The sequence below is a fragment of the Pelecanus crispus genome, chromosome 1 (genome assembly GCF_030463565.1).
Source record: "Pelecanus crispus isolate bPelCri1 chromosome 1, bPelCri1.pri, whole genome shotgun sequence".
Taxonomy (NCBI): Eukaryota; Metazoa; Chordata; class Aves; order Pelecaniformes; family Pelecanidae; genus Pelecanus; species Pelecanus crispus.
Window position 1 is genome coordinate 146,032,865 of NC_134643.1, and position 128,429 is coordinate 146,161,293.

General features: G+C 38.2%; 1 protein-coding gene across 1 annotated transcript; it reads right to left on the minus strand.

Moving 5' to 3' along the window:
* Nucleotides 1–5,093: 5,093 nt before the first annotated feature.
* Nucleotides 5,094–103,414, minus strand: STS (steroid sulfatase). The gene is made up of 10 exons (XM_075718710.1): nucleotides 103,404–103,414; nucleotides 100,279–100,431; nucleotides 98,389–98,510; nucleotides 95,659–95,781; nucleotides 90,097–90,520; nucleotides 75,692–75,828; nucleotides 48,558–48,695; nucleotides 36,146–36,305; nucleotides 33,396–33,517; nucleotides 5,094–5,476 (listed from the first exon to the last, which is right to left on the minus strand). The coding sequence occupies exons 2-10, from the start codon at nucleotides 100,422–100,424 to the stop codon at nucleotides 5,094–5,096; spliced, it is 1,755 nt and encodes a 584-aa protein (XP_075574825.1). The 5' UTR covers nucleotides 100,425–100,431; nucleotides 103,404–103,414.
* Nucleotides 103,415–128,429: the final 25,015 nt, after the last annotated feature.

The following is a 128,429-nucleotide window of genomic DNA, read 5'->3' on the forward strand; positions in this document are numbered from 1 at the left end:
GCACAAGCTCGCTGCTCTCAGTACTGAACTAGCAGGTTAAAGCTGTCATGGGTAGTCTTAAGAACAATCTGCAACATCCTTTGTTTGCTGTATAGGTGAAGTTTTAGGCAGATTCTTATTGGTTTTGATGTAAATAAAAGCTACCAAGAACACCAAAATGTTTTGGAAAAGCCATATTATCTATCATGATGTTTCCAGGACTCTGAATTATTTGCAGTTTCAGCAGCCTGTAAAACTGGGAGTCCCTAGAGCCTGGCTCAGGTCTTCTGGTCATCCAGGGAACAAAATACGTGACTGTTGCTGTCTTAGACCCAGAGTTTCAGATTAAGCTCTGCCACCTCCTGAATGATGATTCAGGAGTAGCCTGCTTGGTGTGTTTACTCAGAGGCATGGGGTCCTGCACCCTGTGGGCCCCCAGAATGTTTCCACCTGACAGTCTGACACTGAAGGATACTGCTGCAGGATACACTGCAGTCCAGCTGGCCACAGAGGTGTCCTCATTCCTCCTGGTCACCTGCAGCCCTTGACAGACCCAGAGGAACCAGCAATTCGTAGGCCTCTGTCTTCAGGTTGGAGATAACCCTCAGAAACCATTTGCTCCCTGGTGTTTCCCAGTGCAGAGTTTTGCTATGCCAGCCTTTCCTCCTGCCCACATGGCCAGCTACTCTGCTCATAGTGTACTCGGGAAGGATGGACTCCTCTTGAAAGTGAGCTCCTTCAGAGCATATTTCGGATGGTGCACAGACAATGACAGAGAAAAGAGAAATGACAGAGATGATGAAAAGGTCAGTCTAATGCACAGAACTATCACGTCCTAATGTAAGTCAAAACCCCCTGTGTTTTAATATATGTACTCTATTAGAACATAGGGGGTTTGTAGCTATGCTTGCCCTCTTTTTCTTTCTTTTTCCATTTGTTCCTATATCAGGTGACATCTTATGTGAAATTTTCTACACTGTCCACACATCTGAACACCCAGATTTCACATTACTACAATGTGAAATAAGCTATTGCTGGCACGTGATGATTCTTACTGAGCTGTGAAGGATATAGACTGTATTCACTTAGTTGTCTGCAGACTTTCTGTTGGATTTCAGTAAGCTGACACCTATCTCCAAAGGCTCATATTTCCTTTTTTTTTTTTTTTTTTTTTTTTTTTTTCCTTCCTGACACAGTAATTTGAGGCAAGTCAGGACATCTCAATTTTTAAGTGACATCCAGTTCCTGAGGGGGAAATACTATTTAAATAATTCCATGCAGTCTCCTATGTCTGCTAAAAGAGAAAATAAATATAATTAGAAAAATGTGACTAATATCTTTCTCTGAATCCCCAGTGTGCATCTTTTTTAGCCATCTGTTCTCTCTCCTCCAGGCCCCAATGTGCTAAACAGTAAGCACAGAACCTATCTGCAAATGTGAAGTTAAGGGTATCTTATACCTCCTAGTATAGGGGGATCTTATACACCCTAGTTTTCCAGCTTTTAAACTGTACCTTCTGTAGAGAAGGTGCCTTATCAACTAGAAAGTGCACCTTTACCAGCTTACCACTTTCAACATTTTTTGTTCTTTCAGTATTCCCAACAGTTAGAGAAATACTGTTATCCTTCTTTGGGCACAGAGAAGGAACTGAGAAACAGAGTTAAATGACTTGCTCTGGGCCATACAGGGACTCTGTGACAAACTAGCAAGTGATACTGTTAAATAATACTGTAGAGGAATACACTTTCTTCTGAAGCTTAACTCCCAGTTTAAACTGACATATTCTACAAACAGGCACCGTGTTACAATACTGATACTTGTTAAATGATAGATTGAAAGTCGGTCTCAAAGTACCAGACCAGCACATTCCCCTTGAGCCCTCCTTGCTAATAAATTATGAATCACGTATATCCCATCCATAACCAGTTGTGAAAACCAAAACTTTTGCTTGTTAGGTCAGGCAGTGCCATTACAAAAATGGTATATTGTGTTTCTCATTTTATTTTGCAGATAAACAAGACTACTTTAATTACCATGATCTGACATGCCATCTCCAGAACAGAAGATACAGTACTGGAAGGTATAATCCATTTGCAATACAGGGATGGTTTATTTTAGGCATTAAATGAAATGGCATTAACATAGACTATGAAAAATACTGCCCTATTCCTAATAGAAACTTTCTTGAAGGAACAATTGTAAAAATGGATTTCAGATTTTACTGCTTAAGTCAAAATATTAAATGTTGTACTAAATTATATTTTGGAAAATATGAAGCTTGTGCCACAAACAAGAAATAACTTTTATTATTCAGGGTGTCCTGAGTGTGTTTCAATTTCTTAGATTTCATAATTCAAAGTTAATCCTCACTAGACCTTAAATAAGTAGGAGGTTAGCAGAGACAAGGAGCTCTAAAAGTACAATCTTTTCACAAAGACTGCATTTCATTTTCTGATTGATTAGGGCAAAATAGCCATCGCGATCAATATGACAAGCAAACAGGAGGACTGAGTGATAAAGAAATAGGTGGAAAAGTATTTGAGGGCTGTGGATGTTTTATGAAAGGAGATTAGAGAGATGGAACCAAAAGCCAAGGAGGGTATAAAAGAAAGGCCATATTCAGGCAAGAAGAAATCAGAGCAGCAGAAAAATTATCATTTTTGATACCTCAGTCAGGCAGCACAGAACAGCTGCTGTGCCTAACAGAACAAACAATTCTTGCACCTGCAGAAAGAAAAGAAATAATGGCAACATAGCATCTTCCTGATGAAAAGAAGTAGATGTGGATGTCCTTGAGAATACAAATTGAGATTCCTGTTAAGGTCACAGCCCAGCAACTGCCGGAACAGAACAGATCCAATCACACAAAACACCTTGCCTGAGTTACTGCTGTATACCTAACACACAACATATTTTCTCCCATATGCTTCAGCAAGAATATTTGCTCAAAAAGTTTCGTGTAAGCTGCAGGAGAGCTGCAGGAGCTGGAGAGAGCATCCCCACACACCGTGGTGCTCAGTGCCAGGGTCGGCAGCGCCCTGGCTGCAGCCCGGGCTGCCCACCCGCTGCAGGGGGAGGCATGCAGGCACCAGGATGTTCTTGGGCCACATGGTGAGGACCAAAAATTTAGGATGTATGGATCCTGCCATGATGTTAATAGGGAGTCACTGATCACCGCAAAAGAGTACTTGTACTCAAATGGCAGCCAACTTCCTTCTTAAGTTTATGTATGTAGTACATTCAGTGATTAAATAAAGCAAAGAGGGAATTATGCCGCATGAATGGCCATCTGACAGCTTTCCAGGTATGATATAGAGAGTCCTGTGTGGTTATCAGAGAAATACCTGAACAGACTAACTTTATCAGCATACACAGGACTTTGCTACCTACAGAGAGCTTGCAGAGCACATACTTCAGATACGCAATCATGAACACAAGGCGAAACATCAAAAATAGGACTCCAAGGAACGAATACAACATTTCCCAGGACAGGCATCTGGATATTGTTGAGAATGAAATTTTGAATGAAACTGCAGCAGAAAAATCAAATAAAGCCTAGGTTTTACAGACAGAGAAATATACCATATATCATAATATATTTTTATAGGACAGGCTTCAAGAGCTCCCAAGAACGAGGTCACAACCTTAATGTTGGCTGACAAGCTATTGCATTACTATCATCACAGATCACTTTTGCATTAGTGATGTGCTAATACCACCAAACAGGTTTTAATACATTATAATGTTGGAATTAACTAGTGTTTTCTGATAAGGAGCAAGTCACCTTCTATTATCAGGCATCAAATCATTTTAGTATTTTGCTGATATGTTCTCCTCTGGTACAATCTGCCAAAGAAAATAGCTCGCCTGCTTGTAGAGTGGAAAGAAAATGTGACTGAATAAGATGCAGATAAAAATGGATACAGAAATCAGCCCTGAAGCACTGTAGATTTCCCAAGGCCTTGCTAAAAACTCAGAGACAGTTATATTTGGCTTTAAGTGCTCAAGCCCAATTTTTTTCTCAGAAAATGGTAAATCCTATTCGGAGAGCTTAAATGATGGCAAAGATATTTAAAAGACAACCAAATTTTATTTATTTGTGAGGCACACTACATTCATTAGAGGAAGAATAGGTATGGTAGATAGATAGTGAAAGATAATTTTGTAGTATCATATAAATTTGGAACTCAGATATCAAGTATAGACCAAATCTTTCATTTTAGCAACAGGGCTATGACGATAAGGGTGTGTCTATATCAGGGCTGAAGGATTTGTGGGGTTTGGGGGGCTATGAATGTGGCTTGCATATATATATAAATTTTTATATATATATATATGGAGACTTATGGTACACACTCAAGCACATAACTGGTGCACTTGAAGTGGTTTCCTTTTTGAAACAGAGGTTGCTGCCATACAATAGGCAGCTAGGGAGCACCACTTTAATGTGGACGCAAGGTCTTCCACTACATAGCGCTCTACGTTTTTATGGCACTTAATGGTTGGACTTGATGATCTTAAAGGTCTTTTCCAACCTAAACGATTCTATGATTCTATGATTGTTGGCAACCTGTTTATTATTTCATATTCATGATGCTTGTTGATAGAGGTGCTGTTACAGGTCTGCTCTTTACCTATCTATCAGTTATCAAATTATAGTCATAGGTGGATCTCTCCACTATTATCTCTCTATTTTTAATTACTCGGTGCTATGTCCTACTAATGGTGGATAATACTTAGCAAAAAGGAGAGGAAAGTGTGCATCTGGTGGTTGTAATTGACAGAAACTATTGCTAAATTCCTTGCTGTGTAAGAAAAAAGCTGAAGATCTAGAAAATTATTTAATCTAGAAAATGCCTACAGCCTACCCATTTGTAGATGAGGACAACAACATGTGCTCCATACTGATTCTTGTATTATAAAGGCAGAAAAGGTGTGTCTTGCCCTCCTTCTCTTGGCACATTTTTTTGCCTGAAATTCTCTTGTACTGCAGTGATGTATTTAAAGACAGGTCCTCCTTCATAACAAAACCTTCTGAAGGCTAGTACTGCAGTGATTCAAGTCAGCTACCCACACTCTCTTGTTCCAGTTGCTGAAAGGGAATTGCAGCTTGTTTATCCCACATGCACCTCCGACAGGCTCCCTTCTGAGTCATAGTCACAGTAGCAAGACTGAAAGAGAGATGAGCAGCACGGCTGGAGCCACGGCTTCCAGAGAAGGTTGTCCCATGACAGCTGGTCAGGGACAGCATGCAGGGATCTGGTGTGATTGGCTACAGCTAGGTGTATGACCCTGAGGATTTCATGGAAACGGCTCTCTGTTTCTGGGGTGAGCGGGACTTTCTCTTCAGGGTCTCTGGAAAGATCAAAGAGCAGTGGGGGATCATGCTGTGTGATGAATCCTCCATGGCAGAAGCAAACGTGAGAATCGTAGCAACCGTTGGAGTCTTCAGGACTGAAGTTTGGAGTGAAGAAGAAGGCTTTCCACACAGATTTGCCTGCAATTTACAGACACAAAACAGCTGGTGATAAAATGACAAACTAAAAGTCCCCTAGTCTTATGAAACTCTAATTTACACCATGGAAAATGAGTCTTTTGGTATAGCCTTGCTCTGTACAGGAACTGCAGTATACTGAAAGAGTAAAACAAAATTGAGCAAAACAAAAATAAGCAAAACACAGCGATTTTCATGCTACACATATTTATGAAATAATTATGATCATTTCATTCTCTTGGAAAAATTCTGATTAGCTAAAGCATAGAAGACTTAAAAGAACTTTGTGTTTTTACATAAACAGTGCTAAGAAGATTTGCATAAATATTTACTAAGCCATCGCACTGTCTTCTTCAAGACTTACTAAAATGTACCTTTGCCCCTTGACCGTATTCAGACACTGTTGGGCCATGTCTGCTTCTCATTTTGCTAATCAAAGTAATTTCATTTTTACCTTTTTCTCTCTTCTTCTCTTTGTCATATTAACCCATTGCCCTCTGCCACATGCTTTCATTGCAAACACCTGAAGACACAGCTTCTCATTTTATTAAATGTGATGACATGAAAAGGTATAATGGATGCTAAACTCCTGTCTTAGGCCTCTAGATGTTTTTTTTCAAAAATAAACAACTGTTATGGTAGTGCAGTTTTTAGGTGACATTCTGTTTTGCAAAATGGGAACCAAAGGTCTTCATTTATAGATTGGTCATTTTCTCTCAGCTTAATTTGCTGTGTACAGAAACTGAACTGTCTGTGCTAGTGCATCTTCAGTCAGTATTTCTACTGTTTAAAAATACTAAATATTTCCTGGATTAAGAATAAGCAGATATCAGTTGGTTCCTTCAAGAAGCACTCTTGAACAGAAGGTACGCTGGAGAACCTGAAAATACCTAACAAGAAAGGAGTAAACAAAAAATGGCTACTGTTTTCCTCAAGTCTCACAGAACAGACAGGGAAGGCAGGAACAGACAGGCACTTCCATGGAAGCACACCATCTTCCCACAGCCAGGGAAACATAGAGTTCTTCAGAAACGGACCAGAGAATAATTAATTAGTGTTAAATTCTGTACTTTATTCTTAATAAAAGTAGGATACTAACCAGCTGAGGTCTATGATGTCAGACTACCTACCCACTTAAGTGTATACAGACATCAGAAATACATATTCATCAGTAATTTACATTCCTCAGCACCCTATTGTGAAAAACATTTTTTGTATCACCTCATTTTTTTAAATACTGGGGAAAAACTCTTTTTGGTATTTTGTTGAATTTTTTTAAGTTCACAGAAAGCTTGTTAGTCTGGTAACAGATTGTCACAGATTTATGTGTGCTACCATAGTTAATATTCGTTAATCGATTCATCAGTTCAACAGAATGGAAAGTACTAGATCATGTGGGAAGGGCAGAGGTGAACTGGTACGTGCCATGCTGTAACTACTTCACACTCAATTTTTAAAGACAAAAACAGGTTTAAAGAAAGAAGTGTTGCAGCAGACTAAAGAGTCTGCTGCAGTTCTAGTCTATAGCATGAATTTAAAGGACAGTAGGTGACCTTAAGATTCTTTACAGCTTCTTCTATCCCACAGAATTTTTCACATTATAAGGGATTTTACCTTTAGGAACCAATTCAATGATAGAGCCTGGAGACTTCCAGTTCACTTAGTCTGCACTTAAATCAGGGTCGGAGGGGTGATGGTTATTATACACATTGGACTGGGAGAACCTTCTGAATGCTGCTTGGAAGTCAGCAAAGGGGAAGGAGCTTTAGAGGCTGAAAGTGACTTTCTGGCACAGACAATAGGACGTGGCAGGCTTTAAAAGGCTCTGGCTGTGACAGCAACAATGGCACAGTCTTACTGGGGAAAAGGGAAGGGAAGGGAAGGGAAGGGAAGGGAAGGGAAGGGAAGGGAAGGGAAGGGAAGGGAAGGGAAGGGAAGGGAAGGGAAGGGAAGGGAAGGGAAGGGAAGGGAAGGGAAGGGGAAGGGGAAGGGGAAGGGGAAGGGGAAGGGGAAGGGGAAGGGGAAGGGAAGGGGAAGGGAAGGGGAAGGGGAAGGGGAAGGGGAAGGGGAAGGGGAAGGGGAAGGGGAAGGGGAAGGGGAAGGGGAAGGGGAAGGGAAGGGGAAGGGGAAGGGAAGGGGAAGGGGAAGGGGAAGGGGAAGGGGAAGGGGAAGGGGAAGGGGAAGGGGAAGGGGAAGGGGAAGGGAAGGGAAGGGAAGGGAAGGGAAGGGGAAGGGAAGGGAAGGGAAGGGAAGGGAAGGGAAGGGAAGGGAAGGGAAGGGAAGGGAAGGGAAGGGAAGGGAAGGGAAGGGAAGGGAAGGGAAGGGAAGGGAAGGGAAGGGAAGGGAAGGGAAGGGAAGGGAAGGGAAGGGAAGGGAAGGGAAGGGAAGGGAAGGGAAGGGAAGGGAAGGGAAGGGAAGGGAAGGGAAGGGAAGGGAAGGGAAGGGAAGGGAAGGGAAGGGAAGGGAAGGGAAGGGAAGGGAAGGGAGGGGAGGGGAGGGGAGGGGAGGGAAAGGGAAAGGGAAAGGGAAAGGGAAAGGGAAGGGAAAAGGGAAGGGGAAATGGAAATGGAAAGGGAAAGGGAAAGGGAAAGGGAAAAAAGGGAAAGGGAAGCCAAGGCAAGGCAGCATTCCTTCATCTACCTTTCCAATAACACTTTGAAAGGTTGGTTTGGTACTTGAATTCTTTGCTGTTTTCTCAGAATTAAAATAAACAAACAAAATCTAACACTCTCCCTTAAATTTCTTTGAACTTATGCACGGAACATTTCCCAGAGCAGAAATATGCCTCGCATTTACTGAGATCTAGAATTTACATTCTGGGAAGGTATGTAATTCTACACTAAGCATTTCTTCAGGCTCTTTAAAAGTGTTTAATTGGCAAGATGGACAATGAAGTACAGAAAGAGCCAAAGGGCTTTATTAACCAGTGCACTGTGTGCCTTTGTAGACCATGCAACTTTTGCCCCACCTGAGAATTTGTTTCAGGGAACTGTAACACTTTAGTAGAAGAACAGAAAAAAATTATGTAGCTATTAAAATGTCAACTAAAAGAAATTCCAGTAAGGCCATGCACATGAGAGCTTTGTGGTCAGGCTGTCTTACCACACATCTATCTTTGATGGAATACTTGTGCTTAATGACATTGAAAAGAAATTTTCAGCCAACTTTATTTGGTGTTGGGCACTAGCACCAGGCTAGTTCAAGGGCTTACAGATAGCAATATTAAGCTGGGGATTCTGAATTAATGCAAGTCAGTAAAAGCAGCTCATATAGGTAAGACATGGGAATAAGAAATAAATAAGGAAGTTGTACCATGACTTTTTTTCCCCACAGAATAAAGAATTGTTCAGGTTTGCCTATATACAGAGCATAAGGCATGTTGCAAAATCATGCTTGGGGGTCGGGACAGGGCATGTGGGAAATCACATCATGTCTGAATCACATTGCCGGTGTTTTGAAGAGCTCATGCTAGTTTATCAGCTATGTTGCTATATAATGTCATGATTATACCGTGCAAAACACTGAGCTCTGGGAGAGCAAAGTCTGTTATTGTGCAATGTTCGTCTGTTGCCTTACAGCAATGTTTCAGTGAGGATCTGGAACTTCATGAGGTGCTGGAGGAACAGCAGTGCAGACTTTAACCCCCAATTTTCTAAGCATTATAAAAAGTAAAGCATATCTGTCAGTGTCTGTGGCTATGGAGCAGACAGTGTAATATACTATGAGACATAAAAAGCTGTCAGACTTCTAATCTGTAAAGCTGATGAACTGTATAAGGCTCAATATTAAAAAGAGAGAGCTTCTCCCAGTCTCTCTCAGCTGATATAAAATCTCATTTTGTCAGAGGGTTAACTACAAGGATCAAATTAATCTCTCAGTAATTAATGATACCTTTGTTCTGCAAAGCATCTGGATAGTAAACTCTCTTTTTCTATGAAGATAACTATACATCTCTTCCTCAGTGAAGTTAGTGGTAAAATTCTTAGGGGTCCCCCACAGTGAACTATATCAGGTCCCTTCTAAAACAGCAGGCAAGCCCTAGGACTGCACAGCACCCTTCAAGATCCTTTCCCAATACCTCACTGCTATTTTAGCGTCCATTTTTCCTGCAATTCTCCATCTCTCTGAATTGTTGAACAATTTCACCTATTCATCTCTCAGAATACCCCTTTCCTTTACACATTAAGAAAAACAAAAAGTTGTACGTATAAATAGTATTAAATTAAAATAGGTTGCAATTAGTTCAAGCAAATCTGCTATTAACATAATTGTTCAGAGTTCAACCTCCCTAACAGACTCCTCTCCTGTTTTATTATCCTTCACCCATGTATTTGTCCTCTCATACTCATACAGACAAATGTAGCTCCAACACACAGGTAGCAGTCATGAGATTAAATAAAAGTCTCTCAGTAAGATATATTAATATTTCCAAGATGAAGTGACACACTGGATATGGATGTCATTTCTGTTATAATAGCACTGTTCTTAATCACTGATGGCTAAATGGTGTTTTCTGATAAGCAGTTCTTGAAGTGAATAGAAGCTATTGCTGTGTTATTGCCTGGACCTCATTTTTACTGCATTTAATCTATGACAATAGCTTTATAGGTTTGCTGCTACTGTCATCTCCTTTGTTCATATTATTTTGTTTCTTCTTTCTGTAGAAGAACAAGTTAAACAAGTCTGTTCTTCACTGTAAATTGGGGAGCTGGTCTCTCCTTGACTTCAGATGCCTTTGAGCATAACCCTTTGGGTGTAGCATACTGATTTAAATTGCCCACAGACTTTTCCTGTATCTTGAGTGTGCTCTGCAGCCATTTTGAGCTCCCACGCTCTAACTCATGCCAGCTCTTCAACGTTTCTGCAGAGTAGCAGACGAAAGCTGCAACTCACTTGACAATGACATCCTTCAGATAACTGTTGTTATTGTTAGATTGAATCCTTTCTTCCCACTTCCTATATCTTAAGAGCAATTTAGAATTGTTAGGTGCTCTGCTAATCTTATATAAAGTAGATAGCACATGTGTATTTTTTCACCTTTTCAATAATTTAACAATTTAGAAAAGGTTTTGGCTGCTACATTTTTGTAGAATTATATATAGTGCATAGAGAATACTCTTTGGCTACTATAAAGAAAATATACGTATTAGTATGTGTATTCCTCAAACAGCTAATAAAAATCTGCAATTTGAGTTGAAAAATGTGTAACTTCATTGTTCCTTCAGTGAAAATTTGCAATTTTTAGATACTTGTTTTAAATATCTGGCTATGTTACAATGTTATATTGTTTTACTACTCAAAAGACAGCACATTATGTCCCAATGTAGGTGGAGAATAACTGAGTGATATTCAAAGACATAATATTAGTTTATGAGAATTGGTTGTTGCTAGAAGAGACTTGCAGGAAGAACTGTGCAGAAGACAAAGTATTTGAAGTAAAAAAAATGAATGGCAGTAGCAGTGATGTTAAAATCTTAAGGATAGAAACTGCAGTGTTAAATGTCCTCTAAAACAGAAAGAACTGCACATTGGTGGATACCTAATAATCATACTGAACCACTGCTGGAGGAAAAATACACAACATAGTGCAACCATGCTCAGGCTGCTGAAGTCAAGACAGAAACCTCATGACTGAGCTCATTATCTAGAATAAGTGCTGTGGTACAAGAAGCTTTCACTGAATTCTGTTCAAAAGTCAAGATTATGCACTGAACAGTAGCAGCTGACAAAGAATTCTTTTCCTGAATTCTTCATCAACATCATCAAAAAGAATTGATTGATCATTTCCAGTGTTTTCTTTTCTTGTTGAAGAAATTCCTAAATGGGAAGAATCTGTGGGTACAGCAACTATGCTGCTAAAATAGGAAGTGCTATAATGCAACGTTATGCCTCATATTTGGAACTCTTAGGTAGTAGCAACATGGAAGAATACATGTTGCCCTGGAAAAAAATTCTATCCATAGTAATTTTATGCACATAATCCAGACACTTGCTAAAGATTTGTTTGAAGAATCTATTTACTTGCTGAATGGTCCATGTAATTTTCAGTTCATCCAGGCAGCAGTTGATGGCATGCTGAAGAGAGTTGGCACCAAAAAAATTACTGGTCATTCCCTACCTATATTCAGAAGTCCTTGAAAACAGAAAAGCCTCGTTTTATTGCTTGTGAGAGAAATAGTATTGATTTGCATGTACTGGTTTTCCACTGGAGTCAGTAAGAGATACAGTTAAGAACCAAGAGAGCAAAGCATTTAGGAATGTAACAAAGCATAGCCACTTTGTCAAAGATGACAAAAACCAAAGAGAAACCTATTCAGAATTGCTTTTTGTCTTTTGTGTTTTCTGTCCTTTGAAAAGGTTTTATTAACAGAAAATAAACTGACAATCATTACTCTCTTACATAAAGTGGATGCAATCATTCTGAATGAAATGAACAGATCTGCAAGATTCAGACGGCAATTTTCCTGATACCGAGCAGACTTAAGAGACAAAGACACAAAGGAAGGCCTAAGCAACTTCTGTAAATATTTTCAGTTTGAACCAAGTTTGAACTAAACAAAACCAAAACCATCCCCAGGAATTTGTTTAGAAATTATTTTCTCCAGGCATTTTTCAAAATTTGGATGTCAAAAAAAACTTTGACACACAGAACGTTAATGAAGTATTCCAAGTCATTAAGCCGAAAATTGATAGCTTGTTTAACCTTTAACTAGCAAGAATAATATCTAAAACCAAAGAAATAGCTATGCAAAGTTACATTAAAAGTGAAAAGTAGAATTTTTGTAAATGCAGTATCATTTTGTGCACTGCCAAAGAATACTGAATATTCATTTGTTTTATTTTAAAAAGTTGAGGAAAAAGGTGAATTATGCTTCCTTACAGCTGTCTCAGTTGAATTTTTTTCTTTTTTTCTTCTTTTTTTTACTTTTAAAAAGCTACTAGGGTACTTAGGAAATCTTCTGAAAAATATTTTTGTTTTATTTTGAAAATTGAATCAGTTAAGCATAAATGACAACATAGCAAAGGGGTTCCTTTTGTCAGAGTAAAAAAACTTAGTTAAAGAAAGTAACCATTTTAAGTGGTATGGTGCAAAAATCTCAGTATCAGTCAGCCCTAAATATTAAAACCAAAAAAATTCTGAATGACTGAACTTTGGTTTTATTGTAAAGATTGCAGTATGTGTAGTTTCCTATCTGAAATATATGACAGTAGTTTTTGTCCCACTGTTAGAAAATGCATGTCTTTGCCAGAATCTGAAACTAGCAAAAGATTACCAATGGTGTTAAACTTTGGGGTGAATAGCTGAATGTAAACAGTAATTTGCGTCCTTTGTTTTTATTGGAAAGAAAAGTTGGGAAAATTGCACAGGTATTATTCCAATTAAGACTACAAAAAAGGATATTACTGATAGGTTGGGGGTGTTCTAATACTCAGTGTTTCAGCTGGAAATTGAGTCTTGGGGGGCATAGAAAAGTTTAAAGCTATATCATTAAGATTCTTATGAGCCTATCATTTGGAACCAATACATCTGAAGAAATGGAAAGTAGAAGTTTACTGAAGATCTGTGATGCAGAATGATGTGACTAATGAGCCTATGTTCAAACAATGAAAAAATCCCCCCAAATCCTGAATTAAACCTAAACAACAAAAGTACTTATCACAGGATGTTCTCTTAAAGATGATCATCAGGGACTCTTACATAAATTTATTCCTAAGAAAATTTCTAGAAATCTGTTTTCTGTTTTCACGTGGACCTGTTGAAAGTTAAGGTATTTCAGAGAAATCCAGCAGTTTGCCAGTGTGGACCTCTATGCAAAAACCAAACTTAATTTCACAGTTCTCCAGTCAGCACAGTTGCTTGAATTTGAAGAGAAGAGTTTTAGGAAAGCAATGGGAATATTTTCTTGTCTTGGTGGTATGCAAGATGGATGCAGAGATCCTCAGCTATTCTCCAGATGACAGTAAATGATGGAAAAGGGAAAGAACTTTGACTCTCTCCTCCTAATTTCCAGCTTTAAGGAATGCATGTGTGCAGCATAGTGAAAAGCAGGCTTTACCCTTCTGAAGTGCTATAACCCGCTAAAATCTCCTTCCTACTAAAAACAAGAACAGAGAAGGGTCTCCTGGGGCTGCAGATGAGATTAATACATTTTAGTGGTTCCTTATATAGGACTTAAATTCAGAGGTCAGAATTGTTTTGATGAAAAGTTACTTCAGATCTGTCACGCTATACAAAATCATTTTGGCTAGTAAACTCTGTTCAGTCATGCATGAAGTAAATAAAATAATCAAGGGGTTTGGGGACTTTGGGGTTTTTTGTTTGTTTGGGATTTTTTGGCTTTTTTTTTAATAAGGAATGGTTCAGTGAATTGGTGTACAGGAGGTTTGGCTTGTGCCTTCCATGCTGCAGCCATTCCTGCCCCTTAGTTTGTAATCTAAACCAGGAGAAAGGGAAGTGCAAAAAAGAAACAAAACAGAAAGAAAAAGAAGAGAAGGTCTCTATTTCGTCTCAACCAACTGGACTAGGAAGTTGGGCTTTTGTGTTTACTATGATTAGGAATAGGGTAAATATTAAAAAAAAAAAAAAAAAGTCAGGATTTAATTCTTTCCCCCTGCCTTTATTTGTCTCTGTCTCCCAGAGTAAGTAGGGGAATGCTGGTAGGGAATGGAGCACTGCAAGTCCCAGGGTATAAATAGCTCTGCCTGAGCCTAACAATAATTCTGCTGCCACTGTCACAGAGCAGAGCAGAGGCAAGAAAATACTGTAACAGTATTTGTTATGCTTGTCAGGAGAAACACTTTCCTACCTAAAATATTGTTAGCAGAAATGTGTATCAGCTGATTAGGTCAATTATCTTGAGCTTGATATAAACAGTTTTGTCATGTCTGTTCAAGCTAGAAATGCTCCTCTCCCCTTCAGCAGTTATGTTATTTTACACTTACCAAATAATATGCCCATACTGTGTCACCCAAATTCAGCTGCAGCTGCTCTGATATGAGAATCATAGCAAATTAAAATACGTAATGAAATAGTTTCGGTAAATGACACTTGATACTTGTTCTGCTTCCTCCATCTGTTGTGGTTGAAACACTGAACACAAAGTAGGGATTTGGGAGACCATTTGAGATACCTCCATAAATGGGCAAGGTCAGGTAGAGAGAGAGAGATATTAAAAAAAAACCACAAGGGGGCAAAAGAAGAGTGAAGATGATGCTCACAAAACAAGTTAAGAAGCAGGAGAAACAAAATATCATCTATAATCAAGTAGATGAAAAGATCATAATGGACTTTAGCAAGAAACAGTAATACATGACTTAAATGTTTGATACAGTGCAAAAGGTATGTCTTCCTGATATTATCAAAGGAAATGAGGAGCAAAGAAAGAAGCCAAAACAAACTTAGGGAAAAAAAAGTAAGACACACCCCAAAAAGCACTTTTAAGATAAGAGTCTTCTCTAGAGACAACAGTGGAAGTGAAGGAACTTTTCAGACTAAACAGAAAAGGCAAATGACAGGAAAACCCTCATGAGGGCCAAAGTTTATTACAGCTTCTGCAGTTGCAGAAGGGAAGGACTCACACAAGGGTTTGATCAATTAAGAAGATCAAAAAGTTTCACTATCAGTGAGAACAGAAGTTCAGAAATGGAGAGGGAAAGAGGAATAAACAGATGGGAAAAGGATGAAAACAGGGTAAAAGGATACAGTTCAGAGGGGAGAAAGGGGCTCTTTGTCCAACAAAAATGTGATGTAAGTAACCTGAGGACTCCTGAGTTATTATTGAAAGAAAAGTGAATTTTCTCCCATGACCTACATATTCTGAATTAGATACTTGATGCTATTTTAGTCTTTCATGGGATTGTGTAGCTGAACCAGTGGACAACAGACATAAATCCACATCACACTGACACTTGAATGTTTTTCATCCATGGTGATGCTCAAAACCAGAAAAGTGATCTTCAGCACTTGCCTTCTACTGCTAAGGAAATCTCAAGAAAAAACTTTGCCGTAGACTATAAAATGCAAATGTGTAAATATCAGTAAAAGATATGTCTGTGTATCTATGGAAACTTGTTACTTAACTGTTGCAATTTGTGTGATTGACTACATTGCCATTGCATGTTGCTATTAAGACAAAAGCTGGTGACAAGGAATGAGGTTTAATGAGACTTAATGGAGTTTATAAAGTGATTTTGGGGAAGGACATCTATGCCTCCACATTAAGAGCTGCCCCAATCACCAACAACACTTACCTGTAAAAAAGAATAAAAAGATTCTCAGAGAGCTGATAGGTAACAAGACTGTTTCAGTCTTGTGTTAAAAGGAAAATTGAACAAGTGAAGCAAGTGGAACTTTCTTAATTAGATTTTAAAGATCTTTATGCCAGTGTAACTCAAATCAGGATCTGTATCTCATCCATGTTTTTCTTTTCTGACCGTTCTTGTCAGTTCTTTCATGACACTGATGCATGGATAAAATGCTGCTCTGTACTACAAAACCAATTCACTCTTTGTATTTTACTACTCAGTCTAACCTGGCTATCTTATTTATTGCATATTTGTAGACAGGCCCTTATTTGAACATCTTTTTATTTAAAAGAAAAATGACACTAAGTAAATGACATGATCCTAAAATTCCCAGTCAACTTCAAGAGACTCCCATAGCGTCATTCCCGACACTTCACAAATTATTAATGTTTTTCACATTGTGAAAAAGGTGGCAAGGCATTTCTATTTTTAAATTCAAGGTGCTGAGTAGGATTTATTGCTCACTACTATGCTGCCACTTAGTATGCAATGTGACAATCTGGTCACCTCACTTAATTTTGGATCACTGCAATGTGCAGGTCTTTATATAAGCTAGATACCAGCCTATACTGATCTGCTTCTTACCTTTGTTAGAAGTCTGCTTTAGGTTGAGAAGAATTCTGCTTCTTTCTTTTTTGATGAGAGTGACTAGTTCTGGTTAACTTGGCTGTAGGTGTTTACACTGTAGACATGTACATGTCATCACCGTCCTGAGAATTTGCTAAAAAACTAAGGTGTCAAGAGCCTTGAGGGCACTAAAGAGCCTCACTGGTCCTGTACAGCCCTAGGGTGGACCCCCATCTATGCACCCTGCCCATGGACAAGGATTCCCATTTCAGCTCAGCCCAAGGCCATCAGTCCCTGCCTGAGTGGTGCTGCAAGAGTGCCAGTTCCCAGCCCTGTCTTTGGATGGCCCTAGGTTGTAGCCTTTCTTCCAGCTCTGTCTGTGCTCCCATCTCCTCCTGCACCTGACTGGACTCCCTGGATGGACCCTGAACTTGAATCACCACTTTTCCTAGCCAGGGACTATTGGTGGACCGTGTTATCAGCACCCAGCTCTGCTCGTTCTGCTCAGGTGCTGGAAGATGTTGCTCTGTCAGTTAAGGCACTGCCCACGTTGGGGTCCCTTACGGTTCTGTTGGAGTCACTTTTAGACTGAAGCATGACCCCAAGTTAGAGAGTCAAACTTCTTGTCTCTCCAGCATTCTCTAGTCCATCTTTAATTTTGCTTTCTGAGGTCAAATATCTATCTACAAAGTGCTGCTGCTTATGAAAGGTCCCACAGTGTGCATAGATAGTGGGTCAAACGTCTCCTTCTCTCATGTAAAACCTACAGATTTAACTGATGCAGTCAGAAAATACAAAGAGGTTTGCCTTCCTTGTTACTTCTGTATACTTTTTTAAATGAGTCTTACTCATCCTTAATGATCATTCAATGAGCTTTGAAATATAGTCACTAGCTACAGTACATCTGTATTGACTCTGTTTATGCAATGCCTGTATCTTTCTCATATTAATTTATGCAGTTTCCTCTTTCAATTGTAGCAAATAAGAACAAAAGCTCATTTCAGATATTTCAAATGAATTTTCTTTTTGTCGTCTAATTCATCCCCCTGCCACTGCACGATTGTTCCCTACAATGTATTCTTTAAGAGCTCTCTTGATGGATGGTGTCTTCTATTGTAACTTTTGTGCTACTATCATTCATTTCCTTTATTGCAGAAGACAAAGACATTTTATTGGCACACTCCTTTCACTTAGTGTTTTATCTACAAACTTTTTCAAATACAAATCCTTCACGAACTTTTGCTGGAGTTTAAATAAAGATTTTGGTGCATATGATTGTCTCAGTTCATTTGGGCTGCCTCAATTACCTGTTGCATTGTCTATTCTAAATTCCATTTCTACACCTTTTGTAGAGTTGTGGTGCACTGAAATGAATGTTAAAATCCCTGTGAATTTACTGAGAGGATGATTTAATCTTGTTTGCCTTCAGTTCAACAAAGTATTTCTATCTTAGCTTAAGAATACAAATAACCTCATACTTAAATTTAGCAAAGTACAATGTAATCTGTGACTGAAGCTGCTGTGTGCTCAACTAATTGTTTAAGCAAGGATCTACATATGCTCCTCAACTCCCATCAAATTTCCTTCTTCAAATTATTTGAGAAAAAGAAAGAGTAAATTATTTTTTTGGCAATCTGTGCTGTTGCTTAATAAAACAGTTAATAAAAACCATTTTATTTCTTTACTACACTGATACTGATGAGTACACCGTGAGTGATTTATTTAATATTGTCTCAAGGTCTACAGGAAGAAGAAACCTGAATCAAGCTTTACCAAGTCTAAGACAAGTGTCCTGTTCACTGGACAACTCTACCTTGTAGAAAAATCAGTGTTCAGCATTCAGATCTTGCTTCCGCCTCCCTGAAGATTAAACTCATGTCTGCTTACCAACATCCTCTAACTCCAAACATAAATTACCCAGTTATTCAAGTTCCCATTGGTAAAATCTTGTTACCTTTTCTTCTCTGGCATATATATGGATATGTATACATGACATACTACCTAGTACATGCAGGTGAGTCCAGGTGGTTTTGAGCTATGTGGTGCTTGAACCTGGGTGCAGTATTTGGACAAAGCTCTTCCCACCTCTTGCGCCTGCTGGAGAGATTTGGCAGCATAGAATAGTCCCTCACAAAGTCAGAGTGCTCAGCTGAGATGTGATCAGCCCTGGAGTGAGTTCATCTCAAACTAGTAGAAAGCAGCAACGGAGCTGGGAAACTCCAGCCATTGTACTTCATTCTCTGCATTATATCTCCTTACACTTTTATGTGTAAAAAAGACAAAATTGTTAAGACTTCAGGCAGTGTTTGATTTCTCTCCTAAAAATGACTATAATACAGATCCTAACTCAAAACTTCTAGCCAATCATTTTCATGGACCATGAAGGGTGGAGGTTTTTTGGGTTTTTTTCCCATGATACATTAGTGGAAAAATGAATTCTGATTATTTTTTCCCTCCAATCTCTGAAACATGGTTGAAGGAGAGCAGATAGACCACTGCTGTGAATGAGGTGGTAGAGAAAATGTTTCTTCTCTTTGGCTTAATCTCTTATTTTTAACTAACTATATAATTCAATGTAATAATTCTAGCATGTGTCAAAGTATCTTTGAAGAGGGCACTTGCATCACAAACTTAATCCAACATTTATTATTATTTATTGCACTGTGAGATCCAGGCTCTGTTGCGCAAGACAGTTACAAAGATGAGTTAAACAAAGACAGCCTCATCCCTGAACATGAAATCCTACATCTTTTTACTGGTCAAAGAGTATTTTCCTGTAGATTATGGTTTAGTTTAAGGGCTTTAGCCCATTATTTTAGGAAGTAATAGAAACAAATAGAATATAAACCAGTTTGCAGTCTAAAGTCATTCAGTTACGCATTGTAGTTCTTCAAAACCACTGAAAGTGCTTTTGGCATTGCATAACAAGATATAAATTTTATATATGACCTCCCTCCCCACTGCAGTTAAGTGATGACAGCATTCATAGGATATTGTGAAATACAAACATCTGCATAGTCTTAGTTGTTTTTTGGCTCTTGAAGCTTACTTTCAATTTTTAATTCATAGTTCTGCAACCTCAGTCTTCATCTCTCAATTTTAGCAGGTTTCTTTGTCAAAATACTCTTTAAAGATCTTTAAATAGTAACAGCAACTCTTTAAATAGTAACAGTAACAGGAAACACCAGGAAATGTTTTCCTATTGTATTCACTACTGTGGCTCCTTCTTCTATGCATTTATATGCTATTCTCCACAAGGCAAGTAACCATACACACATTCCTCATCTGTGGCAATGGAAAAGAAAATGGATTGCATAAATGATTTTCACTTGTAAACCAGGTTTGTTTTAGCATTCAGCAGCGGTTTGCAGAAATTCATTCTGCTTCATACTATAGTGCATTGCACACTAACAGACATTTACCACAACCTCAGTCTAGTGATTAATTAAAACATACATTGGTTTTCCCCAAAAATCCATACGTCAAAACTATTTAAAAGCACTGGCAGAAATTAAAACATTTCCTAACTGGAGACCTGAAATATTTTGGCATATGAAAGGGGGGAAAAAAGAGACCTTTGATGCTTAGGAGCTACAGGCGTTGTATAATCTATTTAGTATGAAGTTCCAAAATCCAATTAAAGCATTTCTCAGCACTTTTTCTTGATTATTACAGCCTCATTGTGAACACCAGCAGTTTTCTAAGCCAGTCTTTTGTTGCCACTACATAGTCCTGGTGGTTGGAGCTACCTGGCATTCTTGAGATCACCAGAACTTCTAAATGACCTAGCAGCTCTGCTAGGGCAGAGCTGAATGAACTGAAGCAGATGAATGAACAACCAGTATTCTTGTACAATTTTTTACAATTCCCAGTTGCTTTTCTATCCACTGACTGATTATGTTTCCATTGACTGTGAAACTAAACTGACACATTTGTGTTCAGTACTTACTCTTGCTAAGATAAGCCTATTAATGCATTTTGAAAGATCTTTGGAAGGATAAACCTGCAAACTGTCAAAGTATGATATTCAATACAATAATTTTAGTTGTAAAAAAACTGTAAATGTTGCTGATTTTGATAAAACCAAATGTCATAATCCAAGTATTTCAAGTATCATAATCCATTTTTCATAATTTTCTACAACTAAAGATAAACTAAAGTCTACTAACCTTTTTTCCATACTAAAAAGATAAAAATAGAGAATGAAAATCAAAATAATGTATGAAAGTTTTCCTTCAAAGTTTAAAAGCGGCCATGGCAAATAGGACTCCAAACAGAATTCTATGTGCTTTCTTTATTTGCTTTAAAAAAAGAAGTCAGCTATTCAAATCCTCAATTTCAGCATGAAACAACAGCTACATTTTTTAATTTCCCTCATTCACTTGATTCTAACTTTGGTCTTCTTATGCTAACCAGCTCTGTTAGGATGAATTCTTCCAGATGATGTTTAGGGTTTTTAGCAAATTCCAAGCTTTTATGGCAAAACTTCCCTCTCACAGCACAGTTCAAACCATCTTCACTTCTGTGAAACTTATGTTTCTCCTCATACCTACACATAAGCTCACGCGTTCATGGCATACATTCAATAGTCCTTACTGATGAAGCTGATTTTCTCAGGAAAAAAAAAGAAGTTTTGTTTCTCTTTGGCTTTCTTCTAAGTTGCTTTTTTGAAAACTAATCTGAACACTCCTGGGCTACAGTTGTTTCTGAATCATAAAGATATATGCTTTTAGAGCTTCTGGCTACAGCTGAAAATTGGCTTTAGTAGCAATTGCATTGTTTTTAGAATCCAAAAATCATTGTCAACTATAAATATTACAAGCAATTTACCACTCAGTATTATAGAAATGTCACAATCCTCTATAGGTGCAACCCATAAATTTAAACTTTTATATAATACTTCTGAATCAAAATTAAGTTTGGGGATTAGGCTTTGAGAAATCAAACAATAAAAACATGATATTGTATAGTCCACCCGATAAAAAAATGGGAGGGACTTTCATTCAAAAAACACTGTTTTCGCTTCTAAGTTAGATATATATATCTGCATAAAACAGAGAAGGAAATGCTACAGCAAATTCCATTTTTATATAAATGCCTTAATACCCACAGTCTACATACTATAGGCAGGAATTGCATTTTCCCTTAATACAACATAACCATGTCTGGGACAAAAAAGTAGCAGTTGATTAAAAGCAAACCATAATGTAGTTGCAACAAATCCCCATTTGCTAGGCTGAATGTTGGGATAATTTGAGAGATGAAGAGAAGCAAAGAAAGGGCATGAAAGTGCCTCCATGACCAGCTATAGGAAAAAGAGTGGACATACACCCTAGCTGGACTAAAGGATTTGCAGCTCTAAGACACTGTGGCCATGAGGAACTAAGGAGTCCTGATTTTAATGTTTTCCACAGTGTTCTAGAATTGGAGAAAAAATGTATTCAAAAGAAACTCCACAGAATGTTGAGATACCATTTTTAGAAAATAAGTAATTCTTCACTCAGGTAGATTTATTTACTCACTATGTCGTTCCTAGCATTTCTACCTCATACTTTTGTAGTGCTAGACTCAAAATCTTCATGAGACCATTTATACTTTGCTATTCCTACTCTCTACTTAACTTTGTGTATATGTATAATAGTAGTGTTTTAGCAGCTCCACCAAATGATTAATTAACAGTGTTGGCTGTTGGTAGATCTAAAGTATTTAGAGTTTGGAATCGGGGGAGGAGTGGGCACTTTGTTCAGAAAAAAAAAGAAAAAGGTGTGAATTAACTCAAACCTTCCAAAATGACAATTCTATAAGGGCTAGAGTAGAGAATTACATTTGGTTTGGAATCATCATCAGCAGAGTAGATCAAGACATCGTTGAGCCCAAACTATAAAGTTTTGCTGGCTATGTAGTTTTGCTATCAATGATATGAACTGACATTAAGGTAACTATAATGCTTTTAGGACTGAGATTCAAACTCCACTTGTCACTGAACAGGATCATATGGATGAATCAGAGCTACGTACTGAAAACCTGCCTGTACATCACCCTACGGCATTGAAGAGAGCCCTGATAATACAATTAAGTTAATCTTGAAGACTCTACTGAGTCTTGAAGACTCTAGTCTTCTACTGAGCAAATGAGATGATCGAGAAACTTGCTTCTGTGATATAATACCATTTAAACATTAATGTACAACAGAGAGGTAATAGGTTGTAAATGAAAAATTAGCACACACTTTGTAATGACAAAATTATCTTATGGGTGACTAACGGTTCCTAATACTAAAAGGGTCAACCTTTATTGCACTAGCGCTAATTCTAAGTGCTAAATTTTCATGATCTTTATGGGATTTTTATGGTCTTGTTGACTTTTAATGTTGTGACTGCACCATGATTTCTAACTTCCCCCTCCTACTATGAATGGTAGAAACATATTTTGCTTTAAAATGCCAGTGTTGAAGAGGGGTGAGTGACTAAGTTTCACAAATGTTTGCATTAGAGTCCCACATTTAGGAGACCACAGAGTCAATAAAAATAAATGCATTGTATTTATTATTCTGCTGAATACAACTGACCTGCAGCTGAAGAATTATTTTCAACATATTTTGGGGTAAAACTTTGAATAAATTTGAAAAATGTCACAATCTGTAGGAACTTGTTCTGTACTACTTCATGGACTTTGCATTTCTACTAAGAGGTCATTGAAAGAGCTGTGGCAAAAAAATACTAGTGAAATGCAGTCTCTTTCAGTCTCAAAAAGCTTTTACACAAATCCATCTACAAAATTTCCCTACGAAGAACAACAAAACAAGACACAAAATTAAAAATCTGGATTCCCTCCTGCGGGGAACTGAGGGCCCGATCTGCTGCCTGGACCCATCCCACAGGGAAGTCTGCTGCCTCCCTGGGGCCCGGGTTAGGGACGTTACTAGGAAACTCCCCGACCTCGTAAGGCCCTCCGATTATTACCCGTTGCTGGTTGTACAGGTGGGCAGTGATGAGATTGCACATAGAAGTCCTAAAGCAATGAAGAGGGACTTCAGGGCACTGGGGCTATTGGTCGCAGGATCGGAGCGCAGGGAGTGTTTTCCTCAATCCCGTCAGTGGCAGCTAAGAGTGCTGAAAGGAATGGGAAAACTCACCTGATTAACAGGTGGCTCAGAGGCTGGTGCCATCAGTGGAATTTTGGGTTTTTCGATCACGGGGAGGTTTACACGGCACCGGGCCTGCTGGCGGCTGATGGAGATCAGCTGTCTCCAAAGGGGAAAAGGATTCTCGCCCATGAGTTGGCGTGACTCATTGAGAGGGCTTTAAACTAGGTTAAAAGGGGGAAGGGGATATAAATGCGCCCGCTAGTGAGAAGCCCAGAGGTGGCATGGCAACATTGGGGGCAAAATCGATAGCCTGGCTCAAGTGCATCTACACCAATGCACGTAGCATGGACAACAAACAGGAGGAGCTGGAAGCCCTTGTGCAGCAGGATGGCTATGACATAGTCGTCATCACAGAAACGTGGTGGGATGACTCTCATGACTGGAGTGCTGCACTGGAGGGCTATAAGCTCTTCAGAAGGTATAGGCATGGAAGGAGAGGCGGTGGGGAGGCTCTGTATGTTAGGGAGTGTTTTGACTGTATAGAGCTCAACAGTGGTGATGACAAGGTCGAGTGCTTATGGGTAAGGATGAGGGGGAAGGCCAGCAAGGTGGATGTCCTGTTGGGAGTCTGCTATAGACCACCCAACCAGGATGTAGAGGTAGATGAAGCGTTCTGTGAGCGGCTGGCAGAAGTCTCGCAGTCGCTAGCCCTTGTTCTTGTGGGGAACTTCAACTTTCCGGACATCTGCTGGAAATACAACACAGCAGAGAGGAAACAGTCTCAAAAGTTCCTAGAGTGTGTGGAGGATAACTGTCTGACACAGCTGGTAAGCGAGCCTACCAAGGGAGGTGCCTCGCTTGACCTGCTGTTTACTAACAGAGAAGGGCTTGTGGGAGATGTCAAGGTCGGAGGCCGTCTCAGCCTTAGCGACCACGATATGATAGAGTTCTCGATTCTCAGTGATGCCAAGCAGAGGGGCAGCAAAACTGTTACCATGGACTTCCGGAGGGCTGACTTTGGCCTCTTCAGGACCCTGGTTGGGAAAGTCCCTTGGGAGGCAGTCCTGAAAGGCAAAGGGGTCCAGGAAGGCTGGGCCTTCTTCAAGAAGGAAGTCTTAAGGACGCAGGAGTGGGCTGTCCCCGTGTGCCGTAAGACCAACCGGCGGGGAAAACGACCGGCCTGGCTGAATAGGGAGCTTTTGCTGGGACTCAGGGAAAAAAGGAGAGTCTACCGCCTTTGGAGGAAGGGGCAGGCAACTCAGGAGGAGTACAGGGATCTTGTTAGGTCATGCAGGGAGGAAATTAGAAAAGCAAAAGCCCAGCTAGAACTCAATCTGGCCAATGCTGTAAAAGATAATAAAAAATGCTTTTACAAGTACATCAGCAATAAAAGGAGAGCCAAGGAGGATCTCCATCCCTTTCTAGATGTTGGGGGGAACATTGTCACCGAGGACAAGGAAAAGGCTGAGGTACTTAACGCCTTCTTTGCCTCTGTGTTCAACAGCCAGACTGGTCATCCCCAGGGTACTCAGGCCCCTGTGCTAGAGGATAGGGATGGGGACCAGAATAGAGCCCTCATAGTCCAGAAGGAAGCAGTTAATGACCTGCTATGCCACCTGAATGCTCACAAGTCTATGGGGCCAGATGGGATCCACCCGAGAGTACTGAGGGAGCTGACAGAGGAACTTGCCAAGCCACTTTCCATCATCTATCAGCAGTCCTGGTTAACAGGGGAGGTCCCTGATGACTGGAGGCTTGCCAATGTGATGCCCAACTACAAGAAGGGCTGGAAGGAGGACCCGGGAAACTACAGGCCTGTCAGCCTGACCTCGGTGCCGGGAAAGATTATGGAGTGGTTCATCTTGAGTGAACTCAACAGGCAAGTGCAGGTCAACCAGGGGATCAGGCCCAGCCAGCATGGGTTCATGAAAGGCAGGTCCTGCTTGACCAACCTGATCTCCTTCTATGACCTGGTGACCCACGTGGTAGATGATGGAAAGGCTGTGGATGTCATTTACCTGGACTTTAGCAAAGCTTTTGACACCGTCTCCCATAATATTCTCCTTGGGAAGCTGGCAGCTCATGGCTTGGACGGGCGTAGTCTTCGCTGGGTAAAAAACTGGTTGGGTGGCCGAGCCAAGAGAGTTGTGGTGAATGGAGTTAAGTCCAGTTGGCGGCCGGTCACGAGCAGTGTTCCCCAGGGTTCTGTTTTGGGGCCAGCCTTGTTTAATATCTTTATCGATGATCTGGATGAGGGGATTGAGTGCACCCTCACTAAGTTTGCAGATGACACCAAACTGGGTGGGAGTGTCGATCTGCTCGAGGGTAGGATGGCCCTGCAGAGGGACCTGGACAGGCTGGATCGATGGGCCGAGGCCAACTGTATGAGGTTCAACAAGGCCAAGTGCCGGGTCCTGCACTTGGGTCACAACAGCCCCATGCAATGCTACAGGCTTGGGGAAGAGTGGCTGGAAAGCTGCCTGGCTGAAAAAGACATGGGGGTGTTGGTTGATAGCCTGGTCAACATGAGGCAGCAGTGTGCCCAGGTGGCCAAGAAGGCCAACAGCATCCTGGCTTGTATCAGGAAGAGTGTGGCCAGCAGGAGCAGGGAGGTGATTGTTCCCCTGTACTGGGCACTGGTGAGGCTGCACCTGGAATACTGTGTCCAGTTTTGGGCCCCTCAATACAAGAAAGACATTGAGGTGCTGGAGCGTGTTCAGAGAAGGGCAACGAAGCTGGTGAAGGGTCTGGAGCACAGGCCTTATGAGGAGCGGCTGAGGGAACTGGGGTTGTTTAGCCTGGAGAAGAGGAGGCTGAGGGGAGACCTTATCGCTCTCTACAACTACCTGAAAGTAGGTTGTAGTGAGGTGGGTGTTGGGCTCTTCTCCCATGTCGTTAGCGATAGGACGAGAGGAAATTGCCTCAAGCTGCACCAGGGGAGGTTTAGGCTGGATATTAGGAAAAATTTCTTCACGGAAAGGGTGGTCAAGCATTGGAACAGGCTGCCCAGAGAGGTGGTGGAGTCACCATCCCTGGAAGTGTTCAAAAAACGGGTAGATGTGGCACTTGGGGACATGGTTTAGTCTAGTCTACCCTTGATTGGTTTAGTGTGGACTTGGTAGTGTAGGTTAATGGTTGGACTGGATGATCTTAAAGGTCTTTTCCAACCTAAACAATTCTATGATTCTATGATTTTTGTCTTCCTTTTAGTTTTAGGAGGCTCTGGATGTCTTAACAAAAGATATTTGAAGAATGTAATGCATTATGGATGTCTTAACAAAAGATATTTGAAGAATGTAATGCATTATGTCCTCTAATAGTTTGAGACCACACAAAAAGCTCTGAAATCAACAGAAAGGTCACTGTTTGTACTGGGATGTGAGCTTTTCTCAGGCTGAGGACATTTACATTGTTTAGTGACTATTTCTGGTTATGTTGTCTTTCCAAAGTACTGATCAGGACTTGCATTCAGAAGCAACTACACCGTACAGAGTGCACATCATCCACAGATGCACACTGGCCTCCACCATAATATTGTCCAAGTGCACGCACCCTCCGAGCACCCACTGCTTTCTTCTATAATTATTTCTTCTGCCTTTCATAGCACAGTCTTTTATGGCATACTGAGAAGTCATCTTGCTCTTGACAGTGAAGTTTCCAGGGAATTTCTCTAATAAACAAATATTTTGCCTTATTTTCTAAGAGTAATAAGGTGTTAGAAGCTGTGGCACATAGAATATTCTATATGGGTTTGCATGCATTAACTACTTCCCTTGAAGAAAACTGCCTAAGACAACATGTGCCATTTGAATCTGTTTTTAAAATCAGGGTGAATCAGCACTATGTCCTGAACGTAACATGCAGAATGCTGCAGGCTCAAATCCAGCACTGAACTAAAGATATTTTTGGAAGTGTAATGCTCCAGAAATCGTTAAAGACCCAGTTTTTATGTTACTTGGTAAGCTGAAATTCATTTTTGAAAGTTGCAGTACATTTTTATCTACTCTTTTATGTAGTTGTTGTTATTTATATTTGGTTTGACTACTGCTAACTTGATAAATAGATAAAAACTATCAGACAGTTGTTTGGACTCAGATTTTTTTTCTATTTAAGTGTTAGCTGTGGAGTATACATAAAAAAAATCCATAAGATTTTTCTTTTGTACTGTCTCAAGTGCATGACAATATCTGACAGCAAGCCATTCAAGCTGAAGTTTAAATAATACTGAATTAGCTACTTTAAATGCCTTTGCCTTTATGTAATCACTGAAACCTGTCATCCTTTCTCTGTTAACTAAGAACATTACTAATTTAGGTCAGGGTATCTTGGATTCAATAGACCAGTATGTTATGGTTGCTATTTTTATATGAAAAAAAAGCACTATGATATGATCACTGAAAGTCTGTGTGTATAACGTCAATGTCAAAGGACATTTACCACCGTCTTTCTCTGTGGTAATGGCTGTCTGAGACAAAAGTGTTCCTACATCAATTTTACTATGACTAAAGAAGTCAATTCTCTCTAGCTAGAAAGAAAAAATTTTTGTGACAATATGAAAATCTTAGTCCTTCAAATGTTTATCCTTTCTTTCTTATCCTCTCCCATCTGTTCTTTTCTGAGGAAAGATATGAGGTTGGTACAGTAAGACTTGATTAAAAAAAGATATTTCTTTGTAAGAAAACAAAATGTTTCCTTGACAGCAGTTATAGTCACATAGTAGTATTACTTCTCCTTTTGAAGACGCTGCGCAAAAGAAGGTGGTCCTTGATCAGACTTCTATTAAATTTACCTTCCTTTGTATTGCTAAGCAATGAAAGCAAGTAACTATAACTGCTGGTATTCTCAGGGTCAATGTGAATGATTCTACGATTCTATGAATGTGAATCCTTACTAATCTGTAACAGCATCCTCTTACTCCTTTGTTCACCACAGAGAAAACAAGTAAACCATAAATGGAAAACGTTCCTCAGGGAAGCAAGCAAAAGAATAGGAAAAAGCTAGGCAAGGGTATGGGTTCTGCCAATGAGTCTACTGGGTATGACAAGCACATCCCACAATTTACATATGAAGATACTATAGCATTCATTCACTGTATGGCAAAGAATGCAATGAAAAAAAATTGCTCTTCTATTACTAAGAAAGTAGTGAGAAGGAGGGTGGGAACACACATGAGGCTTCAGAGAATGTATTAATTGAAATTTCTTGTTTATATTAGAGAAAGTAGAAAAAATATTAAGATATATCACTAACATACCAAATATTTAGCAATATCCCTAACACTTTCTATTTTAGGGAAAAGAGAACTGTTAATTTACTTTGTGGATGTCTGATTATGCTTCTTAAATGCTCTGAGAGGACTGAACAAGAAAGGGTTGGCATTTTTAAATAGAAGTATATTGTCACCACTTACACTCCAAAATATCTTTCACATACAAATTAATGCATTTCCATTTGTTACTGACAACCACTAGTCTCATCTAACCTCACACTGAGAACTTGACTGTAGAAAGAAAGTGGTTTAAGCTGGTTCTATAGAGGTTTCCCAGTTTTTGCTACCTGCTTAGACTCTGCCTCCTTCACTCTCACTTTCTCAGAACAATATTGTATTCACAAGTTAGCGTTCTTTAAGCATATGAATTTAATTTACAATTTTTACCTATTAAGACTCAATGTGATATTACCAAAAAATAAACTAAGAATGGCACTGTAAATAATGCAAGCCCTCTTATTTAATAAGGTAAACCCTTTATTACTCCTTAAGGTATGCATATCGTAGTCCTTTTGAGAGGTAAGGAAAAGTGCAAGATATTCCTTTTCTTATTTTCATTTCTTCAGAAATAGGTGCTATTTTAACTCCATTTCACAGGGAATGTTATACCTGTCCAAACCCAAGATGTCATAAAATGGCCCTTCTGAGCATATTTTTCCTGCTTTGTTGTCTCTTTATTATGACTCTAATGTCTTTAGTCAAACAGAACCTGGAGGAATCTCTTAAAAAACCCCAAGCTATTCAGTAAATTTATCCTACATGTACAATCTGAAAACTGCAAAACAGAAAATATTCCTCTCTCATTCTCTTTTTGTTTGTTTTTAAACTGTACAGCTGATACTGCAGAAAAGGTTAAATGCATGACTAGGAAGATCCCCTTGTCTCTAGCCAAAGAACAAAACATCTCTCATGAAATACAGTAGACAGTTGGATGCCGGAGGACATTGCAACAGACAGGAATCACAATAGCTATGAATTCTTCAATAATATAGAATAAATCCCTGGTTGGTGAATTTGATTGAACTATTTTCAGTAATTGCATTAGATCACAACATACAAGAAACTCAGAATAAACACTAATTAAAATATATCCCTTTTGTTAAGTGAGGCAAAGTGGAAAATTTCTATGTAAAGTTTTTCAGTGAACTTCTAATGTCTTTAAAAGTCATTATATTTGCATGATAAGCTAGTTTGATTCTTTGTCTACTGTGCTTCAATTTAACTTGCCATAGCAAGTCTTTTTCTTTTGTTTACTGAATGACATTTTCCACTGAATAATAAAATCCATTTTGAAATAGAAAAGGTGAAGTGCTTCTAGTAAAGTCACTCTAGCATTTATCAGAAACATTAGTGTATTTTTATTAGTAGCACCAAAATACTGTGAAGATTATTATTTCTTTATAGTACAGACTGTATTACATTACATTTTTCAGTTTTTATTACACAGGATTACAATATATTTCCTCCTTATCAAATGAAAATTTTGGGCACAGAGGAGCCTGAAAGATGCAGTAGTTCCATTCAGCTGTAAATTTGCTCTGTATCTGATGAATTCTCTCCTCATAATTAAGTCGTCATAGCAATGCATTTTTAATAGTACTGATTCATATGCCAGTAATGTTCTGGAGACAGAGCTCTTGATAGTTTTTTAGTATTCAGTTATGCTAAATTATAACTTCAGCAAATACACAAGCACTGGTCTACTTGCACTAGCAGAAGAACATGTGATCAGAGTTGAATTAGGCCAAAGCATAATCTGACATACACAACTAACAGAAAGCTACATAAAACTTTGGGTGGCTCAGCTCAAGAAAGTAAAGGCAAATCCTACACCTGCTTTGTTTTACATGTAAATGTTTAATGATTAAAAATACCTAAATGATTACACCTTACTAGGCAGAAATGAAAGTTTGCGGGTTTTTTGTTTGGTTTTTTTTTCAAAAGTGTTGCTTTTGTATATTGGTACTTATATGGTACACCAGGCAGCCATGGGGAATAAACATTGAAAACGAGAAATCACAGTACTTTGCTGACTTTGTTTTAGCATGTCTTCCTCTCTGTATTTTTAACAATGAAATTACACATATTTATAAGGTTTCAAAATAACAGGAAATCATCCTCCAAGGACTATGACTGTATGTCTTGGCTGTTTCCAAGGCACTGATAGTAAGTTCAGCATGCAGGAGTCTGTGAGAGCAAGACATGAATCAGAGCAAAGAAAATTGCCTAATATTTCATTCCTTTTTTAATTCAGAATGTGAAAAATAATGTGCATTGTTTTTTAATATCAAGCAAAATGTGAGTGAATCAAAGATGAAGAAGAAAATGGTGTTAGCTTATTTGCTGTGGCTGGGAAAGAGAAGGAGGGTAGAGGAAAGAGAGATTCTTTTCCTCACATTTGTCTAGAAAGGATAAGGCTTAAATTTTGATGTGCTGATTGAGAAGAGCATTATGTAGCACACAGCCTCTAAATGTTCCTTCAGAGGGCTGATGTAGGGGAAAAGTATATTGTGAATGTAGTAACTTACCTACCTAATTTGTCTTAATGAAGATGTGTATTGATAAGGTTATGGGGAATGTTTAGCTTCTAAATATATAAACATAAAATGGTAATTGTTTATCCTGAAGTTTCTGACATCCTCTGGATAATGTGAGAAACACACCTGCTTAAGTCAGACTTCAGAAGTTTGCAAGCAAGGGAATGGTGTGCTAATACTATAAATTTCACATACACTAAATGTACCTGTTTGTTTCATACACATAGCCTAAGGGTCAAAAATTAAACAAAAATACTTTTTTTTTTTTTTTTGGATTGGAGCACAGTGGAATTCTAACAATGGCAAAGATGAAGTTACTAAGGGAACTGTGGAGTGTTGGAGGCAACAAGGTACCAAATGACTAAGCAGGATTTTTGCTTCCCTCTCACGTCCTGGTAAATGCACTTTGCCTTAGGATCAAAGCTAATCCTATACTTTGAGTATCTAGGAAAAAAAGTGGAATATGCAAGCTGAAGCTGATATACAAACTAAGACTTCCCAGAAAATAAATATAGTAAGAAATATGAGAATGTATGCATTAGTAAGTGCATAGATGCAATATATGACCCTTTACCCTTTATTTAGAATGGATTGTACTTTAGTTAATAAATAAGTAAATAAATAAAATTTTCCTTAGCAGTTGTCGTTTCTCTTCTATGAATTTCTGGCTGTTGCTGCTTTCTTCTTCAAAAAGTGCATCTTTAAAATTAATAGAAATTACACATTTCATGAAGGGATCCGCAGTTTATAATGTAGTCTCAGACTAGTTGGACAATTGGGTCCTTTTAATAAGGGCCTGCTCTCACACTACAATGTAATCTGACAAGGTAGTATTTAAAAAATGCTTCCATAAGAAAATAAGCCCAGTGTTATGAAAATGTTATTGCCAGGTTCTGAGTGGGCTTTCCATCTTGATTGCCTTGGAGGAAGGATAAAGGGAGAATCACAATCTATATTGCCCTTCAAGTAAATACAATAGACTAGCCCCTCATAATCGCTCCCCTTCATTTCCCATTAAATCCACCTTCAGTGAATAACAAAGTTGACTCTTTCCTCAGACAAGGGGTACTTCATCTTGCAAAGGTGTATGTTTGAGAAAAACAGCTTCTCTGCCTGCCTGGAGCTCTGCCTACTTCTCTCCTCATCATGACGCAGAATAATTTCATCCAACCTCAGATCCAAAATGGTACTAGATAACCATATCTTCCAGTTGCTTGGTTCTTCTTTATGGTCATTTATCCAACGCAAGATATACAGGTAAAGTAGTGGTAGATAAATGTTATATGTAATAATTTCCCTCTTCCCAGTTTAAAGCCCAAGACAGATAGAGAGTGAGCCTACAGGTGACCAAGAAGACAAAGTTTCCAAGTCATTTTAAGTTTGTATATTAAGTATTAAGCAAGTCCTTTCCCAAGGTACTTAAACCAAAAAATGCTACACCAAAGCCTGGCTTAGATCATCATTTTGAAGCTGTGACATAAGTTGTCATTTTGAGTGTCAACTGAGATGAGACAATCGCGTGTTTGACTTCATTCAGCACAGAGATTTTTATAGAAAGGGAAATGTGCTTTGGTTAATATGGAAGTTGCTACCAGAAACAGTGAGCTGTTAGTTAAAAAGGAGCAGATCAGTGGGAAATGCTTTTTTCCTTGGCCTACAAAGTGGAATTATAACATTCATAAAAAGCATGAAAAGGGACCCTGGATACTGTATTCATTTATTGGATAATTATGACTTTGACTCAGTGATTCTTCTATACTTTGGCATGTCAATAACAAAAATGGCCAGGCTGACATCATACTTATGTTGTTATTCAGCAAGCCATCCTATTACCTGTACATTTTCAGGAAGATGTAACAGTTAACCTTGACTACTTCATTCTGTAACACAGACTATCTCTCAGGCAAGTTTAAAAAAAATAGTTTCAGATACCATAGATCTCAGTATTGTATTGATATGTAACACTAATGCATAGCAACAAACTAATGTTAAACAGTAAGATGGTGAATAGATGCATTCTAGCAAAACTAAGGAAAAAGGCTAGATACATTAAACAATTTATTTGTTACCATAGCCCAAGGTTTTTTCCTGTTTTTTTTTAAGCTGTAATAAAATTTATATGAAATATTTAAAATGTGAACAGGCAAGTTTACTTACTGTTTCCTGGATGCCAGCGCACTGCATTTAAATATGCATTACAGTAATGGAAGAGAAATTCATGCTTGGATCGGGTAACTTTTCCTTGAAGTAAGGGCATCAAATCATGTCCATCAATAATTCTGAGTAAGAAAGCATTTCAAAATCAAAAGAATAACCCAAACCTCACTTTACTGAGAAGATATTATAACCCTGCATTTCCACTCCTTAAAAAAAATAAATCTTCTTCTCATGATCTGAATGGCCACCTCTGGTTGGTCAATTAGGAGAAAAACTTTCAGGTGCTCTTCCCCTTTGATTTCTACATTATTGAAGGAAACATTAATTTTACATTTGCCATTAGGAATCATTGCTTCCTCAACCCATTTTTATCTTTTATCTTTTTTTTTTTTCCTGAGAAAGTGACCAGAGATATGTGAGTAAATTGCTATAACACGGTCCTCCAGGAATACAAACACATATACCTGCTCAAGCTGTTTCAGAGTAGTCTGGCCAAAGTACTCTAAACCAAGAAATATATACTGTGCTGTGTTAGCATCCTCGGAAGTAACGGTAAGAATTCTATCCATTTATATTATGCATGCCATAATTTAACACACAACTAGTCATTTTGAAATCGAATATGAACTATGTTTAAATGTGTGTTTATCAACAACATACACGTGCGTGCACACACAAACACATATATAAAATCTCTAAATGTTGCTGGACAATTTTGATCATGATTTGAAGGAGTCAATTTACATCAAAATGGAGTTATAAAATAAGCAAGGCTTCTAAATGTTTCCATAATTTAAGCCTTTGAATTGCTGCAATCAGCTGGTGGGTGAGAAATCACAATCTGCATTTTTGACCTGGTGTGAATTACAAATTTCACAAGAAGTTTTATAGGACATTACTTCTTGTTGATCTATAGATTAGCAGGTAACTATTTTTTAAGCATTTTGAGCAATATCTTATAAAAACTTTTTTGAAACTTTTAAACCATTAAATGTCTATGTTAATTTTCATTACCATATAAAACCCTTTTCACATTAGTGAAACTATTACAAGACAGGTACTATCTTCACTTTTTTAAGCCAAGAGCTATGTATGACTATGAAATTCTTGGCAGTAATTGTATGCAACAGCACCACACTGAGTAGGACTCTTCTCAAAGGATAGGCAGGAGAATACACTGGAATTCCTAAAGCAATGTTGTCCAATAACTCTGCTTTCTGGGTGCATCCCTGTCTGTGGGGGTCTGTTGAATTAGGGTGTTTCCCTCTCTCAAATTATATTTTCTTGCCCGAATAATGCACTCTTGTCTTGCCCCTGCAGGTTTTCCCATTAATGAGCTGAGAGCAGGACAGATGCATGTCTGTTGTACACTTTCTCTTCTACAGCCTGATGATGGAGAAAAGAGTGTCTCTAGTATTATGTGTCCAGTACTCTTGCATTCCCACATCTGCTGGCTTCAGGGGGGGTATATGAGCCTTCTCTTTCTGATGACTTATCTTTCTTCTTTAACTAGGAGCATCTCATCCTTCCCTTTCTAACCTGTGTCCTCTTAGTGACTGAAACCTAATCATAGTCATTTCTCTTATTTCTCAGGAAGGATTCAGTGGAGTGATAGGAATTCAGCTGCTGTACCAAAGATGCTTCAAGCTAGTCCACGGCATCCCACTCTCACCTACTATGAAGCAGTAACTATGGCACCTACTCTACATAGAAGAATCAGTGGAGCAACTTGCAAGTGGAAGTTACATGAGCGTATTGGGATTTCTATCAAAGAGGTCAAAATAAAGCATCAGTGCTTAGTCTTCACTCAAGCAATGTGAAAACAAAGTGCATAATATCAGCCCACATTAAGAACAATCTGAACTGCTTATTTTTGACAGTTACTGCTTGTAGGGGATCTCTCAGGACCAGTCTGACTAATTTTTCATGTCTTACACAGGTTCTGCCTTTTCCTTCAAGCATTCAATGAATCATCATTAGCAGAGTGTATCTGCTCACCACTGGTTTTCCTCATGTGGATTTTGGATGCTTTGTGCTCAAAAGCTGTTTGTGTATGGTAGATGTGTTCAAAGCATATGCATATCAGCAGGTTTCTCCACTTACTGGGCTTGGATGGCAACAGAGTTTAGGTGGAGGCACCTTGCTGCTGTGACTGGGTATCTCCTGAACAAGATAAAGCACATGGATGTAGGAGTGTCAATAAAGAATCTTATGAATTTTAGAAGTCCAGTGGGTTTTCTTATCAGGCTGCAAAACTCTATAAGGGATTATTATCACTAACTTGGTAGAGAACAAAAAATCCTGTGAGAAGGAATTTTGGTGTGTTTTGTTATACTAAGCTGGCTAAGGCTGAGCTCATAAAGTTGAATATAATTTACACTTGTCATTCCTTTTTCTACCACATTCACTCATGCAGAACAGAGCCTTTTTTGACATATTCATTTTTGCTTTTAGTAAATAATCCTAGGCCATGATTTGACAGTATGTTTCTCTTGGTGGTATTTTCTTACCCTCATGTTGCTTGGTGCTTGTTCTGCAAGTTAAGCTGTATTTACATACAATGTTTCTGTAAAATGTATCAGTATGTCAATATGAAATGAGACAACATACTACTGTAAGTAATGACAAAAAAATGCTTTTTAAATGTAATTTTTTTCTTTTCGTTCTCACCTGTATCTTAATGGATATCACCAGAATGTATAAAATGCTCATAAGACTTTCTCTAAAACAGAGATAACTACAGACCATACCTGTCAGAGGGTAACTGTGCCTCGGCAAGTTTGACTATGGTAGGAAATATATCCATGTTACTTGTTGGCTCATCAATATAGGCACCAGCCTGTATGACTCCAGGCCAACAGAGAAGCCCTGGTACACGAATACCTCCTTCCCAGTTCATTGATTTTCCACCTGAAAAATGAAAGTTTTTTTTTGCTAAAAAATCAATTTCTTCTTAGAAAAATACCCCCCCAAAAGGTTCAATTTCCAAATATTAAACATTCTGCCTAGCTAGAATCTTTTTATTACATGCATTTATTTTATTTTTAATTTGCTAGGTTTAGATTTTCCCCCTACAATCAGTACCTTTCTCATAGTAAATCTACTAATATGTATTAGACAGAGCTTATAAAATGTATTTAGTTTACTAACAAAATTAAATAACAGCTGTAGGAGATAAAAAGGCACCTTGCAGGAATCTTCATATAGAGTTTGGTCTCGATACTGTGCTACATAGGTATGTGAAGATATAACCAAAAAACAGGAATCAAAAACAATTTGATGTATGCCTATATGTCTGAGGTATGAACCCAAAGAAGATATATGATATTTTATTAAAAATGGTGCTTAATGACTTCAGATAGAATCAAGTACTAATTTAACTATGTTACTGAATTCTCCAATTCAATGCATTAGGAAGAAATTTGCTACAGTGATGGTAGATCTCAGGATGCTGCGAACACCTTTTTGATGTCTAAACCAGCACAGTTGCATCAAGTACACTATCAAGTGGTTGCATTCAACATTGCATTGCATCCATTTCCATTGTTTCTACAATATCCACCACTGCCAAGTCCTCCCAATATCTTTGGAGAAGGGCAACGTGTTTATTCTATGACAACATTTCTACCATTACTTAATGTATGATTGATGAAACTCTGTATGAAGAGCTATCACAAGTACTATTATTAATGCCTTATACAGTCATGTGACTGTAGAGCACTTCAGGTTGATCTTTGAAATTAATATATCACTTGGAAAAAAATATTTCTGGTAAACAGATAGGTTTTGGATATGGTTAAGCATGGTCTGGGCCAGGAATTTACAACTAAATTGAGATTGGTTTATATAATAGAAATGTCTGAAAGAAGAGGAATATGCGTGCTGAACCTGCACCACTAATTGAACCCAACAGCAATTCATGGTTCAAACAAAAATACTATGAGCATGTTTTTCCTGTATCTCCCTTTTTCAAGTAAAAAAAAAAAAACGCACAAAAGAACAAAATATTACAACAAAGTACACAATAGTTCTGTCTTCTCAGCCTCTTAGACACTCGAAGCACCACGCAGATTTTAGTATGTTTATTGTCAAGACTAGGCCTTGCCATACGTGCTATCTTACTGACTCCTCAATGATCTTTTCTATCTCAGCATTGGGCGATTCAGAATCCACCTGTTTTTCTACAGGTTTTTCACTGCTCAATAAGGTTTTCTGCAGGTTTTTCACTGTTCATAAAGGTAAGTGGCAACTTCAAGAGAGAAAACTATCTTTTGTATAGATCTTTACCCGTTATACATATATAGAGTCTTGTGGCTGAAAAAACTTTAGCTCATGATTCTTCATTACACCAGATTTTTCTTACTTTTTTTCATGGGTTTTATCAGAATTCATGATATTGAGTAGTCAGGGACACATGATTATCTAGTCTGACATCAGAAAACTTAGACTTTCTAATACCCAACATCACATCAAGCAACAATCTTTGCTTAAGTTGTTCTTGGAAAGCAGTGCCAAGTTCAGATCTCAACAAGACTATCCATCTTTTAAAGCAGTCTTAAAAATTTATGCTTGTCACTGCGTCAAATGTGATTCCATTCTCAGTATAACACTCATGGCTACCTAGTCTAAAACTCAGAAATGAGATGCATGGATTATTTTTGTTTACATTCTTGTAAATACATGATTTTCAAAACAAAAATCTAAAGAAAATGTAGATTTAAGTGTATAAAGGTGTTATCTGATGAGGTTTAAAGCACCTGTCACCTAGCAGAAGGAAGTGTTCACCCAACAGTGTGCTGGTGGGTTGTTAATACGGTTAGTTTGAGACCAGTTCAGATGTCAATAGAGTGTGTGCATCTTCTGTAGAAAAGGTGACTCTATCCATGTACAACAGTCATTAGGATTTTAAAAGTTTGGTGGGGATTATGTATTACCTAGTAGGAAAGTGTCAAGATTAATATCCTGAGTTATGGTTCACAGAAAATCCTGTTGAGCAGGAGTAGTTAAATCTGAATAAAAATCCAGGACAAGTATAAGGACATAAAATTACAGATATCCTCAAATTAAGATGTTTTTCAGCGAACAATTATGCCATAGATGATTTAGGTCATGAGCTGGATCCTAGCTGTAAACTAGGATGTAAACTAGATGTAAACATCACAACAGCTTGTTAGCTAGACAGTATGGACCAAAAACTCTAAGAGCTGATCTATACCACAGGTAGCTTTAAGCATAAGGTTCCTTTTATTTCTGTATACCTCTCTGAACCTAGAAACAGTGCTTAGCTAGACTGGATTGTTTAAATAAATTCTCGTTTTACTGTTGCCTCCTGGTAATCTGAAGACAGAGCAATTTCAAGGTAAGTGGTGAATCCCATTCCCACACATGTTGCAACTCTTAAAACCTAGATATTGGATCACTTTCACAGCCCCTAGGTTCACAGTACAATTTTCTTGAATCACTACAGAACAGGAGAGAAAACTTGCACATTACCCAAGCACAAAGGGAGCACTTAGCAAACTCTGCCTCCCTGCTGTGAGGTACGAAAAGCAAAATGGACTCCACAGCAGGGGCATCTCCTCGCTTATAGCTATCTCCTTGCTTATGTCTCTGAAGAAGTGACTGCTGTTTTCCTTTCAAAATACTAATTGGAGCATAAGTTTTTGATATCTCTGGAGGTTAGGAATAGCAGGGAACCAGGACAGAAATTACAGGTCATTGCGGAACACTGTCTTCTATCATCTATGCCTATGTGGTGTTCATCTTTATTAGAACTGTGTTTAGTGACATCACTGGAGTTGCTTAATGCCATTCTATGATTACAAATCCCTTGATATACATTGTCTTTAAAACTCTAGCTGTTAAACATTGTTCAAGCTATTTGCATTCTTTTTTCTTTAAAAAATAAATCAAGGTTTCACTACTAACATTTGAAACATGAAGCAAACATCCAAATGGCTAAAATATTTGAAGGAAAATAAAAAAAATCCACAAAAGGTCATTATTTAAAAATAAAATCTCTTGAAGTTTCAGGTTCTGATTCATTAGTTCTGTATTTTGCTTGGAGTTGACAACACTGAAACAGAGAAAAGGCAGCAACCTAGTAGTCTGTATGCCTGGCAAACCCTAGGCAGCCTAGCTGTATGTTATTTTTGTTCTCTTAAATTCTTCTAAAAATGTTTTTAAAACAGCATAAAACACCCCAGGCTGTATTTTCATGCTTAGCTATCTATGCTTTCTGAGTAGTTGCACCCTTCAGTGTTACATTGAACAATAGCCTACATTCACCTCTCCTGAAAAATCTGCAGGAGCAGGCAAAGTACAGACATAACTCTCTGCAGTCATCCACAACATGAAGTCAAATTTCCATTTTAACCTCATTTCAAATCTCAGCTAAAATAGTATCTTTTTTTTTTCTCCCTCTGGTTTAAATTGACTGCTATTACCTAACTCTGGAAATAGAGCTTTTATAAAAGATGATATATAAAGGAGAACTCTGTGGTATATCACTATTAATATTTTGAATGATGAATGATGAAAACCATTTAAAATAACTTTCTTAGATCACTTGGATTATAACCACACTACCTTTTCCTTTCTCCTTACATTCTTCTAAAAACAAATCTTCCAAACCCAATTTATTCTCCTGAATGATAGCAAAATACAACGAAAATAATTACTCTACCCATCTGCAGTGGACTTTATGCTACAAATATCAACAATAAAAACTGGTTACTATTGCTTACCTTATAAAACAAACAACAATTGCTTTTCAATGGGAAGCCCATTCTTTATTTTACTGCGTTTTAATCTGTTTCATGTACTGCTTTTGTTACTTTTCAACCTGAGCTGGTTTTGTACAGGTGAATCTAACAGATATAGCTCATTTGGACATCTCATCTGATCTTCCTTCCAATCAAATGAAATTGTGTCTCAGGATATTTTCTGTTTCAGTCAAAATTACAAGATTGGTTGACTATTTTAAAATCTGGATTGCTTCTGAGAAAATAGAAAAATACATTTACAGTACATACAGTATATTTGAAAAAAAGATCAATTCTTCCTTTCATTAAAGTCAAAAGTGAAACTCCAACTAATATCACTAAATATGCAACTAAATATCACTAAATAAGCATAGTTCCTGAAAACAAAGTAATGGTCAGTTTGATTTCTCTGTGGCTTACAGATAGGAAAAGTTTTATTAATAGCTTCAAGAAATACTGTTGAATGAACTTATCATTGCAGTATATGAAATTGTATAACAATAATAAATTTCAGTAAAATATTGGATAATCGATTCATCCAGTTCTTGATTAGCTCTCACAGACCTGCAGTAGATGTGATTTAAAAAATTGGCATCTAAGTCCTTAAGAAACATTCATGTATTGTTTTTCACGGATATTAACAAAATAACTATGAATATATCTATTTCTAAGGCACAAAGCAGTTAAAATGAATGTTGTTTAACTGGTTTGCCATCAACAGCGTTTGACTGCATTTCCACTAGCAGCATAACTCATGACCCACTCTAGCAGCATGACAATAGCCAAGTGCCTATATGCATTGTGCTAAATGCTTCATAAATACAAAGACAGACAGTCCTCCTAATGTGCTGGTCCAAGGTACAGTCAAGATATGTTTAGCTATGTGTCCAAAAGAAGCTGACAGAGTATTAAGAGATGCAAGGAGACTCCACAGAAAATCCCATATGTAACACAGTGGAATAGATGTCAGCAAGTGATAATGAGGGAAGACTTCCACTGTCTGCATATGTACTAGTGAAATAGCATGAGAAAAAGTGTAGAAAAAAGTTTTCAATGCCTTCACTTTTTACTGCGATAAAGTATGCAACAGGAGAGACATCCAGAGGGTTGTGGTCAATGTCTCGATGTCCACATAGAGAACGGTGACAAGTGGAGTCCCTCAGGGGTCCATACTGGGACCCGTGCTGTTTAATATCTTCATCAATGACATAGACAGTGGGATCGAGTGCACCCTCAGCAAGTTTGCAGACACCAAGCTGAGTGGTGTGGTTGACATGCCAGAAGGATGAGATGTCATCCAAAGGGACCTGGACAAGCCGGAGAGGTGAGCCTGTGTGAACCTCATGAAGTTCAACAAGGCCAAGTGCAAGGTCCTGCACCTGGGATGGGGCAACCCCCGATATCAATACAGTCTGGGGGATGAAGGCATTGAGAGCAGCCCTGCGGAGAAGGACTTGGGGGTACTGGTGGATGACAAGCTGGACACAAGCCAACAATGTGCACTTGCAGCATAGAAAGCCAACCGTATCCTGGGCTGCATTAAAAGCAGCGTGGCCAGCAGGTTGAGGGAGGTGATTCTGCTCCTCTACTCTGCTCTGGTGAGACCTCACCTGGAGTACTGCGTCCAGCTCTGGGGCCCTCAGCACAAGAAGGACATGGACCTGCTGGAGCGGGTCCAGAGGAGGGCCACCAATATGATCCAAGGGCTGGAGCACCTCCCCTATGAGGACAGGCTGAGAGAGTTGGGGTTGTTCAGCCTGGAGAAGAGAAGGCTGCGAGGAGACCTTATTGCGACCTTTCAGTACTTAAAGGAGGCCTACAGGAAGGATGGGGAGAATCTTTTTAGCAAGGCCTGTTGTGACAGGACAAGGAATAATGGATTTAAATTAAAGAAGAATAGATTTAGACTAGACATAAGAAAGAAATTTTTTACAATGAGGGTGGTGAAGCACTGGAACAGGTTGCCCAGAGAGGTAGTGGAGGCCCCATCGATGCCTAGAAACATTGAAGTTCAGGTTGGATGGGGCTCTGAGCAACCTGATCTGGTTAAAGCTGTCCCTGCTCACTGCAGGGGGGTTGGGCTGGATGACCTCTAAAGGTCCCTTCCAACCCAAACCATTCTATGATTCTATGATTCTATGACATATTTTATAACACACTGAAGCTAATTCAAGAAAGTAGTCACTAAGCAACTAAACAAAAATTACCACAAAATAATTACATTCAGTATCTTAGAGTAACAAAGAAGAATATAATGGCATCCTTTAGACCAGTCATCTTAAGCTGCTTGTTTATTCAATGGAGAGAATACTCCATTCATCTATTTATTCTAGTCATCTTATTCTAAAGCAGAGATTTAAATATTTCAGAAAATCTATCTCTACTTCTGTTCCTAAAAGAAAGCTAAGGTGACTAGCTCAAATGGACATGCTTAAATTGCAGTTGTCATACTGATGAGAAAGATAGTGAAAAACACCTAAGAAGAAGTCAGTGCAGATAGCTTGGATATCACATACAAAAACAATACCACTAAGTTCCATATCTTTTAACAGAGAAATATCACAGAACTGGGGAAAAAAAAAAATTGCTGGAAAAATTACATGGAATGTTTTAAGAAGAAACTTCAGTTAAACACAACAGTGTCCATATTTTAATCTGAAAATGTTAATATTAATAGGATTAAAAGGACCACAATTTATATGTTATGTCATAATAACTTATGTGTTATAAATAACTTATATTTTATAAATTATATATCAGATATGACATATGCCAATATATGAAAAAGCATTCAGTGGTCTGGTATAAATAATAAAGAGCTAAATAGGAAAATACATAGAAACAAAGATGTTTTAAAAAAATATATCACGAACTGGAAGTTGCCAAAGGAACTAACAGGCCAAAATGACTTAAAGGACCCATTGGCCCAATAGGTCCATAGGAACTACTAGGTTTCTGAAAGAAACTGATAATTTCTCTGACCAGTTTCTGATCAAAATGTTAAGTAGCCAGGAAAAAAATATTATCATGTATGCACCCGGGAGTCCTTCAGGAGTTCAGGTAAGAAGGTCTTGAGTTGTTGGGAAGAAATTCTTACTAAAATAGCCACAGTTTTTTGTTTTAAAGGCTGTATCTAGATTTAAACCTTTGAAAGATTTAAACCTTTGACAAGGACCTTCAGAAAAAGTTTCTGGAACATTAATCATGGGTTAGGAGACAAAAGGTTGTCACGAATCAAAATCTGACTAACAGGCAGGAAACAAAGAGACAAAATAAACAGCCTACAACACTTCTACAAAAAAAGTCAATAGTAAGATACCTTGATGCTACTTTGTATTAAGTACCTTGTTATTTTAATACATTTACTTCAATTTTGGAAGGAAAGTGAGCTGTGGAATTGAAAAATCCATGTATGACACAAAGTACCATAGGTTGATCAAAATCAGAAGAAAAGATAACGGACTTCACACCAAGTTGGATGAGCAGGAAACAAGATGCAAGTTCAAATTCTGTAAAAATATTTGCAGTACAACGAACATTAGAGAAAAAAAAAACAACTGAACTAGGTTTTACGGTCTTAGTTATTCATACCATAATCCATTGTGTACGTAAGAAAAAGGACCTATGCAAAGACTAATGCTTAATGCACATCTGTAATCAGTAAGATACAAAGACAACAGGCAGTCTATAGGATGAAATGGATAATATTAACAAGTAAGTACATAAACAGGTAGTGAAACTTCATGGCAAAACCAAAAAGGTAATACTTGTAAAGTGATTTTAAAAGAATGTATTTCACAATTAGAAATAGTTCACAGAAGAAAATAACAAGAAATTAGGGACAAGGAAAAACTCATCAGCTAAGACTGATGAAAGAGACTGATGAGAATTCTTTTCTGAATGAGGTATTAAAGGGAAAGAGGCACAATGAAAGTATACAAAACAAAGGTAAGCTAGGGAAGGTATAATAAGTTTTCCCTCCTTTATCCTATACCAATGAGGAAACAGTATTAAACTTCAAGATGTTCCATGAAATTTGCAACTGTCCCATTTCAAAATAGTCAATGAAAGCACCGTGTTCGCATTGCCAAAGCATTTAGGCTATGCTAAGAGTTTAGAAAGACTCAAAGTGGAATTCTATCTTTATATGATGAAAATTCATATAACTAATGCTAAAACTCTTTGTAGAATCTAAATTGTCAGGATTCACATCTTAAACCAAGGTCATACTATCTAGGATTAGGAGGAGATCTTCTTAGGGATGTTCTTTATTCACTACAGAGCTCCTGCATCTTCCTTTAAGGCTTCTGATGCTGACAACTGTCAGAAAAAGGCCACTCGAAAGAGATGCCATGATTTTCATCCATCACTTCAATACTACTATATAATGTCTTCTAAAAAAGAATATTGAATAGATAAACCAGACTGTGCATGACAGCAAGTAGTCAAATACTGTGTTAGCTCTGGTTTCTAATTTCAAGGGCTATCCAAATTTATGGTGACTGTTCCACAGTCAGAATCCAGAGTAATCAAACCTTAAAATAGCAATGTCCCCTTTTTGCATTCAGTCTTGCAGTGCTAGCCTAACTCTCCAAACTCTTCTTAAAATTTATTATTGGTGCTCATTTGGCTGGATATCAAGACAAATTAGTGAGTTCAAATAGTGGAGATCTGTTGAGAGCTTTTGATTTTAGGGCAGAACCAATTCTTGCTGAGCATACTGCTCCACCTCTGACAAGAGAGTTAAGTGGCTTAATTTGTATTTGCATTCATGCAGTGTTCATATACAAAAAGGTAAGTAGCAGAGATTGTCTAGCAGAGACAGGGAGAAAGGATGTGCATGTCTGCCAGTTTTGTAAACTAATCATGAGATGAAGCAAATTCGTGGTGCATGCACACATGAGTACAAGCAGCATAAAGATCATTCTTTTGCTTTTTCAGGCACATTGCTACCTAGTGCCTGAGACTTAGGGCTTCACAGGTCTGGTTTTCATTAAATCTGCCAGAGATGTACAGAACTCTAACACTTTTCATTGTACATGACTGTTAATATGAATAAATTCTTATGTTTGAAAATTGCTAATTATGCAAACAACGGATCAATTCCACTTCAGCCCTTTTGAAAATGATGCATAATATCCCTGTTAAATTGAAGACTGTTATGGACATGAAGAGAGTGGAAGATAAAGCAGAATTCATTGTATTTTAAAATGGCAAAAGAATATTCAACTGATTGCATGGGTCTTTAAATTTCTTTTTATTTTATTAAGAATGTCTCTCACGCAATAATTATTTTGTTTCTTACATCATGATTATTTTATATCCCATAGTATATTACAACATTTGCCAGCATAGCATAGGTGGTAACAGTAAACCACACAATTCATTTTAAAAATAAGAAGCCCCATCACTCCTTAAGTAACCCCATCAATCAGATTTTTTATTAATTCTGGTAAGATCTATTTCAAATTGTTCTCCATTCTGTAAGTATGAATATAAAATTTTGCAAGGATTGATAGAGAAGACTCCATTCAATCAAAGTTCCTCAGGAAGGCATATTCCCCAGTGTATTTGTCTTTTTTTTCCTCCTTGGCATTTATCCTGTATCTTATGTTTGGCATTCTAGAAGGCAAATATTTTTTAGAGCTTCTAAAACACCTCAGGCTGTGCCTACAGCTACAGATATGTAATTATATGGTACTTTAATTACCTAAATCACTATGTAAGGCCTATGTGCTAATGTTCAAGACACATTTCACTCTGGTGCTAGCCCAAGGGGACCCATCTGATAGTTTGTAAGCTCATGACTTTGGCATTGCTTGTTTTGCTTTGAGCTCTCTTAAAATATAAGGGTCATTTTCTCAGACAGATACCTACTGATTAAAAACCATACAGTCTTCTCACTTGAAAACCTCACTGTATTGTTATTGCTTACTGTATATATCTATCTGTCTTCCTTTTTGCAGTTTTGCAGATGGTACAAAACTGGGAGGAGTGGCTGATCACTGACAGTTGTGCCACCATCCAGAGGGACCTCGACCGGCTGGAGAAATGGGCCAAAAGGAACCTCATGAAGTTCAGCAAAGGGAAATACCAAGTCCTGCATCTGCAGAGTAATAACCTCTAGGACCAGTAAAGACTGGGGTCTGACTGGCTGGAAAGCAGCTGTGCAGAGAAGGACCTGAGGGTCCTGGTAGACAACTAGCTGAACGTGAGCCAGCAATGTGCCCTTGTGGCACGGAAGGCCAGCATCATCCTGGGCTGCATTAGGAAGAACATTTCCAGCAAGTCAAGGGAGATGATCCTTATTCTCTGCTCAGCACTGGTGAGACCCACCTGGAGTTCTGGGTCCAAGTGCAGAGCTCCCCAGTACGAGAGAGACATGGACATACTGGAATGAGTTCAAAGGAGGACCATGAAAATGATTAAGCAGTTGGAGCATTCGATATATAAGGAGAGGCTGAGAGAGTTAGAACTGTTCAGCCTGGAGAAGAGAAGGCTCAGTGGGATCTTACGTATGGATACATGGATTTACCTCAGTAAAGAGAACAGAGACAGGCTCTTTTCAGTGGTGCCCAGTGACAGGACAAGAGGCAATAGGCATAAAGTGAAACACGGAACATTCCATTTAAACTTAAGAAAAAGCTTTTTTTACAGTGAGTGTGATCAAACACCGGAGCAAGTTGCCAGAGAGGCTGTGGAGTCTCCATCATTGGAGATTTTCATAATTGACTGGACACAGCCCTGAGCAACCTGCTCTAGCTGACCCTGCTCTGCAGGGGCTAGGACTACAGACCTTGAGAGGTGCATTCCAGACTCAACTACTACGTGATTTTGTAGTTCTGCAATATTACTTTTTTAAAAAATCATACCTAAAGGCAATTTACTTCTTTCTCTCTACAACTAAAAGTTTCAAGTTTGGTAAATGACTTTCCAAAAAAATGCTGGATTTCTTTGATCTTGTCCCTTGAAATATGAGGGGAAAAAAATTACAGAGCCACTTCCTAGTGAAAGAATGAAAAGAACTTTATCTCTGGTAAAAGAACAAGAATATTCACTGCATTTCTTTAAAAATAATAATCCCAAGCATTCCTACCCTATTTCAATAAGATTGAAGACTATTAAAAACATTTTGACATTCATTTCCCTGATGCTGTGTGTCCACCACTTGCACACTTGTGAACACTGTTTTCTGTAGTTTATCAGAGAGAATCCTTTATTTCATACTTGACAATGTTGTCTATGGGCAGTCTGTGACTGAATAATCATATCCTTTGATTATGACCAATCTATGAATGTTATAGCCATGCTATCAAGCAGAATTCCTCCATCTCCACATCCTTCATTCTCTCATCCTATTACCCTATTACCTCCTCTTGTTCTGCCTTTCTCAAAAATACATTGCTGACAATAATGATGTTCATCCCCATGTTGGAACCATGTTCTCAAAGATATCCAGTGGTGTATTACATTCCTGTTGACTGAAGGGACCACCATGCCAGAGACATGGGAACTAACTAAGAAGGCTGTTTGCTAAACTGGAATTTTTCTTTCTACAAGATCAACGTAGTGCAACAAAAGCAGTACCTTTCAGTATTGTTGTATGATATCACTAGGAAAAAGTATATTACAATAAGGTAGACTTTAAACACATTTTAAGCCAGAATAAACAGATTTTGGATTATTAATCTCCTCCAGACCTGTACTAAAAGAATACAACTAAACTCTGTCCTTTTAACTAAACTCTCTCCATTTCCAAATCGGTCCTCAATTCATAAGTGTGTTATGCATTATTTTCAAAACTCTCTTCTCCAACTCAGTCTTTTCTGCTTGAAATCTTTTCCTCTTCTGTTGTTGTTGAACTTGCCCATCCCAAACTCAATTCAGCTCCTCATTTTTCTTTTTTAACCTAACCTTCCTTTCCTTTTTCTGTAATGAATACACTGGACTTTGTTACTGATTCTCCCACCTTTTCTATATCCTATCTTTGTGTGAACCCACTCACTCCATGGTATTTAGCTCCTATTTACAATTCCTGATGGCTCACAAACCACCTTGGTTTCTTTTCTATTCTGCTATCCAGCTGTTATAGTAAAGTACTATGAACTGACATCCTTCCAAAGTTGTATCTCTGCCCAGTTCAAGAGTATATTTGCTAGTCTTAAAACTCCACAGAGCTCTGGCTCAGTATGTACTCTGGTTAAGCTGCTGTATTTGACAAGTAAACCCCTTATATTTACTGCCTATGTTTGAATTTAGGATGACAGTCATGAGAAGTTTATTGCCAAGGAATCGAGTTTTGATCTTCTTGGCCACAGAGTACATTACAGTTTTGGAGCAAAAACAAGGAGATGATACTTTCTGACACTTTTTTTAAGAATCATCAGAGAATGTTCACCTTTATACATGCCATTGTATCCTCCGTGGACTTCTCCAGAACTGGAGATTTCTTCAACATGAGCCCCCTGGTCAGATGTAAAGTATACAAGAGTTTTATTACTCAGATTATATTTCTCCAGGACATCCAGAATCTGCCCTAAAAAAAAAAAAAAAAACAAACAAACCAGCCTTAATGTCTTCAAGTGGCTTTTTTCATTAACCTTGGCAAGTACAAATAGTTTTATCCTTATGTATTTTAAGATCGCTTTCCATATAAACATTATTATGCTTAGCAATTGGCACTATGCAGCATACAGTAGGGGACGATTGCACAAGGCTTGTTGCAATCAGGACCATGGTTCAATTGCTGCAGGATTTCTTGAAGTATAAAATGAGAAGATTTGTGCACATCGGAGAATAGGGCTGATGCACAGAGAGCCTTTGGAAGCAGTTGCTCTCAATCAAGGAAACCCCTCAACAAGAAGATTCAAACCACTGAGGATATCTAAAAGAGTCTCAGCATGCAGAATAGAGCTAAGAATTTGGGGGTAAAGCTTTGCTGCCTAGCAACCTATAGAGGCAGCATGGCAAAAATCTCAGTCTGAGTGTTAGAATAAGACTCTAAGAAAAAAAAGCAACTTAATGTATGGAGTGCCTCTGGAGACCACACAGTTTCATTATCAAACCTACTAACTAGTCCCTAATTTCTCATCATATAAGAATAGACATTGACTAAACTCAAAATGTGCAAGGTAATAAACACACACATGTGCACGTATTTAAAAGAAGAATACACATGGATATGCTCTGAAATTCCAAGGCACTATGGGCTCACATTTCATTTTCACAAAGGGCTCCTCACACTACCTTGGCACTGTGGAGAGCCTTGCAGTGCACATAAATTACATTTAAACCTATTTAGACTGAGTTTTTTAAAGAGGGTTTCTATATGAATGAGAGTAAAGTCGTTCTTTGTAACTTGCTCCAGTGAATTTTATACTGATTAGGAATCTAAAATTATTGGTCCTGGAAACCGAACAAAGTATAAGAATATACTTCTTCACATCAGCCTGCAAATGAGCTTTAACCTTGTCCTTTAGGAATCCCAGAACATATAAAGATAATTCTGTCTTCACAACTTTTTTATCTTTATTCTTTTCATTTAAACATCTAAGAATGGTCCAATTTGAATTTTAATTTTGATTTGCTCACCTGTCCACTAAGAACTGGGCATCAGCTGATGCCCAATTATTGTGTAAAAGTGGATGAGATAAGGACTTTGAAATACAGAGCCTTCTGTAACAATTTTCAGATCATCATTTCTGTTACTATGCTCTTTTTTCTGGATAAGGAGTAGTTACCTTACCTTATTGCTACTATTTCTACTTGTCTTTTAATGTTACAGCATTCTAAAATTGCCTTGTTAAAAAGGTTGACTGTCTTCATTTCTGATCAGCTCAAATGACTGGTTTATGAATAAAGGAACACCACCAGTTAAATAAGTGATACCCATTGGTCCTGTTTGTAAACTAGGAGCAAAGAAGAAATGTAAGAGTAGGAGAGTTTGTTTATGTAAATTTTGAAACCTTGTGGGAGTTGAAATTTCCCAACAGAGCTGAGGAAAATCTGTTACAAAGGCTGACATTTTAAAGTTGGTGGGTTGAGGGAAAATCACGCAGATCCATCTGACAAGCCATTCGCCTGCTGCAGCAGGTGGACTTAGTGCCAGGAAAGAAAGAGCTAATTTCTCACTGGCTTCTGAGATTGTTTGGAGAATATACTTGCTAAGTAATTACAATATCCCTTGGAAAGGTGGCAATGATGATAAAAAAGTGGAGTATATAGATAAATTAGGACATTACGTGTGGGTATTCAGCCACATGGCCTCCAGCGTTCCCTTCCAACATGTATCAATCTATGATTTTCTGATTCTATTATAATAATAATAAATAGGATTACACAAAGAAATATATGTGCAATGACATGCACAAATGCATTTTTTTAACCTATGCAGTTTTACTTGATGAAATTGGATTTTTAAATTCATCCTGTATTTAAAACAAAATAAAAATAAAACAAGAATCCCACTCAGTACATCACATGAAATGATCTCTGGTAATCAACGACATCTGCTGTCATTCAGTAATGGCCATTTTGATTTCCTAATTAATCTGGGAAAAAATGAGAAGCAATGAAAAATGTCTTGCTATCACAATTAATTATATAAAGCAGTCATCATTATGATGACTTTTTTTTTCAAAAAAAAGGTTGAGTAGCTTGACTTAGCCTGGAAAAAAAAAATCTGACACTCAAATGTTACCCATTTCAGAAAAAAAAAAACCCCAATAATTTGCTTAGAAATTCTCATCCAAAGCTTGTTGAACTCAGTGATAAAACTTCCACTTCCTTCATTTGGATAATTAAACACAAAGAGGATTTACTACATTAGGGTTTATTACCAAATGATAAAATTACAATTTATTTTAGCAACAGCATTTTTCAGTACAGATGGAGTAATAGTAGTAATTCAAATAACACTATTGTCAGAGAATGGCAATCACAATGCACTCACAGAAATGAAGCAAAACTTCCATTTCTATTTTCATCTTGAACACTGACACCATATAGAATGAAAACTATAAATAAGCAATAAAGTGTGTGTTACCAGGAGCCCCATTAAAGTGCATCTGAATGATGTAGCTACTGTTAACAAATGTAATATATTCACTTATTAGCATTTCTAAATGGTAACCAATACAGAAGAAAAATGCAAAGAATGTATTGTGGATCTCTATGAACAGATATATTTCACATGCAATATTGTATCAATTTTGTAGTAGTAGGCAAAAGTAGGCAAAGTAGGCAAAGTAGGCAAAATACATCCTTTACTGTTTTCCTATACCAATTTAATTTCACTTTTACTCTAACTCTTCCACTCTTACTACTTCAGTAGATTTCACAAAGACTTTAGAATTAAGTTAAAATTGATGTATAAACATTCCCAGGCAATGACAGTTAATGAACAAGGAGGAGTTTCATCTAACCTATTTTAGCTGCCTAATTTCGGAAGAGGTGAATCACAACTGCAAAAAGGCCTTTTTTACCTGTTGACTCAAAAAGAGAATACAGGCAACTAGCTCAAAACTAAATGCCTTCATATTAGACATCAAGGACAGTAAGATGAATCCTACCCAAAGTGCTAGGCATGCAACTACATGAGCAACACACTTTAATGAATGTGGTGAACAGATAAATGACATCTGAGTAAGAGAAGATGGTAAACTGTATTGCTTCACCCATAAAATATGATTGGAAGGGTATCATATGTCATATGCTCTTGAATTACAAGCGTGCGGCTTCAGCTGGCTTAGTATCCCTTTTGAGGCCCATTGTTGGTTGCAGAAAGCAATACAAATTTTAGAAGACTTTTTGAATGTAATATGAAACCATAGCATAAATAAGCCAGAACACTGGGAAAACTGTAGCTCTGTTCAAGCAACAGTAGCTTGCTATCCCCAGTGTAGGAAATTATCAATAAAAATGGAAGGATGCTTGATTGAAAAGACTCACTTGAAAGCCATGTTCTAAAAAATTAACAAATGCACTGGTCTCTGTGGATGCTATCATACACATTTTTTTCTGATTTGAACAGAACAGATATGCAAAGACAACATTTCTGAACAACAAAATCAATCTAACACTGAAGGAGCTGTATAATTTCTGAAGCTATTTAGTAACTAGAATTTCAAATGAAGTTTTTCCTACTATTGCCGTTCTAGAAATGTATATAGGTGGCTAACATTGTAGCTGACAAAGGTATTAGATCATCAGATAGTTTTCCTTCATCTGTATTTGTAAGATACAAAACAGATTAAGGACAGCATTAAGATGTTACTGTTTTAATTAGTACATCAGTGTTCCAACATTTAAGTAAAGCTTCCTCCAAAATATACTGAGGACTGCTCTACATCCTGCTCTCCACTCTTGCTTCAAGCTGTGTTAAATTATAAAGAGTTGTTTCATTCTTAAAGTGAAAATGCCAATTTCAGTGGAGGGATAGCCATGTGAAAGTGATAAAAGCAATTGACTCTGTTCTTTAGAAGGAACCTGAGAGTGCCATGCTGCTATTCAGCTTCACTAACTCAGCATGAATGGTAGCTGAACCAGCCTCTCTAATGCTGAACATAATTTCTGGAGTTTTGACCCATGTAAAACTCCTACTGTACTCATCTACATTAAGCAATAGGGTTTATAAAAAATGACTATTCATTTGAAAACAAGGTAAAAACATTGAAAAACAATAACATGTTTACAAATGTGTTAGTGATTTGAAAAACTGTTCAAAGATTTAGTCAAGCAAGCATATGAAAAAATGCATTTGATTCATAAATTAGCTGTTATTTGAAGTCAATAGGACAGAAATGTTATTTGTATGAATATGAAATAATTCAGAGTCTTGCTGAAATTATGAATAAAAAGCTCTAAAATACAGAATACCTCTGTGTAACCTAGATGTTAAGACGAAATAGTCTCTCTATTCATGAGGAAAGCTTTAAAGCAGTTTGCCAGATTTGAATTAAAAACAGGCTTCAGAAGGAGGGTTAAGGACCTGTCTCAGGACAAGACAGTGGATGGTAAAGGGAATTCCTGTAAATATAACATTCTTTTCCCACTCCAGCAGACTTTCACATACCTCTGTGGTATCCAGAGGGTTACACTAAACTTGAGACAATTATTGGACAACGAGTGATCTGGGAAGATCAGCCATCACATCTCTGCCTAGAAGAGGCAGGGGGTTTTTTTGGTTGGGGTTTTTTTTTATTTATTTGCTGTTTCAGAATTTCCGACTGATACTTATGTTTGGTTTTGAATAGCATCATTAACCAGAATCACAACTAACTTGTACTCAGCTGAAGGGGTTCACGTCTGTGAGTGGCAAGCCAGGCATGCTTTGAATACATGCATGAAATACTACAAATTAACCCTATGTACATAAGTATCTGGAAGCCCATACTTCTCCCAGAAAAGATATTGATGGCATTCAATTATACAACCACTACGTAGTAAACCTCTTGGGACCCTCTTCCTGCTACAGGAGTTAAATTAAGGTAATTCCACAGTTCATCATCTCTTTAGGGCTCAAATGCTAAGATTTTTACCTTATGAAAACTTAATATTGCATCTTCTGCACACCATCATTCACAAGCTAACAATCATTTTAATCTCTGTGTTGATTTTATGTGATGAAAAAAAGATACTTCACTTTTTAATGCACTGATCTGATTACAAAATCCACTGACTAAAACCTTTGTATAAAAACAAGCTTAGTAACTAAGATCAAGACATCCCTATCTTAATTTTAGCTTTTGTGTATTTCAGTTATAAATATGCAAATGTTTCTGTGGTATTCTCCGAGCCATCCAGTTTCCCCTTGATAAATATGTAAATCAGTTTGTCTCTGCAGTGGGGAAGTAATTATCACTTTCAGACCTAGTCATTGAGCACAACACTTGAGGTAAAGATGGGAAATAATAAAACCATTGACAGCAACACAAGAAGTGGCTGCACATATGGTGAACAGTACATAAACTCCACATGCAACTTGTTTAACATTCAGAGCTAGAACACAACCACTGGAAAGTGGAAATTCTGGGACAAAGCAATAGATTGATGGCACATTGATGGTACATTATCTAGCCAGTCAACAGAACATACCCACCTAAAAGATGAGTGATTCTACATAGAAGCAGCATTAGTATATGAACCTCAAAGGTGAGAGTGAATACTAGTTAATATAACCGTTTGACTAGAGCAGAAAATAAATGCATAACTAATTACAAAATATTTAATAATTCCTGCAGGAAGAAAGTGGAGCGTAGACTCAATGGAAAGTCTTGAATCGGTCCTACTGTGCTACCTTTATTTTTGAAGTTACACTATGGAAACAGCCCATACAATGAAGTCTTCTCCAAAGTACAGAGCTGGAATCTCAAATATGCTAAGTTCCTACTACAATAGCTTAATGGGATCTTCAATGTCAACAGGACATTCTGCCAAACAAGTAGCACCTCATTCTGAAAAAGTACATTTATATTAGTGTTTTAATTCGGATAAGGAGTGCACATTCACAGCAAATCCAATCATGGTCACTTAATATATTTTGTTTGCATAGCAAAGCCCTCTTGGATTTCATGACCTGGATTCCTTTCAAATTAAACTAAACTTGAGGATGGGCTCCAGGAATGCACCTAAGGCACTCACACTACTGATGGGCATTCAGTCTACAGGACCACAGTAGAGCTGGTCTGAAGTGGATTTTCTGTCTCTGCTGATGTGCTGATAGTCTCTCTCCAGCTTGGAAGACAGTTTAGACCTGCCACTGTTGACAGTTCAAAACACAGTAGGATTGATGAATCCTACACTGAAACTCTGGTGCTAGCACAGCTGAGCTCCACCTGTGCATATTCTAGATACCTAGAGGGTGTGATTTACATACAGTGTGCACATCTACTCTGATATAGTTACTATAAACATTTTTTAAAGTCAATGAAGCAAAAGAAGCATTTTCATATGCAGCTCACCTATCTTAAGATGAATGAATTTGGCCGCAAAAATTCTGATTTCTTTTCCCAATGAGGTAAGCTGAGCTAATTGCCCCAGATTTACCTACAATTACCATTCAAATCAGCAGTTGTTAGGCCCAGATAGTCTGTAGAACATCAAACACTTCTCTGTTGGATTCCCCTAGACTCAGGGTGAGACATGTAAAATCGGTGTAAGGGCTAGGAGAAGGGCAGTCTTTTTTAAAAAAACAAGGCAACTTTGGTGTGCGGTCAGCTAAGCTATCGGTAAAGAATTTGCTTGCTGTTTGGATTTGGATTGCTATGTAATTGTAAACTTGTAATTGGCTTGTGACTGTTTATACGGTCTTATAAGGTGTCTTTCATACCCTCAGGATAAATTTTCAGCATAGTGCACAGCAAATTAGGCATGCACGTCTTAGCAGCTATGAATAAATCAACCAAATTTTGACTTATAATTATGCATAACTTTTTCCTAGAGATGAGTACCACATGTCTTATTTTTTTTTTATTCATATAGGGTTCAAATTATTTTTCAAATGTGAAAGTTGGAATGATACTTTACATGTATACAAATTCATTTGGAAAATAAAGCACAGAGTTAAGATGCGGTTGTGAAAGCTGTGAAGATGTGTAGTATAGCTGCAATATAGACAGTGCAGGATGGAAAGGTTTTCATATTTACATCAATACTACAACACTAATAATGGATCATTAAAGGTCAAAAGTATAACTATTTGGTGGCTATCTATTAGGATTTAAATTAGCTAATAAGTGCATTGCTTCAAATTCACTGTTAGACCTTACATTTATTGAACAGACAGCTATGTATTTCTAATGCAGGTCTTAATTTTTAGCCTGCTTAAAATGCTAAAATATGAGAGATGGTCATGTAATTTTAGGAAGGTCCATCACATTTGCATTTTGCGTGACAGCTGTGATAACTTTTTTGGTAAATTTGCATCTTCATTCTGCACACATCTGAGAATAAGACACTATTTCACACATACAACTTAAGATGCATAATGCAAAAGACACTGTCTCGTTCCCCACTTCAGGTCTCCCATTTTTTCTTTCAAACTTTGCAAGGGATTTCGTTAGGTAGGACCTAGGCAAACTGTAATGGCAACCAAAGGATGCTATTAATTTTTGAATTAGACTGTCAAGTGAAGTTAAAGCATCAGCTATTTGATCATTCAAATATATGCTGATGGTGATTGATTCAGTAATTGTGGGGTGATAAAAGAAACTCTTCTCTATATCCTCAAAGGTTTAAACATTTATTAATATCAGAGTCAATTTTAAACTGAATATGTATATTCTCTTAGATCCAAATGCATAATGCCAACATTTTGCCAGATTAAAGTATGAAGAATTATGAAGAATTTAAAACAGGGCAAGTAATTTAACCCCACATTTTAATCTTCTGCACTTTTCTGAAAATTTCAAAGTATTTGTCAGTGTGTGTTTCATTTTTATAACTTTTATTAAATAAAATTGGAACTGTGATAAAATTAGTTGACTTTAGAGCCTAAACATTTCTTATCCTTCAACAGCCAAACTTTTTAATCTTTGTTGAATTTGAGCAGGTTTTAAACATTTGCTATAAATCATATACCATAAGGAGAAGTTTTATCAAGATCAAATTAGTATTCCTCATGAAATCTTAATTTGTTTCCCAGCTTTCTTATTTTAATTGTGCAAATCTAAACTTACATGAAAGTAGCTGTACATTAACTCACCCCCAAAACAGAAGATGCTTTTTATCCCCCTTGACATGGCCATCACCATGCACTCTTGCTAATTCACTTACTTCTCTAATTGCTTTTGGGCAACTCAGTGGCTTTTGTGCCTAAATATTACTAGACACTCAAAGCCTACTGTGCAATCACCATCTCCAAACCATGCTAGCTGTGAATGAATCTCTGTACAGACACTGCTAGTACCAATAAGAAAGCAAGCCTTACTGTGAAAATTGTCCTCAAGGGAATGTAAATGAATGTAAACTCCAATCTGTCTTCTCTAGATGACATTCTGAACTTATGAAAAAACAACAAATAAATTGAAGGCTGCAAATCTTTCTTTATGATTCAGCTTTTTTTTCAACTTATTCTTCTCCTCCCCCCCCTCCCCCTCCCTCCCCAGTATATGTGTGTGCTCAATATGACACTATCTATGCTGATTTAAACTCCAGAGGATTCTTTCAGAAGGGAAGGCAAATAATTTTTCAGGTCATCCTCCTTGATCATAGATGACTAGCTCAGAAGATTGCTCACTAGCTTATGAAATGGGACTTTGATTCCTTAATTCATCTAAGTGCTCTTGAAAAAAATATTCCCAGCCTGTTTGGAAAGAGCTTTTGTTGACGTTTCAAAGTAGTACCCAGTAGCACAGCAGATGTCTACAAGAAAAAACAAAAAAATCTGCCTTTTTCTGGTCTGAGGCCTGGAAAGAGAGATATGTCACTCTCATCTTAAATTGGTCTGGAAATACTTGAGGTCTCTGCTTAGGCCAAGATGTATTTGATGCCCCCAAGACATGGTGGGGGCATGAGATCACGGAGGGTCCTGAGATCATCAGGCCCATTTCTTTGTCTTTTCTCTACCTAATTCTTACTCATGAATAAAGCAAATATGTGATGTGAAATTAATAATATAGTTATTAATCTGAGTTTACAAGTGTTCATCAATATGAATGCTATGTGTCATTTTGTTTGTAATGGGAAGTAACAAACAAGGACCTATGAGACTTTCCTGTGTGAAGGTAAGACAGATTTCTGGAATGACTCTGCTTTGCATACAAGGATCACAGAGAGATGTAGTTTTTAGAATAAATCTGAAGGCTAAATTTGAGATGAGGAAGGATCATTCACACAGCAAACCACAGATCAGCTGAAATATTAACATAAATACAAGGAACAAATTAATCTAACTGTAAATAGATAGTATTTGGGGAAGAGAGGAGTTATTGCCAAGGTAAACGCCCCAAAGCACAGATGGCAAATAACCACTGGAAGGCCCCAACTAGCACGTTTCTTACTTATGGGAACAGCACTATTCCTATGGATAGAGAGGCAGGTACAGGGTTAGTCCCTCCCTATTAATGTATTTTTTTAAAGGACTAGTTCTTTCTGAACCTATAACATTAAATCTATGGAAGTTGTATATAGATAGACATCCTTGAACAGGAAAGGTTTGAAATCTTCACATTTCACATGAATAGTTCCATAACAGACTGGTGTTTCAGTATCACATACAGAGAGAAGTAAGTACGCAACAGCAAATAGATTTCTGCTCTCGAAGGCACTGGAAAAGCACAGCTAGCTATACTCAGCAACTAACTGTATTGTTATCAAGATTCAACAATTAAATATGACAACAGTAGGATAAAGCATTTGCATATGTTTCCAGATAGTGTATTTATTATACCAGTGCCTCCTATTTAAAACAATTATTTTCTACTCTCTTACTGTGTATTCCTAAAGTTAATATAGAACAAGGAAAGTAATTAAATGTCACATCAGAAAATCAGTTTATATTCTGAGAGACAAATGTGATATTATTCTCTAGTATTTTTTGCCAAGAAAGTCCTCAAAGCTCTCTTTAACTCGGCCATCTACTTTTTATGAGCATCACCTGGGGGTTATTGCAACCACTGGTTGATGAACTACAGCAGAAGCACACAGAAGTTGAAATGTGAATGGACCTGAGAAATTTGGGATATGGGGCTTTACTACCTCAGCTCTAAATCAGCAAGAATATTTAGGATATGTCCCATAGAAATGTTTTAGGGATTTTTTTAAGGACAACTGCCAATTTTGTGCCCTATTAAAATAATACTGGTAAGAAAGCCATCAGAGCAGCACTTTGCCCATAACACCATGCTAAGATGTTCAAACTTTGTCCTGTAGGATGTGCTGCGGTGGATACAAAGGAACTTACATTACATTTTGTTCTGTCCTGAATCACATCTTTTTATGTTGTTGGAAGCTTTAGCCCCAGTCAGGACTTCATGAGACAGATGGGACATTTCAGCCGACTTTCAGCTGCACAGACATCATCCTTATATTTGGCTTTGGTTTTCCCTCTACTTCCCTGCTAATGGGCATTTGATGCTTGTATGGTGTTGCTCCCTGCCTGTGAGCTTCTGGCAGCTACCTCTGCTTTCCTCCTCTGCTTTGCCAGCTATTGCTAGCCACATACTTAGCACTGTCTTGCACATATTAGAAATGTGGACCATTTGTTTATTATCTTTCCGACAATATGGTTAAACTTTGAAACTAAGTATACACTTCTTCTATTACATGATTTTTCACTTCTTTTTTTTTTCCTTTTTATTAAAAATAAATCAACAAAAAACACAGATTGTTTGGAAGGTTGTGATGCCTTTTTTTAAAAAGAATCACAACCTTTTCATACAGCATCCATAGTTGTTGACTTCAAGTCAGCCCAGTTCCACTGACTTCAGTGCAGTTACATCATCCTGTGCAAACAGAAGACCTATCCCAGCACGGTTAAAAAGAACAGATATTTATCAGGGTATTTACCATGTTGCTTAGTCAAGTGACTGCTTTCTTCTTTTCCAACCAAGTCCCTAAAAAATGCCTCTTTTTAAAAAATACAAGTTGTTTGAGGGACCTGGGTATCTGCCAGCTAGAAACACTTTTATACTGCTACATAAAGATCCTGATCTTCTTAATTTAATCTCATTATCTTTTGGATTTAGGAAGGTACCTTCTTCAACGCTTAGGGAAAAATAACTAATACATGAGTTTCATGGAACTGAGAAATGTTTATATATAAAAGGAAAGTTTAAATTAAATAAAACAGTTCTGTTAGCTCATCTAAAAAGAGACCCCTTCCAAAAGGAGGCATAATATTAAAGTATGTCAAAATGATATCACCCTTTTTGTATCAATTGTATGATACTATTGCTCCTCCTTTTTAAAACCTAGTCTTTCCAGAACTGCTTAAATAATGATGTTCCAATAAGCTATTATCAATGGGGACTGATCATTGTAGGAGATGTCAAGTAATGAAAAACAGCCAAGTGGAGGGAAAAAATACAGTGTGATCTCCTGTGACAATCCATTGGGAAGAACTAGCAAAGAATAACAGCAAAGGAAAAAAAAAAAGACTAAATTATCTGTTTGTGGCATATGAGGACCTGACAAGAAAAGACCAGATTCAACTCTTAGATGAAAGTGAACCTCTCTCACACCAGGAATGCAAAAATTTATTTATAGGAAGAAAAAACTACTATTGCAGATATGCAAATACATTAAAGTTATCAGGACTACTTAGTTTGATGGGACTGTTCACATCAATATGGGAGACTGGAACCTGGTGCTAAGGTTCTGGTTTTGGACCACTGCATCATAACCATATTTCTATATGTATACTACTGGATGGGCCAAGATCTCTTTTGACATCTAGGGAGAGAAAAGAATCTACCAAAAGGGAAAGAAGTCTCATCTTCAGAGATGGTAACAGACCTACCACAGACATTTTGTTAAAATCCATTTCCTGGCTGCCACTGAAGTAGCTTAATTATGTATGAAAATAATTTTATAAACAGAATGGGCCTGTTCTCAAACATTGGTTATCAAAGCTTCTGATATTCTCAAGGAACTGTATTTTATTTTTTTATCCCTTGTTTCTGTTTTAAAGAAAATGCTATTTACTATTAAAGAAAATGCTATTTACTATTTAACACCCATAGCAAACCTCTGAATACATTCGTTAAATGTTTATCAACGCAAGTTGTCAGCAAGAAAATGAATCACAGACTTCCTTAGCTGACAAAAGAAACTCTAACTTCAGATTTACAAACTTCAGAGCTAAGGAGTCCCAGAATTTTACAAAATTGTCATCTGAAAAAATATAATGACAATGGTTCTTTTATAATTTTTTACATTACACATTATTAATTTTTTTCTAAAAGTTTCAGTATGATATGATGATTTTACAAAGATAATAGAACCACAGAATCACAGAATGATTTGGGTTGGAAGGGACTTTCAAAGATCATCTATTCCAACCCCCCTGCCTTGGGAAGGGGCATCTGTCACTAGGTCAGCTTGCTCAAAGCCCCATCCAAGCTGACCTTGAACACTGCCAATGATGATACATCCACAAGTTCTCTGGGCAACCTAGTCCAGTGTCTCAAATCCCTCACGGTAAACAATTTCTTCCTTATGTCCAGTGGAAACCTACCCTCTTGCTGTTTAAAACCATCGCTCCTTGTTCTGTCACTACACACCCTGGTAACAAGTCTCCGTCTTTCTTATAAGCCTCCTTCATATATTGAAGGCAGCAATAAGGTCTCCCTGGAGCCTCCTCTTCTCCAGGATGACCAACCCTAGCTCTCTCAGCATTTTTTCAGATGAATCATAGAATCACAGAATAGTTTGGGTTGGAAGGGACTTTTAAAGGTCATCTAGTCTAACCACCCTGCAATGAGCAGGGACATCTTCAATGAGATCAGGTTGCTCAAAGCCCCATTCAACCTGACTTTGAATGTTTCCAGGGATGGGACATTGTCCTGGTTTTGCCTGGAATAGAATTAATTTTCTTCCTAGTAGCTGGTATAGCGCTGTGTTTCAGATTTAGCATGAGAATAATGTTGATAAGACACTGATGTTTTAGTTTTGTTAAGTAGTGCTTACACTAGTCAAAGACTTTTCATCTTCTCATGCTCTGCCAGCAAGAAGCTGGGAGGGGGCACAGCCAGGACAGCTGACCCAAACTGGCCAAAGGGATATTCCATAACACATGACATCATGCTCAGTAAATAAGCTAGGGGCAGTTGGCCGGGGGGCAGCAATTACTGCTCGGGGACTGGCTGGGCATCAGTCAGCGGGTGGTGAGCAATTGCATCGTGCATCACTTGCTTTGTATATTCTTACTATTACTATTGTTATTATTACTAGTACTACTACTACTATTGTTTTACTTAATTATTAAACTGTTCTTATCTCAACTCACAAGTTTTCTCACTTTTACTCTTCCGATTCTCTCCCCCATCCCACTGGGGTGGAGGGTGAGCGAGTGGCTGTGTGGTGCTTAGTTGCTGACTGGGGTTAAACCATGACAGGTATCTACCACCTCTCTGGGCAACCTGTTCCACTGTTTCATCACCCTCATTGTAAAAAATTTCTTCCTTATGTCTAGTCTAAATCTCCTTTTCGTTTAAAATCATTACCCCTTGTCCTATTGCAACAGGCCCTGCTAAAAAGTTTGTCCCCATCTTTCTTATAAACCCCCTTTAAGTACTGAAAGGCTGCAATAAGGTCTCCCCAGAGCCTTCTCTTCTCCATACTAAACAACCCCAACTCTCTCAGTCTTTCTTCAGAGGAGAAGTGTTCCAGCCCTCTGATCATTTTTCTGGCCCTCCTCTGGACCTGCTCTAACAGGTCCATGTCTTTCCAGTACTGAGGACTCCAGAGATGGATACAGTACTCCAGGTGGGGTCTCACCAGAGAGGGGTAGAGGGGCAGAAACACCTCCCTCGACCTGCTTGCCATGCTTCTTTTGATGCAGCCAAGGATATGGTTGGCTTTCTGGGTGGCAACCACACGTTGTTGGCTCATGTCCAGCTTTTCTCCCAGCAGTACCTCCAAGTCCTCCTCAGGGCTGCTCTCATTCCATTCATCCCCCAACCTCTATCGATACTGGGGGTTGCCCTGGCACAGGTGCGGGAGCCTGCACTTGGCCTTGTTGAACCTCCTGAGGTTCACATTGGTCCACTTCTCGAGTTTGTTCAGGTCCCTCCAGATGGCATCCCATCCCTCAGGCATGTCAACTGCACCACTCAGCTTGGTGTCATCTGCAAACCTGCTGAGGGTGCATTCAATCCCACTGTCTATGTCATTGATGAAGATATCAAACTCTACTGGTCCCCATACGAAGGGACACCACATTGAGCTGTTGACCACTACACTCTGGATGCAACCATCCAACCAATTCCTCATCCACCAAACAGCCCACCCATCACATCCATATCTCTCCAATTTAGAGAGAAGGATTCTGTGTGGGACCGTGTCAAAGGCTTTACAGAAGTCCAGATAGATGACATCCACAGCTCTTCCCTTGACCACTGATGTAGTCACTCCATCACAGAAGGCCACTAGGTTGGTTCAGGCAGGACTTGCCCTTGGTGAAGCCATGCTGGCTGTTTCAAATCATCTCCCTGTCCTCCATGTGCCTTAGCATAGCTTCTAGGAGGTTCTGTTCCGTGATCTTCCCAGGTGCAGAGGTGAGGTTGGCAGGTTGGTAGTTCCCAGGGTCCTCCTTTCTACCCTTTTTAAAAATGGGTGCAATGTTTCCCTTTTTCCAGTCACTGGGGACTTCCCCTGACTGCCATGACTTTTCAAATATGGAGAGTGTCTTGGCAACTACATCAGCCAATTCCCTCAGGACTCTGGGATGCATCTTGTCAAGTCCCATAGACTTATGTATGTTCAGGTTCCTCAAGTGGTCATGAACCTGGTCTTCTCTTACAGTGGGAGGGACTTAGCTCCCCCAGCCTCTGTCTTGTGGTCTATCTGCATGGAAGAGAGGTGTTCCAGTCCTCTGACCATTTTTGTGGCCCACCTCTGGACATGCTTGAGCAGGTCTATATCTTTGTTGTACTGGGGGCCCCAGAGCTGGATGCAGTAGTCCAGGTGGAGTCTCACGAGAGCAGAGTAGAGGGGGACAATCACCTCCCTTGACCTCCTGGACACATGTCTTTTGATACAGCCTAGGCTATGATTGGCTTTCTGGGCTGCAAGCACACATTGCTGGGTCATGTACAATTTTTCATCCACCAGATTGAACAGATAAATTACATCTGTTCAAACTGTAAATAAAGAAAAAGACTTATTCATTTATTACTTGCTTAATGTGTGCTTTGATGTTTTGTGGTGCCAAAATCAACTGTACTCTGGATTAGAAGCACTTTGATACCTTTCACACAGCCATATACTATACACACAGCTATATTTTTCACACTGTCAAAAATAGTGTCTTCCCTGACTTTGCTAGAAATGCTGAGACATCCTGAGCTACTCATTTATTTCAAACATCTGGCATCAAGTTATCTTTGGGTTTGCAGGAAGAGAAAATTCATATTGCCTTTCTGGGCTAGGCCATTCTTTTCTTTATGGTCAAAGCACATTTACATTTCTATTATTTTTTGTTTGCCTGCTTTGTTTTTAAATTCTAGTCTGATTCAGAAATGGAAGTAAAATCAATTTCTAACCCACAAATACCTCATCCACTGAAATACAAGAGTCTGAAGAGCCTAAATCCTTTATCCTCATAACACATAAATGGCAGCAGTACTTTAAAATCGTGTAAACTGAAGCACCTAACGGCCAAGTTATTCACACATAAGTTTAGGCAAACTAAGAGTGACATTATAGATGAGTCCATCTAGTTGTTTGCTAAAAGAGCACTTGCTGAAAAAGGAGTATGCTTCTCCTCTTTCTCCCCCTTTCTGCTTTCCCTGGAAGCTGCTTAGGAAAAAGGAAGTAAGGGAGGGAAAAGTGCCCCACCTCCCCTCTCTTGTGGTAGCAGCAAGCTGCAAGATCCACTGAAGCTGCAGAATATAACTTCATGCTGGTGTAAGGCAGGGATTTGGTTATCCTGGCGTCTCTCTTTCATCACCTCAAGCAAGCAATACAGCCCTTAGGGGTCAGGTGGTCCTTTGGATATTGAGTTTACTACTGTAACATAGAATCTGTTGGGTGTTCTCAGGGTTACTACAATGTGCTCTTTGTGAGGAGATGTTATAAAGAAACTTCCACAGGGAGAAGGAATGATTTACAAAGAGAAGTGTGTATACAAAATACTAGAACTAAGCCAAAAGAAAGAGAACACAAAAAGAAAGCATACAAAATACCGAGTACACTAAATGAAATATGTAAAAAAAACCCCAAAACAGTAGTGTTAAAAAATAACAGGTAGGAAAGCATAATAAAGATTCAGTATCAGTTTTTTCTTAAACAGCACCCTAAATTGAAACATAAATGCCTTATTTTAGAATCAAGTAGTGAGGGAAAAAGCCAGAGAAGAGCAAAGCTATCACTTTACCAGCCTACCTTTCACTAATCACAACATCATTACTCTAGTGCTTTCCCTAACCTTAAAAATTTCATTATCTATCTCATTATTGTATTTCATTATTATATAGAAAGTGATAAAAAGCTTTCTGTAATGCAAAATACACAACTGGTTTCTAGAAGAATAATGATCTTCGGTTGTATTACCAGCCTGCCTATTATATAGTGTGGTTGTTTTAGCAGTCAGATGTACCATTGAAAAAAACCAGCCATAGGCAATAAAAAGGCAGTTCTACCAACCTCATCAATAAGAGCTTATTACCACCTGGAAGTTGAGCCTTGTGAATCAGCAGTTTGAAATACCTGCATGGAAATTCACTAATAGGAACCAGCCTGCCGATGAACAATAGTTTACAACACAGAAATGATATTGTCATAAACTTTATCGTGTGATTATTTTTTTCATTCAGAATTAGTTCCTCTCTTTTTTAACAGTATGGTCTCAAAATAATCAACACAAATTTCATAAGAAGCATGAAAAAGTTTCATATGTCTTTCCAAGTAACAGCAGGGATGATTTTAAAAGAACCTCTAGGGTTCTCAGTATCACCACTGAAACTGAAATGCACATTGTCAGTTTTAGGTTTTCTCTACAGTTAAATTGAGATGCAGCCAGCTATGAATAAATGGTAAAAGGCTGGAAGACATTTCCTGAATCATCACAGAAACTGTTCATATCATTATAGTTCATATGTTGCTGAAGGTATTTAATTATCCTTAAAAAATACCACTTAAATCCCAAGACCAGAAGAAAACCTGAGTTCCTGAGTCCAGGTGCACATTCTAACCAGTTCCCACCTCCAACACGGATCAAGACCTGGAAGGATAAATGGCTTGCTTTCCCCCTTCCCCATTCCCATGCCAGCTGAATTAAAGTCCTAATCCTTTACTATAGACCCAGATCTGGATTAGTGAGTGACTGGCAGCAAAGCTATACCTCAGTAGGTAAATCTGAACATCATCTCTGTGCCTCTGTTTGCCTTCTGGGAAACAGATTAATGAGATCCCCTTATCTTACAAAGACATTGTGAAAATATTTATTTGTGAATCTGTTATGTAATCTAGCAAAGTAATGCCACAGAAAAGATGAGAGATGTCAAAGAAATCTGTCTTCAAAACAGAACTTCAATAGTGTGTGTTAAATAAAACATGAGAACTCATCTTTAACAATGGGGAATACACCTACTGTTGAGTAGCTGCTCATTAAGAAGGCACTCTGTGATGAGGAGACAGGGTTCCAAGGGGAAAAGAAATGGCATGTAAACATATGCTTAAAAACTGTACCACAAAACACAAGCATAGGAAGATTGATTTTTCCTATCTTTGAGTACTTGACTTCATAGCCTTAAAATGTTCACTTGTGCCTTTTGCATGTTATATCAGTTATATTAAGGTACTGGGTAATCCACTACAAAACTATCTGAAGGTACAAGGAAAGGGGGTGGGTGGGAAGGTTTAAATGCCCAGATTAATAATCCTTAATATCTTTAGTTTCTTTGCTCCTTTGTTTCACATTTAGGCTTCTTTCACAGAGCTGTAACTTCTACCAGCAATATCCTTCACCTACTAGCTCAGTTGCATCCTTTATTAAAACCATGATTACAAGCTCTATAAATACCTAGACAGATATTGCTTCCAGTGTCCAAGTGTCGAAGAAAAAGGATGGCAAAATCATGTTCATAAGTCAGTGCTGAAGGTTTCAGGTTCACAACAGGGACACTTTTGCCAAAGCAAGCAAAGGGAGCTGTAAATCATGTCTCTCTCTGCCATCCTGATACCTTGCTCTGGGTGACGGACTTGCTAAACTCTTGTAGAGTTTCCTTGGGACAGGCCAAATGCAATTCCTCTTAACAGCTTCACAGTATCTGTGCTAAAAAGGTTGCTATGCAGAGGCACTCCACCAGCAAAATCTTTAGTAGCTTCCTTTAAACTCCTTTCCCAGTCTGTATTTTGGGGATTATCTACAATTTGGATAGTTAGCCCCATTCAGTTTCCTCATTGCAACCTTCTTCCAAGTATACACAGAAATCACTGTGTTCCTGCAGGTCAGTTTTGGCTTACATCTTTACTGTGTTCTTAATCCCACTGATAATGACTTTCCCCACCCACCCTAAGCAAGGAGCAAAATCCAACCATACCATTTATATGTGAAATTAAACTTTAGGGGCAAAGGTTAGACAAAAGGTTGGTAGCAGATTTCATTACAGAACTTCCTATCCTCATTGGTTGGAGAGTCACTGGGATTCTCTTATCCCTAGCTTATTTAAAACAAGCATTGAGCTCTCTCTTACTAATGGAAATTAGCTTATCTTAAGAGCAACGCTAATTTTTTCACTGATTAGAGCATTTTGATCACAATGTTAGATGTAATTTCACTGTTTTTGTATTAGACCCAATTTTCAGAGCTTCATAACCAACAGAAACCATTTACAATTTTGAAAGTTATATGATTACATTTTTGTAAAGTAAAATGCACAATGCACTAGCACATCTTGTGCTGACAATTTAACTCCTGCAATATCAGATGCAAATGAAATCTGTTCAGCAGCTGGCAGCAAATTTTGAACAACACAGCACTACTACCACAAGCTGCATTACACTGAAGTTTTCCATCATGGAGTGCACGTTACTAAGACATTATTTAAACGTGACTGATTAAAAAATCCTATAGGAACGGCTGCTTAAGATGTGCTTTGTAATCTTGTAAATAACTTTCTAAGAAGGAGCTCTGCTGTGTACAAAGATGTAATATAGAAAAAGGAAACTGTACTTAAGGAGGATTAGGTAGCTCAGGAGGCTCATCATAGTGGAAATGGGAGTCCTTCATCACTTAGTCACCTCTTAAATTCAGTCCTGTTCAGTAGTGACTAAAAGTCATTGCTGCTTAGTGCCATATGAAATGAGCTTGGGTTTTAGCCCAGATCGTAACTGGAAAGCATCCACATCATAAAAGGCAGAATGACAAATGTCTTTAATCTGCACCCTTATTGACAATTTTCCCAGATCTGACCTAAAGAGCAAATGTGCTTCAAGAACGTAACTACTGTCTTAGCTGAAGAAACAGTCTCTTAATGTTAGGGTAAGAGCAGGATGGCAGAACAGGGTGGGAAAATGCTGTTCTTGTCACAGAGTACCTATATTGACTGAATACCTTCTTCCTCAGAGATGCTGGCTGAACATCTTTCATAACAAAAACAGCTTAAAAATAAACCTTCTAGACTTTAGACGTATACCAGTATAAATCCAGGAAAGCAAGGTCAAGGAATGCACCATTTGCATCAGGCATCACTCTCCAGATTTTTGGTTCCATCTTTAAGTTTTCAGGCTCAGCTAAGTTTAAGTCACATTCATAATAGCTGGATAAAACGATCTGAGCCTGATTATCCACCACTTCTGATAATGTGGCAACATTCTGCTTCCCTTATCTTTTAAATCAACTTTGCACTGTTACAAATGACTATATCAGGTGAAAAGCAAGGATAAATTAGGCTTATCTCTGTGTACAAGATTTTTTTCGGAAAAAAAAAGTTAAGCATAACTCATTCATTTTTTTATTCAAAGCAATAGGAATTTTTTTTCCTTTCATATTATTAATGTTTATTTTTAGCATAGTTCAGAATTCTCAGAAGATTTGTGGTACATTTTTAGATTGATCCTAATAGAGTAGGATTCTAAATAGAGGTTGAAAGCATACAAACACTGTAAGTAAAATAAAGATGTAAGAATTCACAATAACAGCCACTAACAATTATATGTAAAAGAAGAGACACAGATTTCAGATGACTTACCAATACTATGCTGTTTCCCAGAAGAAGAGTAGTTACTGCTCAATATAGGAAAGAACATTAAAAAAACCCCAAAACATCTAAGAATACAATTTCAGGGCAGAATAACTTGAAATCATTATTAAAATTGTATTTTAATTACTTTGTAATTAAAAATAATGTCGTGTTAAAAGCTCATAGGCTTGTAAGTTTAAAATAATTCTTTTAAAATGAGAAAGAAAATTCTTTTACTAAGAGACTGAAGATAGATCACGTGCTATTATGAAGGCGTATAAAAACTGAGAAATTGGGGGAATATAACATGCTTCAGAATCTCAAGAATTCTTTGGCTGTAACATTTAGGCCCTTCTTTTTGTTTTGTGAATACTTTAGACTATGATACCTTCATCAGAGCAAGAATTTTATTAGAAATCTTGTGGGCATGGTTCAGTTTTCTGTCTCCTAAATATTTTACAGTTTTCCAAAAGTAGCTTTCATTTTGTTTCTGAAAACATTCTTTCATCTATTACTAAAGCAGTAGTACATCTATTACTAAAACAGAGAAAAAAGCAACAGGGGTCAATAAAAATGGTTTATATTGAATTGGAATAGTTTCCATTTAGACTCTTAATTCACATCACACTAGAGTTGAATAGAAGTTAAAAGTAGAGGACGTGATCAAGCCATGTACATTGTCTATTATGTATTTAACCATGCACAGATTTATTAAATAAAAGGCATATGAGCATTTAGTTATTATCATCTCACATTTAGGCACTGTAGGAATTAAAAGCCACAGCACAATCCTGCACATATGTATTCATATAAGCTCTTTTACAACACTGGGAAATCTAATTACAGAACGAGTAAATTAGATGTTTCCACAAAGGTCTGGAGTTGACTTGGCAGAGCTTTTGCTCTTCCCTTCCTCTTTGAAAGTGCTGTGTGAAGATACATGTTTATAGACAATTCTAATCATGAGAACAACTGAATCAAAGAAAAACAGGGTGAAAAGTGGTCTGATTTTCAGTTAGTCCTACCAGATTGTAACCAAGTTGGCCTTTCTAAATGCACTATACTTTATTTCTGCCTTGCTGTATTTCATTATAGGCCACATATTGCCCCAGAGAGTTGTGTAGCAGAGTATCACAAATACTTTGACAAGTCATAAATATTCCTCAGATAAGGTTCAATTTATTTGCATATTCAAGGCTTTAATTACACAAGTACCTTCAGTTCAAAAAAAATTAGGCACTGTATTTCCTTGTAAGGAAAACCGAATTAATATATCATAGAATCATAGAATTGGTTAGGTTGGAAAAGACCTTTAAGGTCATCCAGTCCAACCATTAACCTAACACTACCAGGCCCACCACTAAACCAATTAAGGGTACAGTAATTAATTTCATGTTTCCTGGCTTGGTGGTTGGATTATTTTTTAATGAAAGTAAAACTAGAATAGAATTCTTAAGGTTGGAAAGGACCTCTAAGACCATCATTCCAATCATCAACCCAACACCACCATGCCCACTAAACCATGTCCCAAAGTGCCATGTCTACCTGTTTTTTGAACGCTTCCAGGGATGGTGACTCCACCACCTCTCTGGGCAGCCTGTTCCAATGCTTGACTACCCTTTCTGTGAAGAAATTTCTCATAATTTCCAGCCTAAACCTCTCCTGGCACAGCTTGAGCCCATTTCCTCTCGTCCTATCGCTAGCTACTTGGGAGAAGAGACCAACACCCACCTCACTACAACCTCCTTTCAGGTAGTTGTAGACAGCGATAAGGTCTCCCCTCAACCTCCTCTTCTCTAAGCTAAACAACCCCAGTTCCCTCAGCTGCTCCTCATAAGGCCTGTGCTCCAGACCCTTCACCAGCCTTGTTGCCCTTCTCTGAAGACTCTCCAGCACCTCAATGTCTTTCTTGTATTGAGGGGCCCAAAACCAAACAAAGTATTCGAGGTGTGACCTCACCAGTGCCAAGTATAGGGGGACAATCACTTCCCAGCTCCTGCTGGCCACACTATTCCTGATACAAGCCAGGATGCTCTTGGCCTTCTTGACCACCTGGGCACACTGCTGGCTCATGTTCAGCCAGCTGTCTACCAACACCCCCAGGTCCTTTTCAGCCAGGCAGCTTTCCAGCCACTCTTCCCCAAGCCTGTAGCATTGCATGGGGTTGTTGTGACCGAAGTGCAGCACCCGGCACTTGGCCTTGTTAAACCTCATACAGTTAGCCTCAGCCCATCGATCCAGTCTGTCCAGGTCCCTCCGCAGGGCCATCCTACCCTCCAGCAGATCGACACTCCCACCCAGTTTGGTGTCGTCTGCAAACTTACTGAGGGTGCACTCAATCCCCTCATCCAGATCATTGATAAAGATATTAAACAAGACTAACCCCAAAACTGAGCCCTGGGGAACATCACTTGTGAGCGGCACCATTATCATTAGCATCCTATCATTAGCATCATATCATTAGCATGCTCAACATTTGTCACCACTGTAGTAACACAGAATCACAGAATGATTTGGGTTGGAAGGGACTTTCAAAGATCATCTAGTCCAACCCCCCTGACATGGGAAGGGACCTCTGTCACTAGATCAGGTTGCTCAAAGCCCCATCCAACCTGACCTTGAACACTTCCAGGTAGGGGGCATCCACAACGTCTCTGGGCAACCTGGTTCAGTGTCTCACCACCCTCATTGTAAACAATTTCGTCCTAATATCTAATCTACATCTACCCTATTTCAATTTAAAACCATTGCCCTTTGTCCTGTCACTACATGTCCCACTAACAAGTCTCCTTCCATCTTTTGTATAAGCCCCCTTTAATATTGAAAGGCAGCAATAAGGTCTCCTGAGCTTTCTGTTCCCCAGGCAAAACAACCCCAACTCTCTGTCTGTCTTTAGAGGAGAAGTGTTCCAGCCCTCTGACCATTTTTGTGGCCCTCCTCTGGACCTGATTTAACAGATCTGTGTCTTTCTTGGGCTGGGGACCCCAGAGCTGGATGCAGTACCCAGGTGGGGTCTCACAAGAGAGGAGTCGAGGAGGAGAGTATCATGAGAGCATCTTGCTTTTGTTTGCTTCAGTGAAGCATTCCTTGGTTCCTTGAGAATGACTTTGAAAGGCTATGTCTGATTTTGTTTCAAAATATGAATTGACTTCAGTGAATAGCTTGCTGCTTTTCTTCAGCATCTCACAGGATCACAGAATGCTTGAGGTTAGAAAGAACCTCTGGAGGTCACCTTGTCCAACCCCCACTGCTCAAGCAGGGCCACCTGGAGCCCAGGACCATGTCCAGATGGCTTTTTAATATCTCCAAGAAGGAAGACTCCACCATCTCTCCGGGCAACCTGTGCCAGTGCATGGTCACCCTCAGAGTAAAAAAGTTTTTCCTAATGTTCAGAGGGAAATTCCTTGTTTTCAGTTTGTGCCCAGTGCTTCTTGTCAATGAAAAGAGCCTGGCCCCATCCTCTGTGCACCCTCCCTTCAGGTATTTATATACATTAGTAAGATCCTCCCTCAGCCTTCTCTTCTCCAGGGTGAACAGAGCTCTAGTCCCAGCTCTCTCAGCCTTTCCTCATAGGAGCGATGCTCCAGCCCCTTAATCATCTTCGTGACCCTTTGCTGGACACTGTCCAGTAGCTCCATAACCCTCTTGTACTGGGGAGATACAGAGCTACTCTCTTCACACATAACTCTACCAAACCTTTTAAGGTATTTCAAACACAAGTTATATGCAAGATGCATTGGGATTTATTTCCACTCCTTTTCTTCTAATTAACTAACATCATATGATGGAAATATTTCCTTGGCATAACTTCATCCTAAACCAGGTCAAAAGATCATGGCAGAGAGGCAGTTTTTTCAGCTTCCAGGGCATTCACATAATAAAGATATCCAGACAAGGCCCCCACTCTACAGTTACCCAGCTTGTGCCATACTACAAATTCTGAGACTTTTTTTCACTTAAGCCATTCAGTTGTGATTGTTCCATGAAGAATTAAGAACTGACATGTAGTTTTGCTACTGTTAGCAGAACACTAAACAGCCATGTGCAAAAGTGGTGTTGAATTAGTTTGTCTTCACACACCTTGCATGCAAGTCTACAGGGGGCTCCAAAACTCTTTGCAGTGATCTGTTTTGGATTAAATTAGTGTAATGCAATTTACAGCAAAAACAATTTCTGAACATATCCATTTCTCTTCCTATACTCAATCAGGAATGAAGGAATGAAGGAAGGGAAGAAAGGATGAAAGAAGAAAATGACAATATTGCATTCATTCATTCATTCATTCATTCATCATTTCTTCTTCCAATTTTAGACGGTAAGATTATTACATCTGTTCTCAAATGAATTATAATTAATAACATTAATAAGGTGCTTAGCCTACATTGAAACAAATTAATGTTATTAGCCCGAGAATAACTCTCTAAGGCATGTGACATGCAGTGACATTATAACTACGAATGCTTTAAACATTGAATTCTGTTATACACACATCAGTATGCAAAAGCAGCAGACATACATGGTCCCAAAGCTTATCCAGAGACTTTGTATTTTGTATTTTTGACATGGACTGTAATCATACTCTTAGAAACCACAAACATGAAATATTCAAAGGAGTATTTTATACTTGTGTCAGGTTTTTTTCCTCGTAGCATGGACACTGCTTTATAATTGAATTATTGTCCAATTAGGTAATTGATTCTCAATAAATAAACAAATTAAAATGGAGAATTGTCTTCTATTTAGAATTCTCAGTCTGAGTGGACTCCTCTTTCTTACTAGAAAGGCTGTTGCTTTTCTCTTGCAAATGGCAGCTAAAGTTTTCTTTCTGATTCCAGCTGATCTCTCACATCAGGAACAGTATTGCATTTCATGGTCCAATCTTCATATGACTTTTTCATTATTGGTACCTGACAGTCCGAGCTTCTACTTCTACTTCTAACTTCTCTTCTACTTCTAACTTCTCTTCTACTCTTTTTTTTTTTTCTAGTCATCCACAGAGTTTTACACAGTATTTACCACTCAGCAGATGACACATTGTAAGTTTCTTTTAGAACTGAGTTGAAGCTGGTGTTTCTTTTCCTACCAGATGCCAAATATTTCTGATGTTGTACTACAATGCAGTTTTCCATACACTCATTTTTTCTTCCTATGTTTGTGTTGTCTTTAATTAGAAGGTTTTGCAGCATATTGTTAAATCTGGGCTATTTTGTTCTTATTGCTTTTGCAAGTTACATTCATCTATGCATAAATACTAATTTCTGCTAGTGAATGATAAAACCTCCCTTTGTGGAAAGCTTACAGTTTTCACTTTTTCAGCTTTTCCAGACAATTTTGTTTGCCTTTTCTACTGTAACATTTTCAGAGGCATTTCAAGAAAATACTGGTTACTGACATCAGCAGTACAGTGAATAAATCTACTTTGTCTGACATAGTTGATGCATTAAGATTGGAATTTTCAGTGGAGGTTAATGGAAATAAGTACTCCATTCAATTGAAAAAAAAAAAGAAAAAAGCTATATTATTCCTTCAGAATCCTTTGGAAATGTCAGCCATAACTTTTTTCATCATTCTAATAATGGAGGAGAAAGTAACAGAGGAATTAAACACATTTTCTACCTCCTGGAGCAAATACACAATCTGTCAACAGAGGAGTCTTACAGGACCAAGTAACCAGACCTCCAACTGAAACAGAATTTGATGCTTGTATACCTAGTTTATGACAGATGAGGATCTGTTTCTTGATTGATTAAGCTAGCTCTGCTGCCCCTGATGCTCCTGCGATGGATTGTAAAGGACACGAGGAAACTTGTATAACTCCTCTCTGAGTTTGTTTGAAATTCCTGTTATCACCACTAAATTTGTATCTCTGATTTATCCCAAACTTTTTAATAATACGCTTCTGTCCTACAGTTTGGTTTGTTTGACACATCTCCCAAGAGCCTGTGGTCATTATGGAAGAGAGCAGTGCTTGCTCTCTTGCTGTTTATAACTTGCTGTTTAAACCTCAGAACCACTCTCCTGAAGGAGGCAGCAAAATGTAATGGCAGGAGCAAATGACCACTTAGGCTGGGATAAGCTAAATATCATGGAACAGAAAAAGAAATAGTAAAATCAAACACAGACAGCAAGACCAGCTAATGCTCACTAGCTTATTCACAGCCAACTATTCTTCATGAACAGAAGTGGACCTCACCTGAGTGACTTCATCAATTCAGAGAACTCACTAAAATAATTAGCAAATTACTTTTGCTAACAGTGCATATTGTAGTCACTTTATTTGAAATTTTTTTTATATCAATACCATGTGGTCACTTTTTAAGTTAGTATATTGTTTTATGAGGACAACCTGCAGATGTCAGATGGCACCCAGAAGCTAATGGGGTTGAATTCAACTACTCTGCTTCAAATGGCCATAGTTAAGGTGTCCATATCTCTGCTAAGTCCAAACTGTATAGACTACCTTCAGAGTCAAAGAAGAGAGCATGCATTTACAGGACACAATAAATTTGGTCATAAACTAGCTCTTACAAGAGGTCAGATTATTGTGCCTTTTTTTCCCCTAAGTATAAAGGACAAGTATGTCACATACACTGTAGACATCCAAATTGCAGAAGCCAGCATTTGCTGGACATGAATGCAAGTCTTCCATGAATTCCCTCCATCGATGTTAGAAGCACATGCAACATACCTACACTCCAGTCCATTTCCTCCACTGCATCCCCATATAAACCATGCTTGCTCTTTCCTCTGAAATTTTTTGAAGCATATAGCGCAGTATGGACATGAAGATAAGACAGGACAAGAAGAAATGGTGCAGCAGTGTTCCTGGGAAAAAAACAAACCAAAACAAACCACAAAACAGTATATTTTATAGCAAAACTTCTACAAAGAAATATTTCTACAATAGAGCTCAAAAGAAAAAAAAAAGAAAGAGAAAAAGGAATACTGTAACTGATTACAGGGTAATCTTGAACACACAGAGAGTAAAAATGTCGTTCTTAACTGTATACTGAATTGAAAGCAAAAATAAACAACAAAACCTAACTACAATTTGCTATATATATTGAAAGGGGACTTGTTTAAAGCCAGGAACCAAAATTTCTGGCTACAAGAACCTCCTCATTTTACAAGTGCATATTTAAAAGCCCTTATAAAATTGCTGTTCAAAAACATACCTTCAGAACTGCATATATACATGAAACACAATTACCTTCCTCACAATGTGTCCTGTTTTTTTGCTGGGATAGAGTTAATTTTCTTCCTAGTAGCAGGCATAGTGCTGTGTTTTGGATTTAGGATAAGAATAATGCTGATAACACACTGATATTTTAGTTGTGGCTAAGTAGTGCTTACAATAGTCAAGGAGTTTTCAGCTCCCACACTCTGCCAGGTGCACAAGAAACTGGGAGGGGGCACAGCCAGGACAGCTGACCCAAACTGCCCAAAGGGCTATTCCATACCATATGATGTCATGCTCAGTATGTAAACTGCGGGGAGTTGGCTGAGGGGCAGTGATTCCTGCTCGGGAACTGGCTGGGCATGAGTTGGCAGGTGGTGAGCAGTTGCATCACTTTTTTTCCCCTGGGATTTGTTTCTTTGTCTCTCCTTGTTCTCCTTTTCATTACAATTTTTATTGTTATTGTGTTGTTGTTGTTGTTATTATTTTATTTCAATTACTAAACTGTTCTTATCTCAACCCCTGAGTTTTCTTACTTTTGCCCTTCCAATTGTCTACCCATCCCACTGGGGCAGGGAGGTTGTGTGAGCAGCTGTGTGGTGTTTGGTTGCCAACAGGGGCTAAACCACAACACAAGGTCATATGGAAGCTGATAAACTAGACTCTTATGAGGACTAGGGTCAAACATACCTTAATCTCATTGACTATGTCAAACCAAGTATACTACTATTTTTCCTCGTTCTTTATCCTGGATTAAGGTATATGACCAAATCTTCTCTTATCATTTAAGGCTCTGTGTGTGTATGCATGCGATCAGCACATAACACTACAAGTATGTTGTAGCAAAGAATAAGTAATCTCAAAGTACATACTAATATAAAGAAATATCTTTCCTCTCACAGTAATGAACAGTCTCCATTGTCTTCAGTTGATTTTCTGAACTGATACAAAAGAAAGAGTGCAATAAATAGACTCTGTAAATTTTGCTGTTCATGTGATCTGTCAACACAATATTTATGATCAGTTCCAGCAGGCTGTGAAAGCACAGCTCAAGTAAGAACTTTTTCTTATGCATTATTTATAGAACTTTACTTAAAATTGTACAGCACTGGCCAAATTTACTGCTATACACTCTAACAGCATTTGCAGTACATTACACATATTGTAAATATCAGTTGAATCACAAAAGCACTACCCAGAAAACTTGTCTGAATCTCACCTTAAAGCACACAGATAATTACAGAGTATTTTTGGCTTTATTTACCATATTTTCCCTCACCAATCTGTGGTGGATAATACCTGTGATTCACATCAACATCAAAGGGAGACTATATATTTCCTCATGCAGCTGATTCATCTACCATTTAAAGGGGGGAGGAACAATACAGACATGCACATACAAATCATTTCATTAAAATGAAAAAAAAAAAATCTAACTTTTAGATCCTGAAAACAAAGTCTTTTAATAAAAAGGATTTGTATGATATCCATACTTTACTCTTAATGAAAAAGAACTAGGTTTAATCTAGTATGTTTATGATCCATTTTTCCTCTCCCCTTGGTTGGATCTGTTTTTGCAGAAGTTGCACGGTTAAAGATTTCTTTTTTACTGGCATAGGCAGCAGTACATAAACACAAAATGGGAAAATTTTATCCAGATTACTCACTTGATAAGTGTGTTTCTGACTGGGGCTTTTTCTTCATAAAAAGTTTCTCTTTTAAAAAGATGACAGAATAAATAGAACATTTTTCATGTGGAAAATGGAAACAAAACTATTTGAATTCCCTTCAAATATTTGTGCATATATCCTGTATTGTCTTAGTATCATAAAGTACAGATTCAAAAAAAAAGCAAAGACAATATTTTTCATAAAAGACACTTTCCATGAAGTTGTGTTTGTTGTTATTTGAGAGGTCATGCACGTGAGAAGCTTTCAATACTGTAGCAACAAATAACACATGAGACTTCTGAGTCAATTAAAAAGACTGAAAATGTCAGCACTTCAAGTAAAGAAAGATGTATACTTTTAAGTTTAATATTTCATATGTATATTAGTGTAACACTGACCTTTCATTAAAGAACATTTCTGCAAGCCTGCATTTTTTACTGCATGGGATTATCTTTGACTTTTTCCTTAAACACAGTTCACTGAATTGAGAGTAATATGCAAATTCTAGGGTAAAACACCACAAAAATCTACTTTATACTTACAATGGTGCAGGCACAGTTCACTTTTCATGCAGACTGCCTTGTTCTAATGTCACAGAGATAGTGCATACTTCTAAATGTATATCTGTATTGCTAAAAGTATCAAAAGCCTCCACTAACTGTTATTTTCAAGAGATAACAACTCAGGTCTGTTGGTTTTGGTTTTTTTTTTTTTAAATTCAACTGACACAAAGATCTAACCTACATGAAGAGTCATCGAATCAATGTTTGATATGGAAGGGCACTACATCATTCTCTTCTTTGCAACTCAAATTGACAGGTTCTGATTGACAGCTTGCTGCCAGGTGGAGAAGAGTCTCACCTATTAATATCCTATAAAAGATCACAGGCAGCTATTTATCTCCTGCCAAAACTCTTTGAGGAGAATCATAACTGACTACCTTTACTGTGACCTTGAAAACGGAATGACAATATCAGCTAGTAGGCAGGAGAGAAATTTGACAATAACAGCTTAACTCCTGAAACACTTCAGTAAACAGCTCCTTCAAAAATGTATTGCCACTATCTTTTACACAGTTCTGTCCTGGTTTCAGCTGGGATAGAGTTAATTTTCTTCCCAGTAGCTGACAGAGTGCTGTGTTTTGGATTTAGGATAAGAATAATGTTGATAACACACTGATGTTTTAGTTGTTGCTGAGCAGTGCTTACACTAAGTCAAGGACTTTTCAGCTTCTCACACTGCCCTGCTAGCAAGCAGGCTGGAGGTGCACAAGAAGCTGGGAGGAGACACAGGGAGGACAGCTGACCCAAACTGGCCAAAGGGATAAACTGGGGAGAGTTGGTTGGGGGTTGGGGCTGCTGCTCGGGAACTGGCTGGTCAATGGTCAGTGGGTGGTGAGCAATTGCATTGCGCATCACTTGTATATTCTTTTATAATTATTGTTTTCCCTTCCTTTCCTGTCTTATTAAATTGTCTTTATCTCAACACATGGGTTTTACCTTTTTTTCCAGCTCCAGTAGGATATGTCCTATTTCCCACCTGTATGGACCAGTGTCTCAGCCATTAGGAGTAAGCATCCCTCTGTTCAAGTGAGAGGATATGGTGGGTAGACACCATGGGTCACCCTGTGGTTTTATCTGCATGACCACGGAGAGGAAGTGGAATGGAAAATCTACCTCGACCCTAGAGGCACAGGTACATGAGCTGCAAGGAAAAACAATCACAAAAGGGCATTCTTCCAGTAAAGTTGCAGCTCCAGTTTCTAGTGAGCGGTTCCCCAGACAGAGTAGAAGGGCTGATCTTACTCTTGATCTTAATGAAGAGACTTCTGATTCGTATTTACAAGAAGTGAGCAACGAACACTATGACCAGGACTAGAGGGGCCCTGCCTCCAGCCAGGTGAAGGAAAGGGACAGACGGGTTTACTGGACTGTGTGGATTCGATGGCCTGGCACATCAGACCCACAGGAGTATAAGGCTCTAGTGGACATTGTTGCACAGTGTACCCTAGTGCCATCAAGCTATAAAGGGGCAGAACCCATCTGTATTTCTGGAGTGACAGGAGGATCCCAACAGCTAACTGTACTGGAGGCCGAAGTGAGCCTTGCACCCCATTGTGATTGGCCCAGCGGCTCTGTGCATCCATGGCATAGATTACCTCAGGAGAGGATATTTCAAGGACCCAAAAAGGTACCAGTGGGTTTTTGGTATAGCTGCCTTGGAGATGGAGGAAATTAAACAGCTGTCTACCTTGCCCAGTCTCTCAGAGGACCCCTGTTGTGGGGCTGCTGAGGGTCGAAGAACAATGGGTGCCCATCGTTACCACAATGGTGCACCGGTGGCAATATTGCACCAAGCAAGACTCCCTCATTCCGATCCATAAGCTGATTTGTTGACTGGAGAGCCAGGGAGTGATCAGCAAGACTCGCTCGCCCTTTAACAGTCCCATATGGACAGTGGAGAGTGGAGAGTAACAGTGGTCTATCACAGCCTCAGTGAAGTCACGCTGCCTCTGAGTGCTGCCTTGCTGAACATGCTAGAACTTCAATACAAACTGGAGTCAAAGGCAGCCAAGTGGTATGCCACAACTGATATCACTAATGTGTTTTTCTCCATCCCTTTGGCAGCAGAGTGCAGGCCACAGTTTGCTTTCACTTGGAGGGGCGTCCAGTACACCTGGAATCGACTGCCCCAGGGGCTCGAAACACAGCCCTACCATTTGCCATAGACTAATCCAGACAGCATTGGAACAGAGTGAAGCTCCAGAACATCTGCAGTACATTGATGACATCATCATGTGGGGCAAAACAGCAGAAGAAGTTTGAGATGGGAAAGAAAATAGTCCAAATCCTTCTGAAGGCTGGTTTTGCCATAAAACAAAGTAAGGTCAAGGGATCTGCACAGGAGATCCAGCTCTTAGGAATAAAACAGCAAGATGGACGTCGTCAGATCCCAATGGATGTGATCAACAGAATAATAGCTATGTCCCTACCAACTAGCAAAAAGGAAACACAAGCTTTCTTAGGCATTGTGGGTTTTTGGAGAATGCATATTCCAAATTACAGTCAGATCGTAAGCCCTCTCTATCAAGTGACCCGGAAGAAGAACAATTTAAAATGGGGCCCTGAGCAACAACAAGCCCTTGAAAAAATTAAACAGGAGACAGCTCATGCAGTAGCCCTTGGGCCAGTCCAGGCAGAACAAGATGTAAAGACTGTGCTCTGCACCGCAGCTGGGGAGAATGGCCCTACCTGGAACCTCTGGCAGAAAGCACCAGGGGAGACTCGAGGTCGACCCCTAGAGTTTTGGAGTTGGTGATACAGAGGATCCGAGACTTGCTATACTCCAACTGAAAAAGAGCCAATATTGACAGCATATGAAGGGGTTTGAGCTGCTTTGGAAGTGGTTGGTACTGAAGCACAGCTCCTGCTGGCACTCCAACTGCCAGTACTGGGCTGGATGTTCAAAGACAGTATCCCTTCTACACATCATGCAACTGATGCTATGTGGAGTAAGTGGGACACACTGATCATACAATGGGCTTGGATAGGAAATCTCAGCCACCCAGGAATCTTGGAAGTGATCACAGACTGGCCAGAAGGCAAAGATTTCAGAATATCACCAGAGGAGGAGGTGAAGCATACTGAGGAGGCCCCACTGTATAATAAACTACCGGAAAATGAGAAGCAATATGCCCTGTTCACTGATGGGTCCTGTCATCTTGTGGGAAAGCATCGGAGGTGGAAAGCTGCTGTATGGAGTCCTATATGACAAATCACAGAAACTGCTGAAGGAGAAGGGGAATTGAGCCAGTTTGCAGAGATGAAAGCCATCAAGCTGGCTTTAGACATTGCTGAATGAGAAAAGTGGCCAGTACTTTATCTCTATACTGACTCATGGATGGTGGCAAATGCCCTGTGGAGGTGGTTGCAGCAATGGAAGCAGAGCAACTGGCAGCAGAGGTAAACCTGTGTGGGCTGCCACATTGTGGCAAGATATTGCTGCCCGGGTAGAGAACCTGGTTGTAAAAGTACGTCATGTAGATGCTCACGTACCCAAGAGTCAGGCCACTGAAGAACATCAAAACAACCAGCAGGTGGATCAGGCTGCTAAGACTCAAGTGGCTCAGGTGGATCTGGACTGGCAACATAAGGGTGAATTATTTATAGCTTTGTGGGCCCATGATGCCTCAGGCCATCAAGGAAGGGATGCAACATATAGATGGGCTCGTGACGGAGGGGTGGATTTGACCATGGACACTGTTGCACAGGGTAACCATGAATGTGAAACATGTGCTGCAATCAAGAAAGCCAAGCAGTTAAAGCCACAGGGAACTTCAGTTTCAAAAGATCTGAGATTCGCTTATTCAAATACAGTAAAAATTTTTATCCTAACAAGAATCACAGAGTCTTCTTTCAATTTACTGAGTAACCAGAGAGATTACACATATCTGACATAAGACATCCTTTAATGTGTTCTTAACTGATCCTGAAAACATCTAAAAGCATCACGTTGATGGTGACTCCTCTGCATATTGCATAGCACTAGATTCTTCTTTTTTAGTGTGAGGACTCTTTACATTACTCAAGGATTCAGTTCAGGCTTGAGCTGTAAAACACAGCTTTAAAGTGGGTGAGAGAGCAAGTTACAACTAATCTGACTTTGTGCTTCACACATGGGTCTTCTAACCTTTTTCCTGCAATTTTGCTCTAAATACTTGATGCACTGAAAACCCCTTGGGTACTTTTGTTTGCTTTTCTGTGCACTGACGTTAATCTAAGACCACTGCAGCAGAGCAACAGGTGGGGCTCTGAATTTGTTGGCCTGTGGTTGTCAAATCAAACTCAGATTTCAAGTATGATTCTGTACTGGAAACGAGATGGGAACATGACATGATAGGGATCCATTTTACTTTTTCACAATACATTCTAAATTAACCTTTAATATGATGGACAGTATGATCTTTCTGAGCAAGACTTTTTTTTTGCTAGATGTGAAATTATCCTCACATTCTGTCATAAAGTACATATTTTTAACCCGTTAGACCACTACACCCTCTATACCAGTGGAGGTACTATGATTCACAGCAGCTACTATGAAAGCAGATATACTTGGTTTTGCCTGAGCTGGGCAAACACTGTGCTGTGTTAAAATTCAGTTAACAATTGTTTCTGTTATGCCCAAAGTCTTATAAATTACAGGTAATTCACCCATAGACTGAAATAGCTTGCAAAGAACTATTTGAAATAGATATAGGGGTCGAATATATTACCTCTTATAAGAATAAGTACATATGATTTAATATGACTTATTGAATATGTGTGCTGGTTTTGGCTGGCATAGAGTTAATTTTCTTCAGAGTAGCTAGCATGTTCTGGATTTGTGCTGAAAACAGTGTTGATAATATAGAGATGTTTTCATTACTACTGTGCTTACACAAGGTCAAGGCCTTTTCCGCCTCTCACCCCACCCCACCAGCGAGCAGGCTGGGGGTGCACAAGGAGTTGGGAGGGGACACAGCTGGGACAGCTGACCCCAACTGACCAAAGGGATATTCCACACCATATGACATCATGCTCAGCATACAAAGCTGGGGGAAGAAGAAGGAAAGGAGGACGTTTGGAGTTATGGCATTTGTCTTCCCAAGTAACTATCACGCGTGATGGAGCCCTGCTTTCCTGGGGATGGCTGAACACCTGCCTGCCAATGGGAAGTGGTGAATGAATTCCTTGTTTTGCTTTGCTTGTGTGCATGGCTCTTGCTTTTGTCCTGGTTTTGGCTGGGACAGAGTTAATTTTCTTCCTAGTAGCAGGCATAGTGCTGTGTTTTGGATTTAGTAGGAGAAGAATGCTGATAACACATTGGTGTTTTAGTTGTTGCTAAGTACTGCTTATGCTAGTCAAGGACTTTTCAGCTTCCCATGCTCTGCCAGGTACACAAGAAACTGGGAGGGGGTACAGCTAGGACAGTTGATCCAAACTGACCAAAGGGCTATGCCATACCATATGACGTCATGCTCAGTATGTAAACTGGGGCAGTTGGCCGTGGGGCAGCGATCGCTGCTTGGGAACTGGCTGGGCATCGGCTGGCACATGGTGAGCGGTTGCATCACTTGTTTTTTTCCCCAGGTTTTGTTTCTCTCTCTCTCATTGTTCTCCTTTTCATTACAATTTTTATTACTATTATTATTATTTTTATTTTATTTCAATTATTAAACTGTTCTTATCTCAACCCACAAGTTTTCTTTTGCCCTCCTGATTCTCTCCCCCATCCTACTGGGTGGAAGGGTGAGCGAGCAGCTGTGTGGTGCTTGGTTGCTGACAGAGGCTAAACCACAACAGCTTTACCTATTAAACTGCCTTTATCTCAACCCACGAGTTTTCTCACTTTTACTCTTCCAATTCTCTCCCCCATCGTCCTGGCGGGGAGTGAGCAAGCAGTTGTGTGGTGCTTAGTTGCTGACTGGTGTTAAACCATGACAATATGTCATTTTCACATAGTCACGGTACACCAGATTCACAGCTAAGATGAAAGAAGACAAAAATGTTGCAGTATATAATCTGCAGATACATTATGAGCACAAATATGTACCAGTGTGTTGATACAGGCAGATGCAAACCTAACGTTTCCTTTCCTGTAACCCTCCTTTTACTAAAACCATTCTTCTTATTCAATATCCCCCCAGTGGGTAAGTTCATTCAATCCTTATTCCCCATGGCTCCCTCCTCTACTTCCAGGTTAGATCACGAATTAGACAGTGCTCTTTCTGGATGGACTGGCTGAATGCATTTCATTAAGCCTTGTTTCTGCAGAAGAAAAACTTGGCTTAGTTGTACCAAGGCAGGACTTCGTCCTACAAGCTGGATTTTGTTTTGTTCTGACTGCTAACAGTGCTAAAATCCTTGTTAGCATGAATGAATTAATGAATGAGTATTTCTGTCTTACTCTTTTAAAAGACATACCTTAAAACACAAATCTTGTATTTTCAAAATTTTTCAAAATCAGAAAAGAGAACTCCAGACCACTTAGGGGTAACTTATCAAAACCAAAAAAGATGCTGAAAATGGAGTAAGGAAGGGGAAAAAAAGTAAAAACATGGATAAATCTGACTCTTTCTACAAGATATTAAAAGTAGGATGTGTTACTACTATATCTGCATTTGTGAAATGACACTGCCAGGCAAATAGCCAAGATACTTTTGACATCTCTAATTTCATGCCTATTTCTTCCTCTAAGTGCTTAAGGTACACAATTCATATATGTTTTTATTTTCTTTGTATATAACATTTTTTCTCCCTTTCAGAAAGCAAATTCTTGTAAGCATGGGGAAAAAAACCAAAATTTCTCACCTACTACAAATTATAGTCATTACTAAATCCCTCTCCCCTGCCAAACTTTGGAGCTCAGTATATAGATACACTGCTCTTTAGAAGTGTTCCATTCCAAATGCAGTCTGTCACTCACGGTAGAACTAGTTAGGTCCTTAATCATTCTTAAATGACTTAAATGACTAAAATCTTCCATTTTCAGATGGCCCTAAAGTATATGAATAAATATTTTAGCTCTTGTATTCAAAAGGAACAAGCAGAGGGCTGACAAAAAGGGATGAAGATCCAGTAGAGTTGTTACGGCTTATAGTTTATTGCCCTTTTTTAATATATGTGCACATATTCATCATGTGTGTACAGATATACACAAACTCTTCTCTATAATTTGTATTTTTCTGCAAAATATAAGGAATCTTCTTGTAGGATTCATAAAACCACTTGATTTCAGAACTCTAACTCCAGTACAACATGCCAGCTCCCTGATCTTAAGACCTAGTGATATATGGAAAACCTCCAAACCACAGCCTGCTGGATTAGATGAAAATAAATTTGAGTATGTGTTGTAACAGTGTTTCAAGGACTGAAATAGAATAGATAAAAAGAAAATAAAAAATGTATTAAGTGACATCACAAAACTTTGAATATTATGGCTATGCAATCTATGACTGAAAAAAAAATCTGCATGAAAATTGTTCAACATCATCTTCACCATAGCTTTGGAATATAAAAATGTTTGTATGCAAATACTGTTTTCCAGAAGTTAGATTTCATTAGGATTTTTTTTTTTAAATATTATTATTAATTGTAACCAGCTATCCAAAACTGTCAGAGAGGTTTTCTGTATCATAGAGTGGTACTTTTGTTTTGCTAATTTCTGATATGTTAACAGGTCTCTGGCATTTTCCAAATTTGGATTGTCTGTGCAGCTGATGATGGACATGCTGAAGACACGAGTGACAACCATATTGAACTTAACATGAAATAACCAGCATCCATTTGATTTGCAAACATACTGTAATGTCTAGAGAGTGTTCTGATAGGTTTACAATATGTACACACACTTGGTCTTGGGAAAAAGTAATTAGAATTAACATACACTGAACTGACCTGCCCACTTACAATTAGGTTGTGTTTTCATGTGCTGGATCTGACACTTGTAATTAATTGTATATTGTATATATTCTTCTCCAGTACCATTTCTGAGCATTGAATATGGTATTTTCTCTCTTTCAATCTGCTTAGGAACAAATGAAAACAGTAATACACATATCCAAAACTAAGGAAGAACAAATACAGTATCACCTCTCAAAAAAAACCAGACCAAAGTAAGTATAACAGCACATACCTATATGCTATGAAGAAATTTTAAGACGACTTGAAAAGTACAAAATCTAATGATTATGTACATGTGATTTATGTCATAGAGCTGACAATATGACTGACAAATAGCTAGTAAAGAGAATAATGTCAGGAAGTCCATTGCCTGAACTCTGAAGAACTTACAAAGGTAATATAGGTAATAGGTATAATAAACTTAGATAGATAAAACATTTATGTTGTAATTGTTTTATATATATATTAAAAAACCCCTATATATACATTCATATATATTGTATATAAATAGATCCTAAAAGGGCTATATAGGAAATGTGCTGTTGAAGATTGGAGATTTATCGTACATTTATTGTAAAGATAATAAACCAATTAAAACACGCATGATAGCTGATGATTTTTAGTTTGATGATAAAATGTATTAAGGCACTGGTGAGGCCACACCTTGAATACTGTGTCCAGTTTTGGGCCCCTCAATACAAGAAAGACATTGAGGTGCTGGAGCGTGTCCAGAGAAGGGCAACGAAACTGGTGAAGGGTCTGGAGCACAGGCCTTATGAGGAGCGGCTGAGGGAACTGGGACTGTTTAGCATAGAGAAGAGGAGGCTGAGGGGTGACCTTATTGCTCTCTACAACTTCCTGAAAGGAGGTTGTAGCGAGGTGGGTGTTGGTCTCTTCTCCCAAGTAGTTAGCGATAGGATGAGAGGAAATGGGCTCAAGCTGCACCAGGGGAGGTTTACATTGGATATTAGGGAAAATTTCTTTACGGAAAGAGTGTTCAAGCATTGGAACAGGCTGCCCAGAGAGGTGGTGGAGTCACCGTCCCTGGAAGCGTTCAAAAAACGGGTAGACGTGGCACTTTGGGACATGGTTTAGTGGGCATGGTGGTGTTGGGTTGATGATTGGACTGATGATCTTAGAGGTCCTTTCCAATCTTAATGATTACTAGTTTTCACTGTCATAAATAATCCACCCAGCAAGCCAGGAAACATGAAATTGCTACTCTACCCTTAATTGGTTTAGTGGTAGACTTGGTAATGTTAGGTTAATGGTTGGACTGGATGATCTTAAAGGTCTTTTCCAACCTAAACGATTCTATGACTCTGTAATAAGAACCAGTGAATGCAAATGACTCTGGGTTCTTCAAATTCAGGCTTGTTCCAACTCTGGTATACTTGTGCACAGGGATTACTGGTGTACAGGACTGCGCTTGCTACTTATTGTATTATTTAAACAAAAGAAGCCTATATGACAAATCAAGTGTTGAGTCAAACGTGTGGCTAAAGGAGGGTTGCGTGAGACTGCTCGCTGAAGAAGTGGAACCACAACAATGCTGTGGAGCTTCCAAAAACCTGGTGGCCCTACACTTATGAGTGCCAGATGTCTGACTGCTGCTGCAACCTGGTTGCCTCTTGATGGCCATTCCCCCTACAAATGGCCAAAGTCAGTACCTTAGTCATAAAAGCAACGGTCTACTGGACATTGGTTGTAGCAATGGAGTTGACAGGTATGAACTATATAATGTCAGAACCAGTGTGTCAAAGCAGGTATTGATTTTGTTGCTCACACTATTATATGGGACAGATCAGTTCAGTGAATATTAATCTAATTACTCCTACCCCAGAAGCAAGTTTTATGGTTATATACTTTGCATGTGAATTCACTACAGGGCACAGTTAAGATTGCTTGAATGCCCTAATTGCTTCTCAATACCTTAATGCGCTTGGATATTCTTTAATTTAACATTGACTCTGAATTGTCTGGGTTATAATTCTTACTATAATTGCAGCATTCCTGTAACAAAGTTTATTGTAAATTACGAATATGTGCTATTAACCTTGACTTCAGTTTAACATCACTTTTGTCTGGAAACTACATTGAGAACTGAGGCCAAGTGCCCAGCTGATGTAAAGCCACTTACCTCCAGCTGAGTCAACAAAGCTATGCTGACTTAGATGATACGTTGTTTTGCCAGCTCTAAGCTGGCTAAGCTATACAATAACACGGTGCACATTATGAATATTAATAAATTTAAAGAGTTACTAGTTTTCTAGCATTGATTTCCAATCTTGAACTCACCTGGTTTGGGGCTACCTTTTTATTGTCATTGCATTAAAATCAATGAAACATTCAGAGATATCCAAAGCATTACGAATCACTACAGGCACATTACATACTTGTAAATCACAGAAGAATCTGCCAACATATAGTTAATGTACTCAAGAGTCTTTTAAAATCACCAAATGCTTGGTCACTAAGCAAATAACTTCCCAACAATTTTTAAAGGGGAGTATGTGTGTGTCTGTAGTAAACGAAGTACTTCACAGTTAAATTAGAATGTAGATGAGAAGCTATCTTTACCAACATTGCCAAGAGGAAATAAAGATGTTTTAGTTTATTTATAAATACTTATGAGAATGTTGACTGTTGGGAAGACTTACTCACTTGAAGAAATTTGATATAAAAAAAAATTATTTTGGTATGATGAGTAGAGATGGCTATATCAAATATTTATAATGAAAGAAATGATAGAAAAATTGCAGTATAAGATCAAGATTTTAGAGAAACTTTTTTTCTTGCTAACAGTCTTGATGACTACTGCATACAGTCATTAAGTCTAGAAAATTTAGCCTCTGATTCTTTGGTAAAAGTTTTCATTCAGCAACGACACCATGTGAATGCATTCACAGTAACTACCTGGTTTTCAGGATAGTAATTAAGGGACTTCTTATGTCTTAGAACATGTTTTTACTTTTGTTTAACTACTTTTAGAAATGGTTCAACCTGTTTCAAAAGTGATTGAGAAAAATACTTCAGCATATTCTTCAAGAAGTTATATGGATGACATTTTTCTCCAAATATATTGATTTATATTTCAGAATATACAAATGTATACTTTTATGACTTGACCCGATTAAAAGCCCTGTAGTGACAATTACGCCAAAGTAGCTAACTCTGCAAAAATAAAGAATGATTTAGGATGATTTTGTACATCCAATGTTTAGGTGACCCAATCTGATGGCTATTAAAAAATCATTGCTTTCAAAAAACCATTTATTTCCTAACTTCTGTAAATCACATCTTTTCAAAATTAATTTGGCATAAAAGTGGAGGCATCTAAAATGACAGTATCTTAAAAAAATTGCCTTATGAATGCCATTTAATGGATGCATCAAATCAATGATGAAGAACAGTTTTCCATTACAGAAAAGTCATGGATTATGACTCTGCATTGTGCTTTCACATAATTAAGTCACACCACAAAAGATTTTTCATATTTCAAGTTACATTAAATTCTCAGGAATGAAAGTCCTAAAAAATTAGGTATTTTTATAAAAACAACTCTGAAACATGTAAACAAAAATAGTTTTTAATTTTTATAGAGAAAATAATGACATGCCTGATAGAAAAAAACAGTCACTTTCACTAAAAAGATTAACTTCAGTCACCTTTTAAAGGAAAAAAAATTATTATAATATATAATGGCATATTCCTCATGCCTACCACAATTTTTTTTTTCTACTTCTTCAGAAGCATCGTCATTGTGAAATGCCAGCATTAACTTATAACATAGTCAGAAACCTACCTTCCTATAAACTGCACAGCTTCCCTTGTCAGTCTCTGAGTAAGGTTCTCATAGGATAGTGGTTGCTGGATAATCTGATGGTCCCTCATTAAGAAGCAGTTCAGGTGTCGAAAATGATAAAAGAAAAAGATCAAAACCGCAAGTGAAATAGCGGTTATTAACAAGCAGTAAGCCAATGCTCGGAAAGGTACTTTGAGGAGGCCGATGTACTGCACTATTGCCAAAGAGATGAGGGTGATTCCAGCGATTTGGATTGGGATGACAAGGGACTTCTGAACCCCTTTTAAAAATACGCTGCCTTGGCCAGGTTTGCAGTCTCTAAAATTGGTCACGGTAAGCCCATAAAAGTAATCAAATCCATGACTGAGGGGGTGGTGACAGAAGTCATTACTGCTTTCACAGTTCATCCCAAGATGCCACTTTCCTACCAAGAGAGAAGGACAGAGAGTATTTTTGTAGTTAAATCGTCAAACTATATTGTGCGCTATTCCAAACTGTCACTATCCGACTGATATCCCCTACCCCCAGGATTTATTGTGTGGATCCATATTTTCTATCTAATCTTTCTTTATGCCTTCACCAAACACTCTGTTTCATGTCTGCCTCTTTGTTTTAGTTAGAAATAGTTTGGCACAGCTCCTGATGGAGACCATTAAATTCTGAGTGGACTAGCAGGTCACTGAAGAACAACAGAGCCCTAAAAGACACTTAACTTTGAAAATTAAGCCTTTGTGCATGTATAGTCAAGTACTCATAAGAAAATACTGTTTTCCAGCAGCTACTGCTTTCTTAGGAAGAGCCAATATGGAGTTACAAAATAACCTTTCTGAAATTTTTCTGGCAAATCATTCACATTTGACTAGTTTAAAAAAAAAAAAGAAGAAAACAGTAACAAACAGAAAATAAACCAAGAATAGTGAAATTACCAAGGCATTTATTATTTAAATGATTGCAAAATCTCTGAAATTGCCAATCTCCCTCACTATATAGTTATATATAGTGAGGGAGATTATTTTTTATTTATATAATGTTTTAATACATATATAAATTAAAAAAGAAACAGCAGTAACAAGTAAATTGTCGCCAAATACTCTCTCACAGCAGTTTGCCTCACTAGGAAATCATTCTAATTATGCAGTAACATTGGACACTGACTGACACAAGGAAACAGTGAGTCTGATTTGCATTATAGTAGCGTAAACTATGTTCATGCTGATTACAATAAGTATTTAGATAATTCATTCTATGACTCAGGTACAACCCCTTACCATATGCTTATGCATCACTTAGTGCAACAGACCTAACTGGTAGCTGTTATTTAAATTCAAATGCATAATTAAAAAAAATCAAATTCAGTTAAGCCTATTGACATAAATTATGGCTAGAGCTATGCTCTTTGGTCTCAGCAAGGAAATATGTTGAATATTTGACAAAACATATCAACCTTGACAAAACAGATGACAATATATATTACTGGGTCAGATTTTATTTATTTTTTCTGAATCAAATACCTAAACATGACCAGCATAATTCAGGGGTTGTGAACTTAAAAGAAATAAACAAACCGACCCACAAACCCAGTAAATCCTCAACACCATAACCTAGCCCAAAGAAATTTGAAATATTTTGTTCTAGAGACTTCAGGATACACATGGTAGAAAGTACATGAAAGGAATAAAGCATATATAGAATTTTCCCCTTTCCCAGGCCATCCCAGCTTTTACACCTCTGTAAGAAAGTCCTGATGCAGGCAGTCCTAAGCACCTCCTGGGTCTAGAGAGCAGCATATTCATCCGGCACTTCTGCCTTTGGCAATGACAAATGTGGATATTGCAGTACGAAAGAGGGTGAAGATGGGCATCAGTTCTGATTTTTTTAAATAGTACCTAGCAAATGGGCTCAATGTCATTGTTTTTCTTTCACAAACAACAGAACTAAGGTCTGGGATGTAATGTGCCTAAGTTCACCTGTCAGCAAAGGTGGGGAAAAATACCACAGAAATCTTGAGCCTAACTGAATGCTTAGTTGACAGTCCCGTTCTCCGCGTACATCTCTTGATGGTCTTAGGTTAGAAATACCTTCTGTATATTATAGCAGCAGGCATAAAAGCATTTGGAGGTCTGCTTATGTGCCAGTGGAATGGAGGCCTCTACAGCTTTCTCATCCCATTAGGAGTTTTCCCACTTACTGTCAGATGGCCCCCATCACCTGAGGTGGTATTCTGCTTTCTGCAGGCAGAATGGCTCAACTCACTCCTTTTGACATGGTCCAGTGAACATTATTGCGGCCAATTACAAAAATAGCAATGCAGACCACTATACTGAATTTTTAGATGTTATAATGGTGCCATAAGGGGCTAGCTAAGACTGCAACTCTGAATTTCATTCCCAGCAAGCAAAGACACAAATTTGGGAAAATAAATGCTTCAATATTTTCTCTTGCATTTACATGACTATCTTCATGGAATAATCGTAAAGCCAGATGAGTAGCAAGGTCAGCATGAAACAACTCTCATCAAATTAGATAACTGAAATAAAGATAGAGGCTTATGATCACGAATATAAATGATCTTAAAGCTTTAATTTTTAATTTTTTGCCGTTATTTGTCAATCTCAAAGCACGTATAATTCAGTAAAAAAATAAGGAAACGAAACCCAAACAAATTAAATATACTTTCAAGGTCATTTATTATGATATAAAGAAGTTTGTTTAAACTGGATCTCAATAAAACTAGACATTGCAAGCCAGGACAGAAGAATCTTGCAATAACAAATTAGGACAGGGGAAAATATAGGACCTATTTTTATCGAAAGGGTTTTAGCAAGCACAACAAATTGTTCAATGTCAGGATGAACTTGGGCCTCAAAAAAAGTTTTGTTCAGAAGCAACTTAAGCCAAACAAAGCAGAGAGCAGGTTAGCTGGGAAAAGCAACAGAAGCACGGAAAGACACAATTGCCATTCTCAAATGGCTGACAAGGTAGAGGGGTTTGATACATCCTGCCCTACTCTGAAAAAGCAAGTGATGACTGGGTCCACAATACACCTTTTGTTTCATTCCTTGTGACAATAATCCGTGCCTTGAGCTAGCATTTCAACAGACTATTGTAATGTGCTTTACACTGGGGCCTTTCTGAATCTGAGAGCAGTGCAAAATGCTCACTTCTTTGTCAAGTGAAGCTTCATAGTATGGACGCTTCACACAAGCATCATACACATTTCAGCAGACTCTGCCAAGCTTTTGAGTGAAATTCATGCTGTTAATTGTAAGTTATGAGTACCTTAATAGTTTGAGACCTAGACGACTTCTGCCACAATTAAGATTTTTGCAGAGCAAAAGTGATGCAATGAAAGGCAAGTGGAAATGAGAGGAAGGTCCTATTCAGCCAAGAAACTTCATTTGGAACTCAGTTTTTCAGAGCCCAGAATGCTGGAAAGGCTGCAAAAATCCGTGTTTTTCCCTCTGCTTTTCCCTCAGACAGTTGAAAAGGGAGCAATCTGAAAACCTGAGCTGTATATACTGATATATTTCTTTTGGTATGGTTTTGTGCTCTTCAGATAAATGGCAAGATGCACGATGCAGAGCAAGATGCAAACAAATATTTTATGTGCTCAAAGAAATATATTTATAAGATACACATGGTAATAATAATATAAAGTATGTATGCATATGATTTTAAGCTGTTCTATTCATAACTGTTCTATTAATCCTACTTCGTAGACTCAGCCAATCTTGTATTTCTCACTACTGTGATGGTGTGTCCAAACATTCCAACAACTCGTTCTGGAGGAGTCCCAGTTTATCCATTAGTATTTTAAACTTTGGAGATAAGCTACATAGGTGGATTTTAAACTTCTCTGGATGCTAGACAACACAAAGGATAACAGGGTATAGCAGTAGTTAAAATAATACCCATCTACTTTCAGTGGAATTTTTGCATTATGAATAGCTATTTCCTACAAAACATCAACATTTCTTGCTACTCTCCAGGGTTCTTGACTGGTGAAATATTACATATTCAATGCATCTGCCTTTTTTGAGAAAACTTGGTTTTCTTGCAGATCTTCTCACTTTCTCTTCCTGCCAGATCTATTGGATGTCACCTGCTTTGTGTCACAGGGGAAAAACAATGAGGTAAAAAAGTGTATACATAAAATAGATTTATAGCTAAAATATATTTAAGGACCTATCAAGCAAGAGGAAGCATACATTCAGAGGAGGGAAAAAATTTTAAAAGAAAGGAAAATGCATTTAGGAAAGAAAAAAGTGTCCTTAGAGAGTAAAGGGGAGAGACAGTTGGCAAAAAAAAAGAAGTGACAGTACAGGCTTGAGGAACTGAAAGGCTTCAAATTACCCTTGTGCCAATCCATCATTGGTACAGGATTTGACAATTAATTGTTTGGGAACTGCTGAGTTAGACTGAACCAAGCAAAGACGCCCTGACCTAGACCAATATGATGTGATAAGAATACCAGCAGAGGCAGCAAATGGGCTGGCTGGGAATCAGAGTCTGTCTAGTCTTCAAATCTACATAATTTTTCTTTTTGTCATTTACATATACTTTATCCTTAATTTTAATGCACTTCTTGATTTTTGAAAGCCTTCATTATACACTAAGGATATGGTAATATTACATCTTATGGTTTCATAGCTATCATTCAGGCCACTTGGAAGAATTGTTCATTAAGCATCATGGAGATAACGTCTGGAGATCTAAGTGGCAAGCTGTCATGTTGCAGTGAAAGTACTTAAAAAAAGAACATTAACTAGGTCAGCCCCAGAAAATGAGTTGTATTACAGTGCTTGTTACAAACAGAAAAATGGTTTTTTTGCAGTCTTTAATTGAATATGGAGCAAATAGGAATTAACTCCATGATGAACATGATGAATGCCCTTTTTGTACCATGGTTCAAATACACCTACACTAAATATACTTCTGTTAAGATTTTCTTGTTTTCTGTTTTGAATCTGTCAGGACATAAGGTATTTTATACTTTCTAAGACTGGGTTATAGCTAAGTAGGAGTTTTTAGTTAGGAACATCAACACTGGTTAACTACATAATACGGATATTTTTGGAACAGCAGTGTTAATTGTCAGCCTTGCTAAACAGCCTTATTTTTAAACAAAAATTACTCCCCAAATTGCAAGCTTTTAGCCCAGGTACTACATTATCTACTTTACGGATATTTGAAAATTGGTGAAATGAATCCCACCACTGTGCTGACTTGTACCCTGTGGTCGATCCCTCACTGCTTCTCTGTTGTAATCAAACTATTTATACTGAAAACTTTTCAAGAGCTTGACTAATTTTCAATTTGTTCATCATGTTTCTTCAGTACCTTGCACAATGAGACTATAACTACACAAATGAATTAGACATACTTACCTGATTAGTGTTTCACATATGCATGGGAATGCGCTCAGCTTTGTGCCAGAAAAATAAACTCATTATGCTGGGGGGGAAAAAGCTTAATGTAGACCTTTAATAGACTATATGGAAAGCTAATGTTCTTTTGATTGAAATAAATGAAAAATAACGCTATGTACATATGCAGTTTTACCTATTAGAGCTGTTGCATAACCTCTCTGCTTCAGGAGTTTGGAAAAAGTTATTTCTTCAGAAGGAAGTCCCCCAGAAGATGCAGAAAATAAGAAGACACCAACTCGTGAGAAGGCAGCCATTCCTAAATGCAATGAAAATTAATGAGACCTGGATAATATAATGAAACAATTTCCCTTCATTCTTTCTACATGCTCATTTTTGCTTTAGGTGGTATCACTTAAATAACATACTACCACCAGATGCTAAATGTTGCAAGTGGCAGATACAATCACCCATTTAGCTGAGCAAGGTCTTTTCTGTATTGACACCAGAAATTGAGAAGTGGAGAAAAAAATTTCTGCTAATAACTGTAGGGCCAGCCATGACATAAACAGCTGCAGCCCCTTCTGTAGATGTTCTAAGGTATAACATATCTGAAAGGAGTTGAGCTTGCATAATTTATTTTTCTTGTACACGGGGAAGGAATGGAGCTGAGGACTAAGAGAGATCACTCCCAAGTTCTACTTTCAGAACGTCCACTTTCCTCATACATGGTTTTCTACAAGCCTTTAAGGTTATTTGAGAGAAGGGAGTTGAAGTAAGGCAGTCTTACAGCTGGGCATGTAAATATCATGAAGTTAAAAAAGAGCAAGAGAGAGTCTGATTCTGGAAACAGAGTGGCTAGGGCACTCAGCTTTGACGGGAGAGGATGAGTGCTCCAATGGCATGAAGACACATGATTCAATGCACACAGAGTGCATTAAAGCAGAATCAGGTATCAGTTAACAAGACAACATCTAAATAAGGCACAGTAATTTCTATATACTTGAGAGTCTGAGGAACACAAACTTGAGCTTATAAACTACTCTCAGGATGAGGAACTTGAGAGCTCAGGTTCATGAAAATTAGATTACTAGGATTCCAGATGAGAGCTGGCTCCAACTATAGACAGACAGGACACGGAATATCTATGCAAATCTGTGCAGACTTCTCCAGGAAGCCTGAATTATGCAACTGGATGATTGCAGTGCCAAAGTTACATGACTGATGTAGACAACCAGAATCTTCCCTCAGGTATCCCTTGTGGTTAGATGAGAAAAAGACTTGTTAGACTGGTTTATTAAAGAAAGCTCAACCTATCCTTCAAACACTGACTTCAGTTTTTCACCCCAGCTAGCTTTATTGATCAACAGTTTAGATAGTTTTAGTTATGTATACATAGCTATACTTTATTTATTATATATTTATTTATATTTATTTTTATGTAGTTTGATCTCTTGTAACTGGAATCAGTGTAATTCCCTTAAGTTACCAGAATGAAAGTACAGAACCATGATTTTGGGGCTTTTTTTCATTGTTGCCTTTCTCTGAGTTTGTGTCTCATCAAATACTGCATTTTGGAATATTTTTCTTCGGCTCTGTTAGCAGGAGTTTTAAATTTCTAACATTGTATTCCACACCGTGATTCTAATATCTTCTATAATAATCCTTTACTAGTTCTTCACTGATGTTTGGAAGTAGTTCATATTTAGCAATTTTGTAATTTAATTAACACAAAGCTCAATTTTTGCACCTACATGGAAATGATAAGATGTGACTGAGAACAGATAAGTTAAGGGAAAAAAAACAGTTAAAATGCTAATTTTTCAGAAATAAGAACAAGAAATGTAATGGAAAGTGACCTGTGGCTTTACCTACAGTAAATATTAATAGCAATATAGCTGTAACAGGTATATACAATTTTCCTTTGCAGCTGAATGTAATGGAAAATTTAGCAAGTTATATTAGCTGGCACTTTTGCAGAAGCTTGTTACTTGATTTGAATGAGCACGAACATATCAAGTAGGCTCCAGAGTCTTGCTTTGCTTTCATTCCCAGAAGCAAGGACAGAATGTTTTATCACTAATGAACAAGTGATCTGATTAATGTATAATGATCCTTGCTAAAAATGATGCTAAGGGAATGTTAAAGTTGCATGTTTAAGCACTGAGGGGCTCAGTCCCAGCACACTAAAATAAACAGACTGGATCTTTACTGACTCAAATGGGCTTTGGAATCAGGTACTTTAAAAGTAAGAGAAGCTATTAAATGCATGTATTCATAGGATACTTAACACTGTGTATGGCTAGATATGGAACAAAAATACTTAGAAGGGTGATTTTTTGCTTTCTTCTTCCCAGCTTTCAGGGCTGCTGGAATACCTTAATGATCTGTTCTTCCCCCCCTCCCCTGAAAAAATAAAAATTTGTCTAAACCAAAAGGTTTTGTAGAAACAGAAATGTCGGAGCAGAAGGATTCACACTGGGTTTTTCCACTGTGTCTTTCTAGATGCATCTCTGTGATGTTCAACACTCAGGCTTCTCACCAACGTCCTGGGAGCAGCCTGAATGCAACTGGGGAGGCAGGCAAAGAGCCCATGGTCATTTGGACAGCAGAGGAAGTCGATGGAATTTGTCTGCTCCTTACATTAAATAACCACAATCAGATGTTTTCTTCAGTATTTAAAAAAAATCTTTTTCTCAATAAAAAAAGCTTTATTTTTGTGTTAACTCTTCTGAACCATGAAAATTTCCCATATATATGGAAGATTTCAAATGTTGACCAACTCTGCTGAGCTTGATTAGTCACTGAAATAAGTACCTAACCCAGTAATGATAAAGAGATCAAGAAAGGCCAGCGAAAAAAATACACACAGTTTACTGCAAATAAAGTATGATATTTATATATAAATAAAGTAATGGGATTTTACCTGATCGGATAGGATATCGCCCTGTCAGGAAAGCTGCCCTGCTTGGAGTACAAAGGGGGGATGCTGCTATATGCTGAGTAAGTGTCACTCCTTCCTCTGCTAGCCTGTCAATATTAGGGGTTCTAGAAAAACATAACCAGGAAAAAAACCAAAAAGGATACACAAAGATGATTATTTGGAAATGGACATGGTGAGATCAAGGCATCTAAGGCAAAAACTATCACGAAAATAAAGTTAAGACTTACTGTATGCAAATTATCAAAACCATGGTGGTGTTGCAATTCTAAATACTACATGTCAAATATTTTTACATTAGGTGTCAACGCTGAACTGAGACACTGTGGCATTGTGCCAAAAATCTTTTTCCCCACTTTCATCTCTTCATGGCCAGTACTAAACTGTGACAACTGGATGTGTTGTATTGCAACCCTTTTTAATGAATTTCTTGACCCAGAACTGTAACTTTGCTACTTACATGGCCTTTCTGCTTCAGCAATGGGGAGACGAGAGACTGGAGAAAGGTTGTGCTTCTTTACCCCCTATTTGGTGTCACTTCTCTCTTTCCCCAGCAAAAGATTTTTGGGGTAGGGGTAATGTTGTGTGGTGGTATCAGTTTTAGGAGAAATTCAAACAGTCATGACTGTGTTAGGCTCTATATTAACGATGTTTACGTGTCTGACATGACTATGTCTGCAATATTAGACCCAGAAACACATCCAAGTTTCCATATCTGCATGGGAAACTTGCCTGTGACCTGGATCATTATGCAGATGGAAATTGGTTCCTGGAGGAAGAAATCCTGTGCCCTTGGTTCTACAGAAAGAAAACTAGGAATGCAGACTGGTCAGGATCTGCAGCATGCTCCAATAAGTCCCTGACCTGGGAGATTAATTACCATGACCTCAAGGCACACTAGTGCTTCCATCATCTAAGTGTAAAGAGTCAGAAACATTGGTTTTCCAGCAGAGTTCTTTGCTCTCTATAACATCACCTACTGATAACAAGCAGTATGATGAAATTTCTTCATACTTCAAAGGCCTAATTCTGAATTGTCACATCACAGAACATAGATCTTGGAGATTCTGGTCCTCAGGAGGGGAGTGATCCAAGCATCAGTGTTGTATACACTTCTGTTTAAAACTAGAATCTGTAACTTGAGTGATTTTGAATTTGAGTTTGAGTTAGGAGGAATTTTAACTTCCAACTAACTTCAGCAGGAACAAGAGTATTTAACATTTGACAGGACGGTGCTTTTAGTCTGAATGTTGTATTTAACTTGATCAAAGACTTTGCACCACTGAAACACAATGACTAGGTACAACTTGTGCTGTTTACACAACCATCCACCTAAGCTGGTAGTAAGGATCATACTGGGGAACGCTACTGAATTACTCAGGTATATTAACATATGTTTTAATGAATTTATTAACTGAAGCATGAAGATAAATGAAGGAAAAAAATCAGCACTTTATTTCCAGTTGGTTAGTGACAAGCTTCTTTCAAATCACGAGGGCTTCAAAATATGCTTAATTCATAGTATTTGCGTCATGGATATTTTGAAAGAAAATTGTTACTTATACTTTGCTTCTCTAGACCTACCCTTATTTGGTTGGTTGCTCAATTCTCTGTTTATGATGCAACTTTTCAGCAGGATGAATACATCAGATAAGTCTTTTTTTCTTATTAAGAAAAGAAAACAAAGATCGAATATTCTATTCTCTGGAAAGGTCGTTAACTTTGGTTACTTATAAAGAACCTAATCAAATCTCTGAATGTTTTGGGGTTTTTAACTTTACAAATCTAAAAACCTAAAATATAAAAAGCTAAGCATAAAAAAATAACAAAATAAAAAAATATAAAGCTATGATTCCCCCAAATGTATCATCATACCTTAAGGTTCTGTTCCCATAACATCCCAGGTCTCCAATACCAAGATCATCAGCCATCAGTAAAATGATATTGGGATTTGAAGCACGGTGGGTATTGACATTGTTTATGGCACACTGGCAAATTACTAGAGATAAAAAGAGTCTCATCTTCTTCCTGGTGTGTTAAGAAGAGGTAGAAAACATAATGGATGAAGACCTTTTTTTTTAATTTGACTGTTAATTTATTTTAAACCTATTATTGCCCTGGATTGTATAGTAGAAGAGAAAAAGAAAATCAGATTGTATATTTTTATTTGGCTTTTTTTCTCAATTTTTTTTTTACATTATTTTCTCTGTCATAGTTTTTAAAAATAAAAATGCATCTTTTAGTATATAGCTAATCTTTCCTTACACACTTTTACACAGATGAAGCCTGCAAACAATGACAAAGAACCAGTGACCACCTCAGTGACAATACTTTTGCATACACAGATGCACTACACATCAGTATGTCATGAGAGCAAATAAGGCTTTTTCTTGTTTTCTTTAGGTATAAAGGTGATTGAGGAACATAGAAACCGAAATAATTTAGGACCAAAATTTCCAAAGTTCATTGCAGAAAAAAAGTTCATTAATTCTGCTGCTGAAGTGAATGACTGAATTTCTCTTCAGCAAGGGAAAAAAGCAATCCTGCTCGGGTTTCTTGACAGGAATAAGTATTATGGCAAAGGGGATGAAGAGATGCACTACCAAATTATTGAAAGGAACATTTAAGAAAAAGCTCTTTGTTTTAAATATCAGGGCCTATACCAAATTATAGAAAAATATTTGATACCCTATGACAAAGTTCTATAAACAATGCTCATGCTATATCCAACTTAAAGCAGGAAGAACAATGTATTGTACACAATACTACACACCATTATATGCTTTTATGATAAAAGCACAGTCTATTACAGATGTGCATGCTATGAATGCTATTTTACCTAAACAGGAAGTTGTCATATCTGTTTTAAACTGCATTGACTATGCCCTGGCTGAAACTGAGTGCCTCTAGGCTGTGATGGACTGTGCCAGGTATACACACCAAAAACGAACAGAGACCCTCTCTCTCTCTTTTGCCCCTAGTAATACTCCCATCTTTTCTGGATGCAGACAGCCTTTTTCAAATGCAGATGAAACGTGAGTCACATTTGTACTCTGGATTATGATGGGACAAGAAGGGAAGCGGAGGAAACCAAGACTGAGGTAGAAATTTGAAAGTGAAAGAGTAGGAAAAGGACCTAGAAACAAGAATTTCCAGAGAGAATGGAGACAGCAGGTCAAAAAAGAAAAAAAACTTGTAAATCAGTGAGTTATGGTAGATAAAAGTAACTGGAGAGAAGATAAAGAAGCCAGAATTGGAAGAGCTGGTACAAAGAGACTAGACATCAAGGGAGACAGATTCATAAATCAGTGAGGTGTGGTGGGTAGAAGTATCTGTAGCGAAGATGAAGCAGTCAGAACTGGAAGAGCTTGCACTGACTTGAATAAAGACCAAGAAGGGAAGCTCGAGACCTAGCTGGAATGAGACTTGCAGGTTGAAGTGGTAGAGGGTTTAAGAAACTCAAAGGGATAGTATGACAGTGGATAGGAAAACAAATCAAGGAAAAGAGGTGAGAGAACTGGGAGTGTCTAGGATGAAAGAGCTGAGGAGTTATGATTAAGAAAGATAAAGGGAACTGATTGGAAAAAAGAGCCTGTGCAGATTAGGCTCGGGACTGACACAAGCGAGAAGAGATGAAGATAGTGAGGATCAACCAAGACAGACTGGGATTTCTGATTCCCAACTTTCATTATTGCCATTCTGTCAGAAAGTATAGGTGCAAAGAGAATTTTAATTCTTTAATGCTTGTTCACATACAGGTAAAACACTAATAAGTATATTAGCTGATTTTTACTGCTTAATGTACACTTTATAACTCATTTATCTCACTGTGATGACAACCAGTTCTGGTTTAGACTTCAGTTGACAACACCTAAAGATCCCAGCCTTATCACTGCGGCAACAGATTGTTACTTCATGGGAAGCAATCTACTTCATTTCAGACATGGAAAATACATACCCAAACTTTAAGACTAAAACACTGACCAAGTTCTGCTTGGTGGGATGCATGTAACCAAACTTTCATCAAATTACCATACTAATGAAGCTGTGTAGCACCTGCCAGAGTGCAGACTTTTAATCTGCGCAGGAGATTAACCTTTCTTGCCTGATAGGATAAACAAGCGTGATTGCTTCCCACGCATTGCAAGAGAACAACTAACACACTGACCCATACGATAGGAACAACCTGCTGCTGTATCTTATGCTCCTACTCCACTGACCAGACTGCAAGGGTTTCAAGGCCCATACTAATAGGAACATTGAAAAGGGTGACATATGTGTTGGTGACATTACATATAGAGTCGCACAGATGCTCACAGGACCTGCACACTTATTTCACAGAATTACTCAGTGCCCTCAATTGTGCTGTAGGCTTCACATTGTCTGAATAAAACCTAGAAATACATTCTTCTGCCACTAATAAAACCACCATTTTAAAGGCACAAAGCTATCTGTTTTGCAAGTTTTACAAACAGTAATTCCAAGGTTTAACTCAACTGGTCCAAGCAAAACATTCTGTGTTCTTAATTAGAAGGTATAGAACGGTCTTTTTGAGTATGTGTGGGGTCTTTAGCCACTAATGAACAGAACAAATTCATTTCCCTTTTACTGAGCAAAGTTACTGTTGGAAACCAGAGTATTAGCTGTGCTTTATTTTCTAGAATGAAAGAAATCTAAAAAATGAGTGAAATACCTTAGAAATTAACTGACTACATTTTATCTGAATTTTAAAGCAATTTCAAGTCTGTGTAGAGACAACATCAAGAGGAAAATAACCTATTCACCAAAATACCTAAGAAAATTAATCACCTTGGTTAAAATTTAAAATCTTCTGCTGTATATGTTATATAGACTCTTCATATAATATTTTTAAATAAATCCACATGGCAAAGTTAACAATAGCTGTGCCCAGTATCAACTGGATCATTGTCATTTGCGAAGTGGCTGAGAATCTCTTATTGTCTGGATCTATTCCTGGAGAAGTTAGCCTCATTTAGTACCTCCATTTCTCATTTTGAAAACAATAAAAAAGAAGTGTTATTAAAAGATGTCTCTGATACAATATTGCTGGATACTCCTCCAGTCCAAAGGAGTATCTGTAGACACTCTCCTGCATTGGTCTATTTGCCTCCACCTGATATCATGTCCTTGAAGTGAAATAAAAAAGAAACAGGAAAAAAAATTAATCCAAACAACTCTGATTTCTCTGCTGTACTCTTTCTGCAGCAGACTTTCATGCATCCTTGTCCTGGTTTTGGCCAGGACAGAGTTACTTGGACAGGAGAGCACCGTATTCAATAGGTCCCCATGGACCTTTTTACTTTCATGAATTTGTTTTAGTCCATTTTGAACCAAGTAACCTTTTTTTTTTTTTTTTTGCATTGAACCAATTTGCTTTCTTTGCATCCTTTAGATGTTCCTGCAGTAGCCTTCAGCTTTGAAGGCCTTTGTTCTAAAGTCAGGTGGCAACATTTTTTCTTAATGGCATATAGGACACACAAGTGCAATTTTTAATCCCCGCTTTACTTTTCCTGTGGTATAACAGGAATAACAGTACCTCCTTTCTTCCCCAGGTGGCTGCTAAGTTGAGTAGATTTAAGAAGATGCTTAATTTTCTACCACAAAAGTCATATAAGAATTCAGATTTCACACATGCTATTTAAAACTAGAATACTTTATTCATTGTATATCAACATATATACATGCATACATACATAGATGTGTTGATATACACATCTGCACATGCATGTGGGTGTATATACACACATATCCTACTTTTTCTACATATCTTCAAATTATATTATTGGGATTCTAGTACATATTTTTTATTTGTATTAAAACAAATTAAGTATAAATATGTAAGAACAAATAGGTGAAAACATATAATAGATATAGTCCACTATTTGTCGATATTTCATACGAATTTACCAAACACTTCTTTTAAGTTTTAGTTTTCTACATTAAAAAATGTTGGCAGATCATACAGAAGCTGAAGAGTTTTCTTTCCCCCCACCCCACTAAGGCTAATTGGCTCAAGATATGGCTAGTTGTTTCATCCTTATGTTGATTACTACAGACACATGCATCTCTCACAAGAATGATGATATGAAAATCTTTCAAAGCCCTCTTCCTAACTGAATCATCCCAGCATTTTTATTCACTTTGATTATGCAATTTATCTCTAAACTACTTTTCTAATATAACAGAACCCTTTGAGAAAATGCTTAATATACTTTATCCTTGAAGGTATAGTATTTTCTGATTAAATAAGTAACATTTAAAGATATTCACCTCATTAAAAAATGCTGTGCCATCCTTAAGCGATAAGCAAAAGAAAAAAAAAAAAAGGTTTTACCTTGCTTAACTGAATGTCAGAACTCCAGAAATTTCCCTAGGAGTCATAAAAATCAAACTGTAAACAAACTAGAAGACAACCCTGCCTTCCATAAGATTCTGGAAAGAGAAATTTCTTCAGCTTCATGAGAAACAAAGGAAGTTTTTAAATCGTAACAAATGGTAAAATAATATTATATACTATTAATAATTTTCTGATATCAGCTTAAGATTCATTCAAATCTCTCAATTAATTCCTCTCTTACAAGTCAGTCATATCTGTTGCATCTTTTATGTCATATGACTGCGAAAAGAGAAATTAAACCACACACTTTTGGCCTGCTCCTGATGCTAATCCATTTAGACAAACATTACTTGGCATTTGCAACAAGCTAAGACCATGCAAAAAGTCAGTTATGGCATCCTAATTGATCATTGGTAACTCAATCTCAGTAATACGATTGCTTTAATATATATTTTTATAGTGGAAACTCACTATTTCTTAATGCTGATTTTTCAGTATTTCACTGTTTCTCCCCCCTGGTAAGAGACCTTCTCAGAATCCTCTCTAGCCCTCAAGAGCCAGACGTGCTCCTCCTGTTTCCTCAGGTCCAGGCACATTTGACGTGCCTATTAGTTGTTGGGGTTTTTTGTCCAGAAAAGCCCAAGTGACACAGGAATCTTCCATCCTGCCTATTGGTTAGACACTTCAGATTCAATGCCAGATTGAGATGACTATTTGTTTTCCAAATAGGAACTGATTTGCATTCAGCCCTCTCACAGTGCGGGCAAGGAGGACTGGGTCTGTCTGTATCTGTAAACTGGTATCCATGCTAGTAAAAAAGCTGGAATGCTTTTCTGAAAAGTGCCATTAGATTTCAATATGCATCTTCAGGTAACTACGTACATAAATGAAAATCTGTATTTAATTTATTAAAAGTTGTCTCATTCTAAGACAGAAATCTCACTTAACATGCTGGGAAAAACACCAGAACAAATAATCATGTTTCTTGTTCAAGAATGATTAATAACTGGGTCTGAATTAAATAGAGATGAAGCCACACAGCCTCCATCAGATATAAGTTCATTTAAGTATCTTTTTAAAATGGTCTCTCAAGACTATGCTAGTTTCATCTCAACTAAATTACACAACTTAATGGCAGTATGAATAAATACTAAACATTATTTCTGGTAGTAAATTATAACCTGAATGGAAGATAAGATTATCTTCTGTGATATAATTCCATTATTTTATTTGTAATAAAAAACCTGTATAATTACATACATATATTAGAGCTTCTTTTCCATGATTACTGTTTTGCAATGTTCCTTCTGTTAGCCAAATGCTCATTAGAAATTTAATTTTGCTCTAGTCAGCAATATAATAAAGGAGGATCACAAGATAACACAGGTAGTCAACTTATTTGCCAGTTATGCACCATGTTGAAGGAGAAAAATCTTTCTTTTTTTTTTTAAAAAAAGCTAATAATGAGTAACTACTAGTGACTGTGTCATGTCACTTGAAACCAGAGGCAAGTGTTCTAAACAATTAGAAGAAATCTTTCAGATGCAGTAATTGGACATTACTAAGATATGTGAGCATGTATGATGGATGCAGCTCTGCTCTGTCTTTACAGTTCACCACTTCACAAGGATTTTAGGTCTGTATCTCTCTGCATACTTTTTGTGTTTAGCATAAATATATAATAAATTACCATGTAAATATATAATAAATTACCATTAGATGTTGATGGAACAGAAAGATGAGAGAGATGAGAAAGCTTTGTTTCAACTTCAACAGTTCCAGCTTCAACAAATATTACATGATGCTGACTGACAATATATGTAAAGCTGTGGACATGCTATTATTAAGTATCTGTTTTAATGTGTATGCCTGTTAGAGTAAGAACTTTATAACGCTATATTAACCAATGTAATATGACACTTGCTTACATACTTTGAGGGTTTAGCTAAACGCATCCATGATATCTAGCTTAATTAGTAGTTTTGAAAGCTGTCGAGTCAGGGTTTTTTTAATACACAAGAGCTAGATGATGTGTGAAATGACAATTTTTGATACCACCTTCTTCAAGAGTGTCAGATGGACATGAGGAAGAAGAATTTGTATGACTAAAACTTTGCACTTCTGTATTTATGATAAGCAAGCAGATAAAGACTGTACAGCTCTGCAGGACTGCAAGTCTTGCATGTGGAATTAACAGAAGAGTTTCATTATGTCCATGTGAATTGCACCAACATATAAACCATAGCTTCATCTCATTGACTGGTTACAGTCTCTTGACCATCACCCAACTATAGCCAAACTGGTCTCTTCCAAGTTTCCATTCATATTCAAAGTAATAGTCCACAAAATGTTTAAAAAGGAGAAAAAAAAAAGTCTAATTACATGTAACATTGGACTCAAGACACTAAACTCCAACAATACACTGCCTTCACAGGGATAGTGCACAAATGTTGGTATGTAAGTCCTGCTGTAAGTCTTTGAAGGGACAGTAAGAAATATGGCCAACCAGTTAACACAAGATTTTAATTTCATTGAATTTGAAAGCAGTTTCTAAGTCTTTTTGACTGAAATGGTAATTTTTAAATGCCTATCTGAGGAAAACATGAAACCTAACAGAAGGAAGGAAAAAAAACCCCTCATGCCCCAAAAAACCCCATCTTTCTCCTCTGAGTTACTCATTGGCACCCTCTGGAGTCTGTCAAGATCAAAGATTTGGATTTTATAACATAATATTTCCTCTATCTACAACCACTTTTCTAGTCAAAGTGGTTTACCAGAGAAATTGCAGTGAAATGGCCAGTTAATTTTTCTTTGCTACATAAAGCTAGCAAGTAGCACATCAATATAATGATCCAGTATGTTAAGCTATTTCCAAAAGGATGATTCATTTAAAGAAAAGAGAAGTTGCATTTGCATTAATTTGTTCTCAAAGTGTGGGATTATTTTTAAAACAGCTCTATTGTTATTTATACTTGCATTATGGTAACACTCAAGGGCTCTCAATACAGCTGGTCATACCAGATACAAAAATTGAGAAAAGGCTGCATTCAGCCAATATTAATTTTACCCACGTAGAAGTTAAATGCCTAGATGGCCCATATCAACCAGGCACTCATGGTGCAAACCAATCCATCTGAATTTATTCACCTTAAAGTTATGCATTTAGTCTGAGCTAATTATCTAGGCTTCCTCTCTAATTAATAGGAAGAGACAGGCACCTTAAGAGGATGATTCATCTCTTAAGATTGGTATAATGAAATGTTAGAAGTGATGCTCGTGATCTTTCTCCACAGACTAGAAAGAGACCCTAAACACCTAGTTTAGACTAGATGAATACAAAAGGAATAGAGTTACATGAAATAAATCCCACCTTGATGGTGGGTTGCCTGTGTGCGCTCAGCATAAAATATGAAAAAAACTTTGTATTATAAACAACTACTACATTTTCAATTAGTATAAGTTGCTCTACCAACCTCACTGGCGTAACTATTTCTTACTCTGTAAGCAATTCCATTGAAATCTGAGAACTAGGGATAGCTCTTCATGAGTTTTAGTTGCAGAACTTTGCTCCAAGTGATGCATATTTTTCCTTTCCAGATCATATAGCAATCTGATGAATATTCCATCTTAAACATTTGATTCTTTCATTACTCTCAGACAAAAGATATTTGATATAAAAGTCATTACATCAAACAGCAAGTATTATTTTATAGGAATATGGGTAATTCTCTGATTGAAGTCAGCTGTAGTCAACCCTCTATTTAGGTTACAATCACAAGTCTGATCAGACAAATAAACGTTATCTCTGACAGAGTTCTGACAGAATAGAAGTTACATTCCCCACTGCTACTCAAGCCAGATGATATTTCAAGGAAGCTGTTGTCAGAAGTGACCAACCAACAGACTGTGAGCTCAGCCTGACTGGTTCATAGCCTACTCCCTGCTGCCCTCTTGCCTAAGGGCTACACACACAAGGCAACCGAAACAGCCTATGACTGGCCAGTCATTACTAGATCCTACTACCTTCTTTCATTAAGTCCTTGTCACAGAAGAAAAAACACTTTAGCTCCTGACACATGACAAGAATAAGCATGTTAATGTGCATTGGCACTGTCCAGCAATTCACATGGATAGTGTACATTTTGGACGTGTCACTGGAATGCACCTACTCACATGCTCAAGTATCACACATGTTCCCCTGACCCCCATCACACCATGGGGGATGCATTCATTCTCATCACTGGACAGTGATGGACAGGTTTGTCCTGTCACATAAGGGGTAGGAGAAGAGAGAGTAATGGTGTACTTATCGTATGATATAGATATACTCAGGTCATTTGACAGAGAAAGGGGTACTGAAAGCAGCCCTCTCATTTGTCCCAAGGAGCTGTTCAGTCTGTCCCACTGCAGAGACTGAGAATGGCTGTATTAGAAGGTACATAAACTAATTGAGAGGAAATAGTTGTCTGAGCTATTACTTACATCCAACCTTTGCACTCTTTCCCAGAAACACTATTAGAAAGAACATGTATTAGACAAAGCATTAGAGCATAAGAAAAAACCACGCCTCCCATGTTTACCAAAACAAATTATCGCTTGTATTTGCATTCAGGTTATCTCAGTTTACCAAGCTACTGAAACCAACACCACTTTTTCATGGTAACGTATTGGACGCAGGTGTCAAAGTGTTGGCAGCAGGGGGCTGCAGGAGGGGCCTCTGTGAGAAGTGACCAGGGGCTGCCCTGTGCCGAACACAGTCACTTACAGCCAGCTCTGCAATGGACCCGCTGCGGGACACAGCTGAGCCCATCAGCCAAGCTGCTGGCACCTTGGGGAAACATATTTAAGAAACGGCAAAAAACACTGGGGGGAAGGAACACAGAAAGAAGGGCAGTAGGGGGCAGAGAGGAGGAGGAGGAGGAGGAAGAGGAGGAGGATGAGGGGGGAACAAGGCCAGAGCAGTAGGAGGTGCTCCACACTGGAGCAGGTGCGTGCCCAAAGGGACTGCAGCCCATGGAGGGCCCACACCAGAGGACAGGAAAAAAGTGAGCAGCAAGGAGTGGCAGAGGGAAACGGCTAGGCACTGACTTCATCCTTCTGTGCCACCCATTCCTGAAGAGACTGAGTGCAACCTGCAACAGTAACACCGCAGGAGATGTCTGGAATGAAGGTGTGAAATGGAGACTAGGAAGGTAGAAGAGAGGAATCTGAAGTTGAGCTGGGGAAAGTGGGAGGAAAGGTGTTTTTCCTGCATGTTCAAATGTGTGTCCTTCTTTGTTGTTTCCCAATACTCCAATCAGTAATTAAATATTTATGCCACCTGGCAATAAATTAAGTTAAATTCCCCAAGTTGTTTTGCCTGTGACAATACTTGGTAAGCGATTTCCCTGCCTGTATTTCAACACATGAGCCTTCTCACTCCTGTTCCTCCTGTTTTCTCCCCAGTCTCATTGCAAGGGGGGAGGGCAGGGAGGAAATGAGTGAAAAGCTGTGTGGGTGCTTGGCTGTTAGCCAGGGCCAACTCACCACATTTAAAATGAAAAGGGATGAATGGATCCAATGGCAAATTACTTTCATTGATTACCAGTAGCCAAAAGTTTCTTTGCTGTGATCCAATCCATTTTGATTCTAAAAGTGAACCTTTTACCAGAGAGAGAAATCGCAAAGCTTTTTAAGTAAAAAATAATTCACAACTGACTTATGGTGTTGCTGGTGTAAGCAGGAGGCTCACAAGACATAAATAAATAGCTTCTCCTTCCTCTTAATTTGCACAAGTAAGAGAGATTTAAAATAAACAAGTGCAGCTGCTTATTGAAGACTAATTTCCTTCTCTACGGTTTCTAAAAAAAAGGAAAATCTGGTTTATGTTACTTCTGTCATACAACTAATAGGAGTTGTATGTCCTCATTCTGCAAATAGTCATCAACACGTCTCATGACAAATTGTTCGGAATTTTTTTTACAAAAACCTTTCTAGTGGTGGAAAGAAAACATCTTAAAGAAAAAAGGTTTTTTAAAATGTAGCAATTGAAAAATTGAATTGTTCTCCTTTACTTTTACACCTAGAAAAATAGCCTATTTAACATTTACAAGGTGAAACCAAACCACTTCCATTGTTCTTTTGGGTCAGGAGATATTTTTACTATGTTATTTTGAACAGGATTAAAAGATTAACTCCCAAACCACCTATTTTTTATGACCTAATGCAAAATTAGAACAAAGAGAACAAAATTATCAAGAAATGGGGGGGGCGGGGGGTGGGGAAGTAAGATGGCAAGTCATTTTCTAACCAGAGATACTCCACCAGCATTATTCATTGTAAACACTAAAAGTACAAATTAGCTTTAAAATGAAATACGATTATTGGAAAATAGGTTTGAAAACAAAAGGCAAGGATCATGAAATTAAGAGGTCTTACAAGCCAGGAAAATATCTACCCTGGAAAGAATACTTGCACAATTAGGAAAAGAAGGATTATGAGCTGCACAGTAGTTATATAGCTGCCTGATTGCAACCTACATAGATCAGAATCTTACAAAAAATGTGCAAGTCAAAGGGCAAAGACATTTACAAAATAAGGCATATACATTAGCCAACTTCTTACCCCAATTCCAAAGATATGATCATTTACTAATTTCAGGGAGAATACAAAGGAATAACTGACTTACTCCCACGTCAAGAAAAAAAAAAAAAAGTGAATATACTTAGCTTGGCAAAATATTTGAGGGATAGAAATTAAACATCACAGGATTAGGCGACAATCAGAATGAAAGTCTTAAAATGAAGGCTGTCTGAAACAGCAAATAATTCTAAGACTAAAAATATCTGCCCACAATACAAGAAGAGGCTAAGTGGGTCCTTAAGAGTCTGACAGAAAAAAAAGTATCTTGAACAAACAGTGTAGAAATGCATATATTGTTCTACAGCAATATAGGAAAAACAGCAGTTTAAGCCACAAGGTATCCAGGTTCCTTTGGCCCTGTGTGAGTAGAAAACTCTTGCTCCTTCCCTCCCCTCCTCCTTCCTTCTCCCTTCCCTTTCTTTTCTCTAGTTCTTTCCTTCTCTCTTTCATAGGGACTCTAGGAAACTTGTAAATTCTTGCTGTTAAAACAGAACACCATCCCTTCGCACATAGAAGCTAAGAGGCAAAATCCCAACACAAAATGAAAATTATCATTAGCTCAAGACTACAGTAATTCACTTCATTTTCACCTTATTTTGTATGACATTTTAAGAGCATAAATAAATATGAGGTATTCCAAAAAGACACTTTTTTCCATTTTCTTGTGGTACACCAGTATTAACTTCCTTTTAACATTTGAACAGTTTCTCAATGATAGCTCCAGGGGTCTCATTATCTTTTGTCCTGGACTGGGGCATGCTGCAAGTATGTTTGAAGGGAATAACATGCTTTTTCAATCATATCAGAATGTCTTTAAGTAAGGTTTTAAGAAAGGACATTTTCCTTCACTGTGTGCCTTTAGGTACAACACAACCTTATATTTTTAAAGGATGGATTCTGTTCATCAGTGAAAAAGAACGTATCATTCCCTCTGTCCAACATGCATTTTTGGGGACTAATACTTTACTGCTAGTATTAGGCAACTGCTATAATAGAAACCATATCCAGTTGTTTAGTATAATAACTTATATGAACTGGAGACATGACACTTCTTACATAGCTAAGAGTAACTTTTGTAAATGACTAATCCATGTCAACAGCTTCTAATTTTCTTCATCATAGTTGCCAGTTCTGTCAGCAGTGCAGAATATAAACATTAACAAAAAAATAAACCCGAACCCAAACAAAAAAAGAAAGAGGATAAAGTAGCCTTCTAGCTTACTGACTTTGACTTCTAATTAAATAAATTTTGTAACACTAGGGATTCCTGCAGAAAGCATGTTTGCATACCACACCATACAATCCAGGATACGAAAAATCCAAGATCACTATCATTGTGAATCTGAAGCAGTTCAAACTTGTTATGTTCACAGCCCAGAGTGCCATAGCCACAACTCTTGTTAAGCACTTCTTAACAATCCATGTCACATGTCCTGTCTTCCTCCTATCCCTCTTCTCACCCTAATTTTATTTCATTCCCCCTCATCCCCAAACTTCCTCTCATACAATCAAGAAGCCACCCCACAAACTCTTCTGCAATCCTAATCTTTCTAAACCATGTTGTCCTCTATTCCAAATCCCTTCCTACTCAAGAATCTCATATTAATGTGCCATCAATCTAAACGCAGACTGAATACCTCTTGGATGCAGCTGCTCGACGACTCCGATTCTGCTTGACCAGGTACTGCTATTATCACTACCACTCTACCATTACTACTCTTGGTGCTCCTGCATCTTGCTGCTTGCCTCCTCCATGTCTTCCCTCCCCACAACATAGGCTGCTCCTCCACTGGCCAGCAGTATACAGTGCTCCTTATTGGTGACTGTGGCTCTCCTGGTATACAGGTCTGCACTTAATAAAATCCACCTAGAGAGCCCCCTAAGGGCAGAAGCAACAAATGTTTGTGAGAAAACAGGATGTATGGAATCCATATTATTAACGAGTCATTACAAAACTGCATAGCAAGCAATATGTGTGGTCAGATTCTGTTCAACACTTGTTTTGGTTAAATAGGCTTCTCCTCTTTCATCTTTCTTCTTCTTGTCTCAGTGTGATTGCCTGAATGTAGTCTTTCTGTCTAAGCCTGGCTGATACAACCCATTCAGAAGTGATGACTTTTTCCTTACCTTTTCTCTTTCTCTATTATTCCTTGCCATACTCTCTATCTCAGTGATTCCTCTTATAGATACTGTCCCCTCAGTAGCTGTGTTTACGCCCAGCTAGCAGGTTGCATGTATATGAGATTACAGAGAAAGAGATTAAATTTCTTTATTATCACTTAAAAAGTTACAGTTAAATCTTGCAGGCTTCCTCCTTTGAATCAAATGGATTTTGTCAGATTACATACACTGCACACAAACCAGAGTCACTTCAAAACTACAAGCTTATTTCAGAACCTAACTCCCTCCAAAACTATTTAACAATTAATTTCCATTTGATTCTTGAAACAGTCTGTAATCAAAATTACATACACTTTTAACATTACTTTTTAAATAACCAGAACTTAAGTGGTAAGAGAAAAAACACTGTTGCACAGCTGGAAAATGTTCTAATTCACAAAGACCCTGCTTTCTTTTTTGTTCAAAATGCTTTCACAATTCAAGTAAAGCTTTTACTCTTCTTAACCCATTGTAGGCAAGGAACATTCTACTCCATTGCAGTATCTAATTAACAAAGTGCATTTTGTTACAAAATAATTCACCACTGTGGTTGATAGTATCTTATAGACAAAAGTAGACAGTATTAGCTTCCTTTTTTTCTTTCTTATATAAAATACATTGCATTAAGCTAACGAGGAAAAGACAACACTGCATATGTTACTACTTCTTGTAATTGCTAATTTCCTGCCATGAAGAATTTCCTTTGAGCTGTGAAAGAATATGAACTCCAACTATACGTGACCTCAAAGTTTACAATGAACCTATATATAAACGATAGACTTTGGGGCAGGAGGGGCATTTTACCTTGCAGCACAGAATTGTTTCAGTTTCTGCCTCTAGTTTTCAAACAAGATGGCTGCACACTTATTATCAGTAAATGGGTACAAAGTCCAGTCATGTGAACGGAAACAATAAGGGTGGAGGGGAAGAAAAGAGGACAATGCTGAAAAAGACAACTTCTTATTACACAACGCTGACAATATTTCTTGATAAGACACTACTTCACTAGCAGGAAACAATCTCAACATGTTTGCATAATGCATACATGCACATGCTTAACCAAGATATGTGTTTTAGTTTGTTGCTGAAGATCTCCTGTTAGACTTTTCGAATGCTAGTGACTTTGCATCATATTTTTCAAAAACAGGGGCAGTGCCAGAATCTCAGGTATATTTCTGCCTTCAGTACATATGGTAAGCATTCCTGCAGAATATCTACATAGCAACTCCTGAGAAACCGCATTAAAACAACTTTTCAAGTATAACTTCAGATCAGTGGTTTTCAAACTTTTCCATCTGAGGCACAGAACCATTTAGAAATTCTCTCTACATAAATACTGTACAGCATAGCCCATCCTGGTTTGCTCACTACGCAGTCTCTTAGAAACTGTATGCAACCCCAGAAAATGACTGCTCCCAGGAAGTCCAAGGACCCTAATATGAAAAATCATTCATTGAACTTTGAAAAGTGCTAGCTAGTTTACATATTATTCTCTTCCCTCCACCCCAATTTATGTATTTTTCATAAGGAAACTTGATCAGGAAGAGAAAGATGTATGTCCATAGATGTGTGACAACTGATGCCACTGAAACTTAGCAGAATCCAAGCCTAAATATAAAATTTTACTTTTTTTTCCAGGCAAAATATTGAAGCTAACAATGACTGGGAGAAATCAAACTGAACCAATGTTTTTGAACAGCTGTCTAAATGTGAAGTTTAAATTACATTTTTCTGTGGTTCAAGAAATCACTACAGCTTGTTCAGAGCTTTTCTCCTGTGTTTTTCCTCCACTTTAAAATAACTTTGTACTGTAACAAATTTGAAACAATTTTAAATTGCAAACCTTTACTGTCTCAAATACAAACAGAAAATGCTAGCTCTACCTTAAATCTTTGAAAAACTCTGTACCTACTGTCTTGCAGAAAGCATTAACAAGTGTAAATAAAGACATTTTTAAAAAATCTTGTCAACCTCCCTAATATAACCAGCTACTTCTTAATCTCTTTGACAATCATATTTTTAGATAAATCATATTTTAGAAAGTACTGAGAAAAAATCCTTCATACAGACATAGGAAGCAGTACAAGAGATACAGCAGATAAGATGCAACATCCATTGGCAAAACACAAAAATATTTGTACTTCACCAAGTTTCTTATGTACGTACACTGCAACTCTCAGAGAGGTATAACTATTTACTTACAATAAATTTTATTAAAACAAATTATTAAGCAACATTAATTCAAAAACTTGTGATCATGTAAATTAGAAGAAAGTGATAGAACAAGGATATGTATGCCAAAATATAAATGGATTGAAAAAAAGCAGACTTGTCTGCGCTAATTAACATGACAATTCAAGGCATTTGATATGGAAAACCAGCATGAAAAGATCTATTCATTCTAACAAAAACAGTATGCAAAAAATTATGACGAGTTAACGAGTGAAAAAACAAACATCCTCCTCCTCTCCTATCCAAATCTGAGCACTGAATGAAGACTGAATAGAGGGTTTTTCTTTGTTTGGATTTCTTCTCCATGTTTGATTAGAAATCACTAAAGGATGCTAAAGTGACAGTTACTCAATGACTTCAAAGCATAAGTAGGACTGAAAACTGAAATGCTAACAGGGAGGATACATTTAGGCTATGGTAAATAGGGTACTACATTACCCAGCAATGTATTCTCCAATGATATGGAACAGATCGATGTAGTTTAATGGATTATATTCTTTGTTTTGACCAATGGGTATTTTTGTGGTTTGGTTTTTTTTTTTTTTTTCCAACATGGATATGAACAGAGTGCAACGTTGGTTTTACTTTCATAATTTGTTAGAAACATTCTTTTTTAAGGCACTTTGACCTTCTGGTCACCAAGTGGGAGACAGTATCTACTTATTTATATATGAACATTCATATGTATAACAGAGTTCAACTCATTGAATCGGCAAAGGAAATTATTTTTTAAATAGTGTTCGGGAAGAAAAGGAAATAGAAGGATGCATGACTGGATTTGTTGGAATCTAGCAGAAGGGCAGAGCTGCAGTGAGGTAGACCTTTTGTCTCAGTTCATCAAAACATGTCTGCCAAAGCTTTAAAAGTTTAGGATAGAACTTAATCACACCACTAATTGTTCATCTACCATGTACAGTACATACATCTTTATAAAAACAAAACATGATAAAGAACACTGCTGTCTTAGACTGGCTGAATGTTGGTGCACATCTAAATGCCTCTGCTTCCACAAATATCTGCCAATACAAACTAGCATTTAACACGGATTAAAATGAAATACACTAGTAACAGAGCTAAAAATGGAATAAAGGATATTTTTTAACTTCTCTTACCATAGCAAAACCCAAGGAACTTAGCTAATTTCAGAAGATACTTTTGAAAGTCACACATATCCAGAATTAAAACATACAGCTCTGCTGTTCCTAGGGACTTTGTACATACAAATTGGATTATTGGATGCTAGAGGATATTTATTCTGCAACAAATCTTCAGTGAAAAAATGTTTAAATGTCATTCATTCTTCAGCTTAGTCTAAAAACACCAGTGACAAGTTTGACTCCAAAAATTCTGTAGCCATGTAGTTATCCTGAAGGATGTAGGAGAATCATTATATGAACTTGTGAAATCTGTGGATTGCAGAGGACTTTGTGCAGTTCTGAAGAAGTCACAATGGCTTTTATGTATGGAACTCAGTGACACAGTCTAATGATTTGGTTTTTTTTTTTTTCATGGTTGTGCTTAACTTTAGTTAAGACTTACATACAGGAGTTTAGCTGGACAAACATATCAGCTATGCCATGTAAGAATAAAGATCCAGGTTTTGTAGTTGCTATAGCCATAGTTTCTGACTTTCGAATAATACTTGTCTAAGCTACCTCAAGCCACACACAGAACAGGATCTTTAAAGAAAGATGGGCTTGAACAGACAGGAAAAATGTATTTAATTGTATCTACTAGATAATGTAGTTTATTATATTTCCTGGATGTGATGAAGTTGGAAAAAGCAGATGAACTTGCAGGTCCCCACCCTCTTCTTCAATAAGCAACAATTACCCAGCTAAATATATTAAAAAATTGCAAGAGTTTACTGTATTTCCATCAACTTTAAAAAGCAGACACCACCCCAGAAGACGCTGGTAGAGATTCAGTGACAAGAGTGCCATCTACTGAGTGAAGCTCTATGCTTCCTGAAGCACGCAGGCTTTCCTCCAAGCTCTGCAACTCAAGAATACAGCCTAACCCTTCCTCATTTCATGACCACAATACAAGGTGACTAGTCTCTGGATGGCAGATCCTACTTAATTAGGATATACAGCCATCTTAATATTAGAAGTCTTGTTAATAGCTTTTGGAAAATTGCATTAGTCTAGTTTTCCTAGATGAGAGCGTAATTGTTGGCCTAAAAAAGAAAAGTCAGTGAAAAACAGATTATGGAGCCAGGTTGTCAAATGTGGTCATTAATACAATACTCATTCCCTATTGCTTGTAGGAGCCACTGGTCTAAATGACACATGCAATATTTTTGAAACAGTGATACAACAATTCATTCTGTAACACAGCTTCTTGCAGATAGCTGCCTCATCCGGCTTGCAAGGTAATTGATTATTTTTCACACTTAAAAATGCAGAAAAATCTTTCAAATTGTATGAAGAGGTATTAAGCTCTTCGTGGGCTAGATATGTTGCCAGTCTGTTAGTAGAAGATGGCCTTTCTATTTGTCACTTATGAAACCCACAGCTACAAAAATTTACCTGAGGGTACAGAAAAACTAGAATCCTGAAGAGCATTCAAAATACTAAAAATATTAAAAGCTTCAGAAAGCATAAATTATGAGGAAAGATTAAAGGAATGATGTTTGGTTAAATTAAAAAAAAAAAAAAGAAAAAAAGAGTAGAGGAAGAACATGGGTTATCCTAGTAGAGCAAAAGATTCACTGAAAGATTTAGAAAATTTTAGGCATAATGTATGGACAGACATTTTAAGCATATACAATTCTGTCTCAATGCAAAGACCACATCTCTTGTGGTCTTACCTATATGTAAGCACATGAAATGGAAATCTAGGAATCTTTCAGTCCTGAAGTATCACTATGAGCAGTCATTCACCTTACAGAACCCAAGATGAAATGTTTGAGATGCACTTAGTAGGTGGAGCTAGCTGGCTTCAGGGGAAAAAAAAAAAAAAAAAAATCAGGTTCTCACTGGCTTGACAGCACTGGGACTACAATGCTTCCTTGTAGGTAATCCCTAATACCTAACTGTATTAGAATTTATAAGTGGTGTTTCTTGTTTTACAAATGTTTTATGAAAACAAGTATCTGTTACTGATCTTCTACTAAGAAAATTTTAGTTCAAAATATGAAATAAGAAATATTAAGAAATATGGCTATGTTATTCTCTCATACATTTTGTTACAACACACTGAACGTAATTCCTCAAGGCATGTAAACATATGCTTAACTTAAAGTAGGTGCACAACCTAATGAAGGGAGTATTTCCTCACTCAAAAATTAGTCAGTGCCCTACATGCTAATGCTCATAAAGCATATTTGAGATTGGCTGTCCACAACTGTATACAACTACCAGTGTGTGTTTGCATGTCTGCACATGTAGGGAGGAAAAGAGGGCAGTAGCTTCAGGAGGGAAGAGAGGGATCCCTAAAAGGGAATTATGACTTAGTTGGGAGGCACACTAACTCCTGCAGCCAAGGAAAAGTCCCAACTCCCCTAGTCAAGAACAGCCCTTATATCTAACCCAGCTGTAGCAGGGACTCAGGAAACAGCTGGCTAACTCGGCTTGGCACTGCCCTCTCTCCTCTCCCTTCCCACCATTTCTGCTTCCTGATCAGAGTTGCTACTTCATACGTTCCAGTATGGTGTTACGGCTTCTCTGGCTAGATAGATCTAGTACACTTTGACTGCTAGAATCACTGCAAAAAAATAAAGGTTGTAGTACTGTACAACAGCTGGCCTCCAACAGCTACCTAGGCTGATACAATGTTTACCCTGATTATGTACACATTCTGGGCTGAGTGTCAGCAAGCTCACTTATCTCTGCTCGACTCTTCTGGGTAGATACCAAATCGTAAGGGCATGCTCCCACAAAGTAGGCAGAATGCCTGAGCTCTGGAGATTCAACTCTCCAGCTTGTTGCATACTGAGTGGGGAATACGCATATAAAACCTGAATATGGAACATTACAAATCAGTGGTTCAGACACCCTGAGTCTCCATCCCTGGAGGTATTTAAAAGACATGTAGACATGGCGCTTAGGGACGTGGTTTAGTGGTGGACTTGGCAGTGCTAGGTTTATGGTTGGACTTGATAATCTTAAAGGTCTTTTCCAACCTAAACAATTCTACGATTCAATGACCCAGGGAATCACATTCCTTCTCTCTTTTCTATCTGAAGACATAATTATTGCAGCCTTTGAAAAGGTTGAGCTTAGGAACACAAGACTGAAAGGGACCACTGGAAGGGTGACTGCATTCAGTTCCACCTTTATTGCTGGCAACCAAGTGATAGATGTCTTGCTCAGGAAGGCTGACAGAACATGTATTCCACATGGCACTACAAATACAAAATTTTTCCTATAATCTGTAACAATCAAACTGTAGTAAAATGAAAAAATGTAGCCATAAAATTCACATCCAGACAAGAAAGAAAATCAAAAGCACAACCAATATTTTAGGCTCCTGCAATAATGCAAAGTTAGATAGATAAATAAATAAAAGTTGCAAATAATCCTACAGAGGAAGCCCATATCACACAGGAAAAGCAAAACAAGATACAACACTTCAGATCTGATCTGGGGATGCAATCCCTTCTGCCCTAATCTTGGATAGTTTAAAGCTAAGTGGGACCCACCCATTAAGAACTTCGGGATTTCAGTTACAATGACACTGCTAATCACCTGAACACTTTGCCTGTGTGCAGCCAGTATTTTACTGGAAGATGAAAAATGATGTTCAAATCCTAATTCACAAGCCATAGAGGAGAGAAAATTATTCTCACCGACTTTAATGGAAACAAAAAAAGGTCCTGAAGCATGGCAGTAAGCCTTCATTTCCCAGCTTCAGAAACTGTTCGTTCTGTTGTACAATCCCATCAATAAATACAGCAATTGGCACCTAAAAATACCTTAGATCCCTTGTTCCCTCTTATGTGCTTGGCTGGCTTTTCTAGAATTTCACCCCTCATTGCTGCTTAAGAACCCTTTTATAGTGCCTCATCTAAATTTATAGATGACTAACATATATCTTCTTCACTTTGCTCTCCTGAAGCATAACACATCATCTTTCTTGCCTCTGTAACTAACTCCTTGTAATTGGTGGCAAATATCAAAATCCAGAAAATGGATGGCTCTCCTCCCCCTACTTGCTTGGCTGTAAGAAGATCCATATGATTAATTAAAGAGGATAATACTCCCTTTTGACTTCTGTAATCAATAACACATAGCTTAGATCAGCACGTATATGGTATTATTTCATTGCCTTAAGACATATGCTCATTTTCCTTTTTGCAGCCAGAAAAACATTATCTGAAACAATAAAGTTCACTTAATTCATATTCTTAGGGTGAAAAGCGCTTGTTTGGTGTCATCCGGCACTGGGAGGGGTTTCATTTTCTGAGGACTTATAGGCTCAACTATAGCAACTGTTGAATCTCAGCTGATACCTGAATTAAATTACATTTAACTCTAAGTCTTACCAACTAATTTGTTACTAATAGTGGGTTTAACAGCTGTTCATGTAAATCATTGTGAAAGCTTTTAAATTAGTGGATTTATTCAAGTCTTTAGATTCTTTTTTAATATTCAAACCAAAACGGATTATAATCTGTTTATCCTCTTTGCCAAGGCGCCTGCAGAACAAGAAAAATAAAGTCAGTCATTTCTGTGTAAAAGACATAGTGCATGATGTTCCTATCAATGGTATAAAAATATGTAAGAGAATACATCTTTTGAGCACAATATGAAGTAGTGAAATAGGAATCTGCAATTTTTGAGTCAAGTGCATTACCTAAGAAAACACTTAGGCATATTCTGGAGCTTTTACTCTCCAGGAAAAGAAATTAGTCACATAAGTTTCAGTGAAGTGGAAAACTTTTTAGCTTCAAGGTAAAGAAAACCCAAACAAACATAAAAAGGCTAAAAAAAGGTTAAGAGTACTGTGTATGTAAAACATTGTGTTGCATACTTAATAACTCCATGCATATGCACCTGAACATTTTCACCTTATCTCCCATGCAAGAACAATAAAAACAAAGTGATTTTAACATATTATTACAAAGTCAGAGAAAATAGACTTGTTTGGGGTATGAAGAGCTACCTATAGGCAGCTTATTTACAGTCATTCAAAACCCTGGACATCCCCCACGTGTATGTGCATGTAACATCATGAAATTTAAAACTCAGCAAAGATTTATTCATCTGCTTTGGTATGTACTCATATAGCAAGTTAAATTCATTAAAAAATGTACATGAAGTTAACTGTGTTCTTCAGACTTTGAAGGATTCAAGTCTACTTGCATGTGATTCATGATCTTTTGCTTGGGAGGCTCCTTATCAAAACCCTGACCTTGAGCAGAAGTCATTACTGTACTTCGGGTACTACCTCATGGAGAGAGTTAGCAATTATACTTCTTACTCTGAGAGGCTTGTTGTGGAGGAAATACAGAATGGCACCTTTGCTACCTTCTTCTATGATGTTTCCTCCCTCATTACAACAACTTTTCAGTATCTTGAACACCCCTGGACAGTTAAGATACTTCTATTGATACTTCTTGGGAATGTTGTTTCCGTTTTGATAAAGGTCAGTAAGCAGTTTAAGAATATCATCCAGAGATCTACCCCAAGGCTGGGCAGTTATGAGTGGCAGGGTGTGTGGGATAGTATGGGCAAGTACCTAGGACAGTGGGCACCTCCAGTGTTTTGGAACTTCACCCCTGAACAAGTGCAGAAAGTGCAGAAAGTATTTGGAAAAAGTATGCTGTCACCCTGGTAACTCCAGAGAGACCCAAATCATTGCAACCTGCTGGGGACTGGCCCATGCCTATCGAGCCGTGGTCAACACTAATCGGTACCCTCAAAGGAAAGAGAAGGTCTCTGGATCTGATGACAAAACAACAAGCACTGTGGCTACTCCAACCCCTGCTACAGGCACTGCAGCCACTCCAACCTCAGTGACAGGCACCATGGCTAAAACAGAGAACCAACCCACACCGGTATCAGTTGCCCCTATACAGAAGAAAAAAATACACTAGGAAATCGGCTTGTTTAGTAAGGGATGAAGATGAACCCGGGCCATCACAAGAACCAGAAGAGGAAGAACACATAAATGAGATGGTGACCACCTGATCCCTATCCCTGAGTGAGCTGCGAGATATGCGAAAAGATTTCAGTCGTCATCCAGGCGAGCACATCATCACCTGGCTGCTCCGATGCCAGGATAACGGGGCCAGTAGCCTGGATTTAGAGGGTAAGGAAGCCAAGCAGCTGGGATCCCTTTCTAGGGAAGGGGGCATTGACAAAGCAATTGGAAAAGAGGCAAAAACTCTCAGTCTCTGGAGGCGACCTCTGTCAAGCGTGAAGGAAAAGTATCCCTTCAAGGAGGATGCTATATACCACCCAAACAAATGGACCACCGTAGAGAAGGGTATCCAGTACCTGAGGGAATTAGGCGTGCTGGAGGTGATTTATAGTGACCTGAACAATGAGCAGTTACCCAAGATGAAGTCAGGTGCACATGACCCATGTGGCGGAAGGTGGTACAGAGCGCACCAGCATCGTATGCCAACTCGTTGGCAATAATGGCCTGGAAAGATGACGAGGCACCAATGGTGGATGAAGTGGCTGGACGACTCTGGGAATACGCAGAAAGTATCTCTTCCTCCCTACAGGCCTGTGTCTCGGCTGTGGAAAAACTGTCTGAAAAAATATGCCAAGAGTTCCAACAACTCAAAGAGGATCTCCTACTCCCTACCTGTACGGACCAGTATCTCAGCCATTAGGAGTCAATGTCCTTATGCTCAAGAGAGCGGATATAGAGGATACACACAATGGGGCACCCTGTGGTTTTACCTGCGTGATCACGGAGAGGACATGAGGAAGTGGGATGGAAAATCCACCTTGTCCCTAGAGGCATGGGTGCGTGAGTTGCAAGGAAAAACTAATACAAAAGGCAGTTCTCCCAGGAAAATCGCAGCTCCAGTTTCCAGTGAGCAGTTCCCCAGACAGAGGAAGAGGGCTAATTTTACTTCCGATCTTAATCAAGGGACTTTTGATTCGCATTTACAAGAAGTGAACAACGAACACTATGACCAGTGTTAGAGGGGCCCTGCCTCCAGCCAGGTGGAGGAAAGGGACAACCGGGTTTACTGGACTGTGTGGATTCGATGGCCTGGCACATCAGACCCACAGGAGTATAAGGCTCTAGCAGACACTGGTGCACAGTGCACCCTACTGACATCAAACTATAGACGGGCAGAACCCATTTGTATTTCTGGAGTGACAGGGGGATCCCAACAGCTCACTGTATTGGAGGCTGAAGTGAGCCTAACCGGGAATGAGTGGCAGAAGCACCCCATGGTGACTGGCCCAGATGCTCCGTGCATCCTTGGCATAGACTACCTCAGGAGAGGATATTTCAAGGACCCAAAAGGGTACCAGTAGGTTTTTGGTATAACTGCCTTGGAGACGGAGGAAATTAAACAGTTGTCCACCTTGCCCAGTCTCTCAGAGGACCTTTCTATTGTGGGGCTGCTGAGGGTTGAAGAACAACAGCTGCCGATGGCTACCACAACAGCGCACCGGTGGCAATATCACACCACAGAGACCCCCTGATTCCCATCCATAACCTGATTCGTCGACTGGAGAGCCAGGGAGTGATCAGCAAGACTCGCTCACCCTTCAACAGTCCCATATGGCCAGTGCGAAAGTCTAATGGGGAGTGGAGACTAACAGTGGACTATCGTGGCCTGAACGAAGTTACACCGCCGCTGAGTGCTGCCGTGCCAGACATGCTAGAACTTCAATACGAACTGGAGTCAAAGGCAGCCAAGTGGTATGCCACAACTGATATCACTAATGCATTTTTCTCCATCCCTTTGGTGGCAGAGTGCAGGCCACAGTTTGCTTTTACCTGGAGGGGTGTTCAGTACACCTGGAACCGACTGCCCCAGGGGTGCACAGCCCCACCATTTGCCATGGACTGATCCAGACAGCACTGGAACAGGGTGAAGCTCCAGAACATCTGCAGTACATTGATGACATCATTGTGTGGGGCAACACAGCAGAAGAAGTTTTCGAGAAGGGAAAGGAAATAGTCCAAATCCTTCTGAAGGCTGGTTTTGCCATAAAACAAAGTAAGGTCAAGGGATCTGCACAGGAGATCCAGCTCTTAGGAATAAAACAGCAAGAGCGACGTCATCAGATCCCAATGGATGTGATCAACAGAATAATAGTTATGTCCCTACCAACTAGCAAAAAGGAAACACAAGCTTTCTTAGGCATTGTGGGTTTTTGGAGAATGCATATTCCAAATTACAGTCAGATCGTAAGCCCTCTCTATCAAGTGACCTGGAAGAAGAACAATTTCAAATGCGGCCCTGAGCAACAAGCCTTTGAACAAATTAAACAGGAGATAGTTCATGCAGTAGCCCTTGGGCCAGTCCAGGCAGAACAAGATGTAAAGACTGTGCTCTGCACCGCAGCTGGGGAGAATGGCCCTACCTGGAACCTCTGGCAGAAAGCACCAGGGGAGACTCGAGGTCGACCCCTAGAGTTTTGGAGTTGGTGATACAGAGGATCCGAGACTTGCTATACTCCAACTGAAAAAGAGCCAATATTGACAGCATATGAAGGGGTTCGAGCTGCTTCGGAAGTGGTTGGTACTGAAGCACAGCTCCTGCTGGCACTCCGACTGCCAGTACTGGGCTGGATGTTCAAAGGGAGGGTCCCCTCTACACAGCATGCAACAATCAACACCGCACACCACCTCTCCTGCTCTGAAAGACTGTGATGACAGAGGGAACCCAAAGTCATGGGCTAAATGAACTCAATGGACATTTTAGAGGGATGGGCCATAGACGAAGAGAATGATATCTGTGTGTATATATCAAGATAGGGAAAGTGGTGGTGATTAATTAGAACACATTGGAAAGGGGACGGCCTGTGCATGATGTAGATGGTATAGAATAAGGGGTGGATACCATCCTGGTTTCGGCTGGGATAGAGTTAATTTTCTTCCTAGTAGCAGGCATAGTGCTGTGTTTTGGATTTAGTAGGAGAAGAATGCTGATAACACACTGATGGTTTAGTTGTTGCTAAGTACTGCTTATGCTGGTCAAGGACTTTTCAGCTTCCCCTGCTCTGCCAGGGGCACAAGAAGCTGGGAGGGGGCACAGGCAGGACAGCTGACCCAAACTGACCAAAGGGCTATTTCATACCATATGATGTCATGGGGGGAGTTGGCTGGGGAGCAGCGATCGCTGCTTGGGAACTGTCTGTGTATCAGTCGGCGGGTGGTGAGCAATTGCATTGTGAATCACTTGCTTTGTATATTATTATCATTATTATATTGTTATTCTTACCATTTTACTTTATTTTAATTATTAAACTGTTCTTATCTCAACCCAGTGAGGGGAGTGAGCGAGCATCTGCGTGGTGCTTAGTTGCTAAACCACGACACATGGTTACTGCACCTCCACCACAGTATGCTTCCCAGAACTCAAAAGTTTATTTTAATAAAGTCCTCATCACTTGAAACAGGCTTAAAATAAATAAGAAAAAAGTAGCAAACAAAAAAATCAATTGCACAATTCTCAATCTGAACAAATCACTCCTTCGTAGGAAAAAAACCCACAAAACAAATACTACTGCTGAGATGTTTGAGACAAATATTTAAGACAGCTCAAATAAAACTTAGATCAGCTTTTTCACTTACTTGTGCATCTAGAAAACTATGGTCCACCATGAATTAAAAGTTTTGCTTGGACTTTCATCCCATTTCATTCTGTTAGTAAGAAGACTTAGTCACACTGAATAAACCTAAACAGTTTGTCTATTTTGGGGAAGATTTTCCTGTGTTTGAATGTAGCTTTGAAGAATCAAGTAAGCTAACATTACACTGATTATCACTGATAAGCCACAGTAAAGCAAAGCAAACTGATGTCATCAGCTTGTCAGGTAACCTGACTGTCTTGAAACGTGCACAATAAAATTTGTAACAGAGACCACTTAACCCTGAAAAGGTTCATCCTGTGTATTACATTTTAATTTTGTGGGCTTTTTTCATAAAGGTTGTCTTTAGGATTTATTTCCACTTTAAATACTCAAAAGTTTTGCATAAGCTTTATATTTCCCGAGATGAACTCATGGTTTACATGCCAAAAAGAGTATTTTGAAGCGGGTGAAGGAGGTGGAGTTGTGATCAAAATACTTACGGTTTTCTCCCATTAGAACAATGAATCAAGATACCCGAGTGGTGTAGCTTTTTCTTGTTAACACATACAGGTGTTACTATTCCAGCAAATAAAATTAAAGACAGGTTTTCTAGAATATTTAATAACTAGAAAGTAGATGAATCCACCTCAGGTACAACTGCCATACAACCTCATTACTCACCCTCTTGAAATTTTTGCCACAACAGCATACACTCTTACAGCAGAAACATTATTTTTTACAATAGCAGAATATTACTATTATAAGTATTGAAATTACTATAATGATTTTTGTTTTCTTTTTAACAGATTAACACTTTTTTGGACATACCGTATTTACGATTTGACCTTTTTTTTTTTTCATTCTGGATATGCTACCACCTAAGCAAACTACTAAGGAAACTAACCCATTTGCTGTCTGGAGCAAAGTTGGAACACTGACTTGTTGCACAGTGTTTATTGCAGAAACAGAACAGCTGTGGGCATTCTTAACACTCTTATTGAAAGGTTACAAAGAAAAATTTGATCTGGAAGCACAGGACCCATTTTCGTAAATCTACACAAGAACTAACAGATGCATGTCATGACTACGCATGACATTTTTAAAAGACACTTAAGGCACTGTGCACAGTCTTTTTCCTAGCCTACATAAGCAAAGCCTAAGCAGCATTATCAAACATCATCATTACAAAAATGAAACAAGTTAAAAACAGAAAACCAACCCAAAACTCAAAAAAATTTGTTTTAAAGTCAAGTTTTATTATTAAAAAGGTAAAAATAAAGGCCAAGGATGTTTTATTTGTCTTATTTCCAAGACAGAAGTAAGTAGGAGGAATTTGTGTCTATGATATGTCTCACAAATGTAGGGTGAAGGTTCTTTTAAGCTAGCACGTTTTGGGGGTGATGCATAAGGGGGCTAAATTAAAATTCAAATATGATTGTATGGCACCTACAGTTAGGGCTTTAGAAATGACCACTGACTTGCTAAAATGGTGAAGTATTGCCAATTCAAATGAAGGCACTGTAAGAAAAAAAAAGAAATGAATTGCCGAGAGGCCTACCTACAGACAAAAGAGACAGGACTTCCCTTATGCGAAGCTGCAACTAACCATTGCCTTCACACAGAACTGCAAAGCAGTAGAAATCTTCAAGCCAGTATGTCACCTTGGGAGGCTGATACAGCTCTTTTCATGTCTGCTTCTGCAACTCGTACTTCAACGATCTTGATGCCCAACGGTGGGTTACCTGCATGAAAAAACAAAAAGGGGGAGACTGATGAGGAAAGGTACCTCCTTCCCTGAAAACTGCCCAGTCAAAACCGGGTGGTGGGTCCGTGCAGGAAGATTTTGCTTCGTCTCAAGAACACGGGCTTGTTTCTTGAACGCTTCAGGAAAAAAACCCGCCCCAAACAACCCACAATTAACTATTTTCGCGCTC

Excerpts from the sequence above, each read along its gene's own strand:
- STS (XM_075718710.1), bottom strand. The coding sequence starts at position 100,424 with ATGAGACTCTTTTTATCTCTAGTAATTTGCCAGTGTGCCATAAACAAT. Across the intron at positions 48,696-75,691 it reads GGAAATGGACTGGAGTGTAG|GGCAGATTCTGGATGTCCTG; the intron begins GTATGTTGCATG and ends TTTTTTTTTTAG. Across the intron at positions 33,518-36,145 it reads GCACAGTTACCCTCTGACAG|AATTATTGATGGACATGATT; the intron begins GTATGGTCTGTA and ends TTTCTTACTCAG.